The sequence below is a fragment of the Chionomys nivalis genome, chromosome 8, assembly GCF_950005125.1.
Source record: "Chionomys nivalis chromosome 8, mChiNiv1.1, whole genome shotgun sequence".
Classification (NCBI taxonomy): Eukaryota; Metazoa; Chordata; class Mammalia; order Rodentia; family Cricetidae; genus Chionomys; species Chionomys nivalis.
Window position 1 is genome coordinate 7,112,874 of NC_080093.1, and position 121,896 is coordinate 7,234,769.

At 38.0% G+C, this 121,896-nt stretch overlaps 3 protein-coding genes and 1 pseudogene across 12 annotated transcripts; 1 reads left to right on the forward strand and 3 right to left on the reverse strand.

The window, feature by feature from the left end:
• Positions 1-343: 343 nt before the first annotated feature.
• Positions 344-80,282, reverse strand: Shoc2 (SHOC2 leucine rich repeat scaffold protein). 3 transcript variants are annotated; one of them, XM_057779478.1, is made up of 9 exons: positions 80,010-80,282; positions 41,774-42,708; positions 25,972-26,109; positions 13,605-13,735; positions 8,959-9,147; positions 6,148-6,270; positions 4,194-4,331; positions 3,753-3,870; positions 344-2,660 (listed from the first exon to the last, which is right to left on the reverse strand). In XM_057779478.1, exons 2-9 carry the CDS (start codon positions 42,474-42,476, stop codon positions 2,452-2,454), a joined length of 1,749 nt encoding a protein of 582 aa, XP_057635461.1. In that variant the 5' UTR covers positions 42,477-42,708; positions 80,010-80,282; the 3' UTR covers positions 344-2,451. The 3 variants fall into 3 exon arrangements, with proteins under 3 accessions (XP_057635461.1, XP_057635460.1, XP_057635462.1); XM_057779477.1 differs by lacking the exon at positions 80,010-80,282 and adding an exon at positions 79,006-79,257; XM_057779479.1 differs by lacking the exons at positions 25,972-26,109; positions 80,010-80,282 and adding an exon at positions 79,006-79,260.
• Bbip1 (BBSome interacting protein 1) lies at positions 79,817-97,429 on the forward strand. 7 transcript variants are annotated; one of them, XM_057779482.1, is made up of 4 exons: positions 79,830-79,895; positions 87,960-88,064; positions 93,366-93,441; positions 94,596-97,429. In XM_057779482.1, the coding sequence occupies exons 3-4, from the start codon at positions 93,396-93,398 to the stop codon at positions 94,760-94,762; spliced, it is 213 nt and encodes a 70-aa protein (XP_057635465.1). In that variant the 5' UTR covers positions 79,830-79,895; positions 87,960-88,064; positions 93,366-93,395; the 3' UTR covers positions 94,763-97,429. The 7 variants fall into 7 exon arrangements, with proteins under 7 accessions (XP_057635470.1, XP_057635465.1, XP_057635471.1 ...); XM_057779484.1 differs by lacking the exon at positions 79,830-79,895 and adding an exon at positions 80,083-80,156; XM_057779486.1 differs by lacking the exon at positions 79,830-79,895 and adding an exon at positions 80,203-80,519.
• LOC130879251 (F-box only protein 43-like) lies at positions 95,662-97,204 on the reverse strand (annotated as a pseudogene).
• Pdcd4 (programmed cell death 4) lies at positions 97,426-119,406 on the reverse strand. 2 transcript variants are annotated; one of them, XM_057779481.1, is made up of 13 exons: positions 119,256-119,406; positions 115,565-115,671; positions 113,919-114,221; positions 112,179-112,273; positions 111,849-111,962; positions 108,255-108,476; positions 106,833-106,930; positions 105,904-106,018; positions 101,276-101,383; positions 100,724-100,834; positions 100,029-100,168; positions 98,079-98,186; positions 97,426-97,565 (listed from the first exon to the last, which is right to left on the reverse strand). In XM_057779481.1, the coding sequence occupies exons 2-12, from the start codon at positions 115,605-115,607 to the stop codon at positions 98,126-98,128; spliced, it is 1,410 nt and encodes a 469-aa protein (XP_057635464.1). In that variant the 5' UTR covers positions 115,608-115,671; positions 119,256-119,406; the 3' UTR covers positions 97,426-97,565; positions 98,079-98,125. The 2 variants fall into 2 exon arrangements, with proteins under 2 accessions (XP_057635464.1, XP_057635463.1); XM_057779480.1 differs by having other exon boundaries at positions 97,426-98,186.
• Positions 119,407-121,896: the final 2,490 nt, after the last annotated feature.

The window sequence follows — 121,896 nt, forward strand, 5'->3', positions numbered from 1 at the left end:
ATTATTCTTTTAAAAGAAAGGCAATTTTTAAATATGGCAAATAGTCCCAATGACGTTTCATGAAAAAAGTTAGCAAATATGTGTCATTCACCATCCCTTACTCAAGGATTAAGTATCTTGATTTTACTAGTATTCCTCCTCCTAAGAGGAGTCTAGCTTCTTGGTAGAATGTTATTAAATTAAAGAAATATTCTAAGACAGCATCTCTAAAGAAGACCTATAGCTTACATCTTGAAGAGATTAATAATACACTATGTATATGTAGCATTAGTCCTACACGTAAGTTTGTGATCATTTTCCACCTCTATTGTAGAATAACTTAAATAAATGTAGGGAAACCAAATTGTTTAAAATTTTTCATATATTTTCATTTTGAAAAAAACATGTTTCACAAGAAAAGACACTAGACCACTATCTCTCAAGTTTCAGTTTCATGACCTTAATATCAACACATATGGATATGAGATTTAAAAGAAGAAAGAGAAAGAGAAAAAGAAAGAGAGAGAGAGAGAAAGAGAGAGGGAGGGGGGAGGGAGGGAGGGAGGGAGGGAGGGAGGGAGGGAGGGAGGGAGGGAGGGAGGGAGGGAGGGAGGGAGGGAAGACCATACACACACACAAGTTCTAGGTAGAACTGTAATAAATTCCTTTTATAAACAAAAATCTTAACTGAAAAGCCACAGTAGATGGAAAAAGAGAAAGGATATGAGTTTGTAAAATCCAGTGAACATTACAATAGTTTTACAGCACATTTAAGCATTCTAGGGTTTTATATCTTTACCTGCCTTCCATTTATTCGGTGTTCCTTACAAATTTGAACCCAGATTTGACCTCAAACCCATTCTTGAGTTTGAGTTCCAGGAAAAGCAAAAATTCAAATTTTTATCTTGATATTACATTTTTAATTGTAAAAAAATACTTGTTTAGAACAAAATGACCCCCCCCCAAAATGGGGAGAGGCAAAACAGAAAAATAAGCAGCAATATTTAATTATATATAATAGTTACTCATTATATGGAAGGTGTGTTTTAGGATGGAATCTAGGATGCACTTGCTCTGTGGGGTCTCCTCAATAATTAAACTGACCTAGACCAAGACTACCAAAAATAAGAGTACTATGTAAGGGACACACATTCACAATTTTGCTATTCATAAAGGCAGTAAAGCAAAAGAAAATATTATCAAATAGTACATGCACATCCTACGTAACTTCCATGGAACTACCAATAGTGTCGATGCAATGTGCCATTTCCCATAACTGTACTATATCACCTAATAACAAAGAAGAAATGAAACTGAAAATAATGGTACTGAACTGAATTGTTTGAAGCCAGTGCCCCATCTACGGGGAAAGTGCATTTAGTTCAGCAGCAATACAGCACAGTGTGAAGATATTGTGCTTAGACACAGATACTCCAGAACAGAAAGATGTACAAGGCGAGTCAAGATATAAAACCACAGTACACTGTTAAATAACCTTGAAACATACATACACTGCAGCCTTTAGAGAGAGACATTCATCTCATTGTACAAGGAAAGGGTAAAGACTTTAAAGTTACCTATTGTAGTTTATGATATAATAAATACATATCTATATAGCATTGTATATACATATATAGAATGTGTGTTTATGTGTAATTTATTTGCCAAATTTCTGTTTAATTTTTGTGGATCTGCACTTTTCAGGAATGGAAAAGAAAACCTTCCACCACAGATTTCTGCTCCCCCAAAGTAAAAATACTTATTCTAAGAAAGGTCTCAATACCCCGACCCCAAAGGTTCACTTCAGATATTTATTTTACAGTTCATTAGAGAAATAAAAGTAGTGGAAATTTTGATTTCTAAATGTATATTTTCTGTTTGCCAGCTGTTGCTCAATAAAGTATCTTTTAATATTTAAACTGACGCAAATTTTTAACAGAGAATATAAACTCTATATCTGACTGATTAAAACAGAGCAAATCAAAATAATCCAGTGATTCACTCCAACTGTAAACAATATAAAAATTTTAAATTTCAAAATAAGTTAAGGAAAAATTCTACCTTCAGGGATCTTGCCATTATAAAGATCTGACGCTGTAAGGGGAAATGGATACGAAAAGTTGCAACAAAATTTTTGGCCCACATTTTCCTAAGAGAAACACATATCTGATTATATCATTTTGTCCCTTAAATTTAATGACTTCATAATTTGTTGGAAGATTTTTAAACAAACTGGCATATCAGATTACATAACAGAAAACCATCCATCAAATTTAGCAAAGAAAACTTATATAAGCCTTTTTTTCTTTACAGAATTAAAAAAATCTAAATGGCTATGATTCCTCTATTAGCAGAAACACATAATGCAGTCTTTATAAATCTGCCATAGATCAATATCCACAGATACAGATATAGATATGAAACATTAATGGCAGTCTATGTTTGAACAGTGTGTGGGACCAGCAGTTTGTATCAGACCATGGCACGATATGGACCCTGCATCTTTAAAAACTGAATAATGAACGAAGGCCCTCCAGCAACAATTTGAGGTGGGAGGTGACTGAGTGGACAGTTCTCAATACTCATGATTGACAGCTTGCTGCAGAGAGCCAGCTCAAAAGGGAGGCTGTGAAGGTTGGGGTTGTCATTCAAATACAGTTCTTCTAGGTTTTCCAGTGTGCCTGTTTAGGGAGGGAAAACAATTAATTACATTCTTAAAACTTTCACCACTGTAGATTTCAAATTACAGCATATTCAAATCAACTGGGGAAATTTTTTAAAACCACAATTTATAGGTCCCTCTTTATAACCAGAGAATCACAATGGTTTTGAGGCTTATGAGGTTTGTGGAAACACTCCATTTTCAGACATTCTGTTGGTCAGTTGAGAGTTCACATATGTATTTTTAAGCCTCTATTTTAAAAATCAAAACATAGACGACTTGCCAATGGCACTAGGAAAGTAGTAAGCCAACAGGCAGCAAGAGAGACTAGTCTACACGTGGGATAGTTAATCTCAAGGCAATCTCCATGAAGTGAGTTACTGGCCTGGTTTACAGGTAAGAAGACATTAGGGTGGACAGTCTCTATCTAAAGCTATAAAGCCAGCCAAGTGGCACAACTAAATTTTAAATTGTCTACCATTTGCAAAAAACATTACTACTTTATCTTGCTTATAGAACTATAGAGAACAGATTATAATCCACAGAATTACTAATTTAGGGACTACTCAATGGACTCTGTTATAAAACAGGATTGTGACCTGATGCCTAAATTCAAAGTGGCCATATTAACTATATAAATATTAGATGTGACTATTTGGAAAAATTCTAAAAGTAAATCCAGGCTTTAATAGTAAGTGAATACTACAATTAACCCTAAATCCCTATGAAGAATTTTCTTCCAGAAGCTACACATAGTGGCTCACTTCTGTGGTTTCAGAACTAGTTATTATAAACAAAATCCAACAAAAACAGAAATGTCCTTACAGCACAGACAGTGCTAATTTAACACAAGCCCATCTAACCACTAAGTTTGGAAGAACAGAAAACAATCTTGTACACTGAGATTCATAAGTAAGGTCTACCTACTGGCAGCATTCCAGCCATTCTTAAACACAGGTTTAATTCTAAGAATTCAGGAGAAAAACCATTGGCACTTCATTAAAAGTCTTGAGCTTGATGTAATTGAATTCACAGAAAAGTGTATTTATCAAACCTATCTATCTGAAAACACAAAGTCAAGAAGCAGAGTCAAGTGTCCACAGGTTCATACCAATTTCCTCGGGAAGGTGAGTAAGCAGGTTCTCTCCAAGGCCCAGGTGTGTGAGGTTGGTGAGGTGACCGATACCTCTGGGAAGAGTGGTCAACTGGTTGTTTGTCAAGACTAATTTCTAGAAGATTAACAAAATAAAAAAGTTACACATACATTTCCTACAATGATATACATTTGTAATCATATATCTAATAAGTAAAATAAACAACAGGGAAATTAAGTTGGGTAAAACTTGTTTAGTAAATCACAAGATTTTCTTTCAAACAATTTCATTTGTTAGGAGAACAAAAACAGACAGTATATTTGACGTTCACGTAAGGACAATAAGATAAAAATCTTTAATTGGAAAATTGTATCAAAATCTAAAGAAAAAGTTGTAATTTGGAATGGTTTCAAGAACTTTACTCATATAATTCTATCACCACCAGGAGAGGGTTTTACCTGCAAATCCTTGAGATAAGCAATCTCATTGGGCAAGGATTCCAGTTTGTTCTCCTCTAGATCTAATTCTCGTAACTTTCTAAGGTTTCCAAGACCATGGGGAAGCTTCTTTAGAAGATTGTTCGATAATATTAGAACCTAAGCAGAAATTATTGACAGCATTTCACAACTCATGAAATAACTTACACATGATTGTTATGAAAATTAAAGATTATTAAGCAATGCTAATTCCCAAAAATGACTAATAATAAAAAATATTAAATATTTAATTGACTAATACATTTTAAAACAAATATACTACAATGAGATTTTATTCAATTACTTAAAAACATGGAAATAGTTTATTAACTAAATTTTTAAAGGAAAAACAAAATTAACTATTGTCTTAAAACTAAAATATTGACAGTGAATAATTAAAAGTATTAATAACCTAATTTTTATTCAAAATTCTTAAAATATTCACTTAAGGAAAGTAAGCCATTGACTTATAACTGTCTATAACAATGAGCAGTAACTGAAGTTACAATTTAGAAATTCTTCACTACACCCTAGAAACATTAAAGGGTAAAAGGACTGAGGAAGCTCTAGAGTCCTTTTTCTCAAAGAAGTCATAATTTGGCATGGAAATAGGGAGACAATAAAGGAGCTGGGTAAGGAAAAGAGCAGTAAACTGAAAGAGCCACGTAAAATTGTAACTAACGCTAAGTCTACTTATTTGCCCCAACTTTATAAAATCCATAAAAAACACACACACACAACAAGATCGATACAAGAACAATAGCCACCACTGGAGTTTACTAGGACCTTATATCAAATGCACTTTGTTTATGTGATTCACTTAATCTGAATTAAAACTATGGCGTGCTATTACCTCATTTCACCCCTCAGGAAACTAAAGCTTCGGTAGACGAGATCCAAACACGGAGTAACGAAAGCACAACCGTGTTTCAATCTCTGTCAGCCGCTGCACTGCACCTTATGACAGTGGTTCTCAGCCTGTGCACTGCAACCCCTCTTGGGTCGCATATCAGATATTTACATTAGGATTCATAACAATAGCAAAATCACAGTTATGAAGTAGCAACAAAATATTGTTATGGTTGGAGTCACCACAACATAAGGAACTGACTGTATTAAAAGGCTGCAGCATTAAGAAGGTTGGGAACTGCTGCTTTACAATATAATAGAACTTTTAAAAGTTTTTTTTTTTTTAAAAATTTTTTTAAAAAGAACATATTTAGCCGGGCGGTGGTGGCGCACGCCTTTAATCCCAGCACTTGGGAGGCAGAGGCAGGCGGATCTCTGTGAGTTCGAGACCAGCCTGGTCTACAAGAGCTAGTTCCAGGACAGGCTCCAAAACCACAGAGAAACCCTGTCTCGAAAAAAAAAATAAAAAATAAAAAAAATAAAAAAATATAAAAATAAAAAGAACATATTTACTATCTTCCTAAGCTGTGTGTTAAAGATGAAAACTTCACTAAGTAAAGACAGTAACAGTCATTCCTGACTGGGGAAAAGCTTTTGAAAGGAAAAAGTAAAATCAAGAGGATGAAAAGCAATATTCCAGACACTGAGATGGTACACAGACCTATAGCTATGGACAACACATCACCAACACAAGGGACACAGAGCTACAGCTAGGGACAACACATTACCAACACAAGGGGTGATAAAATTAGGCCAAAGCCATACAATAAAAGGCTGTGAGTGTCAATCTGAAGAATCAGTAATTATTTTGGCAAGTAATGCCATGTTTCCTGAAAGGAATGAAAGGAAACTGTTTTCAAGATGCTAAGTTTTAGACATCTTTCTCTTCAAAGATTCTGCATTTAATTCTCTCAGCTTCTGTCAGGCAGAGGTGGTTCAATAGCATCAACACTTCCCTCCCCTCACAGGGTTGTGCATCCAATGGAGTCCAGACATGACCATCTCTAATTACACTATATTCACTCACCTCAAGAGAAACAAGACCAGACACGTCCTCTGGGATCTTTGTGAGCTGATTTGTGGCTAAATTCAATTCTACCATACTGGTCCAAGTTCCAAAATCCAAAGGAAGTGATGTCAACTGATTGTCCTGGTAGAGAGAAGAAGCACCCAGGTAGAACCATAAAAATAAAGTCACCATTTACATTTTCCTCTGCAAGCAAAATTCTTAAACAGAAAATTTTATTCTCATATTTATCAACAGATAGAAAAAATAAAACAAGAGCCAAAACTTACCAATAAAACTCTGAACTTCCAATGTTTTAATTAAGTAGGCTTTTATTCTGAGGTTAAACTACTTCATAATAATGTACAGAAAAATCACTGAGTACAATAAGGATGTTCAGTTAAGATATGGGTAAGAAGCGGGCAGGACATCTCAGTGGAGAGAGGTACTTGCCACCAGCCTGACCAGTAGAATACACATGGTAGAAGAGACCTGCCAAAAAAACCTGTCCTTTGACCTCTCCTTATGAGCTACGTTACTCAAGCAAACAAAAACAAACACAAATGTAGTTTTTAAAATTACAAAAAAGTATAGTATATATATAGAAAAAACTTTCAAGTCTCACTTTTATTTCCAAGAAAAAGTTTTGTTAACCTTTGATCACATTTGATGGAACGTTAAGACAAAGTTCATCAGTTTCACATTCATTTTCTAAAATCTCAGGTAGATAAACTCTAACAGCAACAGAGCAATTAAAATGTAACTTCAAAGGCAAAAACTAGCAACACCTGCTTCATCATAGTCTACACCTATTAGAAACTGAGACACTACTTGTTACTTATGCTGGGAACTGAACCCAGGACCTTGTGCATGGTATGCAAGAAGTCTGCCACCAGCACTGCTACGTAAGGAGCACTCAGCAGAAAGGCGATTTATTACCTCTGCATCCTTTCTCACATCAACAGACTAAGAAATATTATTCGGATTTTAAGATTATCTTCACTTAAAATTTTTACTCATATACATTCAAATAGTTATCATGGCAAAGTATAGAAACAAAGTTACAGATTTAGATTACTAAAGGCCACAATTATGGTGCAGAGTTTAAAGAATGACAAAACCATGTAGTATACTATGACAGAATATTCTATCTAGAAACAAAGAAACCCAGGTTTCCTGGATTCCTACTCAGCTATAGTCAGGATTGGGTATGTGACCATTTCCATTATGGTCTCTGGACCTAAAATCAGTCCATTAAAAATTAAATCATAGCACTTACAATTTTCCATGATTGTTTTTCCTTACACAGTAAACTTATAAAGTCACATTATCAATGTGGAAGCTTCTCACTGAAGGGCATATGGCCAGGTAAAGAACCTGAGGGTTAATCATCCATCCCTCCGACAGCCAAAGAGAAAAACTATCTTAAAAAGTGCTGCTGGATGTACACAATACCTAGGAATTTAATATAATAACTAGTACATTTAAAACAGCTTAAACCTGTGTAAAAGGAGACTTTTACATCCTTTACCTTCTACTAGAATACTGCAATAGATATTTAATATTGTCTTAGTCTAGATCATCAAGTTTGGTGGTTCCATATTATTTCATTAGATATATTACTTTAAGAAGTTAGGGAAAAGGGAGGTAGGGAGGAGGCAGAAATTTTTTTTTTAAATAAAAATAATCTTTATGAAAAAACCCACTAGTTTTCTATTATAAAAATTTATAAAAAGAATAATTTGAATTTTTAAAAGGTTCCATTTGCAAGGTGAAAGATTGAAAGACTATTAAAACAATGTAAATTCTTTGTCAACTAACCAAATCAACTATGTAAAATCTTTGTCAACTAAATCAAGTAAACATGTGAGCTATACAATTTAGCATCCAGCCACACAATCCATTTCTTCTTTTCTCTACTTCTATGAGCCAGAGCTTTTCTATGTATTCAGACTGGCCTTGAACTTTTGATCTTCCTGCCTTGGCTTCCAGAGTCCTGGGATTACAGCCCACCATGCCTACCTCCATAGGACACTTCTGAAGTGAGAGGATACTATTAATTACTTTATAACAAAAAACATAAAATTCAAAGACCCTGGCACAGAGGTGACACTCGTGTCCCAGTTACTCGGGGGCTGAGGAAGAAGTCCTTTGAGCACACTGAGGCCAAGCCCCTGGGTTCAGTACCCAGCAGGGGTGTAGGAGAGGGTGGGAAGGATGGAATACGACGTGAGGTGCTACAGATGGCGTGCTTTTTTAATAGTGCTAACCACATGTCCCAGAGTGCTTGTGTCGATCAGCTTTCTTGACTTTGAGGAAGCAAGGCACACCATGGAGTACAGATTCTCACATTATTTTATCCATGGGACACATAACATAGATGTGTCTCCCTTTGGTGGGGAGCGGACCAAAGGAGTTCTTGCATTGCCAAGGCAGAAATTTTTTAATAAAAAAAAATTAAAAAAAGAAGTTAAACCTTTTTGGCATACATTGGCATTTATCAAATAGTTATGTAATATATATCCTTAGCATTATACTTCTGGAGACACCCAAGACTACTTCTCGAGGACAAACTGCTAAGGGTGTGCTCAGTCTGAAAACATCTGTTATGCAGTAAGAACTGTCCTAAAGCATGACTGTTAGCAGTATAGATTTCATCAACAAGGTTTCACCTACTCTCTACCCTAGTACAGAAAATATGAATGAGAACTACAGCGCTCTCTCTCTCTCTCCCCCTCTCCCTCTCCTCTCTCTCTCTCTCTCTCTCTCTCTCTCTCTCTCTCTCTCTCTCTCTCACACACACACACACACACACCCCAGACAGGGACTTACCTTCATATTCAGCTTACTTAACACTTTAGCTCTGGAGAAAATTCCAAATGGGATTTTGTTGATTCGATTGTGTTCCATGTTGAGGGAATAGATGGTGGAAAACTGAGATGGACCTCCCACTGGATATAACTGGAAGCAATTTCTAGCTAAGGTCAAGCTATTCAATTTTACAAGACTGGATAAAAGACTCTGTAAAAATCAAAGTAAGAGTAAGATTAAGAAATAAGGTAATATTTGCCTTAAACAGAGCAATAGCTTTTAGGGGATAAACTGCAGCTCGGAAAGGCTCGTTCTGTGACCATCTTCAGGGACAATCACTACAACAATCTAGAGTTTACAGCAAGCCCACAGTAAACTGATAAACACCTTGAGTAATAATGGCAGTATTCAAGATCAACTCAAAAAAACAGAAGCCCTCCTATATACAAATGATAAAACGGCTGAAAAAGAAATCAGAGACACATCACCCTTTAAAATAGCCACAAATAACACAAAATATCTTGAGGTAACACTAACCAAAGAAGTGAAAGGCCTGTACAAAAAGAACTTAAAGTCTTTCAAGAAAGAAACCGAAGAAGATACAAGAAAATGGATAGGTAGGATCAACATAACAAAAACAGCAATCTTACCAAAAGCATTCTACAGATTCAATGCAATACCCATTAAAATCCCAACAAAATTCTTCACAGACCTCAAAAGAACAATACTCAATTTCATTTGGAAGAACAAAAAACCCAGGGTAGCCAAAACAACCCTGTACAAGAAAGAAATATCCAGAGGCATCACCATCCCTGACTTCAAGCTCTACTATAAAGCTATAGTAATGAAAACAGCTTGGTATTGGCATAAAAACAGACAGGTGGAACAACAGAATCAAATTGAAGACCCTGATATTGATCCACACACCAATGAACACCTGATTTTTGGCAAAGAAGTTAAAATTACACAATGGAAAAAAGAAAGTATCTTCAACAAATGGTGTTGGCATAACTGGATGTCAACATGTAGAAAAATGCAAATAGATCCATATCTATCCCCATGCACTAAAGCAAGTTCAACTCAACATAAATCCAGCCACACTGAATCTCACGGAAGAGAAAATGGGAAGTAACCTTGAATGCATGGGCGCAGCAGCACAGACACTGAGAGCAACAATTAATAAATGGGACCTCCGTAAACTGAGAAGCTTCTGTAAGGGAAAGGACAGAGTCAATAAGACAAAAGGGCAGCCTACAGAATGGAAAAAGATCTTCACTAACTCCACATTGGACAGAAAACTGATCTCCAAAATATATGAAGAACTCAAGAAACTAGACATCAAAATACAAAAATAATTCAATCAGAAAATGGGGTACAGATCTAAACAGAGAATTCTCAACAGAAGAATTTCAGATGGCTGAAAGACACTTAAGGGAATGCTCAACATCCTTAGCCATCAGGGAAATGCAAATAAAAATGACTCTGCCTCTTACGCAGGTCAGAATGACTAAGATCAAAAACACCAAGGATAGCTTCTTCTGGAGAGGATGTGGAATAAGGGGAACATTCCTCCATTCCTGGGGGGGGGGGGGGGGAGTACAAACTTGTACAGCCTCTTTGGAAATCAGTATGGTGGTTTCTCAGAAAATTGGGAATCAATCTACCTCAAGACCCAGCAATACCACTCTTGGTCATATACCCAAAGGATGTACACTCATACCACAAGGACATGTGCTCAACTGTGTTCATAGCAGTATTATTCGTAATAGCCACTACTTGGAAACAACCTACATGCCCCTCAAACGAAGAATGGATGAAGAAAATGTGGTACATTTATACAATAGAATAATACTCTGTGGTTAAAAAAAATTGACATCTTGAAATTTGCATGCAAATAGATGGAACTAGAAAAAGCCATCCTGAATGAGGTAGGCCAGACCCAGAAAGTACAAACATGGTATATACTCACTCATAAGGGATATTAGATGTAAAGCAAAGGATAACCAGCCTATAGTCCACAACCCCAGAGAAGCTAGGTAACAAGAAGAACCCTAAGAGAGATATACATGGATCCCCCTTGGAAAGGGAAATAGACAAGAACTCCTGAGAAAATTGGGAGCGGGGGGGGGGGGGGGGCAGAGGGAGTAGAAAAGAGGGGAGAAGGGGAGGAAGTAAGGAGACTGGAAGGGTAGAAAAGAACATGAGGGGATAGCCAAGATGGGGGAAGGACAGAAAGGGGGAGCAAGGAAAGAGATATCTTGATCGAGGGAGCTATTATGAGGCTAGCAAGAAACCTGACACTAGGGAAATTCCCAGGAATCCACAAGGATGACCCCAGCTAAGACCCTAAAAAGCATTAGTGGAGAGGGTACCCAAACTGGCCTTCCCCTGTAATCAGATTGATGACTAACTTAACTGTCACCATAGAAATTTTAGCCAGCAACAGAAGGAATTCGATGCAGAGATCTACAGCTAAGCACTGTAAACTGCTGCCATGATTCATCGTCTCAACACAGCTTGAAAGCCTTTTCAGTGGCACCTAATGGATCTTTCTGTTTTCCTTACTTAGTCTATGGTCAAACAGAATCACGCATTTGCACTGAAAATACACTACTTCCAAAGCACATAGATGATTTTTTAAGTAAGACTTAATTTTTCTTATTTGGACAAAGTCAGTTAAAGGCTTCCCCAGTGTCTCTCTTGAAAACATGCACAGGAAAACATATACACACAGCCTTTCATATTCAGACCAGAGAGAGCTGTCCTTTTTAATAATGTCTTATCTCAAGTAAAAAGAGGGTTTAATACTCCCAAGCCCAATGCATGGAAAAAACTTTGTAGGATCCCTTGTCCCTGTTTAAAAACAAAAGAAAAAAGGTCAGGTCTCATCAGAGATTGCAAAAAAGGATAAATAGATAGAACAAAGAGGCTTCTATGTTTTTGTTTTTACAATACCATAATAATACAGATGCCAACAAATTGACTTATTTCAGTTATATAATATAAAAAAATCACGTATGGCAATGTCCGTATCTTAACAGCCAAACAATTATCAATCTTCCTTCACTAATAATAAATCTGTATATAAAATTACATAGTTTTCAAATGTTTATACTTTATAGGGACCCAGTCTTTATCTAAGAATATGGACACAATTAACACCCAAAAGAAAGTTCCTCAAGGATTTAGCTGAACACGGTGGCACACATGTAATCTCTGCACTCAGGAATCCTGCTGAGGCAAGAAAACAGGTACATGTGTAGGACCAGCTTGAGCTACATAGCAAATACCAGCTCAAAAGGCTACACTACAAGATCTTGTCTCTAAAAGAAAAAAAGCCACCACTACCACAGAGAAAAATAAAGAAACCTACTTAATGTGATAATTAATCTATTAAGGGTGAGTCATTAGAGAAGCGGATAACGTTAAGCAGCATAACCTCACCCATCTTGATTAATCTGAATTATCACTATCACAGGACAAAAATCCAGACAGTCTGGTTCTTGGAGCTAGATCGCCTGCCTTGAACTTCACTCTTTATCTCAGGTAAATGCTATAATTCTTCTGCTAAGGAAAGGTACTGTCATAGTAATCTCAGTGGTCTAGCCTAGCAACTGCAATCATGGGAAACATCTTTATACTCTCCAAGCTGTTTTCTGAAAACACACACAACAAAAGTAAAATAAGCCAAATTAATAGATGTGACTATGTATTTTTCCCCTAGCAAACAAATAAAATGAGTTAAATCTTTTTATGAGCTGATATATAGTGGCATTTATCCGAATAGTTCTTCATATATAAAGCAACACAGAAATAGACAAGATTCACATGCCTCTCACATACACATTCAGATACCACTTAGAAAAGAAATTGTAAAGGTCAATGGTAAGCCCGCAGTCCCTTCATTTATTTTGGTAGAGTACTGTATTATGCTTGAATAAAATAAGAAAACACATTGCCAAGAATTTGCATTGAAGAACTATTGGCATACCAGTTTCAATACAAGAAAGGGAATAATTTCACATCACAATGAAACACGTTATTCTACAAACCAATCTTTACCAATTTTTACAAAAGAGGAGATGGCTCCAGAGTACAAAGATTAGTGAGAAGTGTCTCTTCTACTGAGACCAGAAGAAAACAAAAGTAGGCAGATATTGGGGGTGGGGGGTGTGGAAGTTGACTTCTTACTAGACCAATGTTTTTTTTTTGTTTTTTTTTTCTAACAGAATCAACATAATTCAAGTTAAAATAAGGAGTTAAAATATCCTTTTTTGGCTGTTATACACTAAACAGGCTTTGACATTACTGCATCAATAGGGTAATAAGTTGGGTGACAAACGAGTAATAGTATTAATCTTGACAATAAATAAAACTTTTTCTTAGCGGTGTTACTACTGCTTCTCCATAGTAAAGAGCAAGCAACTATAGCAAGACTTTCGTTCACTCTGGTTTCACCTCCTTCTCCATATTAAAACAGTATGCTCCCACACACACGCTTTCTGGTTTTGGAATTTACTTTAATGGTGGTTATGTGACAGCATCTTCACTGTTTAAATAGTCCCAATCACCAAATTATGGATCCAACTGTAAAACTAATTAATTTACCTCCATTTTCTTGCAGACTAGTTTCAATTACATTTTGTTTCCTCTAATCTGCTTCTTACCTCTGGTAGAGTAGAAATGTTATTGTTCTCTAAGTTTAACTCCTCAAGTGCACAGCATTTTGCTAATGATCTGGGTATTGCTGACAATCTATTGTATCTCAGGCCAAGACGATTTAAACTGGACAAGTTTCCTGTAAATACAAGAAAAAGGAATTTATCATTCAGAAAATCTAATGAGCCTTTAACTATCATAAGCTACTCACTAGATAATCATTAGTTACTCTGAAGTACTACTGAAGTACTATGTCAGCAGATCTTGGTATCAGAGAAATAATGAAACAGACTGCTTTAAGTGAATTTCTAAATTAATTATAATCTTTGGATTTAACTTATAACACGTGATTCTGAGCATCTCACACAAATGCTATGATATCAATGATATCTAAGCATATCCAACCTGTACACACACTAGCCGCTACTGAGCATATAAACAGTGAAAGCATCATCCCACAGATATCTCTGAGCTTCATTGTCAGGAAAACATAGAAAGCTACATGTTAAGCTCGCTGGATGAATACAGAGTCTACTCTCATAAAAGAGTCAAACAAAACTTCCTAAACAACACATATAAATTTGTTTTGATACTTATAAGGGTAACAGTAACAACCACTAAGTTGAGTATATTCCTTTGTTATAACTGATTCACACAGCCACTGCTCTGACATTTCTGGATAGGTCAGGTTAAAATGCCAAATGCTGCCTTTATTTCTACATTAAACAGTTTCCCCAGTGTTAGAAATTACAGAAATGGATGACTGTGTCGTGTGTTAGCTTTTGCAGATACATATTTGAAGTCTTGTACTTTTAACAATCTATTGTATCTATTTCATTTTATTCTTCTCATTACATGACCCAACTTTCTAGGATACAAGATTGCTATGATAATTAACATAGCTACCATAGCATCAATCAAGCCTTGACAGTGTTTGGAGAGCAGCTGCTACACCCCCAATCCTCACCTAGTCACTATTCACCTCCTGCTTCTCAGTGAAGAAACTAGCAACAGAGGTCATCTAAATAACCATCTGAAGCTAGTTTTTATCCTTTACAATGCCATGATAACAGTTCTATTTTCATAATATATTCTCGTGAGTCTATACCTTAAATCTAATCAACTGTAACACAGACCCCCAGCAGACGTCTCTGCCTTCCCACCGGACTGCAGCCACTCCACAGCTGCATCACTCCATTTCTTCTCCACAGCCCTGTGGGGATACTGAGCCACCGAGAATTTATAGTTCTGGTTAAGATTCCAAAAGGTGTAAAACAGAATATAAAAGCAACAATAAAATTAGCAAAAATAAGTTGAGCTTGCCTTAAAGTCATTTCTAAGTTAACTAAAGATGCTTCACTGGTATCTTTCTGATGGCACTCTGGTAAGATGGACCCACTTTAAATGGGGATGGAGGGACAAAACAAAACAGGAATGACTCCTTTCCAAAGTATCAGAGAATTTACAGACCAGAAACCAAAATCATTTATAAGCTAAACCTTGAGATTAGTAAGTAAACCTTAAAGAATTATGTTTCAAAGGCAGACAATTCTTGAGTCTGATATTATTAGTTCAAATAGTTAAAAGTTATATGTACTTTGTGGGTTTTTTAAAATTTCATTGTGTACATGGGTTTGTGTGTATCCCCACACGAGTGGGTTCACAGGCATGCCCACTTGTCTGTGCAGGCCCGAGGTTGACACTCTGTGTCTTCCTCAGTTACTACCCACCTTATTTCTAACTGCACTTGGATTTGGCTGACTCGACAATACTGGCTGGCAGCAAGTCCTGGAGAAGCTCCATCGCCACCTTCCCAGATTACAAGCACACACTGCTGCAGGGCCGCCTGAGTGCTAAGACAGTACTCCAGTCCTCGTGCTTTCACAGCAAGCACTGTCACCTGTGACAAAGCCCTACTCTCAGCCCATCTGTGACCTCTTAGGGAGTAGGGTGTGATCACAGATGGCTAATCTTTATGCTCACAACTAAAATGTTCTCTTCTCACATAAAGGCTATTTGATTAGAACCTTTGGTCCTAGAACAGACCAGTTGTAGAGTGTTTATGATGCAGTTTACCAAAACTGCTTCTTCACAGGACAATTGGCCTCAGAGTTCAGTTTAAATCTGTGTATATATTTGTAAGTCTACCTAAGTTATTATATCTTAGGTTCTAATCTGTTTTCAAGTATGCAATATTCATAATAAAACATTTCAGATTAAACTGTCAAGGCCATTTTACTTAGTTGATTCTTGTTAAGTCAATCTGTTTTCTATCTACATATGTGGTACCTTAAATGTGAGGCCAAGGTTGGAAGAAATCCTGTAGACAGTACACATCTGAATCTTGAACAGAATAAAAGCATCCAAAAATTTGATTTGCAAAGACAGTTTCTTGATACCTAAAATTCAACTTTATACTCTGAGACCACACAGCTCTGACTGGCTCCTTGATGTACCGGTTACACCATACCTAATACTATGCCAATACTTCTGGAGTCAGTGGGGGCCACACCAATTACAAATGCTTATTTCTACTTCTGTATCCCTTTTCCCATTGTCATTAATTCTATTGCCAAAACACGAATGCAAAGCCAGGCAAAGAACATCCACACCTGAATATTGTTCAAAGTTTATTACAATAGAGCAAAAACCGAGGAACATTAAGGTAGCAGACTGACCTCTGAAAACTCTTATAGAAAGAAAAAAACATAGACTTCATTAATTGAAAATAATTCCTAATACCAGTTTTATCTTGTCCAAGTTGCTCAATCCAATTCTATGCCCTTAAAATACTCATCTGTTCTATCTCTTTGCTAGTTTCTCCTTCATCATCTCAAAACAAAATTATGTAGCTAGTTTTGAAGATTAACCTTTACTATTTAATCCTATACCTTAACAGTTGAGGTGAATCTACTTTTCTGTAACTGAGAAAAACTAAACAACCACTTCTTTTCCTATCAAAAGTTACCTTACGTGTCTACTTTTAAGACTCCTGGCTCTCATCTACCCAGATGTTACAACACAGAAGGCCAAATATGAGACAGTCTACTCTTTCAAGACACTTACAGATGACTGTTATGCTCAGAGTGTGATAGTAGCTGAGAAGCCTGAACAAAATATTTTGAATATTTATAGAAGACACCTCCTAGTAGGAAAGATCAAAAATGACCTTATAAACGAGAGCTATTATTGCAAAGGAACATCTCTGCCTGGTACAACAGAAGGGAATGAACAAAGAAGAAAAATATAAACATGGAGAGATGGGACCAGTGAGCAGGCTCAGCAGGTAGAGGCTAGACATCATGCCTGAGGACCTGAGCTTAATCCGTTGGACCCCACAATGGTGGAAGAAAACAGATTTCTACAAGTTGTCCTCTGACCTTTCTTCTGCATGCACCCATGCATGAGCATGCATGTGCACGCGCGCGCGCTCACACACACACACACACGAATGAATTAATGAGTGAATTAATGAATGAATGAATATAAGATTTATAAATAGTTTAAAAATGAAATGTAGAGGTAAGATGTTTGGGTATACTACAATATGGCATTCGTTTTCATTATCAACTTAAGAAATGAGCTCAAGGGTCAAGAAATGGATCACTGCTTGAAGCTTTAGACAGCCATTCTGTGGCATCCAATAAAAAAGTTAAGAATGCCTAGGCAACGCCTTAGAGCTGGCCCAGCTGGTGTGGGCACCTGTGAGCTGGTCCCTGAGGGCATAGGGAGTAAAGCTGGAGAACTAACCTGGTGGTGTGCATGAGGGAGAGCTGGTAGGCTGACCCACCCAGCCACCATCCAGGCCCAGAACCATGACCATGAGTTAGTTCACTCCGACATCTCCCCATCTATGAACTACTGAAGCATGTAAAGGGGCCAGAACTGCAGATCCAAAGCTACAGGATGTCCGTAACACAGGGCAACAACAGGATACCCAAGAGGAGTCCCAGTGAGGGCCCAGTGTGAATAGTGGAGCAGAGACCAGGGCCTCAAGCCACTCACTACAATCAATATTGCAAGCAAAGATGGACTAAAGGGTAAACTGTGTGACTCACTGGACTGCACTACAGCTTCCACGACAAAGACCTCTTTTTTTTTTCTCAAGTTTTCTTTTATTTGAGGGGGAGGTTGCAAGGTCAGAGGGCAGATACGAAGGGACAGGGAGATGAGAGGAATTCAGATGAATGATGTGAAATCCACAAAGAATCAATAAAAAGGTTTTTTTTTTAAAAAAGTAAATTATGGAAATTTTGTAAAATTTCTTTTGTGAATGTGGCCTTAATGTAGTATTAATACAAGAATTATACAAAAAATTCTACAAATATTTACTTAATTGGTGGAAAAATCATTGTAGAAAAATGAGCCACAACTGTGATGAGCAGAATTTTTTAATAAAAATCTTAACAAAAAAATAATAGCTAAGAAGCAGGAATTAGTTTTCTCATGGCTGAGACCAAAATACCTGACATGAAGCAACTTAGGGAGGGAAGGAGTTATTTAGCTCATAGTTTAAAGATATCATGGTAGGAAAGATGTGAAAAGAACTGATATATTTCATTCTATTTAACAACTATAAGGCAATTTGTATATGTGAATACAGTATCTATATAATCATGACTCAACTACTGTCATGTTTTGAATGTTTAGACAAATTCAGTAATAAAAACCTTCATACATATGTCTGTGCACATACCAGAGTATTTCAAGATGTGTCAGAGGGTAGAGTTATTATAAACTGTTATAAATGTGATGACCACACAGCTAAATTAATTTCACTTCCACAAAGTAAGAGCCCATGCTCTTTTACTCACTCTCTGCGGGACAAGCAGTAAGATTATACTTTATTCCTTGCCAATGGCCACTGTCACAAAAAGCCAGCAAAGGTGGGATTTCCCCTCAAGTAGCGACTGTGACTGTAAAAGGCAATAAATCTTTTAAAAGAACTAGAAGTATATAAGGTATCTCTCTCCTTGTGATGCCTTTCTCTATCACAGAAACATCTGCCAAGCAATCTTTGAAGTCTACCAGAAGAGTAAAGGGTTAATAATGGAAAGACCCCATAATTTTGCTAAAGCAACTGGCATGCCTCGCTAAATTACTCTCTACAGTAGAGCAAGGGACAAACACAAGGCTTTAAATGTCTCTCAATCTCATTCTGTAGTAACAAACAGTGTGGTGATGGATTTCTAACTGCTCAGCACTCAAAAGCCAGTAAACAGAAGCAAACTAAATCTCACCCTTAAAATCAGAATAGATTTCCAGAACTAAAACATTTCAAACTAAAACTGTCGCTGTGAAATTACTACGACAGAACAGTGCTTCTACCCTTCCTGCACCTAAGCTCTGTCCTCCTTTACGGTAGGGTTAGAAAGAAGATAAATTTTTAAAAATAAGACCCATGAGAAATCCATGTCTGCAAATGCCTTATCGCTTATTTAAGAGAATGTCAAAGAATCACCCACATTAAGAACTTATTACTCTCAGCAAAGTAAAAGAGATTGTAGAAATTAAGTAGGAAATATCAAAATTCATTTATGCTTGTGGGGGAGGCAGCACAGGTTTAACATTTGTTATAATTCTTCAGCACTGGTTCCAACTACAAGCTAAACTGCAACCGTGAAATCAAAAAAAAAGGTCTGCTTTAATGTTGAGACACCACGGCTAAGAAAACCAGCAAAGGCGAATGTCTGTATAAATGTAGGCTGATCACTGCCAATCACCAACAGCTTTAAGTGCTTCACTTTGACTGTAAATTGTTCTCTGCTCCACTTTGACAGCTTGCTTTCTAGTGCTGTCAAATGTTTAAAGAATGGTGAAATTACATGGCTATGAATTAAATTAGATACTTTCAAATCTGGCAAATGTAAAGCATCTTTAGGTTAACTCAGTGTTAACAGTTGATTAAGACTATTTAAAACAGTCTTAATCTTATTTTAACAAAGTAGCAAAAAAAAATCTGTAGGAAGAATACATTCTAAAGATGAAATGACATCAAAGGTGTATTTTTAAGCAAACTGGAAAAAAAGAAAAGCTAAAAAGAAATGCAAAAATCCTGAACGTCAAAAACCAAAGACTGAAAAAGCATGGGATAAAACCGGACTCTCTGAACATGGCGGACAATGAGAGCTGACGAGAGGCCAAGGACAATGGCACGGAGTTTTGATCCTACTTCATGTTCTGGCTTTGTGGGAGCCTAGACAGTTTGGATGTTCACCTTCCTAGACCTGGATGGAGGGGGGAGGACCTTGGACTTTCCACAGGGCAGGGAACCCTGACAGCTCTTGGGACTGGAGAGGGAGGAGAAGAGGAGTGGGAGGAGGGGGAAAGGGGCGGGAGGAGGGGGAGGGAAATGGGAGGCGGGGAGGAGGCGGAAAATTTTTTCAATAAAAAAATAAATAAATAAATAAATAAAAACCAAAGGAATACAGCTACTTCAAAAAAACCAACATATTATAGATAATGCTACACTGAAATCACTCATAGCCTTTGTGTGTGTGTGGGGGGGGGTGTTTGTTTGGTCGATTGGTTTTTGTTTTGTTCGAGGTAGGGTTTCTCTCTGGCTGTCCTGGAACTCGCTCTGGAAACCAGGCTGGCCTTGAACTCACAGAGAGATCCCCATGCCCTGCGCCACCAGTCCCAACATAACCTTTGTCTCTATAACCACAATCTCTGACATTTCTCCAGAGTCTGGAGCAACAAAGACCTCTGTGAACTGGCCTGTGCTTCAGCCTTGACTGCAAGGTTTTGTTGCATCCTCCTCTCTTTTATCTAAATTTCAAAAAGAAATTAAATGTTTATTCTACTTTAGACCCTTCTCCCCTGATTTTAGAATGGTTATCAGAAATCCCAGAATATTTTATGGAAAAGCAGGTTCACCCTCTGAACAAAATTAGACTGTAATAAGACTTAAGATTTTCCTTCTGTTCAGAGAGCTCTTGAAGTAGAGGCGGTTTCTATGCGATCAAATGTAGTTTAAATCAATCAGCAAGGTGAAGACTCTGACTTCAGTGCCATCAGCTGCTCTTCCCTGATTTCTTCTGCCTCTTCACCCAGCTCAGGAGCTGTAGTGGCCTTGGTGTTGCTCATGCAGGGACTAAATGGCGGTGATTATTGGCAAGAAGAAATGGTTTCACAAGAGCTGATGCTACAGAAAGCAGTGGAAACAACTTGGCTACTTAAGATTGGGGGGGGGGGGGCGCTTTTGGAAGAATTGAACAGCTGCTCCAGACCAGCAACTCCACAGGGCAGAGAGAGTGGCTCTTGTTTGCTCATTGTAGTCACACTTTCAAAAATGGGCTATGATAAGAAAAAATAATAACAGTATTTTTTTAAGAAAAAGTATCAAAAGGACTGTTTCAGATAAGTTGTTGTTCATCTCAAATGTCAGTTGAAAATTACTGATGACAGGGTGCCTGCCTAGCATGTATAGAGAGAGCCCTGGTTTCAATGCTGAGCATCTCTAAATATGTAAAAGAAAAAAACACATAAAATGTGGGCATGTAACAGATCTCAATCCAAATGCTCAAGTTTCTCACCAAATCTTAACCTTCGGCTACACAATCAAAACAACACAGCTAACAGATCACAGAGGGATGAGAAAAACAAAAATGAATTATTTAATAAACAATACATGAGAAATGATTATAATATGAAAATTCCAATAAATACTAATTATTAACTTTGCCTTCACCACCACCCCCCAAAAAAACAACTATTTTATCTCCTGGCAACTAACAAATTTATTTTCTATAAATGCAATATTATTTTAAATTCTTATTATTAATGTTTCCATTTTCACTGTTTTCTAATACATACTTGTGATCTGATCATGTAGAATATGTGAGACATAAAGTCTATAATATCATCTTAATTACAAGGGATTAATAATGGAGTCAAGGGCCAGAGAGACGGCTCAGGTGTTAAGAGCACTGACTGTCTTGTCTTCAGAGGACCCAAGTTTGATTCCCAGCACCCATACAACAGCTCACAACCTTCTCTAACTCCAGTCCTAGGAGACCTGATCCTCTCTTCTGGCCTCTGTTGGTACCAGGAAAAACTCATACCCATAAAATAAAATAATAATGAAGTCAGATGTCATCATATCTATGAAACTTGATTGGATTTAGATTGATTAGCATGTACAAGTCGCAGGGGTTCAAATCCCCAGAGTCACATAACAAAAATTAAAACAAAGAATTACCTCTATTTAAAAAAACAAACAGACATGTATAATTAAGAGAACTAGGAAAAAGAAGGTTACACAGGCCAGTTATCTTTCTCAAAGGAAATGGGTCTAAAGGACCCTAGTCCTACTCTACAGGAGATTCTTATCACCTAGCACAGTCTGTGCTCTCTGTGTGCAGGGCATTGTGAGTGTGCTAGTTGCAACGTCTGCTCATTACTCCTTAACAAAACAGGGACACAGATAAATTCACAAAAACATTAAACATGTTATGAGAGAAAAAAAAAACGGTGGATCAATGACCATTCTCTATATCTATTTCGTCATTGGAATGAGTGAAGAAGGAGATTCCTCAGCAGACAAGAGGACAAAAACAAAGTCCCTTTGGCTAGAACTTGTTCAAGAAACAGTCTAGCAGCCTAAAGAGATGCAATGACTCAGGAGCCTGAGCTCTAAACACAGCCTGGGGTGGGCTACGTTTGCTCTCCTGTCTTAGTTGCAATAGAGTAAACCAACATTTTTTCTTTCTAAGACTAAGTAAAATTATGGATTTCATGAAAGATTTTTATTTTGTTTTTGTTAGATTATTTTTAACATGACAACCACATGGGAGAAAAACGTTAACAAACTGAAATTAAGCAGTTACTTTCCCTTTACTATTCAGACAGTTGTTCAAAATTAAGCAAACTTGAAGACACTGATTTCAATGTAGGGACATCCCATAATAGACACTAAACATGTCACTATGTACTTTTCAAAAACAGATACTAAGGTACAAATTAACACATCTGTTGAGCAGGCCCAGAAGTATACTCATAAATATCATTGTAAAAGATCAAAACTGAGAAAACTTACTTTTCAAACTTCAAAAATAAGACATCCTTTATGGCTGGTTGGGCAAAAATCTGTCATTTACAATGTACAAACACATGCATTAAATTCCAAAGAGCAGAACCAAAAGGCAGAGCTACTTCCTGATTCCGTAAGGCCCTCAAGAGAAGGGAACTGAATCTAATGACAATGTACGTGGCCAAACTGTTCAAATATGTAACAACTATGGAGGACATTACTGTTCCCATGAACTGTTTTGATAAAAACTACCACCAGACTGGCTTCAGCTAATCAAAAACTGACTAAAGCAACTACAGCAATCAGACAGCTATGAAAGGTGAAATGAAAACAATAATGCGGATGAGATGACAGCATTCCAGCTGTCCGGACCCTGTCACTGACACAGAGATGAAGGGAAACATCCCTCAAAGGGCAGGCTGTGAGTCAGGATAAGAACAAACTCACTGCTTCACTGCACTATGATAACCAAATGTTCTATAAGGAAACTAAAATTGTTTTTAAAACATTGCTAATAAGGAAAAAATGTCTTCACTGATGAATTTTACCAAATATTAATGCTGGGTATTTTTCCCCTTATAGTTTAGTATGCTTCTTTGTTTGGCCTACATGTGTATCTGTGCACCACTTAAATTTCAGGAGACCAGAAAAGGTCATTGGATCACCTGGAACTGGAGTTACAGATGGTTGTGAGCTGCCATATCAAACTCTGAAAGAACAACCAGTTCTCTTATCTGCTGAGCTATCTCTCCAGTCCCAAGTTATGCCACTTTCATATAAACTTCCAAAAAATGAAGAGGAGCATTCAAAACTTACTATATGTGAGCAACTTTACTAGACAAAACAACATATTTTATTGACTATTTGCTATAAATAAATGAATGAATCTAATTTTCAACATTCTACAAGAATGTGCCTTTTTCCATTATCTCACTTTGGTAAACAATTCCAGTTTTATTATCCTCATTATCTGTGTTTTATGTTTTTTTCTCATTTCACTCATGAAATAACCAACCTCTGTTTAGACCTGTCTTGACAGGTCTCATAAATTCCCTAGAAAAAAACTTTGGGGACTTGAGGAGACAGTTCAGTGGCTGATATACTTACTAAGAGGGATGGAGAGCCAAGTTCAAACCCCTATGCTGTGGGACAGAGGCTTATCTGAATTTGCATCAAGCTCATGAAAATATAAAATTGTATTTTACTAGTCTCTTCACTGTACTACCTTCTCTTTTCAAAACCTTACTCTTTTGTTGCAGTTAATCTTAACTTATATTATTTCTATCTTCCTTTTATTGGTTCCAAGGTATCTCTTCAACTTTAACTTATAGGTCAGTATTTTGGTCTTTGTGTTTATTATATAGCATTTTCCAACTAATTTAATTTGGTAAAACATCTTTTCATTTGTATGCACATGTGTTGGTTAGGAGGAGAACATACTATTGGAAGCCAGAGGTCAATGTTCAGTATCTCTATTACTCTTCCCATCATTTTCTGAAAGTTCCTCAATGACCCTAAAGCTCACTAGCTGGCTAGATCGGCTGGCCAATGACGTCCTGGGATCCCCATTACTCGATCTCTCCAACACTGAGATTACAGGATTATGCCATCGTGTGCAGCTTTTTATGTGGGTGCCCAGAATCTGAACTCAGATCCTCGTGACTGTATAGCACTTTAGTCACTAGGTCCATCTCCCTAGTTCCTTGGTAGACGTTTCTAAGAATTGTGTTTGTTTCTTTTTTGTATCAGCCTTAACATAATCATGTTCACAAATACAGAACATACTCCCTCCATGCTTTTTCATCTGAGATCACTTCTCTGTCCAACCTAGCCATTTCAATTACTTTAAAAACAAAGCAGAAAAAAGTTGTTATGGTTTCTAATATCCTGAACCATCCATCTGTTCTTTTTATATTTTAAGTTTAACAGCATACTCTATAACTTGTTACATGATGCAAGCAACTTTGCCTTTCCAGTTTAAATAATAAATATTTAATTTGTTACCAGTACAAATACTAATATGATAGGAAGGTCCATGGGCCAAGAACTAAAAAGGCATAAGTTAAATGGTAATTATAATATCTAAGTCTCAGCTTGCTTTTCTGTAAGTAAATTTTTGACTTATATTATTTAAGATAGCCTCTCCACTTGTGGGGAAACTAAGGTCAGGATGTAAAATAAATAAATGAATGGATGGATGAATGGATAAATAGATAAATGAATGAATAAATGAATAAATAAATAAAATCATTAAATAAAAGATATCTCCCACCTAAAGGTTGATAACAACTCCCTCCTATAATTTTAAAAAAACAAGCAAACAACAACAAAAGCCCAAACAGAACACATCCTCCACAACCAAAGACTTAACAAAACAGAGGTTAATATTAGCAGTCTAGAAACACACTCAGAACCCATAAACAATCAAATACTGGAAAAGATTCTGCCCAAGAGCTTTCCCAAAGAGAAGATGTACCTGAAGGGTACAGCTGTGTCTAAACCCTGAAGATGTAGAGCCCTCCAGGATGCTCCTTGAACAGAGTGAGCCAAAGGTGAGCTCGTCCTCTAACAAGACACCAACAGACCTTGGTGTCAGCTAGGAGACCCTCATACACTGACCATGACATTATTAAAATGGTTCCTCTAGATACCTGACAGACGCAAACAAAATGATTACTGAGAAAGACAGACTCCAAACCTAAAGTGCTTTATTAAAAGCACCTCAGAAATAGTCATTCAGATTATATAAATCAAGTGCAGATTATATTTTTCTAAATAACGAAACTTATTTAAAAAAACTTTTTTGGCTTTTATATATTTCTAGACAATTGAAAAAAACAAGACTACACAAGTGTGAGAATATTATCATAGCTCAATTCAACTGTTTACAGTCTGGCAAAATCCTCAAAATACATTTTAAGCATCTTAAAAACATCTCTTACCAACTCAACATTACAAATGAACAACTATAAGTTATATCATTATGCTTTAAAAACTAGACAATAGTGCTTTTATTTTGTACTGCGGTATTTTAACAAAGAAGAGATCACATTGATATAACAGTATGTGACATTCTGAAATAAACTAAACAGAAATCCCTCCATTTTGCTGTAAGTATACACTAACTCCATGTTTTATCTTCTTTATAATACCAAATGAATTCATTTCCTAAGATCTAAGTTTCCTTTATCAAGAAATAGAAAAGTGATTTAAAGTACTATTCTAAAACTTTTACTACTAGTTTGATAATTTTGAATTTGTATTACCAAAATGGATCAAAAATAGTCCTTTCCATAATCATGTAGCTATAGATATCAGTATCTTCCTTTCTCCCCTCATACCTATTGTATCTGGGAGGTCTAGTAGTTCATTGTGCTGCAAGTCAAGGTTGGTTATCTGTGTGCAGTTTCCAATCTCCTTTGGAAGGTGTTCAAGTTGATTGTGAGCTACATCCAGGGTAATGAGGTTACATAATTCACCTGTAAATTGATCAACATAATAATAAGCATTAAGGAATATATCAGGTAATACTGAAAGCAAGGGAGTACATTTATCATTCCTAAGTTCAACCTGTCTGTACTTCAAAACGGTAAATTATCTGCTGAAGACAGTCCTGTAGTGAAAGAAAATTTCAGCTCAACCAGACTCTCAAACAATTACTTCAGAAACTGACAGCTAATGAAATGGAAAGGATGCTTATAAACCAAGGCTTCATCCCTCTGTGCTGTGTGTTCTTGGTGCTCTCTTTTGGTCCTAGGGACTGAACCCCAGGCCTCACACATACTAAGCATGTACTCTGTCACTGAGCTACACACTAACCACCTTACCCTCTAATCCTGCCATATATTCCTTTGAAGTGGAACGTTTAAGAGCACAAATGCTAATATATTCGAAGACTTTTCAAAAACTGACTAGTTTAAATAACCAAATTCAGCACATGATATTAGAGATACCTTCTTACCTAAATATATGTATGCTTTCAAAATGCATTTTCTGGTGCTATATAAATGACTAAACTGATATTTTAAATAAAAATTCCTTCACAATTTAATAGAAAATGAGGTACATTTCCCCTACCCATTCTGGGTTAGAAAGAAGTACACTAACAATTCAAATTTCTTAGTATTAACTGCACGTTAAGACCCTTTTGATGTGGGATTCTCCCCTATATGTTGTGAATACCATTGGAGAATAAAGAAACTGTCTTAGTTAGGCCTGTGATAGGATAGAGTAGAGCTAGGAAAAACTAAACTGAATGCTGGGAGAGAGAGGGCAGAGTCAGTGAGAAACCATAGAGCCACCACCAGAGACAGACATGTTGGAACCTTGCCAGTAGGCCACGAACCTCGTGGTAAAATATAAAATTTAATAGAAATAGGTTAATTTAATATGTAAGAGCTTGCTAGGAATATGCTATAGTGTTTGGCCTAGCAGGGATTTAATTAGTACAGTTTCTATGTGGTTATTTCGGGAATCTGGGTGGCTGGGAAACCAACAAGTGGCCTCATACAACACCTTTTTCTATTTATAATAGATTTGTTGATATGAACATGATGTATTTGTTTGTTTGAGAGAGAGTTTCTCTGTGTAGCTCTGGCTCTCCTGGGACTCACTCTATAGAACAGGCTGATCTAGAACTCAAAAATTCACCTGCCTCTACCTCCTGAGTCCTGAGATTAAAGGTATGAGGTTTGAAGATATTGAAAAAAGTAAAAACTATAAAACTCTGAAAAAAGAGTGGGAGAAAACATTTGCAAGTCATGGATTTGATAAGGAATACAGAAATATTTAGAATACATAAAGATCTCCTCAGTCCCAAAGAAGCCCATTTAAAACTTGACTCAGGCTGAGCAGCGTCACACCCTGTAATCTGGCAGTAGGAGACTAAGAAAGTTTGCAAGCTAAAAGACAGCCTTCTGCCTGTACTACACAGAAACATGATTCAAAACATAAACTGTGAGGAGTTGTGCAGGTTTCCGAGGGGTAAATGCACAAAGGCTAGTACACAGGCAAAGGCAGTCGACATGTCTAACCCTCAGATGAGTGAAAGCAATACATTTTATCACTGTATCCATTAGGATGGCTATTACTGGAAAACAAAGTGTGGAGAGCAAGTACAAAAATTATAACTTTAAGTTCGGCTGATTGGAATAGAAATTGTCAGTCTGTGGCAATCAGTAGATTAGCTCCTTAAAAAACTATGAATATAAAAAAATACAGTTATCACAACAAAAAATTTCACCTCTGGGAATTCTGAAATTATCTTTAAAAAAAAACAATACTGAAAGCAGGGACTAATTAAAAATTATAACCACTGTTACCTGTAGAACAGTGCTCATGGAAGCATCATTCTTCATAGCCAAAAAGTAAGTATAACCTCAAATGTCCAGAAGTCAATGAATAAACAAAATGTTGTATATATAAATAATATTTTGATTCTTTACAAAAGAATGGAATTCTGATCTTCTGATCCATGTTAAAACTGGATAACCTTGAAAAATATGCTAGGTGAAATAAACCAGACACAAAAGAGCAATAAATTACATGATCCTATTTATATGAGGTACTACTATGTATAGACAGAAAGTATAGTAGTTACTGGGTTCTGAAGAAGATAGGGTGGAGCACTTTAATGGGCATACAATGTTGTTCTCAGAATATGAAAAGGTTCTGTAGTTGAATAATGATAGTTGGACAATATGAACATACTTACTATCACTAAACAGCTAAATAAATTCTATGTAACATCTACTTTCTAACCATAAATATATATATATATATATATATATATATATATATATATATATGGTCAACCTAAAAAGCCCATGCTAAGATTTATTTTTACATTGGATAAGAGAAAGAATCTCAGAGCAGTCTTCACCTTGGGGGTTGGATAATAAAAATATGTGTATACATAAATAAATAAGAATACACATAATAAAATTAAAGACAGAATAGAGACCAGTCAACATATGTAAATGTTGGCTGTTTAGGAAAAAACAATATTGGTAACACATGCAAGACTTGAAATAATAAAAAAAAGAGAGAGAGAGAAAAAGAGAAGACACATACTACAAATATCAGCAGTGAAACAAGCGAGTACATTCTACATTCTTCTTTTTCATTTTCAGGTTTTGAGACAAGTCTTGTTCAGTAGCCCAGGCTGGCACTGAACTTGTGATCCTATGACTTCAGTCTTCAAAGTGGTAGAATTATAAGAATTACCTCCATATTCAGCCCATTTCTTAAGAGTTTTTTTTCTTTTTTAATTGGTACTGTTGTTACTGTTTTTGATAGAGGGACAAGTTCTCACTATGTACCAGTAGCTAGCCCAGAGCTCACTTTGTAGATCAGGCTAGTCTCAACTTATGACAGTCCTCCTGACCTTGCCTCCCACATGCTGGGATTACAGTCTGGCCTTCCATCTTTAAAATAATAATAAATACTTTAAGCAACTTTATAATTGTGAATCATAAATTCAAAAACTTTGGCTATACAAACAATTCCTTTAAAAAATCATACACAAACACCAAAACTCAACAAATAGGAACTCCTAATGATACTCTAACCATTCCATAAATTTTATATACAGCTGTAAAGTTTTTCCCTCCAAAAACTGTGGCACAAACGGTTTCTCTGGAGACTCATACCAAGTGCTTAGACAAGAATTAACTAACACTCATGTAGTCTCTCACAAAATGTTGTAAAGAGGGAAATATTTCTAAACTCATTTTATTAGGCTACCATTACCCTGATATCAAAAACAGTCAAAGGCGGTACAAAAAGAAAACCCACAGACCAATGGCTAATTCCCTCTTTATATAATATGACAAGTACTTTATATATTGTAGAGACGTAGAGACTTAACATAAGAATTTATCAATTCCAAATATACAATACTGGTTCTATGCTTGAAAAATTAACCAACTGTAATTCAATGCATCAATAGTCCTAAGGAAGAAAAATTATCGGATGACTGATATAAATATTTGATAAAATTAAAAGTGTTTTAATGTTAAAAATCCTAATAAAGAATAGAGAAATTTATAATGAATTTTTAACTCTGATTTTCATTCTGATACGTTAAAAACTTGAAGTCAACACTTCTGTCCTCACAATACTAATGAAAAGGCTGTGGATTGACAACTTCTGTTATGGTCATCAGAGACTTGACGACAAAGTGCAAATTCCTGAGCTAAAAACTACAGAGAAATGTGAATTCAGAAGAGCTGGAGTTTAGGAAAACAGTCCAAAGGTAACTGCGCTCCGAATTGTGGGATGCAGGAGAGATAACTGAGAGACTGCAGGAAAGGAGCCCCTCTCTCAAGTTTTCACAAAGGCTCTCAGGCAAAGGCGGCAGGAAAATTATTTATTTCACCTAGGCATTTAAAGGAACATAAAATCTAAGACAATCTCCACACACAAACAATCTATTGGACTAAATCTGCACTAATATCTGTACTGCTTGTTTTGGTATACTGGGCAGACTTCAGAGAATCATTTTAATAAAGACCATGTGATTATCTCAGTGTTTCCTTTATATGTGAGGACTATATTATAGGATGCCAATGGTTATTGTGACAGTAGGATCTCTCTCTCTCAACATATTCTGTCATTTGTTGCAGTAATGAAATTCTCATTCTGTCAACACATACTAGCTCTAATACATGAAAGAAATAAGAATGAGTAATAGCAGTACTACAGGCAGAAGTACAACTTAGCTATATGATTCTATACCTCTCTGTTTATTAACACTTTGGTAAAATAGACAGTCAATATTAGTTCATTTGACTTTATTAGATATTAGAAAACTGAGGTTTCTTTGTACAAGAGAATGTATATAATCAAAAATATTACTCCTGAATGTACAGAATTATTATGCATGAACTTTTTTTATAATAACTGAAAGATTCTGAGCAGCCCCTGCTTTATGGAAATATAATAATTCAACTATGATAAATGAACTTTACTTTTCTAACATGGTAGGAAGAATTAGGATCCCAGCCTCTGAAATGTAGTTCCTGTGCATCCTAGTTAACCAGTTTCCTTTGTAGCCATTTATGTGTATCTTAATGTTCCTGCAGCACCAAATAAATCTGTCATATAGCATACTTTAAGTAACTTCTGTATAGTATACATATATGAAATAGTTTTTATTGAACAGCTTATCTTCTACTTTAAATTTATGCAAATATTATGTCAATGTTTTTAGAGGAAGAGTAAAAAAAGTCTTGAAAGAGAAAGAAAAACATCAATCTAAATACCAAAGAAAAAATAAGAATTACATTAGATTTTTCTTCAGAAACCATGCAAAGCTAAGAGTGGAGTGAAATAAAATAAACACAGGCAAGGCAGGGGGATCGCTAGCCTAGAAGATCTATTAAGAGTAGAACTGCCCTTCAAAAGTAAGGAAGAAACAAAGGTTTATGGGACTAACAAAAACTGAGGGTGCCTGTACCTGCTAGAACAGATGTACAAAAAATAAATTCAGAAAAAGGATAGTAACACATTCAGAAACTTAACATAAAGAAAATAACACAGCTAAAATCTTAATTTTCTTACTCATAATTGATTTAATAGTAACAGTTTAGCTAGTCAATGCATTAACAGCAGTAAAATCATGAGAAATGGAAACGTTTTAAGGCAGGACACAAAAGTATTTGTAACAAGGCATCTAACAGCACAGTGCTCACTGGAAGCAGACTAATATTAATCTACATGTACTAAAATTCAACAGCAAGCAAGCAATACCTCTTCAATAAGGAAAAGCATAGAGAGAGAGTCTGGTCCAGTGATGCACCTGCAATCCCAGCACTTTAAATGTGGCCAAGATCACTTTAAGCACACACGGGTAGACAAAATGGAAAGTGTTGAAGGAAGAAACCTAAGGCTAACATAACATTAATCAAGAGAAAACGGAATCAGCTGGAGTAATTTCAGACAAAGCATACTTCAAAACAAAGAAAATTATCAAAGCTATAGAAAAATATGACACAATACTAAATGAATAAGTTTATTCGCAATAATCACAATATCTACTCTAACATCTGGTTAGTGGTCATCAATCTAAAGCATCATTTTCTCCCTTCTCAGCTACTACCAGTCTTCCCAGATCCCCTGAACAAACAGCACAGATATAAGCAGCAACTACTAGCAGCTGAAAAACCCTCCGATTCTCCCCACTCCTTCCCTCCTGATCCTTCCCCCTGGGGGCAATAGCAATATACACTTACATTCTTTTCCATGTCTTTTACAGTGCTTAGTGCAAAGCATTGTTTGAAAGAAAAATTAATGTTGGATCCTAATACTCTTTACATCAGAATAAAACTTTTTGGTATTTCATCCTCCACTCCTCTTTTAACACAAGGTCTCTTTATGTAGTTCACATAGGCCTCAAATTCTCCACCCCTGCCTGCCTCAGTCTCCTAAACAATGGGATTATAGGCCTGAACCAGCACTCTTAGCTTATCATCATCTTTTCTAGCGGTAAATGCCTAAAGCTATTTCAACTCTAATTAAACTTCCACTGATATAAAGAAAGGTGTACAACTAACCCAAAAGGGATCAGCAACTAAATACAACAAGTCAGATGAGATCAAGGAATATGGCTAACTTTGGAGGCACTCCTCACACTCAGTCAGCACTATGACATTTTAGACTTTCTTTGCTGTAGAAGGCTCTCCTGTACATAAAAACAGCGCCCCTGCCCTTTCCCAACAGCCATCTCCCCAGTGAGTCCTAACAATGGGATGACACACAGGATGAGCAGACTGGCTTTCACGTACACCCAAAGTTTCCTTGTTTGTTTCTTTACCGTTACAGTTCATTCTGTCACTGAGCAGCACCCACTCTGGATGAACAGTTTACCCATGCACTTAATATAAAGGTGTTACTAAGACATTCATGTATAAGTTTTTATGTGAACATAAATTTTAACCCATTTTTATATATCTAGAAGCAGGCATGGCTAAATATATTATTGTGGTGACATCATTTAACTTTGTAAGACAAGGACAACTGGGGGCTGGAGTGATGGCTCAGAGGTTAAGAGCATTGCCTGCTCTTTCAAAGGTCCTGAGTTCAATTCCCAGCAACCACATGGTGGCTCATAACCATCTGTAATAAGGTCTGGTGCCCTCTTCTGGCCTGCAGGCATACACACTGATAGAATATTGTATACATAACAAATAAATAAATAATTTAAAAAAAAAAAAGACAAGGACAACTGTCTTCTAAAGTGGCTGAACCATTTTACATTCCTATTAGTAATGGATACGAATCCTCATTTGAATTAGAGATTATGAGTGGTTTTGATTTTAGACATTCTGATATGTGTAGAGATTATATCTTAAAAGAGAATCTCATAGGCTAATAATAAGGTCATTTTATGGAGGTCAGGGAAACACCTAGTGGTGTGACAGTGTTTCTTCTCAAAATGTTAAATATCTATTGTGGCAATTTATGATCTACACACAAAAGAAAAACTGTTAAAAGCATAACATTGTAAACAAACAAAAAGTGCACAGCAGAAGATACACATAAACACAAAAGGATTAAATGTTGATATTTTCATACTACCTGTCAAGCAGGAATGCAAATACACATGCTCTAACTTTATACAACATAGAAAAATAATGCCACACAAAAAAGCATAGATATATTATGACTTACAATCCTATACAATCAAGTAAAATTAATGTATTTTTGTACAAGTCCAAGGTAATGACAGTGGCAGGCATCAATGGTTGGTACTGGTGTTCTCTTTAACTGACATGCTCATTACATGGTTCGCACACACTAGCATTGTATGTTAATGGAAGGTGCAACCTTCTGTAAATATTCTTCAGTAAAAGATAAATAAAAGCATGGCATCGATTCTTTGAACACTTACTCTAAATCATGACCGGAAAACTACAAGAGGGTCTGGTTTTTAAAAGTTGCACAAATGAATACCCTACAACATACTTTAGTGAGAAAGTATTTTATTCTACAGAACTTCTCTAAAGTATAAAATAATTGTGTTTCAGGCTCCTCAAAAAAAATCTCCTTTCGCACATACTTATTTTTTGAAATGGACAGAGGTCTAAAGGGTTTATATGCTGCAAAATTTGGGACTGTTCTTTGTGATTTTTCTCCTTCATGCTACTAAAGTTACTCTCAATCTTGTCCTCTGTCTTCTTAGAACTTAAGGCATGGGAGGACCAAAAAAATCAGATACCTATTAAATATAAAACTAAGGACTATGAACCATTTTGGCCAGATAATGAAATATAAATTAAGGATTGTAAACTGACAGTTAATCAGAAAATTGTTCCAAAAGTCTATTTTCTCAGAGAGGAAACCTAAGGGTCTACGGTAAGACACTCCAACTAGACAGAAACCAACACAGTACTATAAGAGATACTGGGAGAAGTATAAGAGTATCAGGAACCAAAAGACTTAACCCCTAAAAGCAGAAAACATTAGCAAGAAGATTTCTTATACTACAGCCATTATGGTTTATTTACTTCTAATAATCACTGCAATACTTAATTTACTTAATATTTACTTAATTCATATACCAATTAAGTACTTATCCCTGCCTTTGAGTGGACTGAACCAAGCAAGATGCAAGATATATTTAAAATGATGAGATGTGACATCAGTGATTACATTTCAAAAGACTGTGACCACTGTGCTATACTCTACTGATTTCTCAAAGCTCGAGTCACTTGATGAAGCAAAGTCCCCTTCTCAGTTGATCCTGACAATGACACCTTGAACCTAAGTGTTTAGCATTTCCCAAGTGGGCCTTCAGATATACCTATTCAATGCTCCAATGCCTTGGCTAACCTGACTGAGAAACCTTTTGAAAAACAATCGTGAATTAGAAGTCAAGATAGTGATGAACCAAAAAAAAAAAAAAAAAACCAACACCCTGAAATAACAAATTGTTGTTTTAAGATCTATGCTTTGATACTCAAGAAGTAATGAATAAAGGAATTACATGAAATTCATTTTTATTATGGCATTATTCATAAATCTGCCTGTGGAACGTAATCTCATCAAAGCCAGAGTCTAAGAAGACAGAGGACAAGATTGAGAGTTATTAACTTTAGTAGCATGAAGGAGAAAAATCACAAAGAACAGTCCCAAAATTTGCAGCATATAAACCCCTCAGACCTCTGTCCAATTCAAAAAATAAGTATGTGTGAAAGGAGATTTTTTGTGGAGCCTGAAAAGGAAACAAAAGTTGAATGCAAAAACAGCAGATCGAACTTCTTACAGCTGCCAACTACGGTACCATTTTAGAACTTCAGCCCTGCCAAGCCAGAAGGATTAGAAGACAGAGTATCAAAGGGCTGTATACCAGAGGAGTTAAAAAAAAAAAAAAAAATCACAGCTCCAGACTAAGGATGCTTACTAGGCTTTTAAGAACATAACCAGGCAAAACCCCTCGGAGCTAAATCAAAATCTCTGTCAGGTTAAAACTCCTTCAACGAAAGTTAACTGTGGGGCAAAACAAACTTTTAACACTTATAAATGGTGATAAGAGAAGTCATCCAAATCACCATACATAACCTATTCAAAGTATGAAGCTCAATGGTTATAATAAACTAGAAAATGAACCCAGTATATAGGAAAATGGTTCCTAGACAACAGACAAGAACCAAACATGACCATGTTCTCTAAGACCAAGGAAAAGTTATAAGACTTCTGGTTGTCAAGTTACTACCCAGGAGTAAGTTACAAGTTACAAAACAAGCAGGGAAGACCTACAGAGTCAAGACACCTGAAGTGCCTACAAGTTGTTATAAGGCAGAATGTGAGAGATAATAGCACAAAAGTAATATTCACATAACATGAAAGGAAGTCCCACCTAGAATTTGCCTAATCACCATATAGAAAGCAACTGAGGAATGGTGAAAAGCAACCCAACATTTCCAATCAGAGTGGCACATGGCTGGGAATAGTCTGAAAGCCTACCATTTAGAAATTCCCTCATATAAAACAGTCTATCTGTAAGAGTCCTGAGAAAAGTATCTTGAGGATTACTTAGACCTAAACAAGAGGCAGTTAGCACCACTATAACAAAAGCTTAAAAGGAAAATGTAGTGATATTCCACTTGTATTTTAATAAATAAAGCTTGCTGAAGATAAGAATAAAACAGCCCACTGGTCAGACTTAAAGACCAGGCAGTGGTGACACACACCTTTAATTCCAACAGCCATACTAGTTTGCCACAAAAACTGGGCAGTAGTAGTGTATGCCTTTTTTTGTTTGTGTTTGTTTTTGTTTTTCAAAACAGGGTTTTGCTGTAGTTTTAGAGCCTGTTCTGGAACTAGCTCTTGTAAACCAGGCTGGCCTTGAACTCAGAGAGATCCGCACATCTCTGCCTCCCCAGTGCTGGAATTAAAGGTGTGTGCCACCACCACCCGGCAGTAGTGTACACCTTTAATCCCAGCCCTAGAGACAGAACATAAAATGGGAGGAGACAGCTCTCAGGCAGTCTCATTCTGAGGATTCAGGAGGCAGTATCACCATTTTGGACTAAGAGGTAAGAGCCAGTAGCTTTCACTATTTTACCTTCAGGTTGAGCCCCAATATCTGTCTCTGAGTTTCTATTAGACATGGTACAGAAAAACACAAAAGAACTGAAATGATTCCAAAGCAACTGAACTGTATGTCAAAATACATCTTGTATTAGTTAAAGGAATACAACAAAATCTAGACCCAACAATGCTATAACAATGCTCTGGCATCCAATTAAAATGCAATCAAGCATCCAGATATAGAAAGTATGATCTCTGATGAAGAAAGAAACAAAAGCAAGAGATAACAGAGCCATACAACAAGAACACTGAACAAACTACTAAAAATGAGCTCCACACAAAGAAGATACGGAACAAAAATAACACCCAAATGTAATGTGCAGACATAAAAAAGAAAAAAAGGTTTAAAATAAAAATTGAATCAAATGGGATCAACCAACCAGTAGACTTAGAGAGACAGCAATCTGACCCTCCCTCCCCAAGGTTTACTGACTTACTTCATAGGCTCCTCCAAGCACCCTGTGACTGGGTAAAATGCTCTCAGGGTATGACTGTAATCTCTCTTTCACACTTCAGAAACTGACAACCTTAGTATTTCTCTAGCTCAAATACTGTTTCTATTTCTCTTAATGTCTCTTCTATCCTCCAGGTATTTACTGTTTTAGTGAAAGACCTGACAATCTGGGAGCAGTTCACTTCCTAGTCTCTATGATTCCTTACTGATCTCCAATTAATATGAGCTACTTAGTAGTACCTATAGCCCCTTTATTAAAACGAATGACTTAATAACACCTATGGCCTCTCTTTATCGATTTCCTTTTTCCTGTAAAGTTATTTACTGGCATTTGTTAAACATATATATATACATATATATATATATATATATGATTTTAATTAATAATGCCTGGATCCGTAAAAGCAATTCTATTGCTCCTGGCAAAACTGAAGAAATTTAAAATATTTTTAAGGATTAAGCCTTACTATTTAAGGAAATACTGAAAATTAATACCAGAATGTTAAAGGATACTAAAAAAAATTATAAATGTATTAGCATATTAAACTGAGATATAAAATAGCAAAATAATTTTTTAAAAAGTAAATACTGGGCTTCAGCAAATTCAACTTAAGCTGTATATATTGAAGGCCCAAGATTTAGAATCTAAAAAATTCAAAGAAAAATTACACATCAGAAACAGGTAAAGTATACTAAGTTCATTCAATTTGTTTAAAAAAGTCACTGATCCTGTTTATTTTGTATTATGTATAACAAGTTATATATTATTTGTTCAATATATAAATAAACAAATTATTACATATTGGCTACATACCACTTGACTTGGCTAAACTATACCAAAGAGCTATAAATTGAGTTTGTTTTCAATAAATGTTATGTGAAACAGGTAAAAAAAAAATATTACTGACTTTATTTTCTTCCCACATATCCTTGTGAAGGTTGTTTTGTTTTGCTTCAGGTGATGGAGGCCACAAGACAACGTTGTGCAACCTTTCTCGTCAGGTGCCAGACCCGAGGCCTGTGAGAAGGGTTTCTCGGGGACCTGAGGCTCACTTGTCAGGTTAGGCTGCTGCTCACTGGACTTAAGCATCTGCATATCTTTGCCTCCTCAGCATTGAAACCATAAGCCAGGGCCATCATGTTCTCTTTATGTGAGTACAAGGGCATCTCCCCGCCCTTGAGAGTTGCTTATAAATCAAGAATTGATCATGGTCTTCAAAAGGCATACTCTTTAACAATTAAATTATCCCACTAGCAAAATAGTCCTTTTGACAATCAACATATGAAATTGTATACTATATAAATATGTAACAATTACTATAATACAGAAAAATACTTTCATAAACATTCTAACCTACCTGTTTTAATAAAAAATACTTTTGAAATTGTAATTTAATAAATTACTTAAAAAAAATTCTAAACCAAACATGCTCAGAAGAGAAAAGAAATCATAAGACAAAGATGGTGTTTATCTCTAGTTTCAAAGCATTTCACAGCCTTCCTAGAAAGATAAAACTGTGAAACTTCACTGTCCAGAGCATCCTGAACTAACCGCTAACTCTGACTTTCACTTTCACCTACCTCCGGTTAGAGACTGTTCAAAACCATGTCTTTAACTGGTAGCTCAAAGGAACCAATGAGAAAAGTTAAGGGAGTAGTTATTTCCTATTTCTCTCTAGAGACAGAAGTTCTTGACTGTTTTTTGTACAATAAAGAGCCCATTTCAAAATTAAAAATGAGAAGAGTAGCAGGTACAAAAGAAACTCAAAACAAAAGGCTAACTGTGGTGCCTATTAGCACACCAAGTGAATGCTCACCTTTGCTGCAGTGTCTCAGCTCCCACTCCACTCTTCTCACCTCACCCTACATTAAACAGCTCCAGTTCATATGCTTCCCCTCCCCTAGCTTTTCATTCCTATAGAACATTCTGCTTTGGCTTGGTTTGAGACAGGGTCCACTATGTGGCCCAGGGTGGCCTCAACCTCCAATGGGCAATGCCTCCTAACTGCTGAGCTTACAGACGTGCAGCACAATGCCCAGAAAAATGTATTTCTTCAGTTCCAGGTATTTGATAGCAATGCTATGGAAGCAAATCTGAAGAAAGAAAACCTGTGAATTAATTGAACTTCGGGGACCATGTATAACACAAACACCAAACAATGAGAATACAAATGAAGAATGCTTTATATTTCTAGAGAAAAATCAGCATTTCATTTTCCAACAGCCTTAACATCTGTGGACAAATCGACTGAAGCTAATACTAAAGTCACTCAGCAACCACTTTCCTATAGAAGACATGGGATGAAGCATTTTCACCCACTGACTCTTTTGAGCTATTTTAATAACTCAGGAGTGAGTCACACCATGTATGCACATTACTTTAAAATATGTATACTGGATTTTCTAAATATATTTAAAGAAAAAATAAATTTTCTTTATTATAGTATTTTAGTTTCATGGATATAGCCTTTGAATGCTGACTGCTCAGATCCTCATGTCTTCACCAACCTGTCCATCCTCCCCTTTCCTTCAAATCTCTCTCATGCAGCCTTGTCTATTTGCTTTTTTCTCTTTTCTTTTCTTTTTTTTTTTTTTTTTTTTTTTTTTTTTTGTGACCCACAAAGATTAACCAGGACCATCTGTGTGACCACAGGTTTGGAGCTGTCCACTGGAGCCTGGTGGACATAGCAGAGAATACACAACTAAAGACAATGATTCCTTCTTTCCCAGGATCTACAGGAGCCTGGTGAACTGGTGAACCTCACCTGCTTCCTTGACTAATGACAGTACTGGCCTTGTCTGGGCCCAGTAGGAAAACTGTAGTGGATGTGAGTTACGACAGCTGTATCCAATATAGGGAATGGTTTTTATAGCCCTTCCCCTATCTTCTGGTTCTTAGAGACTTCCTGTCCCCAAATCTGTCATGTTCACTAAGTTTTAAGACAGGTAATAATAAGAGTGATCTGTTTAGCGTTGGGTACTGGGTACACGTGAGTGCTTTATTTTCTACATCCTGGGCAATCAAGAGACTCTGTAGGCTCCTATGGTGTTATCAACAGGAATGGCCCCCAAAAGCCCACAGACTTAAATGCTTGGTCACCAGGGAGTGGCACTATTTGAAAGAATCAGGAGGTGCGGCTTTGTTGGAGGAAATGTGTCATTGGGGCTAGGCTTTGAGGTTTCAGAAACCCATGCGAAGCCCAGAGTCTCTCTCTTCCTACTGCCTTAGGATCCAGAAGTAGAACTTTGAGCTACCATGTCTGCCTGCATGGCGTCATTATTCCTGCCATAGGGTAAAGAACTAATCCTCTGAAACTTTAAGCAAGCCCCAATTAAAGAGATCCTGTGGTCATAGTGTCTGTCTCTGCACAGCAAGAGAACACTAAGACAGTGCCAATGCTTCACTGTAAGAAGACGCTTCACTGACTAGGGCTGGAAGTTGGTTAAAAAAACTTAATTTTTAAGTGTGTAGAGTCAAATAGAACATGTCTGAATTTTAACCAAGATTTTTAAAGTTAAACAGGGAACATTGTATCCCTAAAAGTCAGGAAGTTTCCTGTATCATCTACTATAAGGTAATTCTTCAGTCAACAAAATATTGAACTCATCTTTGGTTCTTCATAAGCAAACAGGCTGCCTATAGCAAAATGAAAAACTTCTCTTGAGTTTCCCAAAACCATTTATTATAATATGACAACTGTCTGTGGTAATCTGGTGGAAAGTGGTATGAATTTGAATATACATTTTTCAGACAAAGTTACAATAGGAAAGTGAGACAATATAACTGATAGAAAATAGAGAGAGAAAAGTGTGAAGGAGAGGATGAAGGGAACTTGGGGAAACGGGATGATTGGGGATATAGGAAGGTTGGATAGGGGAGCAGGGAAACTCATATCTTAGTTAAGGGAACCACCTAAGGGTTGGCAAGAGACTTGAACTTGGGGTGGCTACCAGATGCCCAGGGCAATGTCCCCAGTTAGTTCCTTGGGCACCTGAGGATAGGGAACCTGAAATGAACCTATTCTATAGTCATACTGATGAATATCTTGCATATCACCATAGAACCTTCATCTAGCGATGGATGGAGATAGATACAGAGACCCACACTGGAGCACCGGACTGAGCTCCCAAGGACCTAATGAGGAGCAGAAGGAGGGAGAACATGTACAACGAAGTCAGGACCACGAGGGGTGCACCCACCCACTGAGACAGTGGGGCCGATCTATTGGGAGCTCACCAAGGCCAGCTGGACTGTGACTGAAAAAGCATGGGATAAAACCGAACTCTCTGAACATGGCGGACAATGAGAGCTGACGAGAGGCCAAGGACAATGGCACGGGGTTTTGATCCTACTTCAGGTTCTGGCTTTGTGGGAGCCTAGACAGTTTGGATGTTCACCTTCCTAGATCTGGATGGAGGGGGGAGGACCTTGGACTTTCCACAGGGCAGGGAACCCTGACTGCTCCTGGGACTGAGAGGGAGGAGAAAAGGAGTGGGGGGAGGGGGAGAGGGGCGGGAGGAGGGGGAGAGGGGCGGGAGGAGGGGGAGGGAAATGGGAGGCGGGGAGGAGGCGGAAAATTTTTTTTCAAGAAAAAAAAGAAAAGAAAAGAAAATACAACTATAAAGATACTTAAAAATCGGATGTTAAGATAGCAACTTTAAAATTAAGCCAGGCTCTTTTAAATTCACTTTTCTTCAATGAAAAAGCAGATTCAGCTGTCTAAAGTCTAATTATATTTGTTTTGTAACTCACTTAAGTCAATAAAATAATCTCAAGTTGCCGGGCGGTGGTGGCGCATGCCTTTAATCCCAGCACTCGGGGAGGCAGAGGCAGGCGGATCTCTGGGAGTTCGAGGCCAGCCTGGTCTACAAGAGCTAGTTCCGGGACAGGTACCAAAGCTACAGAGAAACCCTGTCTTGGAAAAAAAAAAAAAAAAAAAAAAATCTCAAGTTGTATCTACTAATATGTAATAAACTGTAAATAAAGATATATAAATAAGATGCTTTCAGACATTTGTAAATTTTCTAATATGGAAAGCATTGAACACAATTACTTAGCTAATAAATACTACAAATAACCACCCAGACCCTCTCACCAATTTCAGCGGGAAGCTGTTTGATTTTGTTCTCCCGGATGCTGAGCGTGCTGAGCTTCGGCAGGTTTCTGATGTCCTTTTCCACAGTAGTAATACGATTAAAGCGAAGGTACAGAGTAGTCAGAGAGTCTAGCCTATATACCACTGAAGGAATTTCTCTCAGTTTATTATGCCGTAAATCAAGCATCCGCAGCTTCTTCAAGTTATCAAGAGAGTCAGGCAAACTAGTGAGTGAATTCTCACTGAGAGCCAGTGTCATGAGATTTACTAGACACCCCACCTCTGCCGGGAGGGACTGCAATTTGTTACTGTATAAATAAAGTTCTGTTAGTTGAGTCAACTCTTTAATTGATGGTGGCAGTATATGTATAGACCGCTTGGATAGGTCCAAGCGCATTGAGTTCTCTTCCCGGCATTTGTTAAGCTCCTTAATTACCTCAGCATTGCTGGATTTCTTTCTAGTCCCAGGTGCTGGATTTGGCCTTTTGATAGTATTGTCAACTGAAAAAGCCACCCCTGGTTGGGCAGCACTGGAATCCTTCTTTCCATCTTTGGCATCTTTCCCTTTGGTTTTAGGTTCTTTTTCTTTGCTTTCTTTCCCAAAACCTCCAGAGGCTTTTGCCTCTTTTTCTCTTTCCTTGGCAGATGGCACTTTGGGATCTTTCTCTTTAGAGTCTTTTTCTTTGCCTAAACTACTACTCATGTTGACTCAAGCCTAAACAAAACACTACATGAACTCCTTTTATTTGCCAGCAATCCAAACCAAAGATGAAGAGACAAAGATCCTATACAGTCAAAAGAGCGTTGGCATGAAGTGATCGGCTTGGAGTTGCATCCATCTGTTACATGTTGGCTCTAAAAGCACTATGCCCATTTCTGATAACTCATTCCAACTGGTAAAATGGTGCTGATCAGTCAGTGATTCATTGAAATTCCTGAAAAACAACAAAGACAGCAGTAAATTACCTTAGGTTATAAATTACATTGTGTAAAGTCTCTCCAAGTAATCACTGTGGGATTTGCCAGTTTCCTTATATCTTATATATTATTCAAGTCCATCTATCAGGAAACATCCCCTGCAAACTACAAAAGCCAGCAGAACACATAAGACCTTCCTCCATAGAACTTATGTATATTAAATGACTAAGTATTTTAAAGTCTGATGGAGGAAGGTCATTGGTTAATTAATAAAGAAACTGCTTGGCCCTGATTGGTTAGAACATAGGTGGGTGGAGTAAACAGAACAGAATGCTGGGAGGAAGAGGAAGTGAGCTCAGATGCAGGGCAGCTCCTCTCAGAGCCAGACGCCATTTCCTCTCCTCTCTGGGGCAGACGCGATGAAGCTCCGACCCAGGATGGACGTAGGCTAGAATCTTCCCGGTAAGCGCACCTTGGGGTGCTTCACAGATTATTAGAAATTAGGGCTAAATTAATACATGAGAATTAGTCAAGAAGAGGCTAGATATAATGGGCCAAGCAGTGTTTAAAAGAATACAATTTGTGTGTTGTTATTCCAGGGCATAAGCTAGCCATACGGCCGGGAGCTGGGTGGCAAGAACACAGCCCGCAGCTCCCACAACAAAAGTCCTTGGAACAGTGCTTATACAAAGAAAGTACTTAATTATTAGCTATTGTGATTTGGCCTACTTTTGAGCTCTCAAAACTTTGTATCAAGCCAGGCAGTGGTAGTGCGCACCTTTAAACCCAGCATTAGGGAGGCAGAGGCAGGTGGATCTTTGTGAGTTCGAGGCCAGCCTGGTCTACAAGAGCTAGTTCCAGAACAACCACCAAAGCTACAGAGAAATCGTCTCAAAAAATAAAAAATAAAAAAAAAACAACTTTGTATCATAGTTAACTTGGATTCATTTTTTTACCTTTTCCTATGAGGATGTATAGGAATAAATTGTTATCCCCAACTAAACAGACACAGAAGCACAGAAATACCCTTTAGCTTTTTAATCTCTTTGGAGTGGTGACAGATCAAGAATTCAAATCAGGTAGTACATATCCATAGTCTGTACTTAACAAATACACTGACTCTGCTTTACCTACACTACTAATCAAATGGCTTTAGATAACAGGAAAGACCTCAAAGCTGACACAGACTAAGGAGCAGTAAAGAACAAGGAAAAAATGAATGAAGTGAGATTTGTAAGGGGAAAAGAGGAGAAAGTTCAGGTGAAAGGGTTGATTCTGATACATGGAGATATGAGAACAACCTCTGGAAAACAGTGACTAAAAGTAATCTCCATTGCTATTTATATTTTAGGGACTAAAAATGAAAGACTTATGACACCGAGAATCTTTTAGATATAAAAGGAGCTGGGGAGATGGCTCAGTGTGTTAAGTGCCTGTTAAACAATCATACACATGTGAGTTTAATCCCCAGCAACCATGTCAAAGACAGGCATGATGGTGTACACTTGTAATCCCAGTGCTGGACAAGGAACCTCTAAAACTTGATAGTCTGCCAGCATAATCTCATTGGTCAGCCCTAACTCCAGTGAGAGCCTGTCTCCAAAACCAAGGTGGATTTGTAGCTGCTTAGGAACAACTGACCTTTGTCATGTATACACACACAGTTTTGTAGTTTAAAATAAGTCTTATTTTGTGACTAATTCTTATCATTGGTAATATTGTTAGTACTACTGCTTAAAACTTAAATTACATCATCTTATCTGATTAAGAGACTTACTAAAAGTTCATCAAGTAGAAGTAGACAAATGGAGAATATTTTTTAAAAATTTTCTTTTAGGGTGGATTACAGTTTGGTGGTACAGCACTTGTCTAGTACAAATGACAGTCCTAAAGTAAATCTCATGCAGGGTGAGGGGAGGGGGATGGGGCCCTGGGTGGTGTCGGAGGTATAAATGGGATATAGGCTTCAATCACATAACTTTATGGTTTAGGCAACCAAAGCACAAGTGCCAACTACTGGTTAAGATAGCCTATTAATGTCAGATTAGTGACATAAAATATATCATTTTAGGAAAAAAAAAAACCAACATCAATGCGTTCTTTAATTTACAAGGCTAGAGTGGCAAAGGAGAATATTGTGGAATGTAGAGAAATAGGGAAGTTCTACCCAGAATAAAGAATAGGCTTGGATTGTACAGGGCAGTGAAAAGATAAAAAGTTCTGCTGCAACCATATGCATAGATTGGGTAAAGTAAATAACCTCAACATAAAATTGTAGAATATGGGAATATACTGACAAATTTGGTGCTGCAATTAAATAAATATATCATCGTTTGCTAGCACATCTGTAAAAGCCTAACTCCCAATAGTTCATACCACTTTAAAACATGAAGAACACTAACTAAAACTGTGTAATAGTGAATAACTAGAAATATAAACAGCCAGAAAAAATTTCCCTTAAAGATATCAAGGAAAAGACAGACAAAAACTGAAAGATATCAGTAAATCCCTTAAAGAAAACCAAGAAATCCAAGAAAAAAAAAGCAATCAAACAGGTGAAAGAAACAGTTCAAGACTTGAAAACTGAAATACAATTTAAAAAAAATAGAGGGAATTCTAGAAATGGAAAATCTGGGCAAATGAATAGGAACTACAGATGCAAGTAACCAACAGAATACAAGAGGTGGAAGACAGAATCTCAGGCATCGAAGATAAGAATGTAGAAAATAGATGCATCAGTCAAAGAAAACGTTAAATCCAACAAAGTTTTAACACAAAACATGCAGAAAATCTGAGACACTGTGAAAAGACCAAACCTAAAAATAAAAGGAATAAAAGGAGAATACCAGCTCAAAGGCATAGAAAATATATTCAACAAAATCATAGCAGAAAACTTTCCCAACCTAAAGAAAGACATGCCAATAAGTGTACAAGAAGCTCACAGAACATGAAAGGACTGGACAAAAAAAAAAAATTACCTCGCCATATAATAATCAAAACATAAAACATACAGAATAAAGAATATTCAGAGCTGCAAAGGAAAAAGACAAAGTAACATATAAAGGCAGACCCATCAGAATAACACTCGACTTCTCAATGAGGACTCTGAAAGCCAGAAGGTCCTAGACAGACATTATACAGATATTAAGAGGCCAACAATGCAAGCCCAGGCTACTATAACTAGCAAAACTTTCAATCACCACAGATGGAGAAAACAAGATATTCCAAGACAAAACCAGATTTAACAATACCTATCCACAAATCCAGGCCTACAGAAAGTACTAAAAGGAAAACCCCAACCCAAGAATTCAGCTGCACCCACGAAAACATAGGTAATAGATATTCCCACACCAGTAAATCCCAAAGAAGGTAAACACACACACACACACACACACACACACACTATCACCAACAATAACAAAACCAAAAACAACTGGTTCATTTTGATTCGTCATGAATTTTGTGGCCAAAAAACAAAAATCACTCTAACCAAACAAGTAAAAGACCTGTATGACAAGAACTTTAAGTCTTTGAAGAAAGAAATTGAAGAAGATACCAGAAAATGGAAAGATCGCTCATGTTCTGGGATAGGTAGGATCAAAATAATAAAAATGGCAATCCTACTAAAAGCAATCTATAGATTTGATACAATTCCTAATTCTTCACAGACCTTGAAGGAACAATATTCAACTTCATACGGAAAAACAAAAAACCCAGGATAGCTAAAACAATCCTGTACAATACAGGAACTCTGGAGGCATCACCATTCCTGACTTCAGATTCTATTATAGAGCTACAGTAATGAAAATAGCTTGGTATTGGCATGAAAACAGACACATGGATAAATGGAATCAAATTGAAGACCCCGACATTAATCCACATACCTATGAACACCTGAAATTTGACAAAGAAACTAAAAATATACAATGGAAAAAGAAAGTATCTTCAACAAATGATGCTGGCATAACTGAATGTCATCATGCAGAAGAATGCAAATAGATCCATATCTATTGCCCTGCACTAAACTCATGACAAAGTGATAAAAGACCTCAACATAAATCCAGCCACACTGAACCTCACAGAAGAGAAAGTGGGAAGTGGTCTTGAATGCAATGGCACAAGAAACCACTTTCTAAATATAACACCAGTAGTGCAGACACTGAGATCAACAATTAATAAATGGAACCTCCTGATACTAAAAAGCTTCTGTAAGACAAAGGACAGTCAATAAGACAAAATAGCAGTCTACAGAATGGAAAAAGGTCTTTACCAACCTCTTATCTGACAGAGGACTGATCTCCAAAATAGATAAAGAAACTAAACATCAAAATACCAAATAATCCAATTAAAAAATAAGGGTACAGACCTAAACAGAGAACTCAACAGAGGAATCTCAAATGGCTGAAAGATATTTAAGAAATTCCTCAACATCCTTAGAAATCAGGGAAATGCAACCAAACGACACTGAGATACCAATATCAAAAATACCAATGATAACTTATGCTGGAGAGGATTTGGAGTAAGGGAAACACTCTTCCACTACTAGTGAGAGTGCAAACTTGTTCAGTAGCATTATTCATTATAGTCAGAAACTGGAAACAACCTAGATGCCCCTCAACCCGAAAATGGATAAAGAAAATGTGAAACATTTATACAACGGAGTATTACTCAGCAGTAAAATATGAACAACATGAAATTTTCAGGCAAATGGATGGAACTAGAAAAAAACATCCTGAGTGAGATAATCCAGACCAACATGGTTTGTACTCACTCATAAGTGGGTATTAGACATAAAGCAAAGGATAACCAGCCTATAGTCCACAACTCCAGACAAGTTAGGTAACAGGGAGTATAGGCAGAGGCTGCTGGTTCATTACCAGCCTCCCAGACCCAAAATAATCCCACAGAAACTATATTAATTAAAGCACTGCTTGGCCTATAAGCTCAGGCTTCTCATTAACTAACTCTTACATCTTAATTTAACCCATTCCTATCATTTTATATTTTACCATGAGGCTCGTGGTTTAACAGTAAGGTTCCAGAGCGACAGTCTCCTTCAGCAGTTATGTGGCATCTTCCTAACTCTGCCTACTTTCTCTCTAAATCTCTGTTCGGATTTCCCACCTGGTTTTACTCTACTAAGCCATTGGCTGAAACAGTTTCTTTAATAACCAATGGTAACAAAACATTCGTAGCATACAGAGGGGAATCCCACATCAAAGCAGGACCCTAAGAGGGACACATGAACAACCCTGGGAAGGGGAAATAGATGAGATCTCCTGGGTAAACTGGGGGTGGGGGCATAGGGGAAGGGATGAGGAAACTGGATGGATGAGTTGGGGGAGGAACAGAGAGGGAGAGCAAGGTAAGATACCTTGATATAGGGAGTCTTTATGGTGTTAAGGAGAAGACTGGTGCTAGGAAAATTCCCAGGAATTCACAAGGATGACACCAGCTAAGACTCCTAGCAATAGTTGAGAGGTGCCTATACTGGCCTTCTCCTGTAAGCAGATTGGTGACTACCCTAATTGTCATCATTGAACCTCCATCCAGTAACTGATGGAATCAGATGCAGAGGCCCACAGCCAAGCACTGGGTAGAGCTCTAGGAGTCCAGTTGAAGAGAGGGAGGAGGGATTAAATGAGTAAGGGGATGGGTCAAGATCATGATGGTAAAATCCAAATAGATAGCTGATCCAAGCTCATGGGACCTCACAAACTCTGGACCGACATCTGGGAAGCCCACATGGGACCAAATTAGGCCCTCTGCATGTGTGTGACAGTTGTGTGGCTTGGTCCGCTTGTGGAGCCCCTGGCAGTGAGACCATCCCTAGTGCATGTAGCTTTTTGGCTATGGTGGGATACCATGCTCAGCCTATATTGGGGGGGGGGGGTGGCAGGGAAGGGATAGGCTTGGCCCTGCCTCAACTTGATGTGCCAGGCTTAGTTACCTCCTCATAGGAGGCCTTACCCTTTCTGGGGAATTGGAGGAGGTTGGTACATAAAATGAATAAAAAATTTAAAATAAAAAAGAATAAAATATTTCGGGAAAAGAAAAATGCTCCAACAAATAACTATACATACACTCTTGAAAGCAAACATTTAAAAAGTTTCAGAATGAAAGATATAAGGAAATAATCAGAAAAGGTCACAATTACAAACTTAATAAATGAAAACTACAAAACTCACTGAACTGGTCAATTCAAGAAAGCTTAATAAAATCACAAAGATTCCTAAAACGCAACACTTCAAAGAAGCTCAGGGTCTGTATAAAAACAAAACAGCTAGTGTTAGGTTCTCACAGACCAAAGGCAGAGAAAAGGAATATAGGGCTAAAATTCATATTTGAAATTTGAAAGAAAATAAACCTATTGCGAGAAAATACTGAGCAAACTCTGCCAAATCAAATTCAAATTCAAAGAAATCTATGCAAAAACATGAAAATCAGATTTACCAGCCAGTGCAAACCTTACAGTACAACAATGACTTGAATAGCAGTGAACTTTTTCACCAGAAATGACATTGACCAAAATTAAGTTGAAAAAACTTTCAAGTGTTACAAGACAGACCTGTAAACCAGGAGAGCACACTCAGTAGAAACAGTCTCCAGAAATGTAAATAAAATGAAAACACACCCGGATGAAGCAAACTGAAGAGAATTATAGACTACAACTTAGACTATAAAAAAGGAAAGAAACAGGTAGGCTACCCACAAACCTCTTCCACACTGTTCCCCCAGACCGAATTCTCAGGGTGGACCCAAACAGAACACCAGTTGTAACCTCCTCCAACCCCTCCACACCTCTTGTGGATCACACAAACCATCCACCCTCTGGCCTCCCCTCCCAGCCTGATAGCTGTATCCTGGCCCCCAACTTGAGCCAATACCCCCTGCTCAACCACAGGCCACACCTGCCTGAAGCAGGCTGCTTGCTGATCGGTTATCCCAAATCCAATCCTTAGGGTCACCCCTAGTGCTGCAACAGGCCATTTCCCCAGGCCTCCCCTTTTCCCAGCCTCCAACACTAGCAAGCATTCCTTGTGAGCACACCAGCAGAACAGGCCAGTAAAACAGGCAAACCACAGTGAACACACTCTGAATATCCAGAGAGAAAATAGAAACCAAGAAATAAAATGCCCACCCAACAAAGACAAACCCAGAAATCAGTACCTCCTAGACCTATAAATCACCCAAAACCCAGACACCCAGGTGCCAGCATAAGAACACAACAATAGTCAGGGTAACACCAGAGAGAGCCAGTGCATGGCCTACACTGCCTGGATGGCCAGGAACCACAGACTGTATAGCCCAAAGTCCTAGAGTAGAACCAAACAAACTGGGGGGAAAAAAGATTCCTAATGATATTCTGCTATACTCATATATCAATATATACAATGATGCCTTGTCCAGTCATCATCAGAGAGGCTTCCTCCAACAGCAGATGGGAACAAGAAATAGATCCACAGTCAGACATTATGTGGAGAGTCTAAATTGTAGGTCTCCATTGGATCCCTCCCCTTGGAGAACAGGAAACCCCACAGAAGAGTAGTAGGTAGGATTATGGAAGGGGTGGATAACACCAGGAAAACATGGCCCACCAAATCAACTAAGCAGGGATCATATAAGCTCACAGAGAAACTGAAGCAGCAAGCACCAGGCATGCAAGGGTTTACACCCAGGTCCTCTAAGTATATGTTATGGCTGTTAGCTTGTTTTTTTTCGTGGGACTCCTAACAGTGGGAGTGGATCTATCGCTGACTTTTTTGCCCAGTATTGAGACTCTTTTGTTCCTATTGGGTTCTCTTGCCCAGTCTCAATATGAGTTGCTTTGCATTGTTTTATTGTGTCTTGTTTTTAGCATCTGGCTCATGCCTCTTGGTATCCTGCTCTTTTCTGAGGGGGAGTGAATTAGGAGAGAGGAGGCGAAGAGAGCTGGGAGGGATGGAGGGAGGGGGAACTGTGGTCAGGATGTACTTGTATGAAAAAAGAATCTACTTTCAATTTTAAAAATTAATTTAATTTTTTTAAAAAAAGGTAAGAGAATGTGGATAAATAAAATTGCAAAGTTTTCTTCTTCAGTTTGATAAATCATACTTGACTTTTGAAAGCTAAGATGGCTGTTAACACATAAACAGTAAGAGTGAAGATGGCTGTGTCATAAAAATGAAAAGAGCTTCAACTATGCTAAGTAATGCTTCTTGCAATGCTAAAATTCTGATACAAGTAAGAGTGATAAATTTTGTTTTGTTTTTGTTTTCCGAGACAGGATTTCTCTTCTCTGTAGCTTTGGAGCCTCTCTTGGAACTAGCTCTTGTAGACCAGGCTGGCCTCAAACAGAGATCTGCCTGCCTCTGCCTCCACCTGGCAAAAGTGATAAAATTATAAGAACAGATACTCTAAGTCATAAATTACTCACAAAGAGGAGACAATATAAAGAAATATAAATCACTACACATAAAATGAAATCCTTATGACAACGTTCGGTAGACGGTGGTTAGTGTAGTCACTAGTCACTGTGCACAGAATAAACGACAGTAGAGCACCCAACCCCAAATGAGACCCTGTATCATGCCTCCTCCCTGCTGGACTCAGGGAAGATAAAGATGAGAGTACAAATTTTAAGAGGCAGTAGTTGGAGGAGAACTACGGTGAAACAGCATTTTCTATGCCTGACAAGGCCACTGTACACATGAACTCACAGTGGCTGCCTGCACAAGACCAGTATAAAAGCAAGTCAGTATGAATGGGGGAAGGGCTCACAAATTCCCACCCTTTGCTGAAAAGCTATTGGTAGTTGACAGCTGGGGAAAGTAGAGTCAGTTTTCTTAACAGGTGTGCCTCCTGGTAGGCTGCCCATGCTCTAGGGGACGTCAATACACCAACCAGTGTACTAACTGAACTGTGGATTAAAAAAAAAAAAAAAAAAGACAAAAAGTTGGGAGGAAGAAATGGGAAGGGTGCTGGGAAGAACTGGAGTGGGGAAGGGAGATATATAAAATTCTAGAGAATAAAAATACATTATAAAAACAACTATGGGAAAAGATACCATGTAAATATTAATCAACGAAAATCTAGAATGAACCAATCAGTATCAAAGTAACATTACCAGAGACAGAAAGAGAGCTGATATAATGATAGTCGTCTCCAAGAAAATAATACATCATTAAATACATAGTCTCAAAACTATAGAGCTTCAAAATATGTAAGTATATTCATCTGATAAAAGAAGAAAAACCTGAGCTGGGGAGATGGCTCATTTGGTAAGTTAACTGCTGCACAAGCATTAGAACTGGAATTCAGGTCCACAGCACCCACATAAAAGCTGGTAATGACAGCATTCCTCTGTGACCCTGGTGCTGGGGTGGAGATCCTGAGGACCTGTTAACCAATTAGTCTGGCTAAAAATATCTAGGTTCAGTGTAAGACCTTGTCTGAGGAAGACATCTGATTACTGACCTCTAGGCCCCAAACACGTGCACGCACGCGTGCGCGCGCACACACACACACAAATAAATAAATAAACAAACAAACACATATCTATGGGGGAATTTCAACTACCTCACTAGAGAATAACCGAAGTAAACTTAACAGGAACCAAGTGAATATGAAATAAAAGCAAAACACACATATATTTCCAGGGCCCATGCAATATAACCAAAATAGACTTAATCCTAAAGCATAGAGAAACTTTAAATTTTAAAGAATTGAAATCATACAATGTATGTTCTCTGGCCATAAGGAATAAGACTAAAAAGCAGTCACAGAAAGATAATAAAATTCTTCAAACATATGAAAATGAACACACCACTAAATCTATGGGTCAAAAAGTTAACAAGGAAAATTACTCATTGAGCAAAGTAAAAATGAAAACGTATCAAAATCTATAGGATGTAAACAGCAGATCAGTGGGAAATATTCACCTCTGAATGATAATATTATACTATACAATCCCAGTCATTTAAATTTCTACATCCAGATACTTGAGAAAAGCAAGTAAAATCCAAAGAAAGTTGAAAGAAATAGACAAAAAGAAACCCATAAAATCAAAACTAAAAAGGCAGAAACTCAACTTTTAAAAATTCACAAAATTGAGAAACTTCTATCGACACTGACAAAGATAAAAACAGGCAAATGGGGGATATCACTGAAGATCCCACATTACAGGGACAACAGAATACTGAAGACAGCTCTATAACAATGTTCAACAACAGATTAAAATGGGCTAAAAGCCTATAAAATCTCAAGACTCAAGATTAATTATATCTGAATAATTAGAAATTAAAAAGAAATTGAAAGCACAGTTTTAAACCTTCCCAAAGAGGAAACCATCAATCACAGATGTGCCAATGAATTGTGAGAAACCCAAATAAGAGTATGAATCAGGAGCATGCCCTAAGGTGATGGTTCCCAATATCCTAATAAAAAGTCCAAAAAATTAAAAGAGTATCAATTCTACCTAATCTTCCTTAGGAAATAATCATTTTGGGGAAATGTGCCCAATATCAAAACTAGACAAATGAGTTAAAGCACAATCAGCTGTACATGAACAGCAATACAAAAATCATCAAGAACATGACTGAAACATTCCACAGAGTTGTGAAAGTCCTAGCTAGGCAAAAAGAAAGGGAGGAGGGAAAAAGAGCAGAATCACACTTTAGAGCAAATATACTTTCTTTTATAGACATTATGGTCTGTATGACACTGAAGAAAATCTCCAAAACTTCCTTTAAACTACTAAATGAGTCCACCTCAGTCCTAGAATGAACTAGAAACAAAAGATATACATCAAAATCTAAAACATAATTTCATTTGCATTAGCTCCAAAAATACTTGTGTCAACCCCATGCAGCACAGAACCTGTACAATTATAACTACACAACACTGGCACAAGCACTAATGAACAAGTTAAATCCTTGTCTCAAACAAGGGGAAAGGTGAGGACCGACCGAGACTGACTTTTGGCCTCCATGAGCATGCTGTGGCAAGTATGGCACAATCACATGCACGCATGTGTGTGTACTGGGATGTAGTTCAGAGACAGAGTCATTACCTAGCATCTGTGACCCTAGGTAGCACAAAATAAAAGGCAAGAAGACCAGCTCAGTAAATTCAGCATTTTTTTTTCTTCATCTGTAAACTTCCTTGTCTGGAAACTCTTAGGATTATTTCCTTCTTTCATAAACTTTATACACAGCTTCAAGCACTACTGCTGAGCTATTCCACTACAATTAATCTAGCAGTTACTAGTTTCAAATTAAAAGGTAAAAGAAAGGGAAAGGGAACGCTGCTCAGTGGTAGAGAGTAGTGACCTACCATTCATAAGGTCCTGGGTTCAATCCTAGTGCTGCAAATAAATGAAATAGCTATTTTTTTAAACCCTTGTCCTAAAGCACATATTTTACACAAAAATTAACTCAAAATGAAATTAAAGACCTAAATGTAAAGAATAGCTATAAAACTTTTAGAAAACATAGAAAAAATTACTTAAGAGACATGGTTGGGTAGAGTCAAGAGATTACACCAACAAGTAAAAGGCTAGAGAAAGAATGTGCCAGCCAAGTTCCTCCAGGTGGGAAGCATTATGTAAGTACAGATGAAACGGTCCTGTTTCCTCCTTTCAAGGTGCTTTATATATTCATGTAGGGGGGAAATCATCAAAGAACTTTCCATAATGTGAAAACACATAAGGGCAGAAAGATCCAGGGATACTAAGACAGAAGAGCTAAACAGAGAAGACTGGTTCCCGACTGTGAATAAGGGAGAAAGGGAACACTATAGCTAAGGATTTTTACATTATGCTGTAAGTTCCTAGGGTTTATTGTGTTATGATACAAAATCATTTCCCCCAACTTCCCTGTGCTCCATGTATTTTATTCTTCTCTCTTTCCATGAGCCCCAGCAAGGATATTTCAAATTCCTGAATCATCATTGTCACATTCTAAAACTATAGTTCTTTTATACCAAAAAAAAAAGGAGCTGTTGCAACTTACAGATGAAACTTGGATGGTGGCAAATTTCACAAATTGTGGTTAGCCTACTAAACGAATAAGCATGAAGCACAGTGTTCAGAGAACTGCATGCTATCCACTAAACTAAACTGCCAAAAACTGATTACACTGTATCATCGTCTTGGAAATATATCAACAACAGAAAATGACAAAAGTCTCATTTTTTTCTTTTCTTTTTTTTTTTTGTTTTTTTCCCCAAGACAGGGTTTCTCTGTGTAACAGTCCTATCTGTATTTTAAACCAAATACACACATTAAATATGAATTATTAGACCCACTTTAGGAGATGCCTATTCCTTAAAAAAAAAAAACTATAAGTTAAACTCTTGTTACATTACTCTGATCTAGAGTTCTGAACTAGAACCTCTAATTCTCATTTTAACCTCTTCTTATCCCACTCCCCAACATCTAAAGCCACTGTTCTCTTTTTAAGAGAACTGGGTACTTTTTGATTTGTCTTTTTGTGATACCAGGGACCAAACATAGAAGGTTTCACACATACTAGACATTCTACCATTGAACTACATACATTCCCAGCCCCCAAAGCTGTTACAAGCATCTATTATAAAGTACACATCAAATATGAAATTACAATACGTATTATATCAAAGCATCCTTCCTCTCCTTTCCCTCAAAGCACTTTTCCCCAAATACTATATATCACACCTGAATTTTATTGGTACATTCCCTCTTCAAACTAGGACCCACTTGCTTAAAGTGGATCCATGTCTCAACTTTCAATTTTTATTCAAGATAATTTTTCTGTTTGTTGCTCATACCAACACCAAACTTTGTTTTCTAACTGGATAACCACGAGTATACGGTACAGATTTAGTATAGGAGGCCTTACTGAAAATGCTTGGAAGCAGCAGAGGTTTAAACTTCCGAATATTCTAAATTTTGGAAAATTTGCATAAACTTTCCCATTTGAGCATCCTTAGTCAAAACATCTAAACTGCATGGAGTGGTGGCAATTTAGAGGCAAGGCCTGGCAGATCTTTATAAATTCAAGGCCAGCCTGTTCTGCATAGCAAGTGATAAACAAAGCATAAAATACAATTTGGAGAATTAGAAGTGAAGACTTGGGACACTCAAATTCTATAAAGGAAAAGAAGAAAAGGAACAGTTGATTGCTAGGTAAAAAAATGAAAATCAAAAATTGTCAGAAAGTCACTAACAACACAATAAAATTGATAAAGAAAAACTTCCTTGTTATGACTAAAGGAAACTTGAGAAACTTATGGCTTCACCAGAAGCTTCTTTTTGCTCACAAACTGAGAGATTAGTGAGAGGAAACACTAGGAAGGTAACAAATGGGAACACACTCCCTTCCCATTGGCTAAAACTAGAAACTCATGGTGACCAAAGCAGCAGATGAGACAGAACCTTCCACCTCCAATAGTAGGACCCACAGTAATAGTAAGCAGCAGATGAGACAGAACCCTTCCCCCTCCAATAGTAGGACCCACAGTAATAGTAAGCAGCAGATGAGACAGAACCCTTCTACCTCCAATAGTAGGACTCACAGGCGTCAGCTATCTGAAGTAACCTCTAATGTAGAGGTAAAACTGTTACTCTCAACTCTCATCACGTCAAGTAGAGCAAAATTCATTTTTCTAGATTTCCTCATGCATCCTTTACTAACTCACCTTCAATAAAACGGCTGTTTATATCTAGCATTATTTATAACAAAGTTCATACACACACACATACACTGCTGAGCTACTAAGATGTAAAAGTCATTTTGTTTTATACTTAAGCTGTATTATGTAGGTCAAAATTCTAAAGTAACTGATCAATCCATGCTTAGTGACATACAACTTTAACCCCAGCAGGCATGCATGTAGGAAGCAGAAGCAGGTGGATCTCTGTGAGTTCAAAGTCAGCCTGGTTTACACAGTGAGTCCTAGGACAGCCAGAACTACACAGTAAGACCTTGTCTTGACAACTACCCCCTCCCAAAGTAACTCATCAAAAAAGGAAGAAGGAAGCGTAACAGGAAGGAAAATATGGGCACAGTACAACGATATCCTTGCATGAAAATGTCAGTGAAATCCATTTTTTTGTACAGTAAAACATGTTTTAAAGTAAGAATGATCAATTCATATAGTTTCACTTGTTAAAAAATTATCAGGGCTGGAGAGATGGCTCAGCGGTTAAAAACACTGGCTGCTCTTCCAGAGTTCTTGAGTTCAATTCCCAGCAACCAAATGGTGACTCACAACCATCTATAATGAGATCTGGTGCTCTCTTCTGGTCTACAGGCAGACATGAAGGCAGAACACTGTATGCATAACAAATAAATCTTTTAAAAATCACCAATTATATATCAACCTAATGTCAGAAAAAAATATAAGATTATCCAGTACAAACCTTCCAACCATCTACTCACTCACGAGCTGTTCTCTGAGTAAAATGCTACACTGTAACTGGGGCTTACAGGAAAAGATAAAATTCTTACTTTCAATGATTTTGAGTAAGGAAAGAAATGGACAAGTTACAAAACTGTAAGAACAGAGGAACTGGAAGTATGATAAGGAAGATGAGGCTCAACAGGACTCACAAGTTCACACTGTAGGCATCAGCTTCCTGAGCAATAGAGAAACCATGGAAGTACTACAGCACCATAAGTAATTTTCCCAAGAATGGAAGTCAGGGCCCATGATATGACTGAAAGTATAGGTGGCCAAATCTTGAAAAGCTTGTTATACAAGTTTCATAATATGGATTTTATCTTGAAGACACCATGATCTAAGAATATTCTGGGAGCATAACATGGGTAAATGTGAAGAGTAAATATATTCATAAAGGGTGAAGGGGGTGTTAACACAGGCAGACTTTTAGATTTATATCTGATAAAGTCCAAAATGGTTTTTATAAATCAGATGTTCTCCAAGCAGCGAAACAGTTAAAAGAGAAAAAAAATAATCCAATAATAAATTCTCAAATGTCCCATCAATGCCAATCGGTGATAACCATTGAGGATTTTAACAATCCTAGGAATTAACCCAAGACTGTTAACCAAATGAGTGTGGTTAAGGAGTAATCTGTATGTTAAAGAGTGCTCCAGGTAATTCAAGTGTAGGGCCAAATTTGGAAAACATTTCGATAGCCCATGCCAAACATAAAAGGACACAATCCAATTACTTTAAATGTAGGAATTCCACAAATTCACTTAGGCTGTACCAATGTTTAGGAATTTAATGGACAGAATATACACATAAGAACTACCTCTGTATACTATACAATCTTCAAATGCCAACTAGATGAAAAACTTTGTAATAATCACCTAGAATCTATTCCATTTTATCTATGAGCCTCAACTGTTTTTTTAACTTCTTAAACTATAACTGGGATATTATTAAGTTAAACCACTGGTTTAAAATAACCAAATAAAATAGAAGATAGGAATATTTTACAAGATGTCTTAGAAACAAAAATCAAAGAAAGGATGAAAGACACAGACCCAGAGTTTTATGTCTGAGCTGATGGAGTGATGGCAGTAGACTTCTGCCAGCAGAAAGGAGTAACTGCCTCCACAGCACAGCCACTGTCCATGTTTCTGTGACTAACTCCACACCCATGCCCATGGGCTGTCCTGATCAATCCCAGTGGGAAACAAAATAACAAAATCCAAAACATCACCACGATAAAGACCCTAACTACAGTAGAACTAGCAGTAACACACTCAGCACATTAAAGACTACATGACAGACACACAGCCAACACTATGACAAATAAAGACTCAAAGAAATCCCATTAAAAGTAGGAACAAAACATGACTGACCACTGTCACCACAATATATTTTTCAATATATTATTCCAAGTACTACCTAGAAGGAAATTAAAGGGATAATGATAAGAAGTCAAATTACCTCTATTTGCAGATAATATGATATCAGACATCAAAGAGCCCCACATTTCTACCAGAAAACCTCTATGAATGATCAAGACCCCACTGGGCATGGTGATGTACACCTTTAACATCAGCACTCAGGAGGCAGAGGCAGGCAGATCTCTGAATTCTAGGCAAATCTGGTCTACAGAGTGAATTCCAGGAAAACCAGGGCTATTTAGGGACCCTATTACAAAACAAAGGAGATCAACACTTTCAGCAACGTAGCAGGATACAATATTACCCTGGATAGTTATTATTGCTGTGATCAAAGGCATCACCAAAAGCAACTTGGGGAGAAAACAGTTCCAATTACAACACTGTGAATAAACAAACCTAAGGAGTTGAAACACCGCTACAGTAAAAACTTTAGTTAAAGAAAGTAACTGAGGAAGACATTAGAAGGAAAGACCTCCCACGTGCATACATCCATAGAAATTGTAGAAATAACCATCCTACCAAAAGTCATTTACAAATTTAATACAAGCCCAACAAAATACACATGACATTCTTCACAAAGTAGAAAAAGAGAAATCCTAAAATTTACATAAGAGTGACAAAAGACCCCTAACAGCCAAAGCATGAAGGACAGGGAATGCTGGAGGGATTCTTATTCCAGACTTCAAGCTCTATCACAGAGCTGTAATAAGAAAAATCGCATGGCATTGGCTCAAACACAGACATGTAGGTCAATGGAATAAAATAGAAAACCCAAAAGTGACTACACATAATTAATAGCTATCTCAGATTTGACAAAGATGCCAAAAATACACACTGGAGGAATACACACTGGAAGAAGACAGCATCTTCAACAAATGGTGATGGAAAATTTGGATGCTCACACATGTAGAAAACTAAAATTAGAACCATGTTTATCATCCTGCACAAAAATCAATTCCAAGTGGATCAAAGACCTCAATGTGAAACCCGAAACTCTGTAACTACTGAAAGAAAGAGCACACAGTATCCTATAAGACACAGGTGCAACAAAGGTTTTTCTGAAAAAGCACTACATCAGCAGCTCAGGAATTAAGGCCAAAAGATAGGACCTCTTAAAACCAAAATGCTTCTTTGTGTATAGCAAAAGAAAAAAAATGAAGCCCACAGAGTGGAAATTTTTTGCCAGCTATAATTTAATGAAAGATTAACATTCAGAGTATATAGAGAACTTCAAAAAACAGAATCAAGAAAATAAACCACCCTATCAAAGCTTGGGCTACAGACCTGTACAGAGTTCTCGAGAGGAAAATGAAATGGTTAAGTATCTAAACTGTTCAATGTCCTTAGCAGTGTGGGAGATTTAACTACTCTTGAGATTTTATCTTATAAATCATAAAAGTGAACACCAAGAAAACAAATGCTGATGGGGATGCAGGAAAAGAAGAAACCCCATTCACTGCCGGTGGTGTAACAAACAGGTATCATCATTACGGAAATCAGCATAGAGAATTCTCAGAAAGCTAAAAATAAATTTACTATATGATCCAGCTGTGCCAATCGTTGGCACATAGGAAGAATTGGAGTGGAGAGAAATTATGCAAATACAGTAGCCATGCAAGAAATTCACAAAATATTAAATTTTTAAAAAATGAAAGCAGGGTGGGGTCTTGGTGGTAGGAGGAGGAAGGCTAGTGTGTTTGAAAAGAGGGGAGAGAGCAGGGTTACAGGTGCAACCACAGCATGTTAAATAAAGTAATAAAAAAGTATATACATAGAGTATGCATAAAAGATACTGGTACTTGTGGAGAAGGTAAACATTTTGGGATGGACAGATAAAGAAGGGCTCAAAAAGAAATAATACACATGAACCAAGTAAAAATATTGTCAAAGATGCAATATAGGAACTAGCAAGATGAGATGGTTATCAATGAGTAAAGGCATTTCCCACACAAGCCTGGCAACCAGAGTTGATTCCCAAAACACATGTAAAAGTGTAAGGAAAAGAACCCACCAGAGTGGTTTTTTTGACCTCTATATTTGCACCATGATACAGAGCTTCTGCCCCTATCCAAGTCTTAATGCCGTCAGTTCAGCTACTTGCAACTTAGAAGGAATAGTGAAAAGGGTACACATACAGCATAAAACTTGGTCTTAGAGGAAAAGGATCATTTTCTTCTTTTCAAGTAGATTAGAATGGACTCAGAGAAAAATTATTTATTTGGAGATAAGAGAAGCAGAAAGGAGTTGAAGTATTGTTCTTTCCAATTAAGCATAGTGGAAGGGCAGAAACAAATTTATTTGGTGACAAGAGTTTTTGAAGAAAGAAATAAAAAGGAACAGATAAAGGCCTGAACCAAAAGCAAATAAATTTAGCATCTACGTTCAGGTATCAACTTGTAACAACTAACTCTAAAACTAATAGATGCTTTCCTCAATCATGTTTGGTAATCTATATTTTATTCCTAAATTAATTGAGAGAAATTAGAAGGCCAAGAATAAAAAAAAAAAATGAAGGACTAGCAGAGAAGGCTAGGCTGGAGGAAAACGGAAAGGACAACAGTAAAGAGGGAACAGGAATGAGAGACCAAATCGGAAATTGGGTGTATTCTTTACTAAAATCTGATGTTCTTTCTGAAGGAAGAATAACTCATTTATCCACAATCATATACAAAAAACCAACACAGCAGTTTATAAAAATGGTATCATCGCCTGGTGGTGGTGCCACACACACCTTTAATTCCAGCACTTAGGAGACAGAGGCAGGTGGATCTCCGTGAGTTCGAGGCCAGCCTGTTCTACAAGAGATAGTTCCAGGTCAGCTAGACTGTTACACAGAGAAACCCTGTCTCGGAGAAAAAAAAAAATGATAATCATAATGACACCTCATTACATATCTAGCAGAAACCTAAAGTAAAAACAAGATCACAGCAAAATGCTAATGAGGTTACAGAGAGAACACATATTTCACATGTTTAGGGTGAAGGCAAAATAGTGTAGGTGCAGCTCCTCTAAAAACAGTACACACTGTACTTATATACATTGTTTCTCTTGCAACTGCAGTTCTTAGCATTTATTCCCATAAAATTAAAAAACATGTTGGCACAAAAATATGTCCTACCACTGTTGATAGGAATATTAATTATGATGACAAAAACTGGAAATTAACCCAAATGTCTTTTAATGAGTAATGAAATAAACCCTGATACGTCTACACATGGGAACACTACAGAGCAATAAAAAGGAACAAACTACATATGTAACAACCTGGATCTCAAGAGCATCAGCCCTAGAAAAATATCAAGCACAAAAAAAAAAAAGAGTAGCATAAATTCTATTTATAGAACCTTCTTAGCATGATAAAACTACAGAAAAGGAGAGCAAAGCAATGGTTCCTTATAGATGAAATGAGAGGGGAGGGACAATTGGTTTCTGAACAAAAAAACAGTCTGTATCTTGACTGTGTGGTAGTTAAACAAATCTGTTTATGAGATAAAAATATGTAAAACTATACACACTCAATGAACATATGAAAGAATATAAGCTGTTTATAATCTAATTAATAGTGTTACACCAATGTCAATTCCAGGGTTGATACTAACATTGTACTATAATTATGTAGGATGCCAACACTGTGAAAAGCCAAGTGACATGATCTTTTTGTAATTTCCCATGAGTCTGTTGTTGTTTCTAAATAAAAAGCTGGAAGTAGCTCACTTATACAGTCTTACAAACAGTACATTAAACTTCAAAAAATTACTTCTGTCAAGTTTTGATGAAGTATCACAGAACACCTTCAATTACCTGATAAAGCTACTGAAAACAGTCCAACCCCTATGCACATATATGAGGGGCGCTGGATATTAGCATAATAACAAGTGGCCAACAGTTCATTCAATCATACCTATGTGACGAAACCTCTGTAAGAATCTCTAAACTACAGAACTTGTAGAATTTCTGGTTTGGTAAATATACCAAGATGCTGAGAAGGAATAAAATATTCATACCATTTTCCCCATATTGCCTAATACACCTCTTCCACTTGACTCTGTGCTACATACGTTATACCGAACCAATAATCAAAAATAGAATTTCCCAAGTTCTATAAACCCCTTTACCTAAGAATGGAGTTTGCAGCTAGTTGGCTAGAAGTCTTTGTGGCCAGACAGGTGTTTACAGTGGGGGCAGTCTTTTGAAACTGAGCCTTTTTAACCTATAGGATCTGGCACTAACTCAATGTAGTTTCAAAACCAAACTGTAAGATTCCTACTTGGTGTAGAAAATAAACTAGAGAAAATTCCTACCACATTGTTAAGACTCCAGTGAGCAAGAACAATTCAGATACATTTAAAGTTTATAAATACAGAAATAAGAGTATTTAGTGATGAAAATCAACAGATAGCTACAAACTCTTCAAGGAAGAAAGTGTGCCCTAAGACTATAAACCCAGACTAACAGGATTAAATCAACAGTTTAAAAACTAGCAAATTCGTAAAACTCAAGGAATACTGCCCTTATTAATCAGCCAAGCCAACAGCTAAGGCAAAAAAGGCAAGCTCTGAGCACTGGTCACAAGACTATAAAAAAGTGTGACTGCCAAACACAATGTAAATGTTATAATCCCTGGCAATGTTGAATGATCAACAGAAAATAAGATCAAGGGATTGATGTATGCATACATCTTTATGCTGAATTGCTTTATACTTTTATATTTGTTACAAGTTGTCTCAATCAGTTGTAAAGAAGATACCGTAAGTTTAATGTTCATTTTAAAAGTCTCAGACTAGATCACATGTGTGTTATCACACCCACAGGGGAAAAGGGTCAAGAAAGGCAAGATAACTAATAAGAAGGATGTTTGAAAAAGTGTAAGGAAACCAACTGCTTTATAAGCCATATATATGGTTAACTGGAGTTACACAGGGAAAGTGTCCTTCCTAGAAGCTATAGGTTAGTAAACTAAAAGCCTAGTTTCAAGTGTGGAATACCCAGTGGGGTTGTTAGTCAGGGGAGGGTCCTAGAGACTCCCAAAATAATACAGGCTACTGCCATTACTCTTGGTTACTCACTAAAACTTGATGGTAAAGACTCCTATGTCTTGATCACAACACAAAAAAATCAAACTGATCTGAAAGATTCCTACTTGCTTTCTCGGTGCGAGAATGTATTTTGCAGGCTACTGAGAATGAAAGCCACCAAGTCATACCCTGCTACAACAATGACTAGCCTGGCAAGAATTGCCCATGAACACAATATAGTGGCAAAAATGCTACAGGAGTAACCAATGGATTTTTATTTAAAAAAAAAAAATTGGGCTTAAGGCCCACTGGACAGAGGGAACCCATATCTGGTACTATAAACCTCGTCACGAATCCATGATTTGGGAGAGCACAGGCCCTAATACCATTGTTTTACTCAGAGTAACAGCACTAAACTGCCATCTAAATACTTATCCTCACTTCTAGATTAGTATAGTTCTCACCCCTCATCAAAGAAGCTTTTTACGCAGCAGACTGTAGTGCATCTAGATTCACAACTGGCCAGACACACAGAATAAGTGGCTGTGGAGTACTGGGCCCTAAATAGCACCTCCTCCTCTTCCTCCTCTACAAGGATCAGGGAACACCACAGAAGAAGAGGTTGAGGATTTAAAGAGCCAGATGTTGGGGAGGACTGCTACAAAACTACTTTCTGGACCTAACAGGATGCTATATTCATGAAGTTACAACAGCTATGGTTGTTTAGAAAAAGACCTACACAAGGCCTAACTAGTCAACAGTCCAGCACCAGAAAAAATGTTGAGGAAGCCCAACCCCTCCCGGAGTTACTCTTGGCAGCTGCTGAGGAATCCATTTTCTTCAGCAGTATAGGCTACCCTTGCTCCAGTGGATGCTGCCCTATGCCCATGCCCATTTGGGCATCCCTAACTGAATTCAGTTAAGTTGAAAAAAGAGGGGAAGTCGTGGGGTTGGGGGTCCATGAAGATTTGGAGACGAGGGAGATCTAAATACATTGTCATCAGGTATGAAATTATCAAAAAATAAACAAAATGGGCACTAAAGAGTTAGCTCAGTAGGTAAGAGCTATTGCTCTCCCAGTTCAATTCCCAGAACCCACATCTGTTTGCAACTTCAATTCCAGGGGATCTAATACCCTCCTCTGGCCTCCATGGGCACCCAGCATACACATGATACTACATATATACATGCATGTAAGACACACACACACGTATTATTTGGACTTAAAAGAAGCAAAACTAAACAGAAGTTTCAGAGTAGGAGAGAGATTTTATTTTTCTTCTTTTGAATATTGTGCTGACTTGACAAAAATGACTAGCTACCTTTAGAAACCTTAAGGAATTGGCTACTGAAAACAACACTGCTAGGTATTTTTATGACCACCATGCACAAAAGTGTATTTCTGTATTTCACAGGTCATATAATACCAATTCTCAGGCACAAATATATTTCTCCAAATTATAAAAGTTCAATATTTAATATGTCATTATATTAAAAGGAATTTCTTACTGTGATGTGCATAAAAATACCAAAACACTGGAAACTTAAAGACACTAAAACACAGTATAATCCACTAGAATATTTGTAGACATTAATTATCATGCACAGTATAAATGTATGATCCATTAGAATTCCATGCAGCAAATTCTGGACCTGTTCCATATAGCTATACTTCATCCTTTCTTATTGCTATGACTTGTCGTATGGTTATAACAATTTATTCCTGTATCAACCCACATATAGGCTGTTTCTAATGATGTTTTCTTCATTTATATTAAAAAATATTTTTGCCACAACAGATAATGACATTACTGGCCATAAGCTTTCATTCATCAAAACTAGTATTTCTGTAAGGCACACGGCTAAAAGTTGAACTAAGAACCAATATACATTTAAAATTTTTATTGGAGGTACTGTCTTCTTTCAAAGAGCCTCCATTAATTTATATTCTCAATCTTTCAAATTATCATCATCAATCTGAAACATAAAATAGCACTTTATGTAAGTGCTATTTTAATCTACATTATTAATGAGAAAAATCTTTTCATTCTTCTACTTTTGTAATATTCAGGGAAAATTTAATACATAAAGCAGTTTTAATTTTCCTGAAATCACTACCATTTAATCACTAAGAGTATAGATTAAAAAGCTAGATTCCTACTTCTCATTAAAAACATCAAAACAGCCAGGCAGTGGTAGTGCACGCCTTTATAATCCCAGCACTTGGAAGGCAGAGGAAGGCAGATCTCTGTGAGTTCGAGGCCAGCCTGGTCTCCAGAGCTACAGAGAAACCTTGTCTCTAAAAACAAAACAAGACAGACAGACAGAGAGAGAGACAGAGAGAGAGAGAGAGAGAGAGAGAGAGAGAGAGAGAGAGAGAGAGAGAGAGAGAGAGAGAGAGAGATCAAAACATCAAACTACTTGGGTTCACTGGGTCCGCATTTCTCAGTGACAGCAGTCAACTGAGACTGAGAAGCTACCCTCTGAGTGGCCTTGGATCCACTGGCCTATATCAAGTGCTGCCGTGCTGCTACATGCATGTGTTTAGGTGATGTACCTGATCTCCTGTCAGAAATAAAGCTTAGGGCCCCTTTACTTCTTTTTAGATTTTTTTTTTAATTTTGCATCTGCATGAGTATACGCCCTGAGTATGTGGGTGCCTGCAGAGGCCAGAGGGTGTCAGAGAGATCTGGAAATGGAGCTACAGTGGCTGTGAGCTCCCTAACATGCATGCTCAGAACTGAATTTGGGGTCTTTGGAAAAGCAACAAATAATCTCAACTACTGAGCCACCTCTACAGACCATAAGGGCTTCATTTATATGTAACTAAGTAGCCCATTACTTAGTTACTTTGCATGAAAGGCATATTAATACCCTGTTTTATTTTATTTATTTATTTATTTATTTTTTGGTTTTTCGAGACAGGGTTTCTCTGTGGCTTTGGAGCCTGTCCTGGAACTAGCTCTTGTAGACCAGGCTGGTCTCGAACTCACAGAGATCCGCCTGCCTCTGCCTCCCAAGTGCTGGGATTAAAGGCGTGCGCCACCATCGCCCGGCTAATACCCTGTTTTATATACATATTATAAGCCTTCTCATCTGAGATTTTTAATCACTCACAAATATATATGAAATTTTAAAAGTCCAAGAAAACTCAACAAATGCTAGTGATATAACCCTTCAATTAAGGGTGGTTTTTACTTTTATCTCTATATTGAACATTTATTAAATATATTATAATAATTAACACTCCTTTCACAATTTGTAAACAACAACAAAAGTAATCCAACACTGGACAGGTACGTAAGTTTTTAAACTGACAAAGAAGAAAAACACATAAAATTTAGGGGAAAAAAGCCTGACTGTATAAAAGAAGAGAGGTTAATAAAGTCTACAGAAACTTTATTAAAGAACTTAATTTATACAGCACTTCAAGTAAAAGCTATACACTTTCTACAAGTGGTATTCAAAGGTCATAAAATGATCTATTCATAAGTAGACAAACATGTTTTGGGACATTAGCAGTTTAAAAGACAATTTTATCCAATTGTGAACATTAAAATTTTAATTAACAAGAATATCTTTATTCAGTCAATATTTATTACATTATTCTTCACACACTGTGGTTGTGTTCAGTCACAGTACTTGCTACACACTTAAGACAAGCAGGTGAAGCCAGGCAGAAATGTGTTGGTAAGCATAAAGAAAAGATGATCAATGCAGACCTCCAAGTAGGAGATCAGAAACATCTGAGAGAGATCATTTATACAGAAATCAACCTCGGTCTCCTACAGCTTAACAATTACCAAATCCTAGTATTTTCTTCTCCAAAAACTTCTGACTTCAACCTCTCTATTCCCAATGCCACGATCCACAAAGAAAACTTGGATCCTACTCACAATCAGGTATAAGCAATTCTCTCCTATGGTTTTCTTACCTGCCTTACCATATCCAACCACATTCTGTTCTTAACATAATCACTGTAATTAGTGATCTTTCAAACAATAGGTTACTGTTCAAACTTAGAAGTAGCCCTCAAAATAAAGCCTACAAACATTTAACAGTAATTTGCAATCTTTTTAAGATCTTGTCCCTGCTCACTTTTGCCACAACCCTAGTATTTTCCAGTTTACACTCGGTCACACAACCCTCTTTCACAATCACATCAGGGCCTACCATTTCTTTTTAACTCGTACTTTGCACAAGCTCTTTCTTTTGTTACAAATACAGAAATAAATCTCTTCACTTGGCAAATTCCCTGAAATCCCTTATTATTGAAAAGCCTTTCTTCATATCATCTCTTCTGTCCTCCCACTTTAAAAAGCCAACTGTCAACCAGACTTAGTGGTCTATGCCTTTAATCCCAGAGCTTGGGAGCCACAGGCAGGCAGATCTCTGTTGAGTTCAAGGTCAGTTTGATCCACATAGGGAGTTTCAGGACAGCCAGGACTACAAAGTGAGACTCTGTTTCAAAAACTAGAAACAATAATTTAAAAACAAAAACAAAACCACTTGATGTGCTGTTTCCCTCTGTATGCTATGATTACCACTGATAAATAAAGGAACTGCTTTGGGCCTATAGCACAGCTATAGGGGAACAGAGCTAGGTGGGGAAAACTAAACTGCATGCTGGGAGAAAGAAGGGTGGAGTCAGGGAGAAGCCATGGAGCCACCAAAGAAAGATTCTGGGAACTTTACCCAGTAAGCCACAGCCACATGGTGATACACAGATCAATAGAAATGGGTTAAATTAGTATAAGAGTTAGCCAATAAGAAGCTAGAGCTAATGGGCCAAGCAGTGATTTAATTAATACAGTTTCTGTGTAATCTGGGGCTAAGCAGCTGGGAACAAAACAAGCAGCCTCCTCCAACAACCACTGCCAGAGAACTTAACATCCTATATTTCTCAAGTAAGATTCTTCCATTAAAAGGTAATAAGTAAACAGGAACCAACCTATCTGTTTTTAGCTATAACACAGTAGTTAGAACAATGATGGGGGAGTGATTTCTTTCTAATCTGTTGCTTTCATTGGTTAATTAATAAAGAAACTGCCTAGGTCCATTTATAGGCCAGCCCTTAGGTGGGTGGAGTAAACAGAGAGAATGCTGGGAGAAAGAAGCCGAGTGAAGGAGTCGCCATGATTCTCCCACTCCAGACAGACGCAGGTTAAGATCTCCCTGGTAAGCCACCAGCTCGTGGTACTACACATAATATTAGAAATGGGTTAGATCAATATGTAAGAGCTAGCCAATAAGAGGCTGGAGCTAATGGGCCAGGCAGTGATTAAAAGAATACAGTTTCCGTGTAATTATTTCGGGGCATAAGCTAGCCATGTGGGCGGCCGGGTGCCGGGGACGCAGCCCTGCCGCTCTTATTACAACAGAACAATATCTCAGCAGTTGTATTTATTGAATAGTAATAATAGTTAATAAATGTTCAACTTATGCTTTGGAATTCTTTTGCTATTGTTTTGTTTTGGTCTTTTAGGGCAGGGCCTTTTATATATTCCAGGATGACTTGGAATTTGCTATGCAACCCAGGCAGGAATCTAACTCCTGATCTCGCTGCCAGTCTCTAAAGTGTTAGGATTACAGATGTGTACCACAGGTGTGCACCTCCACATCTGGCTTTGTTAAGTTTTCATACACCATGTTGGAAATTTCACTCCTTACATAAAGAAGCATTTTTATAAGAAGTGCTTCATAATACAAGGCATTAGAAATTTATTTACCATAAATAAACATAGATCAATGAACATCTGCTAGATATGGTTGAAAATATAACACTTATCTCCAATGTTTATAGGCAACTCTTCTTCACTCAGAATTTTATATGAATACCTAAAAGATGGCAAGACTAAAGGTGTAATGTTTTGTTATTGTTTATAAAGCTCTGAAAAGTTCTTTATTCTTTTAAATAATTTAAGAATAAAAATAAACAACTCTTGCTTCTAAATGACATAAAACTATTTTTCAAGATAAAGACTTTTAGAAGAGACTCTTTCAAATTAGAAGGCTAAAGTAGGAGTCCAAAGAACAAAAAAATATGTGACAATATTAATATGCTTAAGGAATGTAATCTTAACATTCTTACATAATCTTACCCATTTAAGACAGCTAAGTGAATCTTAGATAGGACTAGTTCTCACAGGGGTTTAAAGGGATTCCTGCTGGTAAAAGTTTTCTCTATGTGTCCATATTAATTAGAATATCATGCATTCATTCATACAACACCTTCAAAATTACTTTTCCCCCATTCCTTGATAAGAAAGCAAGATAAAATACTAATAGTTTGGCAGATGTGGACACGGGATTATTTACTTTATATTGTTATACATAAGTGGAAGTTTTCCCAGGAAATTTATATCACTTTGTATGTAACTTAGATTCCAGACACACAAATTTAAAACAAAAAGCTGAAAATTCCTATTTAGCAACCCACAGCACAAACTTTAACTGGGACTACAACTCTCTAATTTACCATGTCTACAATCTCAACATCAAAATGTCTGGTGCCCACAGAGGACAGAAGAGGGTGTTTGATCCTTTGGAACTGGGAATTACAGATAGCTATGAGTTATCATGTGAGAGCTGGGAATCAAACTCCAGTCCTCTGCAAGAGCAGTCAGTGCTCTTAACTGCTGAGCTAACTCTCCAGATCAATGATTAATATAACATATATGGCATCTTTCGAATTTGAAAAACATCTGTGCATTTCCAAATATTTCAAAGCAAAACCACTCATATAAGATCAAAAGAAACATCAAACAGCCATGACTAATTTGACTTGAGTAAAAAGAATTTTTCTCATCTGATGAGACTCAAAATACCGAAAGACAGCAGACATTGTACTATCTTTATAATTTAACACACTAAACCAAATCATAAATTTCCAATTGGATATGCTACCTTCTAAATGTATCCCTCCCTTCTAAGAACTGAACTCCTTGCTGCTATGGCTTATGCTTAACCCATTGTGATTATCATTAGAGAGGGAGCCTTGGGGAATAAGTGGGTTTTGATTAGATCACACGGGAGGGAGATGGCTGGGTGGATTGAATGCCTGTTTTGCATGCAAGAGGATCTTAGTTGAAATCTGTCACACTCAAGTAAAAAGTCAGCATGGAGGGATATATCTGTCATCCCAGCACAGGAGAAGTAGACATAAGCAAGGCATGGAGCTCTGGTCAGCCAGAATACTTGAACTGGTAAACTCCAGATTCAGAGGGCAACCCTATCTCAAAATATAAGGTAGAAAGTGAGAGGGAAAAACACATGACTTCACCTTCAGGTCTCTGCACAGGTATATGTTACATACAATATTTTTATTAATAAAGGTAAAATGAAAATTATTCACAGAATTTTTTAAGTACTGTAAGCAAGATTGTGGAAATATTTGAATTTTAGTTACTGAACTTACCCTAGTTTTAAAAAAGAAAAGAAAAAAATTTGAGGCAGAGTTGGCCTTGAATTTACTATGACTCTAACACCAAAGACAACACTGAGCTTCAGTTTTCCAGCCTTCACCTCCCAGATGCTGGGCACTATAGGCGCAAACCACCAGCCCTGGCGTGGCAAAAAAAAAAAAAAAAAAAAAGTTAAAGCTGTTTTGAAAATAGTGACTCTATTTTTAAAAATAATTTTTTTTCTCAAGCTCCAAAATAACTGTTTTATTTAACATAAAACATCTACCATTCAATTTATGGATCATCCTATCTGATTAATTCAGGTCTTTAGCACCCAAACAAGCCTGCTGGTCTGAGTCTTTGTACTATCACACACTTGGTTCTTCACCATGCTCTGCACGCACAACAATAAGCTATTACACAACAGGCAGATGAAGGCTTTAAAACACTGTAGCACTACATGCCACTTAGCATGCCAAGTTCCCACAGGTGCTCGGTGGGTGTTCTGAATCCAGGCCATAGTTGCAGTATTAAGAATTCCAGAACACTACCTCCAAAGCACAGAAATAAACACCTTCAAGATTAAATCATAAAATTTACTATTTTAAACTTCCTAGTATATAAGGATCTCTCTCACTTCTATGAATTCAGAACTATGATTAACACATGGAGATAAGCCAGTATTTGTTTTAACAACAAAAGTAACTTTTCTTCTACATACCCATATATAGTCACAGACTTAAAGATGTCTTAATATTAAGATATAAATGCCAATATTTGAACTAGAAATAAAGACTCTGAGTGAAATGCCCAACCCTCTATCCCAAATATATACAAACTAAAGCTTCACAATTATATACTCTCTCCTTCAGGTCATCCAATCTCTTATTCAACAATAAATTCTAGTAAAGAAATAATTGTAATCTTAAACCTAAGCTTCCCAACCCAATGACTGAAAGACGACAAGAGAAATAAAGCTTACTTCCACTAAACAATGAAAACTGTAACAACACTTTGGCCATTTTGTCATGTCACTATAACAGGTTACATTTCCAAACACCACTGAACAAGAAAATTATGTTACAAAATTTTACATATTGCATAGCTAACCCAAAAAACTAGAGATTAAATATAAAATTCCACCTTAGAAAAATTTTAAGGTAGTCTAGAGGCTACTGTACTATTCCAATACGTACACAGGGAACTATTTGTTTCCATTTACTTTGCCCACTAAATATTCATTGGTGCCTATCATGCTTTACCTCATTAGGCAAAATTTTCCAATAACAAAAGCTTAACACTAAAAGTTCTAAACCATATCATTCAGATTGGAGATCTTTCTGAAATACATATTTTTAATCTTTGGAAAATTATACCAGTTGACTTCTTTATGATACTTGATTACCCCTAGATTATTCTATCTATAAGACACACCTTGAAAAATTCCGCATGCTTACAAATTAAACTGTTATAAAATCAAATACTACCTTTGAAAAACTACCTTCCACTCAAGTGGTGGAGGCACATGCCTTTAATCCCAGCACTAAGAAGGCAGTTTTTGCGATTTCGAGGCCAGCCTGGTCTACAGAGCAAGTTCCAGGACAGGCTCCAAAACTACACAGAGAAACCCTGTCTCAAAAAACCATAAATGAATGAATGAATGAATGAATGAATGAATGAATGTCTTCCGATTGCCCTTTCTATTTGTTATGAGACATTTCTCTACAGCACACACTGGTCTGGAACTCACGACAATCAACTGTTGGGATTACAGTCACCATACCCAGCTCTCTACTCTTTCCAGTTTCCCAGGCTCTTGCTGTCAATTCTCTTACAGTTCTTAGGAGTAATTTCAGCCTTTTTACCATTTTCTAATTATTTTAATTGCATATTATGAGAGTTTTTTTTAAAGGCCTAAATTAAACTCTGAAGGGTTCTAAGGATTTTTTAAAAATTGTGTATTTGAGAACAAAAATAGCCTATTCAGTTTGTCTGGGGCTCTGCATTATTAGTAACTTTTAAAGTAACTTTCTACAAAGAATCTACAAGGTCAAAACATTGTGTTAATACATTAAAGAAACAATAAAGAAAAGCAACCAATGCTCAACATGAATTGTATGTTTCAACAAAAAGACATTAGGCAAATCATTACAAAATGATAAATGTTACAATAGAGAAAATATAGATTCTTAATATAGAGATTAAAATATAGAGATCAAAAGTCTTCCAAATGACACGATATCAAACTGAGAACTGACTTTTGGCCCGAAAAGACACACTGGTAGTCCCAAAGCAGACAATATCAGAAATTCTTAGTTTCCTAAGAACTTTGAAATATATGGGATATTATATATAACATTTTAAGGTAACTGCTGAAATATAAAAATAAAAAAAACAGAAAACACCAAATTTCTTTAAGTTTCACTATATCCTTCAAGAAACATTAAGTAATACTGTATAAAAAATTATTTAACTTCTAGATGTGGTAGCTATAATCTCAGGACTTGGGAGGGAGAAGATTGCTGATTCCAGAACAGTCTGTATGACCTAAGGAGACCCTTTCTCAAACTACAACGAATCCCTCAGTCCCCAAGTATAGACAATAAATAAAGCACACGAAGCTCCCCATCAGGATCTAACAGCTGACCACTGAGTCAGGACCACCTAAGAAATGGGCACTGTCAATTAAGTATAAATATAAGGTTTTATTATTTATACTCAGAAGGAATACGTTTATATAATAAAATTAACTGTGTCCTAAGTATATAACTATCATCCTTTATTTATTGCCTAAAAGATACTTAAATATAAATTTGAAATACATCATCAGTAAGCCTCACATTTATCACAAACTAGGCTGATGCATTCTCTTCGTATTTCATTAAAATATTTATCAAAATTAAGTAAAACTTAAAAAAAAAAACAAAAACAAAAAAAAAATTAAGTAAAACTTTTAAGCAATAATTTGAATGAATACTCCTTGACATTAATACTGGTCAATAGTTGAAGGCCAAAACTGAATTAGGTACACAGGAAATAACCACTAAAAATATAAATTATAACGAAAATCTCAGTAGGGCTTAAAATATTGGATGGCATATCAGAGAGATAGTTCAGTGAGTTAAAGCAAGTGGTCCCAAAGCCTGAGTTACATCATGGGACCCACATGATGAGTTTTATTGATGATGCATTTCAAACATACACTGTGACATCCATTTGTCTGTACACATATATACCTCAAATAAAATTTTAGGGATTTTTATAAAATATTATTGAAATCCAAATAGCTAGTCCACATAATTTTCAAAATGAACCTAATGTATAACCCTTGTTCTTTTTCTACCCTTCAGCTACCACACACAGGGCATGTCCTCCAGTGAGCACTGCCAGTTACACAAGCAGTCTCAGCCTTACTTCATCTGCACTTGTCATGACAGAGCGGTTACCGCAATTGACACATATGTAAGTGTGACTTGACTAATTCATTAAATACGTATTTAATGAAAGTGGGAAACAAGGGGTATTTACCTCTGAATTCTCAGCACCTAAGACAAGTACGACATATGCAAATTATAACCCTGAAGAACTACCTAGCATAACAGAAAAGTTAAAGACTGCACTACCAAGAAAGGCTTGAAAGCCAAGTGGTCAATACAAGAACTACAAAACTAGAAAACTTGAAATATTAACTGATAAAATTAATTTTATTAATTATTATTTTAAATTACCTGTGTTAGAACAAGCCATTTACTCATTACCTCTAGGACATTAGAAAAAAGGTGGCACTCCCTATACAATCCCAGCACTCAAGACACTGAAGGAGGTTTGAGTTGCAGACCAGTCTGGTGTTTCAGGGTTTGAGGGCTATATAAGATTGTGTCTCACAAAGGTGGGAGTGCAGAGAGGAAGGAAAAATTAAAAGATCTTTTTGGTACGTGTGTGTGCTGGTATGTGTATGTGTGTGCGCTGGTGTGTGTATGCTGGTATGTGTATGTGAGTGCACTGGTGTGTGCATGTGTGTGCGCTGCTATGTGTATGTGTGTGCACATGTACACAAAGGTCAGAATAAGGTGGCTTCCTCTTTTTCCTCTTTCATTCTCATACCTTTTTTTTTAAAGAAAGGTTCTCTCGGCAGATCTCGATCTCACCCCTTCACTATACAGGGAACAAGACCAGGCCCTACCAATCTCTGGGGAGGCACAGGTCAATGCTGGGGATCCAAGCTCAGGTCCTCATGCTTGCACAGCAAGTATTTTACCTACTGAGTCATCTCCCCAGGCCCAAATAAAAGGTTTATCAGCTATAAAAATCATATAATTAAAATGGTAGGACTTCTAAATAGCAATGGAGAATAAATAACATATAGCACCATTAGAAATTCATAGTGCTATAAAGACAGCACAGAAACAATCCATAAAAATCTCTCAGGTATACTTAATGGGCTGATTTCATCTTTCTAAAGACCTCCTTTAATGATTTAGACACCCACAGTATGTTCATTCTTGCCCATAAAGGAATCCCTTCCTGTACAAACTGCACTACCTTTTGTTATCACTTCTGACCTTCCTAAGCTGTAATTAGGTAGTATGAGATCTAACAGGTTTTCTTTCAAACCGGACAACAAGAACTACATACTTAGTCAAGAAACACAGGTTATCATCTCAAAAGCTTAAGAGTTGCTTTAGAGTCTTTTTACATGTTCCACCTTTATTTCACTAACTAACGACATTTTGCTAAAAAGTTGAGGCCAAAGAAAATGCATCAAATAAAAACTATTTTACCTTAAGATAGGTACCTATTTTAAAATACAACCTTTTTTTCACATTTAACAAATGTTTTCTCCACCCTATACTGATTAACAAGCACATTTCAAATATTCTGCAACAGTCCAAGTTCAAGCACACTACAAGTACCCTGTAACTTATGAAACTTCAAATGTTAAGTCAAGATTAGACAAGAGATAAGAATACTGGAAGCTTACTTCATTAAGAGGAAACACTTCTAAAAAGATCTATAGGGCACAGCTTTGATTTGGTGTAGCATGTGTATGAAAACTAAGCAGCTAAAAATATAAAAATAGCAGTTACGTTCATGCTTTAGTTCATCAGCCATAATTATAAAATGTATAATACAATATATAATGCAAGAAATATGGTCAGGCTAACAAGAAATAAATTATCTTGGTAAGGCTAACAAGAAATAAATTATCTACCAACCTAATCACAACTCATTTCAGTATCACTTTACATACCATTCTGCTGCTAAATTACAAAGCCAATGTCAATTCACTTACGACAAAGCAGTTATCCATTCACTAATAGTCTAACAAAAATAAACACTGTCACTTCCTAACATCTAAATTCCCTCCCTTAATAATTTAGATAGTTTTATAAACAAGAAGTTTTACACAAGTTTTACACCAAGTCTAAGTTATCAACCTCAGCACTCACTGAGGTAACTTATTTGTTTGGTTGCTTTTTTGGTTTGAATCACGTCTTATTTAAAATAAATATTGTTTGCCTCTTCACATATGAGAGACAGATGAAGGGCAGAGCAATTGAACCTGAGAGACATTCTTTCACTCAATCTTCACCCTTACATCTACACATACAAGGTCTAGTTTTTGTTTTGTTCTAAAATACCAAGGGTTTTTATATGTGGATTACCTTTTAAAACACACTAGCCTTTCAGAAATATTATAACATACAAGAAATATTGGTAATTCAGCATATTTTAAAAACAAGTATGACTGAAATTCAGCTATTTGCACAAAACATCCCAATTTTATTCACAATTGATATGGATAATCAAAGACAAAAATATGCATTTGGGGTTGGAGAATAGCTCGGCAGTTAAGAGCACTGGCTGCTCTTCCAGTGGGTCCAGGCTCGATTCCCAGCAAGCACACGGCTGCCCTCAACCTTCTATAGCTCAAGTTCACACCTGGCTGTTCACAGCCTCTGGACTCCAGTTCCAGGAATCTGAGTATCCCGGCCTCTGCCAAGTATGCATGTGCTACAGACACGTGTAAGCAAAACTCATACATATAAAATAAATACATTTATATCTCATCAACTGTTCAGAAGTCACCATGAAATTATTTTATATAGATACTTTTAGTTTATATCTGGGAGAGGGAGAGCCTTTATGTCCTATCCCAGTCACATAAAGAACAGCTATTTAATTATTATTTATTCATTTTATTTATTTATTACAGAGCTAAGAAAATCAAACACGGAGCAAATACAACTCTACCACTGAGCTACATCCTTGACTCAACGTGACAATATTTTAAAAGAATTTATGAAAGCATATCAAAAATACTAATCCTTGGTTCCTATTTAAACATAAAGTACTTCAAATGTATGATTTGTCGTTTACATGATGATTTAGAATCTGTGCTTGCTACAATTACCAAAAACATCTCTGATCTACTTTCCGATTATGACATCTTAAAAAAAAAAAAAAAACTAAAAAGCAATCCAGGTTCACAATATGAATGTATCTCTTTATACCATCGCTTTTCTACCCATACTAACTTCTGAGTGAGAGAAAACAATGACGTATCACAAGACAAGTGCCAACGGAGACAAACACAGTTTCTTCAGGAACTGAGTAAGCACCTTGGGAAAATGTACTCTAAAGCGAGGCCAAGACCATAACTCCAAACTGAGATTTCAAGAGTGTGGTTTCATGTTAGCTTTACATTACATTGACTCCTTTGAAAGGTACAAATCAAGCAAAACCCTTTATTTGTCTATTTTACTTTGCAAATGCATACTCAAACTAACAAAAATACTTTATGTCTTAAGTTTAAAAGGCTTTATATATACACTTAAATACTTTTTAAGCACTCAGCCAAAGTTCCATGTTTGGAAAATGATTACATATTTAGGTATTTATCCAAAATCTTTATTTGTCACATGAAAAAATTGATAAATTAAAATATATTTGTAATTTACTTTGTAGAATGTTACAAATTGTGAAGAGCTAAATCTCTAAATTTCTTCAAGTACATAGCAAAGAACAGTTATAAAGGCCATGCCAAGGCGAGGTGACAGTGAAGACCAGGAGTGCACTAATAAAATTAAAAGTCTTTGTCAGTGCTGATGACTAAAACACAAAAACACTCGGTTGCACAAGTGTACCCTGGGATTCTAAAACACAGCAACCCCAAGTGTTTGATTCGGCAACCCCTCTGAGAAGATGTTGGAACTTCTGGCATGTATGAAGAGCATACAAGATTATACAGGTGTAAGAGACTAATCATCATGCTGGAGACCACTTTACCACACAAGCCACGACTGCAACCTAATTTTTTCTTCAGCATCCCTAGAGTCCTCAAAATTATTACGGTCTAGATCGCAAAACAGCGTTTCCTCTTTTACACAAACCAACAGAAAGAAAATCAAATCTGCAAGTGTAAAGGGGAGATGAGATGGGAAACACAACCCCAAAGCATCTTCTTTCCAATTCCCGAAAAGACATGTATTCCACCTGTTTGTAAAGCCCTACTTGCACAGTTAACACAAACCCTTTGAAAGGGAATGGGGGAAAAGAGGGAGAGAGGAGAGGGGAGAGAAGGAGGGGAGGCGGGCAAATGACTGCTTCGGAGTCCTTATTCTTCTACCTAGGCATGGGGGAGGGGATGGTACAAAACAATGGATACCGAGGGGCTGGGGGAAAATCGTATCGCCCTGCAGCCTCCAGCGTTCCTAGCTGGGGGCGGAGAGTTACACTACTTTTCCTCTAGCCCTGAGAGCCAGCACGGAGATTGCCATCAGGCTTGCTAACAGGGCGGTCTCGGCGGCCACAACTCCTTCCACCCGGCAACACACCCAAAGCCAGTTCACTACTCCGCACGCAGGGTCTGCGCAAAGGCGCCCGCCAAGCGCCCAGGGCTTTGGGAAGGAGGCGCCGAGACCCCACCCCACAGCCCCACGGCCGCGCCCGCCCGCCCGCCCGGCGCCAACAGTCCCCACGACCCCCGGCGGCCCGTAGTCCCGGCCGGGCGGCGCAGAGAGCTGAGAGCAGCCCGGGCGAGCGCGACTGACCGTCTGCCCCGGGCCCGCGCCCGAGGGCTGTCCCAGCCGCCGTCTCCGCAGTAGGCCCAGCCCGGTGCTGTCAGGGGCGGCCGGCTGCTCTCGGCGCCCCGCCCGCTGGCCCCGTGCAGGCAACGGCTCCGAGGACCAGGGGCTCCGGGCCGTGGCACCCCGGAAAGCGGCCGCGGCGCCTCCCAGGGCCCAGACCCCTCAGGCCTCGCCCGGCCCCGGAGGTTCGAGCCTGTCAGGACGTGTGGGGCCTCCCCCTACCGACAGCCAGCCGGACCGCCCGGCGAGCAGGAAGGCAGCAGGGCTGACCCCAAGGCGCCCCCTCCGCCTCGCCCGCCGCAGGTTGTCGTCGGGACCCGGACTCCGCCAGCCCCGCTCACCTCCTTCCTCCTCCTCCTCCTCCTCCTCCTCCTCCTACTACTCCTCCTCCTCGTCCTCCGCTCCCAGAGCGACGCTCCCCTGCCAACGCCCCCCGCCCCTCCCCCACTCGCCCCGCCCCTCCACACACTCCGGCTCCAATAGCCCCGCCCCGGGCCTCCTAACAAGCCTGGCATTCGCTAGGAGGAATAGATGGGCGGAGCTAGATCAAATGCAGTTGTCCAATCAGAGGGAGGCAGTGCTGCCAGTTTCCCTTTCCCCGCCCTTTTCCTTTCCTCCCGCGGCTGTGAGCGGTCTCCCGCCCACTGGGCGCCGCTGGCTAGCTCGGCCACAGAGAAAGCCTCCAGCCGGGTAGAGAAACAACTCCCAGGCGGAAGTGACGGTGGAAGGCCAGGCAGCCATAATTGATAATGGCAAGAGGCGTTTCCTGTCTCCCGTTTGACGTACACACGTTTCCTTCATTCCGTCCCCGTTACCCCGGGCAACAGCGGAGCCGTCTGGGAAGGAAGGAACCCGTAAGTATACCTACAAGAGAGATGAACCGCCAGTCCACGGCAGACGAGTTAATTCATACTCAGGAACCGCAGGCTTTGTTTTCAGGCCTTTTACTGAGATGCCTGATCACTTACCTAGAAGAAATAACTTAGAGCTTCAAAACTCCCTCGCGCCGGAAGTTGCGCTTGGTACTTCCTAGTAGGGTCCTAGCCAGAAGGTGGGAGTAGTCGCCCCAGCCTGCGCCCCAGGGGGTGCCGCCTCTCCCAGAGTTGAAGTGTGAGGTGAGTGCGCCTCGTCACCAAGTGCGGGCCGGCCAGGCAGGATGAACCGCGTGCAGGGAGCTCTGAGAAGACTGGTAGGGCCTAGGGCCGCTTCCGCTGGCGGAGGGTTTTCTTTCCGGCTGGTAGGGCGGTGGCCAGCCTTCCCTCCGCCCCTCTGAGGTTCCCTGGAGGGCGAGGCTGCCCGATACTCCGCCAAGCTGGCCAGAAGGCCGACCCGGGAGCCTGGGTCCCTAGCAACTGCTTAGCTGAGCTCCTGACCACGCCTCCACGAGTTCCTATCAAGTACAGTACTCCCTGACCTTTAAGGACTCTATTTCAGGATCAAAAAGGAATCAATTCCCACCCCAACTATCAAAGAAAAAGGTGACTTTCCCACCGCCAGTTTTCATCTTTTTCTGCCTTCCCTTCCTGGGCTCTCTAGTAGTCGTGAGTGTCTACGATTTATCAAACAACTTAATGCTTGTAAATATTCTTTTTAAAAAACATTTAAAATGTTGTGTCTCCAAGAAACTATATCATGCAGTTCCTTCTGTAGACTTTTTGAGTCAAGAAGTCAGTCGTTCTGTATCTACAGATTGAATACTAAACTACAAGAAAAAGATAATTTTCAGGTAAATTAAGAATTGCTTGTACCTAATCAATGGATAAGGATAGTGCAAACCTACCTTCTTTACCTGTGTGCCAGGCAAAAAATGAAGTTCTCTTGTCTTCTCTGAGGTTATTTAGTCTGACGTCACCTTTTGTGAGTTTTGTGCCCATGATTCTGTAATCCTTGGAGATGGATTTCCAAATTCTCTCCAACAGGAAGTGATTTCCCCCAAGCTTATATAGCACTTTTAAAAATCATTTATTTTTATGTGTGTTCATGTTTCACCTGCATGTATGTCTGTGAAAGTGTCAGATTCCCCAGAAATTAGACTTACAGTTGTGAGCTTCCATGTGGGTGCTGGGAATTGAACCTGGGTCCTCTGGGAGAGCGAGAAGTACTCTCAACCCCTGAGCCATCTCTGCAGCCTTTATATAGCACTTCTTGCATGTCTTGTAATAGTCACTATTTAATGTATCTGCTGCTTACATATTTTTAACCTCACAACTGTGCTTATGCATGAATAAAATGGTTTGTGTGGGATTCGCCAGCCCTGCACCTAATCGTGCACTGACATAACGTCCCCTCGTTAGCTCTGCTCTGGATGTCTGAGACACTCCTAGCGGTGTCACTGTTCTGCGCCGTATCAGAAATTGAGCATAGTCCCCGGTACTGAGTGTTTTCTTAGGTCTACCCTCTGAAATCTTTACAGCATGCCCCCCTATCTGTTTTATTGTGAAAATGCGCAGACATTGCCAAGCTAAAAGAGCTAGGTGTGGTGCACCCAGGAGGCTGAAGCAAGAGGATCTCAAGTCAAAGCCTCTGGAATACATAGTGAAATCCAATCTCCAAAAGGAGGGTGGGGGGGGGAGGGCTAGAGACTGTACAGTCATGCACCCTTTACTTATGTAGAATACTTGTTAACATTTTGCTATGTAGACATTTCTTTCCTCACATTCCTTATTACTATTTAAAAATAGGTTATAGGTCTGCTGTTAGACACCCATAAGATTTTCTATATGAATTTCCTAAGAATTTTGAAATAGAGAAACTGAAAAATACAGTATCATTACAACCAAGAAAATTTTCAGTTTTCTAAAATAAAATACAAAGAATATACAAATAAAAATTCTGCCAAAACTTTGTAATGTACATGGACATTACCACTCTTTAACTTTAGAACTGTCCCGGGAATCTTCTTCCCCTCTGCTACATGGGCATTTTGAAGAAGTCAACAAAAAGTATTGTTGAAAATGAATCCCTTTCCTTACTTCATGTGACCTAGAAGTTCAAGAATGAAGAGTCTTGATTAAGCTTGTTTCTTGTACATGACTACGTAACAGTATTATTTTTCCATTTGTGTTCTCAAATGCCAACTACATGTACCCTTGCCATGTGTTACTACTAGTGAAGTCCATCCCATTTAGCGTGCTGAAAGTTTGACATTTAACTTGCCTGTGTCTATAGAGTGCTTACTAGTACTCTGGGCTGGCAATATAGACTGTCTCCCTTTAATAAATCTTGCTACTTCGCCTATGCTTGAAGCTGATGCAATGAAATCTACAGCACAGTATACTGATGTCAGCATAGTTTCTTGAGTTTCAAGTCCTGGCACCCTGTGGACTGCTGTTGAAAGATTGTAGCTCTGTAATTCAAATACACAATCTTGATGTTATCACAGCGGATACCACAGCAACTGTGGTCCATCTGGCCACAATCCAGTTTAGGCAATGTTATTTTCTCCCTGAAATTCTTCTGCAAGATCTAATTGTTCCTGTTGTTTCTATGATAGCTTTTTGGTAGTAAGCATTGCCTATTAAAAATTGCAAAACCAAGATTATACTTAACACTGAGTTCATTAGTAATATTCTCTGCCCGATGGATAGAGAACTGTGGAATTTAGTTGATAATCAAAAGAGAAAAACTCCCAAGAATGCACCCTACACTTACTTTTCATCTTGAAAGTGAAAAGAAATCTCTTAGGTTAGTGTAGAATGTTTTTAGCTATCATACTGAAAGTTAAAATAACATGTTTCAATAGTTACTTTCTTTGTATAGGAGGAAATGTGCTCATATATGATTGTGAAACAATTTTAGCTTGGTACTAAATTCAAGAAGGCTAAATAATATAGTAGTTAAGACTAGGTTTTAGAATCAGACCTGGATTTCAGGAATATGACCATTCACTAGTAAGTGTCTGTGGGCCGTTTAAAACTAAATTTAAACAGAATTCAAATATTATGTAAAGTACTTTAGCTTGCCTCATAGCTCACAGAATGTGGTCACAGTATGATTGTTATCTTCTAAATTAGTATAATTTAGGCACATATTAGGCATTAAATGTTTAAAGGTCAATGAGATAGACAATTCTCCAAATTTATATCAAAAACATAAAAGATTCTAATTCATTGATTCTGGAGGACTTTAGAAAAAGTACACATTTTTAATAATAAAGCAAGATTTTTATGCACAAAATCTGACATTTGAAGAATGAGCTTTAGAAAGCAATGTAAACTATCAAATAATTTTTTTCTTACATATTATGGAAATAGCTAATTAGTTATCTCAGCTACTAATTAACTTTTCACCAGACTAAAAGTTAATATTTTTAAGAAATATCACCTAGACCTGAATTTTAAAACAGGTTATTAAAGAACAGTATTTTACATGAGATGAATATTAACTTAATAGTGGTATATGCTATTGGAATCTCCCAATGCTTATGACATCATCCAAATCCCCCAGGAGCAGTTCCTGTTCCAAGGCTTAGGCACATTTCAGAAACTAGACAGCACACATTTTATTAACATGAGTCTGAGTTAATTAGCCAAACTGAGCATGTTGCAGCACATCTATACCAGCAGGTGCCAGCTAGCAAAGCAGAATAGAAGCTGCTATGTCTCCAGCTGTCTGATGTCAGTTGGCTTCTCCACATGAATGTTATCAGTCCACACTCTGCTGGCAGATGAGCATTTGCTTGAGTAAAAGTGGGTGTTAACTACACATCTACTTGGAAGCATTCGTTCAGGGCTCACTCTCACCTTTTCCTTATTAGCTTACATTGGACAAGCTACATGAGACTGGAAGTGCAGCTCAGTGGTGAATGTCCAGTTAGTATACAAAAGGTCCAAAGTTTAATACCCATTCTTCCAAAATCTATGTTTTTGAACCCTCATCATTCAACTTCAACATTTGAAGATTTTTGTTATTGTTCCTACAATTCTGTGCCGTGTCCACTTGAAACTGCACCAAACAAACTGAATTTACTTTAAAAGAGCTAACTTAATGAGTAGTTACAAAATAATTTATTTTAAAAGCCCTAACAATGAATATCCTTTGTATAATAGGATTGCTTCTGGTGGTTCAATATCTAGAATTTGAATCTTAGTTCCTAGCAGGCCAGATCCGGTGGTTTTCACCAGTCACACCAGCTCTGCTGAAGGATGAAGCAGGGGTATTACTTGAGCCCAGGAGTCCCAAAGCAACCTCAGCAACTGTATCCCAATCCTGTCTCAAGAGGGGGAGAGGAAGTTGGAGAAATGGCACAGACATTAAAGACTAGGTTTCCAACTTAAAAAAAAAAAATCAAACAAAAGTCAATCCCTGCACAACTGGTACAGTTAGACAATTGCAGTGGCTCTGTATTTTACTACAGGTCAATGTTAGATGTGCTTAACAGCTGAGCTGATAGGAGGAGGGAAGCAATGGGAATCCTAAGGACTAGAGAACTGGAGAGGACATGTTTATCAAATACTTCCAAATACAGCTAAAGTTTGGATTTTATGTCAAATCTTCAGGTTTTCAAAATTGATTCAAACACTTTTTAAACATCCAGCAGACCATTAAACTAAATTAAAATTAAACTAGTCTGGGACTATAGGGCTCCAGCATTATGATGTCTATATTTCAAAAAAGCATTATGACTTTGTTTAAAGAGTCACAAAATGCTTTAAAGCACTATTGTAGTCAGAGGCTGCTTGTTCGTTTCCCGAATGCTCAGACCCGAGATAATCACACAGAAACATATTAATCACAATACTGTTTGCCCAATAGCTTAGGGGTATTTGTAGCTAGCTCTTACATCTTGAATTAGCCCATTTCTATTATTTTATATTTTACCATGAGACCCGTGGTTTACCAGTACCTAGCGTCTTTCTCCTCCAGCAGCTGCATGACGTCTCCCTGACTCCACCTACTCTCTACTCCTCTGTCTGCTTGGAATTCCCACCCTGTCCCATTCTGCACTGCAACAGGCCCAAAGCAGCTTCTTTATTAACCAATGGTGTTCACAGCATACAGAGGAGAATCCCACATCACACTATTACTTCTGTTGGTAAGAATCAAGTCACTTGTCATCTCTGCCAAAGATTCAAGATAGATTTTTAGCATACAACAGAATTCTGTTCCCTTGGTTACAGTCCATATAGGTTTCTACTCTTCACTGCTCACTTAAAACCTTCCACGTGATTTCAGCCTCGAGTTGTAGATATTATAAAGTACATTTGCTTTATCACACATTCTAAAAAACATTTAAGGATACAACTTGGCAGTGCATGCTGCTTTAAATTTAAATAAGTAAAAAATGTTAAAGAAAAACATTTAAATAGATCATGCTGTCATATTTATAGGGAATACAATGTCTACAAAAATTCAAAGGTCTTGGAACTTAGAAGATCCCATAATGGCAGTGTAGAGCAAGTCCATCATGGCATAAAAATTTGACCTCGGATAGTAAACCATGCTGAATTTCTAGGCATTTGTCTATCTGCTCTTTATGTGGAACTTTTAATTTTGGATAGATAGAGATATAAAGTATGTTTTATATGAGGAAACCAAGCTGCATAATGGTTAAGGAATGTATTCAGGGTCACACAGCTAAGTTAACCATCAGTATAACTTAGGTACCTCATTTAAAGTGGATACATAAAACAGCAAAAACAGCTATACTAATTAGCATAGAGTACAACTCTATATGTAAATAATTTACATTTACTTATATAAATGAAATAGATTACTGAGAAAATTTTTACCTCAAGCTTGTTTTCCGAAAGCTTTTGTTGTCATGGCTTGTTTGAAACACATAGAACCCCTAAACTACTCTGAAGCATTCCATTTCATACTTTAGAGATGGGTTTTCTATAAATTAAGATAAGCTGATGAGTTTACTTAACAAGGGAAAGAGTGATAGTGAAGACCAAGTAACAGGAATGGTGGACAATATAAGGAGAAGACATTTTCCTATGGGAGTGACTTCTAATACAAAACCAAATATTCCGGTGAGCTAGAACAGTTTTAGAATTGGATCCAAATCCTATCCTGGGTCTTGATTTTGATGTTTCTGATCCATATTCTTATAACTGGAGTTAGATCTCAGTAATCTGTCACCCCTTCTACCAATTCTGTGACCACAGCTTGCATTTCCCAGATAGCTAGACAAAGATATGACCTGAAGCTTATAGCCCTGTCTAGCTATTTAACATATTGCATGTCTGCTCCGAATGTGACTGCTCTGCTGGAACATTCTTTTAAAACATAGTAACTTAGGGCAGAGATTCCATGGTAGAGCACTTGCTTATCACATGCAAGACCCTGAATTGATCACCAGCACTGGGAAAAAAATCTGTGCTGTTTTCAGAGTGCTATCAAACATAACTAACTAGAATACTCAATCTAAAAATTGAGAACGATCACTCACGTGCTACATATATTGTCTGTGACAGTTGTGAAAGAGAGGAAGAAGTATAGTACTTAAGTTTGTATGCCATAGTTACTATTTAAATATGTACACATTCCTGAGACTCACTCATTTCTACTTTGATTTCTAACAGTATGAATGGCTTCAAAGATGACCATTCCAATAGATTGTGAAGAGTGCATTACTCTTCACTGGTTTCTACTCATGGTAGTCTCGTCTCTGCCTAACATCTTAAATATTTGTGTTTTTTTAATGGGCTTCCAAGCTATTTGCCCAGGTGTAGCATAGAGAAAACTGAAAAGAGGAGCAGGTAATGGATTGTGGCAGACGAAATTCCAAGTCCTTTTTCTTCACTTAACTTTATAGTCTTAGACATGATTACTTTTTCCTAGTCTTTCACAGTTTGCTTTTACATATTGGGGGATGAATGTGAGGTGGGTAATTCAAGTTTTCTTACTTGTTTTTTGGCTGTACCCAAAGTAATTTCAATTCTAAAATTGCTTTTTGAGGTAAAAAAAAATTACACATTCTGCTCAAATATCTTAATACATATGACTTTCTTCTAAACAGTGACATGTAGTTAAGGTACATACATATACGTATATTAATTTTTTTTTCAAGACAGGGTTTCTCTGTGTAGCCTGGCTATCCTAGAACTCACTTGGTAGACCAGGCTGGCTTTGAAGTCAAGAGATCCTCCTGCCTCTGCATCCCAAGTGCTGGCATTAAAGTCCTACAGCATCACCACCCAGCTAGATACATTCAAACTAGTCTGTGTTTAAGATCATTACTAAGAGTGTGACTTATAGAGAATGATGGGAGTCTATAGCCATGCCACTGTAAAACACAACTGACCTCAGAAGGCAAGCAGGTTCTGACCTGGTTGATGGATGATGGGTGAATAATTCTGAAATGTTCCTCCTTACTGGTATGTTTTTCTTTATTAAATATTAGTAATAAACCCCCATAACTTTTTTAGACTTCATTTTTTTCTGAGAATCTAGTTTTATGACATCATTATAGCAGTACAGTACAGTATTGCTAATATTCATTGAACTCTTATTGCTAGGGATTGATGTGAGGCTTGATATGAATTCTCTATTTCCCATGCATTAGTTTGGCATATGTGCACCTACACACATACAAAATAAGCAAAATGCTTTAAAAGGATACTTCTCTTCACTGCTGTGTATTCCTGTGTTTTTACCACTAATCCAACCACCCACAATTTTCCACCCGAGTGATTTTGTACTTCTGTCATTGATACTGATGTACAGCTGACTCTGTGTACCTCAATCATTTTTATCTTCCAACTGAACTTAGACACTTGCTGAACCTAAACCTGAATTGTGATGTTTTAAGTCGGTATTATATTGCTGTGAAGAGACACCATGACCAAAGCTCCTCTTCTTTTGGTTCTGTGATCCAGCTGGTTGCCAAGACCAAAACATCCACTGCCTATATTAGACTCTTTAAAGTGCCTTTCAGTTGTCCTCCTAAAACAGCTTTTACATCTGTGCAGGTCCTTTTGTCTTGAAGATACTGCAGTGATTGCAGCTGCCAGTGTAAGACCACCTTTAAGATAGAGAGCCACAGAGAACAGTGGATGTCCACCCAGCCACTCTAGGTAGGACTACATGTGCATGCAGCACAGCTGCCATAACGCTGTACTTGTGTCATAGAATGCTATTCTGACAGGCAACAGCAAACAGCCAGTTTCTCAAATCCTCTGCAAGATATTTCTCTTTTCATGTTAAAGTAGTTCCTTTAAAAGACATTGTTTTCCAAGAGTGTCTGAACTTTCCACTTACTAATGAAAGAAGATAAACCATATTGAATTGATCTTTATAAATTATTCAGGAAAAGGGTGATTTCAAAGTAGCTTTATTATATTGTAAATAATGGTGTTTTCCTTAGAGTGTGCTCCACCTATCATGTGTCTTACCACACATCTACAGGCTGTATACCATATAAGCATTTTTAAAGGAGTCCAGGATCAAATAAGTTTGGCAAATAATACATTTTCTGCTGCAAATTCGTTGCATACTTTAGTACATTTAAGTTTCAAGAAAGTTTTGATGTTAAAAAGGAAAATAACTTTTCCTTCATAGAGCATCTCAAATTTTAGTTAACTATAAAATTCTCTCAGAAAATCTATTAATATTTCTAAGTACAACATAATGTGATTTTACAAATGAGTAGTATTTATGTGATGGTGAACATATGCTTCAAGACACCTAAAGACAATCAGGGCAGAATGAAGACAAGCAAGGCTAAGAATAGTGAACTTGTAGACCATTAACTTCCATGTGAAGTCTCTAAGGCTTAATTTCCTGAAAAAAGGAGCCTATAGATAACCGTGCTTAGTCTCATTTCCTGTACCTACCCCTCCCTTCACAATCACATAACAAGAAAGAAAAAGAAAAAGGCATTTTCCTAGCCAGTGTAGAATTTTACTGCGATGAAATACTTCAAGGACCAAAATCTCTTGAGTACCAGAGACAGTAAATAAAGTGCATTTCAAGACTAAGGACTTGGGATTCTTAGGGAATGCTGAGCTTTCACAAAAGGAAATGCTCAGTGCCTAACTTCCAAAACTACACAAGGAAGTGTAGACACTAAGGATGCAGCTCAGTAGTGAAATGCTAGCTTAGCATACACAGTGAGGAAAAATTAATTTACTAATTTTTTTTTTTTTTTTTTTTTTTTTTTTGGTTTTTCGAGACAGGGTTTCTCTGTGGTTTTGGAGCCTGTCCTGGAACTAGCTCTGTAGACCAGGCTGGTCTCGAACTCACAGAGATCCGCCTGCCTCTGCCTCCCAAGTGCTGGGATTAAAGGCGTGCGCCACCACCGCCCGGCAATTTACTAATTTGTTGTTCACTAGAATTAATTATTAATAATAGGTCACTATGACTTTCAAATATATAACAAGTTCAAACAAAAATTTTTCCCATTCCCATCTCAGTACTTATGCCTATATAAATGAAAAGTCAGATTATAGCAATTCCAATAAATTCTCGGCCAAGCATATGTAAACTTACTGAGGAAAAAGTCCTTAGTAACAGATGTGTGGTCAATAATTTTAACAATGTGTACTTTAAAGTTTTAATTTTATTAATTTATTTAAGTTTTTGTAACCAGCTAATATGCTAGTACGATCAGTAACATACCAAGTATGAAAATGTTACATTAGATTAAAATTGTGTTAGAAATAAAGAGATCTAGGGATTAAAATGAATATAAAAGCTCTAAGAACTTTTCCTTTTTATTAAAATGATAGCTGCCAAATTGCTGTTTACATTGCTTTTAAAAATTGATGTTAAGAGCCGGGCGGTGGTGGCACATGCCTTTAATCCCAGCACTCGGGAGGCAGAGGCAGGCGGATCTCTGGGAGTTCGAGGCCAGCCTGGTCTACAAGAGCTAGTTCCGGGACAGGCACCAAAGCTACAGAGAAACCCTGTCTCGAAAAACCAAAAAAAAAAAAAAAAAAAAAAAAAAAAAAAATTGATGTTAAGTATGTAGAAATCATGTCCTTTGTAACTATTACAACTGAAAAATATTTGTTGATTTAGAAACATGTTACATGTTTTACATGAATTAAAGGGAAAACTCTGAAGGGAATGTGCATTCTTAAGGTAAAAAGGACACTTTAGTGATCTCCTCTTTCAACTTGTCCAAATACATGACTGATTTTAAAAGCTTCTTTCTTAGACAAGTCTTTCGGTGCTCCAAAAACAGTAAAATATCATATGAAAAACGTTTTTGAGTTCTTTTGCATTCATTTTAGACATCCATTACTGTGGTAGGTTTGCATTGACTTCTCAGGATCTTAAAGTACACTGCCCATCAGAACTGTGTTCTCCGAGAGAGATTACAAAGTTTAAAAAGGGAAGGAAACAGCACAGTATTTTCCAGTTACCCTGTCTGAAGACAAACAATAGTATAGTGACACTGCACTTAGCAGTGTTAAACATGCCAGGTGGTAACAGCGCACACCTATAATCCCAGCACTCAGGAAGCAGAGACAGGCAAATAGAGTTCGAGGCCATCCTGGTCTACAGATCGAGTTTCAGGACAGGCTCCAAAGCTACAAGGAAACCCTGTCTTGCTATATATATGGGTTCCAATATGGTAAGAATATGTCTACTTCTTCATTTTAATATTTGTCTTAATATGCCATCACAATCTGGGTCATTTTTTAATCTGAGATAGCATTCTAGTCTGTGCATAACCCATGATTTATCTCTTGGCCAGTTGGTGAACAAGTGGGCTCAAGCTCAGTATTGCTGAACATGTTGCTCGTCAATGTCATTTTTAATGCAATGCTGAGTGGCCATCCCAACTCATAAACATCTGCTGTAGTTTCATAAGTATGATAGCTCTGAGGTCAAATACTTGGTTTTAGTAGATAAAGCAAAATAGCTCTATAAAAAAATTGAAAGAGGGTGCTCATTTCCATAAGCCTTCTTTCGCTGTGGAAGTTAACAGGCTTTTTGATTTGTCCACATTTCCAAAGTGAAGCACATAAACTTACACATATAAAAACAGTCTTTGCTTAAAGTGTCATCCTAATGATTTTCCTATTACAATTGGATTACCGTCTTCCAGCATTCAATTTAAACTTCTATCTGTACTAAGCTACTTTCTGTTGTTTCTCTTCCCTTATCCCCAGCTGTAGGCTCCAAAAGGCAAAATATTTTTTTGTTCACTGATGAACATTGTCTGGCATATGGTAGGCCCTCATGGCAGTTTTCCAATACACATTTCAGTAATATGTTTTTCTTTTTTGATCCATTCATCTCTGGTTTTGTATACATCCCATCTGCATTGATACTCTGCTTAGAAGTAGCCACAACTCCTTAGAAATCACTACACCCTACAAAACACTTGTGTTTGGCAAGTAGCAGACTGCTATGAGAAAAAAGAAAGAATATTCCTTCTTACTCTAGACTCCCAGGGCAATTATCAAAAGTGCATATCCTGGCCAACGCTAGCCATTAGATCTCCACCTTGCTTATTTTAGCCCTTCCCTTCCTGTTTCTCTCCTGTCAAGGCCTAAGGGGCCTAGAACAAGAATCAGTCCTACTAAAGCAGAAACCGCCTAAGCAAAAGAGGGCACTGATGTTACCTTCACCAGTGTCAACACATTCTTTGCCAGTCCTTTAGCCCCACACCCTTTCCACTAACAATGGCTCAAACAGATGAACACCAAGTATCATTGTTTTCCTCTTGTATTTTGGATGTGTAAGAGGTAAAAACCAAAGGAAAACAAAGAATAGTGATTTAATTATACAAAGCCAGAGTTGCTCTTTCTGTAAACAGCTAAAACTTAACCTACCATGATAGGCAGCATCTTGCTTGTATGTAGGAAACTAGTTACTGTGCTTTACTTTTCTCAATCAGTAATGCCCATCCTTTTCAGTGGCATGTCAGATCTGATGCAGGCACGGGATTTTCATTGTGATGCTTTTAATGGAGATACCAGGGGCTCAGTAGCTATATTGATTTAATTAGGGATATGCACTACTATCAGTCTTCCCCCAACATTGAAGAAAAAGGCTTGAGTATTAAGTTTTGGGCCTAAATAGAAAGGAAAAATGTATTTGGGGCTCTGCATTCTAAGGAAATTGCATGGTATACTTACCTCACACTCCATTTAGAGAAGAGTTGCTTTCCTGGCCTACTCCTTACATCATCTACTGTCCCTGATAGAACAGAGAGAGAACAGGAATAAAGTTTGAAGACAGGAGTTCTGAAAAACAGATATAGAGGTTCTCAGGAACCTAGACATTCCAGAGTAATTTGAATGAGAAGATAATCAGTTGAAGAACATAAAGTAGAAAGCTTATATTAGGAATGTCTAAGGAGTGGAACAAGAATGACAAAGAACAAAAGCAGCTTCATTTGGTTATAATTAATTTGCAGTGGGTGGAAAAGCAGGCACGAAGCCAGCATCACCACTTTATAAATAATAAATCTTGGTAGTAACATTGTGAAAGACATAGTAAGGTTGCATCAGTGTAGTGAGACATCACTGAATGGGTGGCACTGTCTAGAACAACGTAGAAAGGTACCATTCTTCAACTTGATCCAGGAACTTAGAGCAGACAGTATAGCTGTAATCTGCAACAAGTGTTACTGGCTTAAATAGCCATAATACTACAGTAACGTGTATCCTGGTCCTTTAGCATATAGTATTTCAGTGGAACTACTAAAGCATACTTCATGTTTATTTCATAGCTTGCTTACCCACTATGTTGCTTCTTACAGATTACAGCTGAGCAACCCAGAATTGAAAGTTAGGAATCAACTGTCAGCAACACAAGAAAGAATGTTAGGAAATGTTGCCTATTACCACCTTGTCATCTCCGCCTCACCCCTTTTCAGTTGGTAGTTAGATTGATGTTAGTGTCTTCTCAAGAGAGAAGCTGTCAGTGAACTAAGAAGCCTTACTATATACCTTTTCTCAACTGAATTTCCTTTTTTTAAAAAAAAAATATGTCAGGCAATGGTGGTGTACACTATTAATCCCAACATTTGAGAGGCAGAGGTAGGTGGGTCTCTGTGAGTCTGAGGCCGGTCTGGTCAACAGATGAGTTCTAGGACTGCCAGGGCTGTTACACAGAGAAACCCTGTCTCAAAAAACAAAATAGAAAAAAAAAATGTAAAAGCAAAAAGAGAACTGAAGTTTTACAAATTTTTTCCTAGGATGAGAAGTTAGAATGCTTAGCATTCCACTTACTATTGAATAAAGACTGACAAGATCTAGATACATGTAAAATGTCTCAGCCTTATTTCAGAGAACCACAGAAAACTGCTGAGGAAATCTTACAGATAAGGCTCTTTACTTTCTGTAGTATTTCTTTCAGCTATGGTCACCAGGAATTCTTTGGGAATTTTAATGTCAGTAACTGATTTCTCATTGAAGGAGCAAAAGCACTGTATCCAGCAGTTATAGATGGCAGAAGTGAAGTCGATGTTCCGGGAAGTCCTTCCAAAACAAGGTATATTTCACAAGTATTTCATTGTAGACTACTAGAGACTTACCAGGTGATGGGTATCGCACAGCAGAATAGCTAAGTACATACGTCTTCTGGGTTATGACAGTCCACTCTCACTTATATTTTGTTTTCATGAGTAGGTTGTAAAAAAATTCTCACTTTTCTCAACAAAGGATACCACATTAAGTACTGTTTCTTGTAACTATAAATCTTATTGTACTGAGCTAGGCAGTGGTGGCACACACCTTTAATCCCAGCACTTGGGAGGCAGAGGTAGGTGCATCTCTGTGAGTTCGAGGCCAGCCTGGTCTTCTACCAGAGCTAGTTCCAGGACAGGCTCCAAAGCCACAGAGAAAACCTATTTCAAAAAAAAGAAAAATCCTGTTGTACCTCAGTGCAGAATACAATGTGAAATTCTCAGTGAAATGGAATTTAAAGGAAGATTGAAAATATGGGGAAAGTAACCTAAAGTCATACTCTAGTGAGAAAAGCTAACCATTCCAGTTAAATAATTCATAATTTGAGCATTCACGTTAAATATTGCACCTTGCTGTGTTTCTGTGCTGTGTATATATTCCTCCAATTAAACATTTGGTCCAAAAAGCTATGGTATATCCAAGTCCAGCTCTTGTTTCCTGACCCTTCTGTAATGTTAAGAAATGTTGCTTGTGGGATCACTGCTTTGTCAGTCTAGGAGCAGAAACTTTTTCATTGACTTACATTCTAGTTACAAATCAAAACCACCAAGCATCTTCCTCTGCTGTGGGATAATGCTCTTGTACCCTGTAAGATTTATTGGTTCAATAAAATGCTGACTGGCCTGTAGTCAGGCAGGAAGTATAGATTGGGTGACCAGACTAGAATAACTGGGAAGAGGAAAGGCTCAGTCTGCGGTCACCAACCAGACACAGAGTAAGCAAGATAAAAATGTTGCGTTGAGAAAAGGTACCAAACCACATGGCTAAACATAGATAAGAATTATGAGTTAATTTAAGTTGTAAGAGCTAGTTAATAATAAGCCTGAGCTAATAGGCCAAACCATTTATAGTTAACAAACGGTTATTTATCTGTGTTTGTGACTGAGCAGCTGCGGGACTGAATGGGACAAAAACTTCTGTCTACATTCCTCAAATTAATTTCTTATTTCTTATTAATAGGGCAGTTGTCTGTAGAAGATGTAACCACAATGGTGCTGTGTAAACCCAAACTTTTACCCTTAAAATCTCTGACTCTGGAAAAACTGGAGAAAATGCAGCAAGCAGCACAGGATACAATCCGCCAACAAGAAATGGCAGAAAAAGAAGACCAGCAAATAGCCCACTGACTAGTACCACTTTAAGGGGACAACCCATCTCACCTGTTCAGGAACTAGAAACTATTCTGCATCTATAGGCTGAAAATACATAATCAAACTGGACATTCATAATTTTAAAAAACAAAATTTGGGAACTTAAACATTGGCTTGTATTGAAAAGAAAACTTTGATGTTTTATGGGATCTTAAAAAGGTTTTCAAAATTATAAATTACCTTATTCAACCTACCTACTATAGTAGTGTTAGAGATTAGATGTGTCTTTTCTGGATGATGGATTCCTCATCTTTTTAGACACCTAAATCTGAAAATAAACTATTCTTGAATATATTGTTACGCAGAAACAAACTTAACCAGTTATGTACCATGTCATCCTTATGGTATGTAGCCTGACCATAATGACGGCAGTAATAACAAAACTGATTTCTTAACAAATTTGATTTTTAAAAAACCTTCAGCTATTTTGGAGTCAACTAAACTTTTAATTACACTAATTTTAAGAAATAAGAGAATTACAAAAGTATTGATTACCAAATACAAAATCCTAGAAATGCTTTATTTTAGCCACCACAGTAATAAACCAATAAAATAAATATGAGCTTTAAAAAACACTAGAGGGTTTTCTTTCTAAAAGACTACCTAGCCTTGTAACCAAGAAAATATTTTGGAAATTGTAAATATAATGGTTGATTGCAGTCACTAGACTTCTTCAATTGCCACAGACTTTGAAACCTTTCTAAGTAATTAGAGGCTAGAAATATGATCTCCCTTTAAAGTAACTTATTTATTGGTAATTACATATTGATATTTAGATAAATGTAAAGCTTTAAGTAGAATACTTGATTTAAGAGAATACTTCTTAATACTTATTTTAAGAAAATACTTTTTCTTCCATGAGCAACTTTTATTTCTTACCTGAATAAACTCTCTGAAATCAAGGAATCTAAAACCATAAAATATGCTTCAGATTTCTATACTGTAATTCTGTCAAGATATCCAGCTGTTCTATGCCCATCTTCTTGCCAATCAGTCCAGCCAGAATATGCTGAAGTCTGTTTCCCCCTCATCCCTTTCCTCAAAGAATGCCTGGTCATCTTCCTGCTGGAATCTCTTCTATTTGCTTTTAATAAAGAGCTCATGAACTAACAGGAGGCTGGGGTATTTTGATAAGTTCTTAAAGCTTAAAGTCCAATCCCTGATCTTCTCACTGGAGCCTTGCTAACCCTCCGAGGTGACTGAAGCAGCATCCACTTTTGCTTCAGACTTGGGAGTAACCCATCTGCTTTTCATCTTCCGTTTCTGACTGGGAGCCTTGCTCCTGGAGAGTGGACAGTCTCCTCAACCTTCTAGGATGCTTTGGCTTTTTTACAAGGTCCCCCACTCTGGGTGGTCCCCTTCTGAAACAGTTCTTTCAAAGAGCCCTCTTGGTCAGAAATGGAATCTTCCAACTTATTCCAGGTAAGGGAGCTAAAACCACTGTCTCCAGGTGTTGAAACACTGTCTCTCACTTCTGCTGAAGAAGAAAGCGTTTGGCTCCCCTTAAATTGTTTTTGATATGAGACTACGTATTGGAGTTAAATATGTGGTTACCTCTGCTCCAGAGGTTGTCTGGCTACCAGAGGAGCCCAGTTGAGGACATGTATTCTCATCACTAACACTTAAACTGCTGTCACTAAAGTCGTGTGTGATAGAACCTTGGAAATCATTGCCTTGAATTGGAGACAGATTTTTTACTCCGAGTAAGCCACACTTTCCCATGCAATCATCAACTGTGGAAGTCTTGTGCTGAGAAAACCTTAACCTCAACTTCTGACTGCTAGAAGTACCATCCTCTGTCACTAACGAGCTGAAGTTGTCATGCTTTGGGAAACGCTTTTCTAGGCTAACTACGTGGCTTATGTTGCTTTCCAGAGACCAGCTTTGTGGATCCGAATCCCCCTTCAGAAGAGTGAAAGATAAGTCGAGCCGCCTACGCAATGAGCATGTTTTCCTTCTGAAGAATACTTTTTTAAACGTCAACAGAATTTAAGGATAAGAGCTGTTTATATATTAGACAAATTTTATTCAACTCCAGCTCAGATCAATAAACAAAGATAAACTGTGCATGTATTTCCCTAGTGTAACCTTAAAAGGTTTTTCCACTATTACACTGCTCTAAGATTTTTAAGTGTCTTGTGTTTATGCCACCTATATGCAGGTGTCCATAGAAGTCATAAGAGGACATCTGATACCCCAGAAAACTCAAGTTCCTGAAGGTTGTAAGCTGCACGATGTGGGTGCTAAGAATCCAACTTGGGTCCTATGAAAGAGCAGCAGGTGCTCACTGCTGCTTAGTGATCTCTCTAGTCCTGTTTATTATTATTATTATTAAAGTTTGAAGATTAAAATAAAAAAAGATTTTGTAATAACTTGAATTCACTAAGCTCAAGTGTACTTGTTCTGAAAGTCAGGCATGATGGTCCATGCCTTTATTCCAGCACTCGGACACGGAGTAGACACAGACTACGATGAGTTTGAGGACACAGGCCAGCCAGAGCTACATAACAAGACTCTGTCTCAAGAAACAACAAAGCATTTTTGTTTGTCCTGCACTTTGGGAATGAACACAAGGCCTAATGAAGTTTAGACAGGAAACCAAAAGACGTTTTCAACACACAAAATAAATGTACTCCCACTAAAGAATCAACACTGCTTCACGTTTTATTGTTGTACATTCTTGTAGAACCGGGTTCATTTTTCCAGTTTTGTAGAAAAATAGATGTTCCAGCCACCATTTACTTAACTGTCTAGTATTTAAGACCAATCAATATGTTCCCTGGAAAGATGAAAAAGTCTCATGACTAACTCGTCTTTTAAAAATTCTTTTTAAGACAAAAGTGTGTGTGTGTGTGTGTGTGTGTGTTAGAGATGTGTGTAGGATAAGTATGTATGTGTGTGTTTATTCCCGAAGCACAGCATTTCCACAGCAGCAGCCAACATGGGGCTTAGTAGCTTCACTTGTCCCCTAACTAAAGCTTTGTATAAACCAGTGATTTTACTACAAAAAAAAAAAACACTGTCCTTGAAAGAAAGGAGTGGCAGTCAGACATCAATGCAAAACCTGGAATGATTAGGTCATAAACATGGCACTTAGAAAAAGTAGCTTATCAGAATATTCCACATTTAAGTGGTTACTCTTCTGTCCCTCCTTTAGTTTCCCCTCAAAGAAAAAAAAAAAGAAAAAATACTCCCTTCAAAAATCCCCATTAAATGTAAGTTTATAAAATTTCAGAAATGCCTTGTACCCCGCCCCCCCCCCAAAAAAAAAACCTGCACTAACAACTCTTACAGTTCAGATCTGCCGCTATCCCAGCTAAGACTGCAAGAGCTCTGCCTTCAGTAGCTCTCTGGTTTAAGACGACCTCCATCTCCTTCACTTACAAAACGCTTTCTTCCCCTGTAAATGAAAAGGACAAAACAAAAGCAGGTAAAAATCTGACTCGAAAAACATTAAAACCTTGACACCTATGTTTATACATTTAGACATAAAGAGTTCTGCTGTTTAAGGCCAGCGTGTCTGAATTCCTTTGAAAGGGTGTTTTTTACCTACTAGAAACCTTAGTCTTAAAAATCATCAGATAAAGAGCAAGTATGAGGAGCTTAGAGAAACAATTACTAATGAATTTTCTTTGTCTATTAGTTGTAATTAAAGTTAAAATACGAAATAAAGACATTTTACTTAGACTTCAGTATTTATTTTTACCTTATTTGAAAGCAAGTGAGCCAAACAGAAGGTGATTCAAAGAAAGTAAAGGCTCCTCTTGCCACCAAACCTGATCAATCCTGGGACCATCATGGTGGAGGTACAGAATGAAATCCCAGAAGTTGACCTCTTACCTCCATATATGTACCATGATATGAACACACATGTCCACATAAATAATGTTAACAAATATTATCACCAAAATGTTTAATAACTAAATTTCCCTTAGCCTTAGAAAAGTCCTAATCTGTAGACAACCAAAGGTAATCTGATTTCTTTAGCCTATATGCCCCATTAAGGGAAGGCTGACTGTGGTTTGGAAACTCAAGAAACTCTCCTCTGTTAGAGCCACTGCACTCCAGCTACTGCAGCAGCACTCTCCCCAGAGAACAACTGGCCAGCAGCCCACATCAGTAAGTGTAGGCAGACCTATTACAGAATTAGCCCCTGCTCTCTGCCCCAAGCACGCAAGATCACACATGCATGTGCACTTAACACACAAACCAAACTTAATGACGACAAAAGTCAGAGTTGTTTGGTGTTATATTACACAGCTGCAGGAGCTCTTCACTGACTCCAGAGCTAAAGCCCCCAATAAAAATAACCAGACTTTCAAACACAAGCTTTAAAAGAATCTTAAAACGCAACCATAAGGTACTGGGACAGGAATCTGCTCTGTGTCCTTAAACTGAGGACTACACTAAGATAAGGGTGGGATGAAATGGTGAAGACAAAAGGTCTCGCTAGGGTTACTCGCTAAGGTGGCGGTTTCACTGATGCTATGTGACGTATGGCATCTAGCCATGATCTGCATTTCCAGAGATTTCTACACCTCCACCTTCTCTCTGAGCCTATAAACTTTAGTAGTAGTTTTTCTGAGACTCTTCACAAAACAAAATTCAAAGCTTACATTTTTCAGACTTAAAAAGAACAAACAAAAATGTATATAAAACATGTTTGGTTACAGCTAAGTCTTTAACTTGCTACACTACTGCCTTATTAAGGGGAAAAGTCCTTATCAACTCTTTAAATTATATCCTAGTGGTACAAATATAATTCCTTAAAGAGAAAAACAGTCCTACAGTAAGTGTCTGTCTGTTCTTCATCACGTGAAGCAAAGAAAGCCACTGCCAAGTACAGGAAAGCATTTAGACCTTAAGTCTAGAAAGTCTGAATTCACACTTTGCCAATACAAAAGGCACTAGTCATGAGAACTTGAAGGTTCACTAAATCTCCAATTTTCTTGTGTTTCTGGTGATAATATCTACACTGAAATAACATTTACTAACATCCTGGTAAACATCTACACTGTATAAAATTAGCTCCCTCCAAATAGTAGTCCTGTCCACAGTTGCAAGAGGACAAGCAAGCTTAAACTCTTAGGTAGACAAGTAGACAGTTCTTGGCCTCCAGTCACTTCAAGAAAGACACTACTTCATTTTCCTGACAGCAGAATGACAAACACACAACTATCTTAGCTCCCCAACTATCTCATTCAGTATTTTACAAATACAAAGTAGTATTTAAACACAGTACCTTGATGGACAAAGATCTCGGACTTGTTTGGAAATGATTCCAGCCTGAAAACATTCCTCCACAAATCTCTCCAGCACAGAGTATGAGTGTGGAACATCCAGATTGATATCTGGAATTTCATTGTAAATTCTCTCATAACCCTAGAACAAAATTACAATTGTTAACCCTGTGTAAAAATGATGATGTCATGAAACAACCCACCACTATATTATAAACTGATGCAGTACAAACTGGCAAAACAAGTCAACAACTGAACCTTGAAAATAAAGTATATTTGCTTTCTTTAAAACTTCTCTAAAGAGCACCAGGCAAATGTCAGACAATGAGCAAATTCCCTGACTATCTACTTCTCAATCTACATTTACTATCTTGTATATAAGATAAATAGTTTCACCATTTAAAAAACATGTACAACTTAAATAGGAAAAGAAATGTCATTTAAATGCTTTTGTATTTCACAAACTGAACAATCATACTTTTAAAAAAGACTAAAGTAGAGAAACCTTGTCTTGAAAAAAACCAAAAAAAAAAAAAGACTGAAGTGTTATCTAAGTTTCACATCCAAAAAATTTAAAAAGTTAAACAAAATCTCAGGCATAATACTACAAATACACTAAAAGAAACCTTCATTAACAATTCATAACCTTTATACAATCATATAGTTGAGGTATTATTTAAAATAATGTCATACATACTCTTTTCATTTGGTCTATGGTAATGGTAGAAGACTTCCACAAGGATTGTAATAAATCTAAGATCATCTTGAATGCACTTTCTCTAGTTGACTCTAAAACCATTACAATGGCCTAAAAATTGAACAAAAAAAGTAAATTAATTTTTAACAGTTCATGAGAAACTGCTCCTAAAAATGTACCAGATCTCTCCTCTAACATGTAGCGATTTATGTTTTTTGTAATGATTATATAAACTTATAAATTATTTTAGTATTTTTAAGGAAAAAAAGCTTTGTATTATTAAATAAAGCATTGGTCACTGTGATATAAGAAGAGCAACTAAAAATCCTCTTGTGGGGGGTTAGAGAGATGGCTCAGCGGTTAAGAGCACTGACTGCTCTTCTAGATGACCTGGGTTCAATTCCCAGCACCCACATGGCAGCTCACAACTGTCTGTAATTCACTCATACACAGACACACATACAGGCAAAACACCAATACACATAAAATAAAAATAAATCTTTAAGGAAAAAAGGAAAGACAATCCTCTTGGGTATGAGAATGTACTCTTACTTCATACACAAGCTCGTGGTGAAAATGAGGTACTTCCAGTTCCTTAAGGCAGTGTTCAGCTTCAGAGATGTCTCCAGAGAGTAAGTACTCTTTAAGTAGCATATCAATCTGTTATATTTAAAAGTTGCAATGTTAGAATTCCTAATTTTTTTTTGGGGGGGGGGGGTTTCGAGACAGGGTTTCTCTGTACCTTTTTTGGTTCCTGTCCTGGAACTAGCTCTTGTAGACCAGGCTGGCCTCGAACTAACAGACATCTGCCTGCCTCTGCCTCCCAAGTGCTGGGATTAAAGGCGTGTGCCACCACCGCCCAGATAGAATTCCTATTTTTAAAAGCTGTGTGCTTACCTAAATTATTTATTTACATTCACACCAATATTAGATATAGGGATTTGACAGGGTGGTGTCATAATATTTAATTTTTCATAATTGAAGAATTTCTTCATAATTAAAAAATAAACTTCCAGGCTTTGAATGGTTCATTGGTTTTCTAAGGAATGACTGGTATCCACAAGCAGGTTTTATAATGTAGATGCCCTGCCTTATAACTATAATGTTTCAATATATCCTACTAAAAATAAGGGATTTGCCAGGCAGTGGTGGCTCCTTTAATCCCAACACTCTGGAGGCAGAAGCAGGCAGATCTCTCTGAGTTTAAGGCCGGCCTGGTGAGTTCCAGGACAGCCAGGGCTGTTAAACAGAGAAATTCTGTCTCAAAAAACAGGATAGATGAATGAATGACTAGATGGAGTGATTTAGGGGCTGGAGAGACAGTTCAGCAATTCAGAGCATGCAGAGGAGCAGACCTGAGGCTATCTCTGACCACCCATTACCGGCAGTTCACAACAACTTGTAACTCCAGCTCCTAGGATCCCACAACTCTGTCCTCCATAGGAATCTAACTCAAGTGCACATACCCACACATACATATAATTAAAATAAATCTTTGAAAAGGACAAAGGGTTAAATACCACTAGAGGGCACTAACATAAAGTCCCATTACTTTTTGGAATGCCACCAAGTATCAGGGTGGTCTAAATGCAACTGAGAACCAAAAAGTAAGAGATACTGGGACATTACTACAAGAACAAAGATTTCCAGTTTCTCTTCTCTCTAGAATTGAGAATTTCAAACTCAGTATCTCAAAACATTTAGTGAGGGTGGAGAGACGGTTCAGTGTTTAAAAGCACAATGGCTGTTCTTCTGGAGGACCCAAGTTCAATTCCCAGCACCCACATGATGGCTAGCCACCATCTACGACTATTCGCTGCCCTCTTCTGGCCTCTGAGAGCACTGCATACACGTGCTATACAGACTCTATACAGGCAAAACACCCAAACACATTAAAATATTACATTAAAAAATTAACACCTTCAGTAATTGAGCTTCAGTCATAGCAAAAGAGACAGTATCATTTCTGGCTCTAGAAAAAGGCTGGTAAATTTTTCTTCAGCAAAAAAGCTTTTCAAATAAAAAATAATATTCTTTACAAATTTTCTGGGAAAAGCACTTGTTTCTAATGACACTAAGTGTATTTTGACTGGGTGAATACAAGAATGAAGACCAAAGTTCAAAGCCCCACACTCACATAAAAATAATAATAAAGCCAGGCATGATTGTGCATAAATATTATTCCAGCACCGCTGGGCAGAGACAAAGGGATTGCAAAAGCTCACTAGCCAGTAAGTCAAGAAAAAATATCAAGCTTCTAGTTGAGTGAGAGACTCTGTCTCAAGGAAAGGCAGTGGAGAGTAATGGAGGAAGACGCCTGATGCCCAAGTATGTGCACAGGCACAAAAACTTGTACCTCATATGCATGAGTGCACCACCATAATACCAGACACACATTATACACATACACAAAGTATTTAATACAAACATACATTTACATACTTAACATATTTTATACCAATACTTAATATTTCAAATACATTTACTAAAAACTACACGCTGTGTGTTGTTTAAGTTGTATTTGCTATGCCACTGAGAAAGTGGACATGGGGCTGAGGAGACGAGCGCAGTGGCTAACAGCACTTGCAGCTCCTGTGTGGGGATGGGTTCAGTTCCCAGAACCCACGCAATAGTTCACAACTGCCACAACTTAGTTCCAGGGGATGCAAAGGACTCTCTGGCACACATGCACATACACACACACATACACGTTACACATAAAGACATACGCATTACACATACAGAGAAGCAGGCACATACACATATACAGAAATATATTTTAAAAATTACTTCTTTTTTAAAAAATAAAAATTTACTTGAACCTTGCTTCCATTTAAATGAGTACCCAAAATAATGTAAATTTCAAATTCATATACTGTTATTTCCAATTTCCTTTTAACTGAAAGATAATTCACATAGTCTAAGAGTTTGTCAATTTCTCAAAATATCACCTTCAGAGAGTATTATCATCTTAACAATATTGTCTTAAAATCCATAAATGTGGCATATCTTTCAATGTTTTCAGTTTTTAGTGTATAAAACTTGAATTTCCTTTAATTTTGTCATATTCTAATTTTATGCTTTTATAAACACAGCCACACTTTCATTTCTGTTATTCCTTCAATCCTAATGTATAAAGAACTGAATTTCATGTATTGATCTTATTATCATACAAATTTGCTAAACTACGGGTTAAGTTTGGGTTTTTGGAGTTTCTCTGTAGATTCCCCTGGATTCTCCAATCTATGTATCATTCATCTGGGAACAGAGCTGGTTTGACATCTTCCTGTCCAGTTAGGATGCTCTTTATTACATTTCCTTGCCTAATATCCCTGGGATATTCATATTTTAACTTTTCTTATAACTCTTCAAATTTTTAAAAGACAATGCAGTAATGACCTGGCATATCTAATCTAACCTATGTAAAAAGCAAAAAATGATCAACACTGTAACTACCCATTTGAGCTCCTTACCACTTAAACTAGAGATATAAAAAAGACTGAGGGTCGAGGCACCAGCTCAGCCAATTAAGTTCTTGTCATGCAAGTTTGATGACCTTTACTTTGATCCTCGTAACCCACATAATACACTGCACATGACATGCTTGTAATCTCAACATCAGAAACAGAGACAAGGAGACCTGTGGCTCACTATCCAGCCAGCCTAACTATGGTTAGCACGAATTGTAATTGGTCTTAATAAATAAAGCCCAGAGTCAGATATTAAACAGTAAAAGCTGAGAGATCAGAGAAGCAAACAGCCAACCACTAGAATTCTTACCTCTACCAATGCTCAGACCAAAGGGGCAATTCTGCTCTCAGACTGCCTCCGACTGCGTCCTCAGACTGTTTCAGACTATTTCAGACTGCATCCTCAGACTTCGTCCTCAGACTGCACTGAGCTCCTGTCTCCCCCGGCCTTGTACTCCTCTCTCCACCAAGCCATATCCCTTCCTGTCTCCACCTACCTAGTGTTATAATTAAAGGCATGTGACTCCCAAGTACTGGGAATAAAGCTGTGAGCCACCACTATCTAGCTCTGTTTCCCTTTTAGACTGGATCAATTTCGTGTAGCCCAGGATGGCCTTGAACTCACGACATCTGTCTGCCTGTCTCCTGAGTGCTGGCATTAAAGTTGTATGCCACCAATGCCTGGCCTCTATGGCTAATTAGTGGCTTAGCTCTGCACTCTGATCTTCAGGCAAGCTTTATTTGTTAGATTACAAACAAAATATCACTACAGCTATGTCATAAGTAAGGTCCCAGTGAAGACTCTAAAAGCAAGGTGACATTTCCTAAAAAAATGAGACCTGATTTTGACCTCTGAACTAAAACACACACAAGACACACATGTGTACACACACACACACACACAAACTAATTGAAAATCAAAATTAAAAAGAGTATACTAAAAAAAGTACTTAAACTACAAATCTTCTAACTGCAGGTCTCAAAATATGTAGTCAGACACATTTTTCCAGTTGTTAAAGAACATGAGAGAAAATCCATAGGAAGCAAATCTTGCATTTTAATGAAATAACCCAACTATTAATTTTCCTTAGCAAATGTAGTGAACATCCTTATAAATATCTACCACTCTGATCAGCTCTAATAGTAATGATCCCTAACTTGTAATCTCAGACTACCCAAATTGCTTATATATAATATTTATTGAACAATTTAAAAATAAGTAGGTGGTGAAGGTGCACGCCTCAATCCCAGCACTTGGGAAGCAGAGGCAGGCAGATCTCTGTGAGTTCGAAGCCAGCCTGGTCTACAAACAGAATTACAGAATAGGCTATAAAGCTACAGAGAAACCCTGTCTCAAAAAACAAAAAGGCATTTTAAGTTAAAACTAAATACAACTATAAAACAAGATTTTAGGCATTTCCCCAGATGTTCACAGACAGCCTCCTTATAGCTATTCCTTCCTTAGATGTTCACAGACAACATTCTTAACATTCACGAAAGGCCTCTTAATAGTCACGCCATTAAGTCACAAAACAAGGAATAATAGCAATTATGCAATTATTTTCTCTTTTGTAGATTAATCCATTTTTTTTACTTGCAGGTATACAATCACAATTAATTCTTACCCACAAAAAATGCCATTTAGTAGTTGTCTTACTGTTTTCTCTTTCAAAGGACACATATAAGTTGAAAACAATGCTTATCAGGTACCTCTTTAACAAGGTGATTGACAGACTGCTGCCCGCCTCCAGATCCCCACACGCTGTCTTTGCGCTTTCCACCTTTAGACATACTCAGAAGCACAGTAGCTTTATCCAAAGCAGCTCTACCAAAGAGACGAGAAAAAAGAAAAGTAAAAAATTACAGATAGGTTGAGGTTTACTAAATTATCAATAGTTTGCAAAAGTGTCTATGTATTGACAACATTTGTGTAACAAAAAATGTAATTTGGGGGAATAACTTTTCAAATTAAAATTAGTTAGCAAAATATTTAACATTCTTATGTTCCTTTACATCCATTTCTCATCAAGAACGACCAAAATACAGGACAAAACTACTGATCTATCACCAAACGAAACATTTCACATACAACTTTATATAGATTCACATCTTCCCACCCACGAAAGTCATTCCACTAGGACCTAACGTAGGAAAATTAGTATCTAATCTGGAAAACCTGAGACATGGCTGTCTAAACCAACATCTCCAGGAAGCTTAAAAAAGTAAAACACCATGTTTGGCTTATAATTCACTAAATCAAAGAACAAAAGTTAAAGCACATATTCTAAGAAAAGGTTTCCACAGAATTCTAAACAAGGCTCACTAAGTAGATCTTACTAAAACATGAGATGACTTCAGGAATCAGACCCAGAGGTATCCTGATCAATACACACTCAACACTTTCATTTTACAAGTAGGGAAATTGAGGTCCAAAGAAGGATAACTAGAAATGAGGGAACCTACTAAATTAGCTCAGAACTTTTGCATTTTATTACTGTCCTCTTCCTGTTATTCCATGTCAACAATCTTTTAACAACAAAGATCAAATAAATGACATGTTCACAACATCTGATTAATGCGAATATCACTGTAGAATTGCCTGTTTTGAAATTCTAAGAAGCAAAACTTAATCTACTTACCTAGCCTGTACACAATCTACAGTTCCTTTGTAACTATCAATATAGGTATTACATAAAATTCCATCTCCAACAGCTCTGGCAATGAACTGGCCCACCAACTATAATAAGAAAGAGAACTATGTAAAAAAAAATCCAAAATAAACCTTTATTAGACCACAGTTTTGAAATGGATAAATGATAGAAACTAGCTGAACTACACAACAGCTAAAATACATGCTGGGTTATGCAAAAGCACCCGTTTGTCATATATAAAGTATACTCCTTTACATTAACCTTCAAGTTAATGCCGCCGAGATCGAAATCAACATCTGTTTAGCTCACTACTTAATCCTCAATACTTTTAACCCTGCCTCATTCTAAACATGTTACCAATAATATCTGTAAAAATGACTTAGTCAAGAAAAAAACACTCTTCATTTCTTAAATAAAATAGCCCAGAATGTTTTTTCAACCAATTATAAAACGTATCTTATGGAGAAAAGTTATGCACAAATGTTCATTTGAAAGTATGACCATAGCATTATTTACTACAGAAACTGGAAACGACTTCAGGGTCCTGACAATAATGGCATGGGTAAGCAGTGCACACAGACCAAAGTACACTGTGGGGTTACAGAAAAAGATATTTGATACATCTTGTAAGAAAAATCAAATCTAAAAAACAATGTATGTGTCACAATCCATTTCCTAATTAAGTTTAAAGGATATTGATAAATATCCAAGAAACTAGAAATAAAAAATGTTAATAGGTTTTTGTGGGGATTTTTTTTGTTCCAGTCTTTCTTCTATAATTAATAATTATAAATTTCTATAATTAATATAACTTAGATGTCATCTTTAAATGTGTATATAAAAAGATGGAAAATAAGTCTATTTCATTTAGAAACTCGTTATAAATTGAATTTTTATGCAGATGTTAATAAACAGCAATTGCATGTTTTCAAAGTGACAAAAGGGAGGTTATGATTTATTCTGTTTCAACAAATACTACTCAAGTAAGTCAACTGTCACTATTAGAGAAACATATATTTTAAAAACTCTTGGTAAAATAGTGTACATGTAATAAAAATGTATGAGCAGAAAATACATGTATTATATATGTCTAAAAACGATATACACCTGGGTGGGAAAAAGGTCAGACATAAAACTTAATTTCAAGACTGGAAATCAGCAGAAAGGCTGAGTAGGTTACAGCCCAGTGGTAAAGCACTTGCCTAGCAGTGCGTACCCTTGGTTTAATAGATAGTAATAAAAATATAAACAAAGTTGGGGAGACCTGAAGATGTGCATAGCTATTTTTTCGGGTCTTAAGCAATATGGGTCATTGCCTTCTAGTTATTAAAACTGCCAGGACAGTTTATTATTTCTACTACCAAAAGCACAGAAGGAAAGGACAGTAAATGAAAAGAGAAACGCACAAACCTGTGGTGCTCTAGGAGTGTCCAATGCTAATTCAGGCAAGTCCTTCAACAACTTATCAAACGACTTCTCCACATCATTTGTGCTCATCACTGTACCACAAAGGTCAGAAAGTAGCTTCGATGTCATTTCTCGATGGCTGGCCTTCCCCTCCAATGCTAAGGACACTGCCAACACGGGCACTCCACTTTTCATTTCACCAAGGTTTAAATCTCTTAACATTTCCTATTTAAAAGAACGAAAATAATTACCTGTCACTACAGTTCGGTAAAATTTTAGTTTTGTATTCATGCTTTTTACCTATCATTATACCTTCCTTTTTTAGAAATATCAAAATAGTCATATTTAACAGGTTTACATCAGTAATATTGATATAACTTTTAAGTGTCTGAACATCAGTCCATTTAGACTGTGAAGAACACTGAAAACAGCTCATTCAACTACCTAATTAAACCTCTGCTTCACAATCCATTACTATTACTTCTACAAATACTTGAACATCTGTGGAGAAATCCATTTTATATTACAGTCTGTTTACATATTCTACTTAAAAGTTTTCCCTTGAAGACTATGTTTTGTAGTACAAGCTCTTCCTCTCAATACAATGTTCAACTGTCATTCCCTTTACTTGACTGATCTGCAGGAGGCAGGACATGGACCACACATTTCTCCTCATGGTGTGTGTTATGTAATGGTTTTCTCCAAGACTGAATCATATCTTCAGGCAAGGGAAAACCCCTTTTTTTTTTTTTTTTTTTTTTTGGTTTTTCGAGACAGGGTTTCTCTGTGGTTTTGGAGCCTGTCCTAGAACTAGCTCTTGTAGACCAGGCTGGTCTCGAACTCACAGAGATCCGCCTGCCTCTGCCTCCCGAGTGCTGGGATTAAAGGCGTGCGCCACCACCGCCCGGCAAGGGAATCTCTCTCTTTTTTTTTTTTTAAGATTTATTTATTTATTATGTACACAGTGTTCAGCCTCCATGCCTGCAGGCCAGAAGAGGACACCAGATCTCATTACAGATGGTTGTGAGCCACCATGTGGTTGCTGGGAATTGAACTCGGGACCTCTGGAAGAGCAGCCAGTGCTCTTAATGGCTGAGCCATCTCTCCAGTCCCAAGGGAATCTCTCTTAACAAGAAGGTAAATCACTCAAAAAAGCTTCAGAAAGTACCTGAAACTGACGAGACTCACTAGGTCTTTCCAATCTTACCAGAGGTCTTTCCCTACTAGAGTAAACAAAGCGAATCTGCAAAGAGGATGTTCAGCAAGACCAGAGCAGCTGCCTGGAAGCAGCAGAAACCAGATGAACTGCCTACCAGAGATTTAGAACAACTGAGACACCTGCTTACAGGTTGTGCAGTATGCTCCAGGTTCCCAGGTTTGTGAGTTGTCACCCATACTGGAGTAGAATTTGGCTATATAGACATCTTAAGAGTCATTTCTGCTCCTGTAAGGAACCCTTTTCCTGTAAGTAACCCCAATAAACCTCACTGATTCACCAAGTTGTAGTTTGGTGTATCTGTACTTTGGTCTGTTTTGGGTTCCCTTTCTGGGGTGAGTACATGTGTGTTGTGCATCCCCGGAAGTTTTGTCACAAAAGAACATGACAGAACCAAAGATGAGTTGGAGAGAACTGAGTACATGGTCCCGACTACAAATAGTGTAACTGGCCCCTATCATCTCATTGGGAGTGACATTATTAAAAGTGGTCATGATGTCCCTTCACAGCAATAAAAAACCTTAAAACAGAAGTTGGGGTATTGCTGTGATAGGCCTGATCATGTATTTGGAGGAGTCTGGACTTTGGTACCTGGGGTTTTGGAAAGCAGTGGAATGCTTTAAGCGCTGCTTAGTGAGCCATACTAACATGGAAGACAGAGGTGCTAAGAGTTATTTGAACTGTTGGGAGTTTCGTATGTTGCCTAGAGATCGTCCTTGTGATATTTTGGTGGGGGAAAAAAGTGGCTACCTTTTGCCCTTATCCAAAGAGTCTGCCTGAGGCTAGAGTGAAGAGTTCTGGATTAATTCCGTTGGCAGAAGAAATCTCAAAGCAGTCTAGTATAGACTCTGTCATATGGATATTAGTGCTAACTCTAATGAAGATTTATAATGAAAAGGGGAAAGCTGAGTAGGGTAAATAACAAAATGTAAATTTAAAGGCCAAAAAAAAAATACCAGGAAGTGGAATGAAGCTAAATCCTATGTTCAAGGAGATAAATAGATTAAAAAATTAAATAAAGTGAGTGGTGACCTCAGGGCAAGCACCCACCCAACTAAGTTTCCAACTTGTGGAAGGAAAGAAACTAAAGAAAAAGAGCTGGTGTACAGGCTGCACACATTAGTCCCAGCATTCAGAAGACAAAGAGGCTGGTAAATCTCTGTTCCAGGACAGGCAAGGTTAGTTAGGCAGTAAAGAAAACTATGGAAAACAGAAAACTGGTGAAGATGTAATTGAAAGATTGCCGAGTTTGAGGCCAGCTTGGTCTAGAGATCCATTTTCAGGACAGTCAAGCTTTGATATTGAAGGACAGAATGTTGGTGATGACGTAATTCAATGAGTGAGCAGTACGCAGCAGAACTTGACAGCTCTGGCCAAGTGGTTCTAGCTTTAGAGTTAAACACAGAAGAAACGGGTTATGGAAGGGGTGTCTCTGAATGTAGGCCTAGCAAATAGGCCATTACATCAAGCTGTGAAATTGGCGCCCAAGATATTAGATGACAGAGGGATACATGTCAATGAGATCTGCTAACAGGGAATGGACCACAGCCCAAGAGAAAAAAGTACGTTGTAGGCCAAAACAAAATACTTAAGGGAGTTAAGAGACTTGAATTTGAGGAGCATTTTGATGTGAGACACGGAGACACACAGTTTGAAGTTTGCCCAGTTGGTCTTCAGTCTTGCGTCAATCCAGTATATTCCCCTTGCTAGGCTCCCTTCCATGTTTTGAAGTGAAAATGAATACCCTGTGCCATTACAGGTTGAAAGTATGTGATCTGCTTTATTTTGATTTTTATAAGTGATGACAGTTAAGAGAATGCATGAATCTCAGAAGTAACTTTGGACTTTTAAGTACTGTTGAGACTGTGACAGACTATGAAGACTTTTGAAATTTAACTAAATGCATTCTGCATTATGATACTGTCACAAATTTATGGGGGACAGGGAGTGGAATGTGGTAGTTTGAATGTAATTGGTCCCATAATCTCATGAGTGGCACTATTAGGAAGTGTGGCTTTGGTGGGGTGGGTATGGCCTTGTTTGAGGAAGTGTGTCACTGTAGGGGCAGGCGGTTTCCTATGTCCTGGATATGGCTCAGTGTGTCAGTCAACTTCCTGTTGCCTGAAAGATGTAGCACTCTCAGCTCCAGCACCAAAGCTGCCTGCATACAACCATGCTACCCATCATGATAATGGACTGAAGCTGTGAGCTGTAAGCAAGCCACCTCAATTAAATGTTCCCTTTATAAGGGCTGCCATGGTCATGGTGTCTCTTCACAACAATAAAAATCCTAATGAGGCATGCAGCTGAGGCTGAGAAGCCTGAGTGAGAGAGCATCAGCAAAGGAAACTCCAATAGTCATCCTGTAATGTCGAACCTACCGCGACTTCATTTGTGTCTCCATGCTCAAAATATTCCTGTATGATCGGTGTCAACGTCTTCTCAAACGCAGTCTCATCCAGAGGCAAAACCACAGTTTCATAAACACAGTTCTCCTGGAGAAGGGGGGATTATAAGTTAAATATTCAGGTAAGTAGACACTATCATTTCAACCAGTTAGTGATCACCGGTGGACAGGACAAACCAGCTTCCTGTTCTAATCACTTACAGTCCATATGCCGCTGCTTTCACAAAAGCTCAGTAAGCTGTTCTTACAAGTGAAAAGCCAAGAAACCTTACCGACATTGAGTATGAAAGTAACTGACGCCTACCTGGTCATCATCGTAGTTCGGGTCTCTCACATCCACCTCCTCCACATCATACACCTGACCAGGTGTGCCCCAGACACCCTTGCCTCCTGCACCACCTGCAAGTTGTTGATAGTTTACACATGTTAACTGAAACCTGAAATAACTTCAATGTGAGAATTCTTATGCTAAGCATTTTCCAGTTAAGAACTACACTTGAAACTCCTATTTAGACGGCTTTTTCAACAGCAGGTTATCTATTTCCAAAAGCATCAAGTTGAAATAACTTGGTTAGAAACTACCAAGGCAGACTCTTTAAAATATGTTTTTTTAGATTTGAAAGAAACAGCAATGCCTCAGACCTCACACAAATTGACACTGTGAGGAAGCTCTAAGTGCTGGCATTCCTTAGAACCAGAAAGAGAGCAATAAAACCTCAACCTATTATTCCACAAAGAACCATAATGACCACCATCAAATGCTTTAAGTCTAACACTCTTCCACATAAGTACACAAACTATACTTCGAATTAACAGTATGTTAACAAATAATTGCTATTTAAGAATTAACAGCACTGACAACTGTTTCTTTTCTGTATACAAACCAAAGAGTTAACTTCAACTTTCCAAGATAAGATGCTTTTCCATATCAAATGAGACAATTGTATAAGGCCAAATTTGTCTAAAATATACTTTTTTAAGTTTTCACTCTGTACTTGGAATATAATCCTTGGAATATAGACCAGAATCAGATAACTATCATTCTGATACAAATGATTGTGAAACTATTCACAAAAGTAAATTCCGAAAGACTATAGTGTATATTGTATAATCCAAATAATTCTATATTTATCTTTCTCTCTTCCCCTTAACAAAAGTTTCACATAATCATCTTTTTGTCTTGACATTAGTTCTAGGTTCACTAATAGAAGACGCTGAAATCCAATCTCCATGTTTCACACCACCCACACTTTACAAGCATGTTCATTGCCAGACCCATTTAAATTATCAGGGTCTTAATTAAGTATATAAATTGAAGCTCACATCATTCAAAATTCAGTCCAATATCCAAATTCCACCAAAATCCTACTACAGACAGATGCTAGCAGACCCTCATTCAACAAATGTTAAACATCTATCAGTGTTCTTGGCACTGGATACACCACTGAAATACATCAATCCACTCCACCATTCAAACAGCAAAGCTAAAGAGAACTCAGACCCAGAACCACAAATATGCTACGAAATGTATTATAGTTACTACTTTTAATAATAAACCAAAATCAGGTTCAATTGATAACAGTTATGATTAACCTGACTATTTTTATAGGGTGTATAAAATTCCTAACTAAAAGCATTAATGTATACTATATTTTGCTGGGGGGAAAAGCTCTATTTCAAAAAAAAAAAAAAGGAATCAATCAACCTTAAGAAAAAGCAATTCTGCCGGGCAGTGGTGGCGCACGCCTTTAATCCCAGCACTCGGGAGGTAGAGACAGTTCGAGGCCAGCCTGGTCTACAAGAGCTAGTTCCAGGACAGGCTCCAAAACCACAGAGAAACCCTATCTCGAAAAACCAAAAAAAAAAAAAAAAAGAAAAGAAAAAAAAAAGAAAATGCGATTCCGGGTCTTCAGCTCCACTACAAACACATAAGCAACCTGTAAACCTTACAACTGTCTGTACTTCAGTCCTCTTTAGCACAAGGAACTCCCAGCGCAGGAACTGGGGTTTTTCCACATTGTTTCTGTGCACAGCACACACTAACCTTTCTTTGGCAGCCCCCTTCCTTTCCCAGATCTGGAACGCCTATCTAGCAACCTTCCTTTTGGACTGGTGGGCACAGTTACTCCGCTTCTGACTGCTTCACTTCCGTTATCACTGACTGAATCGCCTCTGCCAGAGTCCCGCGATGAGTTTTTCCGTAGCCGTCGTTTTGCCTTAGCATTAATTCTAGCTTCATTAATAGAAGATGCAGAAATCCAATTTCCATTTATTTCATTCTTTATTTCCTCAGTGCCAGCATTTTCTTCATCACCAGAAAAGAGAGAGTCGCTTAAATTATCAGGATCTTAAAAGAGAAAACAAAGAAATCAAACTAAGTATTTCCAACATCCACTGTTAGTCAGGTACAATTTAATCTGATTACTACCCATGAAATTAACATTTTGTAGTTAGTAGTAGTCATATATTAGCAATTTCACATGGCTTAATCTAATAAAGGACAAATAAGATTCTTTTCCCTTTACCAAGGAAACACAGGAAATGGCTAAATTTTAATTAATAAGGTTTTCTGAAAAGAAGGAACCTCACATCTGAATAATAAAATCTATGTTAGTAAAGATCATAAACTGTAGAATCAAGAGCATGAAAATAGAGTAAAACAAAGAATATTGAGACAGTGGAGATAAACTACACAAAATATCTATTATACTTGTTAGGCTCTCTACTGGTCACTGTAAGTTCAGCAATTTATACAAATAAGGAAACCAAAGTTCAGAATGCATTTAAAATCACCACCCAAACATTCCCTGTTAAGTTTCAAATACTTAAAAAACATTAATAACTCCCAAAAAAGCCTGTCATATATATCTGACAAGTATGTAATCCCATGTAATTGTTGAATTGACTGCCTTCAACATAACAACATAATGAATATTCTTAAAATCATCATCTCCAACTCTTATTTCCCCAAATTTCTATCTACAAAAAGTTTTCAGCCTATACAAGCTGGAAAATTAGCAACTAAAATCATCCCTACTGTTCCCTTTCTTGGAAGTTATTTAATTACTAATCTTCAATCTGAAAGGTGACTGAATTCATTCCGCTACAGCAGCTCTGTTCACAAAGGATAACTCAGTCAGAGCCACAGCACCCAAACTGTCAGGTGCCTGACCATAATTACGATGTGTAAAATAGATATGTATGACTTTAAGGTGTTTTGTGATAGTTTAAAAATCAGTGAATCAATCTCTAAAAACTCTATTTGTATTTAATCCTTTTCAATTCTTAACAAAAAAAGTACAGCTGTTAGTAAGAAAATGCTATGTCTCAGTTTCTCTACCTTCAATCTGCAGAACATTCTCTGAACAGACCGCTTTTCTAAAGCACGCCCTTACTTGAAACGCGATCTCTAATGAAGTGTGAAGCCTTCACTACGTATCATCACGTTAATGGACACGCTGCTGGAACTGCACCATACTCAAGGTTGACCATTTTTACGTTCAAATAGTCAAACTCAGCTATGATATCTTTTTTCCTTTCAAAACTCTTCCCTAGTCTTTGCTCTTTTCGGAGAGCTCGGGTATCTTTAGCATGGATAAGGACATACTTTAAAGTCTTACTATCATTTTTTTCACATAAACTATGGAATAGTTCCAAGTCTGCGCAGACAGGGTTCAGAGTATTACTCACCAGCAGGGTTTATATTCAGGATCTGCTCATTTTCTACATCCATTTTTCCTTAATTTCACTTGCACTGATTATACACAAATTATGAAATGGAAATCCTCCTTTAAAATCTATGTTTAAAAAGGAAAAGAAAAAGTTTCACCATCTTCTAATCTGACGTAATTAAGGTAAATTCAACTTACTTGAATACAATGAAGGAAAAAAATGCCGTAAGGTTGCTCTACTTTCGCTGGGCAGTGGTGGCACACGCTTTAATCCCAGCACTCGGGAGGCAGAGGCAGGCGGATCTCCGTGAGTTCAAGGCCACCCTGCTCTACAAGAGCTAGTTCCAGGAAAGGTACCAAAAACTACAGAGAAACTCTGTCTCAAAAATCCAAAAAAAAAAAAAAAAAAAGTTGCTTTACTTTCAAAAGTAATCTAATTAACACTTAGTACCAAATTTCTCCACAAGCTTTTCTGAGACAGAAAAAAAAGAGAAAAGCTGAGATTAAAATACATCAGATTTGAGTATGTGTCAATGAGTTCCTTAAACTGGAGTTAAAAACTATTACAACACGTGCTTCTTTCCATTAAAGAAATACATACACACCAAATCTCTTAAGATTTGCTCACTCACACACACACACACACACACACACACACACACACACACACACACACACACACACACACCCTGTATGCTGTGCCACAGGTGGCCACAAGAGGGCACTGGATCCTCCAGAGCTGGACAATCAGGGAGCTGTGAGCTGACTGATGTGGGTGCTGGGAACTGGACTTGGATCCTTTGAAAGAACACTATGTACTCTTAACCCATGTTCCATCTCTCCAGCCCACATTTAATACAGTCTTAAAATTAATCATATGTTCGCATATAGGAACATTAGTATTGGAATAATTCTCTAACAATAACTTAAATTTATTCTAAAATATAAACAACAGTTGTGGCTAGTCAAGAACATTGCACGTGTTGGTCTTTCACACCATAAACTATCTGAAAGCAGAAGCAACTGCCATTTCATGTGTCGTTTTATGAGGCACTGAGACAGGGAGACATTTAAGCAACCTTTTCTATTTATTATGACATTTATTTGTAATTTATTTTTAGTGTATCGTTTTGACAATCTAAAATTTTCATTCAAAAAAAAAAAAGTCTGCTTTAGTAACAAATAAAAGCCAGACATGGTAAAACAAATCCACAGCACAGCATCCTGGAAGCACGAGCCAGGAGAGTCGGGAGGGTAAAGCCTACACAGGAGACTGTTTTAGGGGAGGTGCAGACAGCTGACAGAACTGGTGGTAGCATGTGCACGAGCCCTCCAAGTTTATGCTCTTTTTCTCCAAAACATGTATTAACTTGTGAAACAAAAATAACACCTTATGCTGAAGTGATGCCGTAATTGTTAGGCTACACCAAGGCTAACCATACGGCGAAAAAACACAACACAGTGAAAATATCATCCTCTAACTCTATTCAGAATAAACTGACAAGTGCATCTAAGGGATCACTTCCCCAATACTTTAATTTCAAACAACTTAGGAATTTAGAAAAAATGAATTTTAAGATAGATATGTGGAGATTCATATAGCTATAGGACAAATATAGTCTGGAAATGCAAACATTTAGTACTTTCCACGGCTGAAAACTCCGTCTTCCACCTCCTCTCAGGGCACGAATGGCATGTTATACGAAATCTGTCATGCATGGTGTGGTTTCATTTAAAGCTACACTGTGAAGTTTCTTCTCATTCTTTACACAAGTACAATCTTTGAGAAAATGCCTTCTGTAGCATCCATCCAATAAAGGACTAAGATTGTGAGTGTTGCCTATCGAACCCTATCTAATTCAAAATGAGTTCTATGTGCATTACTTCATGCACTTCGTGTGTTCACTCTGCATACGATTCAAGAGATGCAGGAAGAGCAGGTGAACTGTGCAAGGAGAAAGCACAGCGCAAGCAGCACTAGCAGCATCCAGACCAGTGAATGCAGTACAAGAGCTCACAATGCCCTACAGGAAAGGTCCGGGTTAACAACAACAACAAAAAAAAAAAGTTTATGACAACCTAGACTTGCTACACCCACTGCTTTTGAAACACTGAAAATAATTAATCTATGATACAGAAAACAGCTATGGAAACGCCTATCACAAATAATAAACTGTTTATTAATTATAACCAAAAAAAAGTTCCTTCTCCAGATCAGGATCCCAGCCACAACCCATAGCAGCGCCGCTGTTGTGAAGGGCAGTATGTTCCAATATCTTCAGATTGGAAGGGTATTTTTTTTTTCAATTTAACAATCCTTAAAATGCTTACCTCAAACTTTAAAAAAAAAAAAATCTAAACTCCACTTGCTCCACACTAATATACAGAATCATTTCCCATGAGGAAAACAAGCATGCATGCAGTTAGAAAAATTAAGGCTGAAATTAACTGTTCTCCAATGTGTTCCCTAAATAACCCATAAATTATTCTGGCATTTTTGGAAATCAAGTTTAAACTGTACGTTAACTAGAAAATTACTTCAATTCTTCTCTGGGATACAGTCACCGAATTAGCAACTTACAATCACCTAAAAGCTCTCTACCACAGTACTGCAAAAGCAATCGCTATAGAAAATAACCGCATACATTCATTTTTGTAGTCCTAACAAGTATTTTTTCTCTTAACATTACCACACTAGACAAACTAACCGAACCACAATTCAAAGATGCCTCCGGATGTATGTATAACTCAGTAACAAGCACTTTCTGGGTTTAAGTGACAATATGAATAGATATGCTAAAGCCTTTTTTTTTTTTTAAGGAATGCGGTCTTTCCCAAAGCCTCAGATTCTTAAGCCATGGAGAATGTCACAACTGTGAATATACCAATATTTTTCAAAGCACCCTGTAGGCCTCACACCCACCACTCGCCCAGGCCCATAGCTGCATTTGAATCCTAAGGTGACGACAGTGGCTGGCTACCCAGCCAGCTCCCAGGAGAGCGTGGGGGAAATTTGGGAGGACCTACATGTGCAGTTTTGAGGTTCGGGGGAACCCTCCGTGTACATCACAGCACTGGACAGACAGAGGCAGCGGACGCAGCATGCCTTCACAAAAAGGGGGCTCTCTTCTCAGCTTTGTTTTCTCTAGCTTTTTCGTTTTTAGGGACCCTGTGCCGGATAGCCGGCGAGGAGGGGTTGGCGCAGGGCCCGGCGGGCGGCTGTCCGCGTCCCGAGCCCGCCCGCAGGACCCCCACCCTCCGACAGCAACGGACAGGGCAGGCCGCGGCGGCCAGGCCCGGAAGGAGGCCTCCGTGCCCCAGCCGACCTCAGTCCGGTCCACACACACCTCCCCTACCAGTCCCGTCCCCCGCGTCCAACTGCAGCGGGACAGGCACCTGATGGAGGCTGCTCACGGCCGCGAGCTCCCGCGCGCCCGCCCAGCCGCCGGGAAAGGCAGGGGCCGCCGAAGAGGGGGCGGGCCCCGCGCTGCAGCCTCGGAGACCGAGCCCCGGGCGTTGGGCGAGCGCGCCCGGGCCTGAGGGCTTCGTGGCGGCTGCAGACCCGGGCCCGTCGCCCCCGACTGCCGCGGCGAGGCCTCCACGCCCCCTCCCCCTCCCAACGTGCGGCGGCCTCGTCCACAGACCGAGGGCGAGCGGGAGGAGGACGCCGCCAGCAACCCGCGCGTGCGAGCCGCGCCCACCGTACTGACCTCCTCCGGCCGCCCCCGCCTCGCCGCCGCCGCCGCTCGCCCGGGTCTCCAACCCACCGGACTCCGCTCCTCAGCCTCCGCCGCAGCCACCTCGGAGCGCCACTGGCCCCTCTTGCTCTGTTTGTTTTTGTTTTGTTCTACCCAGTAACACGGGGGCGACAGCGTGGCGTCTATTGGCCGAGACGAGGGGGTCCGGGAGCCAATCGTGGCGGCGAAGCTGCGGCCGAGGCGGAGACGGAGGGAAGTGAAACGTGGAAAGTTGGGGCGGGGCACCGACGATCGGCGCATGCGCCCCGGGCTCGGGAGCCGCTGGGGGGGGCGAGAAGGTTGGGGGGGTACGGAGGCTGGAGTGGGGGCTGGGGTGCGGCTCGGTGACCAGGCAGACTTGGACCCTCAGTTCCTGGTCGCATAGGAAAGCCAGCCTCTACTTCCGTCGCTGGCCCTTGCTCCACGCATGGCCTACTGTGCGTCCACGTGCCCAGAAGTTTTCTCATAGCAAAGGCCTAAGCCCTTTGAGATAAAAATCGTTCCCATTCCCTTTGCTATCCAGCCAGCCACTGTGGTTCTTGCATTCTGGATTTCAAGGCTGGGTTTCTCAACCGTGGCTACAGTTTCCGTATTGAAACAGCCTTCTACAGCTGTCTTGTGTGACTTTTCTTTCTGGCTGCCATCTCTATGGCTCTTATTTTGTCGGGGTGGTTATATCCTGAGACTGGGCAGTATCTTAGGCTCTCGCTGTGCCCTTGTAAAGGACTGACCTGCTTTTCTCTGGCCACGTTTACCTATAGTCTGAATGGCAATAACAGAATTAGTCTTTTCAGAACTGAACTGTCTCCTTGCTCGGTAGCAACCACCATCCCCTAAATTAGGCCTTACTGCCCAGTCTTCGGCCTGGTGTTATATAATGCTAACACATACATACACACGCACACTTCTTCACAAGCATTCCACTGCCATCCCAGCAGACATCCTACAACCCACAATGTGACCTACAGGATTTGAGGCCATATCTCCCACACCCTGCCTAGGCCATGGATACGCCACCTGGACAGCTCACAGTCCACAACCTCCCTTGTGTCTTGCCAGGTCTTTATCGTATCATCTTGAAATACCTGGTACATCCTATCCACATCTCTTGACCTCTCTCAGTCTTTATCAAGTCTCATGCCGATATCCATTTTCTGAAACCCAATTCCTCGGAGAGAGTACTGGCCTGTTGTACCTCTGGAGGCACAGGCCGCGTTCTACCTGGCATTTTATCTGAGTCCCAGTCCAGGCTTGTCTCCCTAAGAAAATGGCCTTTGTATTGTATGCTTAAGAAGCCGCTTTGTAGATTTAATAACCCATGCAATAAATATGCCTTATATGAGTTCACAGAAAATCCCAACCGTTGGTGGTGATCACCAGCTCTTGGTCAGGGACTCCTTCACATGGCCAGCATCTGAATTAGCCTCATGAGTCATGGTCATTATTATAATCAGAGCTTCCTAGCCACTCAGTTTTGTGGCTTTTTTAACTATCTGCAGCTGTCTCCTTTCTCTCCCCTAGTCTGTGGCTGCTGCCTTCTTTTTTCCCCATCCCTCTCTTGACTTTAGTTCTTGACTCTTCCATTCCCCCAGCCTGCCAGCAGCTGCAGACCCCTGCTAAGTTCTTCCCTTCCCTTCCCACACTGTGTAACACACAGGACAGCCAGGCTCGATAGGGCAGAGAGCCCAAGACCTCTCAAATAAGAACACAACATAATCCCCTGTTTTAAAAGTGCACCTTAGACCTCTCAGTGTTTGTTAGCAAATCTCCCAGCAGAGGGATCTAATAGAGACTAAAATATAAAACAGTGTCTGTCAGCAAATCTGCCCTGGCAAAGGGGGCTAATGGAGCATAAAACACTCACATCACCGTCTCAATCCTCGTCCCAGTATCTGAAGTCCCTAAATGCACCTTAGTATGAGGTTGACCAGTGTGGCCAAGGTAGGAACAATGTTCTAGTTCTAGGTCCCCTACTAGCAAAAACAACTCCACTTCTTTCTCAAGACTTCCATTTCTTTACCAGTAAAATTCAGAAGGTATTTTCAGAAACATATGGATTTTGCAATATTTTAATAGGTATCCTGAAAAAAAAAAAGTTCTGGAGAAACTTTCATAGCCACATCTTGGAAAGAACTCAACTTTTTTTTTTCAAAAAAATAAAAAATAAACTTTCCTTTATTGTTGACTCTAAGCATCTTTGGTAGGCAGCCCAAGAAACTTGACATCTATGTATTTGATGCTTCAAGATAGCCCAGAATATGTTGCAAAAACCAAGTCGTGAATATAGATGATGGCCACTGTCACCAACATTGCTTCCCTGATCAACTGTGCCTTTATAACTAAATGTTTTAAAAGAATAAAAATCAAATGAACTAGAAATAGAAAAATAACCGGGTGTCAAGAATTCTTGCCTAGCAATTCAATCTACACGTTCCTATTGGCCAGATAATGTTGAAAGGCAACGGGTTAATCCGTCTGTGTTCTTGGCAAAAAGGCATTTTTCTATAGTAGGCTAACTAAGACCTGAAGCCTAGCACTCCCCAGCTTCTGGGCGACTCTATGGCCTTTCCTTTCTCATTATAAACTCTCATAGACTTTTTGTTACAAAAAGCCC

Excerpts from the sequence above, each read along its gene's own strand:
- Shoc2 (XM_057779478.1), bottom strand. The coding sequence starts at position 42,476 with ATGAGTAGTAGTTTAGGCAAAGAAAAAGACTCTAAAGAGAAAGATCCC. Across the intron at positions 6,271-8,958 it reads TAAGTAAGCTGAATATGAAG|GACAATCAGTTGACATCACT; the intron begins GTAAGTCCCTGT and ends TCTCTCTACCAG. Across the intron at positions 4,332-6,147 it reads CTGGTCTTGTTTCTCTTGAG|GTTCTAATATTATCGAACAA; the intron begins GTGAGTGAATAT and ends ATTTCTGCTTAG.
- Bbip1 (XM_057779487.1), top strand. The coding sequence starts at position 93,396 with ATGGCAGAAGTGAAGTCGATGTTCCGGGAAGTCCTTCCAAAACAAG. Across the intron at positions 93,442-94,595 it reads GGAAGTCCTTCCAAAACAAG|GGCAGTTGTCTGTAGAAGAT; the intron begins GTATATTTCACA and ends TCTTATTAATAG.
- Pdcd4 (XM_057779481.1), bottom strand. The coding sequence starts at position 115,607 with ATGGATGTAGAAAATGAGCAGATCCTGAATATAAACCCTGCTG. Across the intron at positions 114,222-115,564 it reads CCTGAATATAAACCCTGCTG|ATCCTGATAATTTAAGCGAC; the intron begins GTGAGTAATACT and ends TTCTCTTTTAAG. Across the intron at positions 108,477-111,848 it reads GAGACACAAATGAAGTCGCG|GAAATGTTAAGAGATTTAAA; the intron begins GTAGGTTCGACA and ends TCTTTTAAATAG.